Source organism: Carcharodon carcharias, chromosome 2 (assembly GCF_017639515.1).
Source record: "Carcharodon carcharias isolate sCarCar2 chromosome 2, sCarCar2.pri, whole genome shotgun sequence".
Classification (NCBI taxonomy): Eukaryota; Metazoa; Chordata; class Chondrichthyes; order Lamniformes; family Lamnidae; genus Carcharodon; species Carcharodon carcharias.
This window is the reverse complement of record NC_054468.1, coordinates 97,897,198-98,041,376: the sequence shown is the minus strand read 5'-3', so window position 1 is coordinate 98,041,376 and position 144,179 is coordinate 97,897,198.

The window sequence follows — 144,179 nt, the reverse complement described above, 5'->3', positions numbered from 1 at the left end:
TACCATCCTCCCTCCACTACCATCCTCCATCCACTACCATCCTCCCTACACTACCAACCTTCCTCCACTACCATCCTCCATCCAATACCATCCCCCATCCACTACCATCCTCCCACCACTACCATCCTCCCTCCACTACCATCCTCCAACCACTACCATCCTCCATCCACTTTCATCCTCCCTCCACTACCATCCTCCCTCCTCTACCATCCCCCCTCCACTACCATCCTCCCTCCACTACCATCCCCCATCCACTACCATCCCCCATCCACTACCTTTCTTCCTCCACTATCATCCCCCATCCACTACCATCCTAACTCCACTATCAACCTCCATCCACTAACATCCTCCCTCCACTACCATCCCGGATCCACTACCATCCTCCATCCACTACCATCCTCCCTCCACTACCAGCCCCCTTCCACTACCATCTCCCATCCACTACCATCCCCTTCCACTACCATTCTCCCTCCACTACCATCCCCCATCCACTAACATCCACCCTCCACTACCCTCCTCCCTCCACTACCATACTTTCTCCACTACCATCCTCCCTCCACTACCATCCCCCATCCACTACCAACCTCCGTCCACTACCATCCCCCATCCACTTCCATCCTCCCTCAACTACCATCTTCCCTCCACTACCATCCCCCATCCACTACCATCCTCCCTCCACTACCATCCTCCCTCTACTACCATCCCCCATCCACTAAAATCCTCCCTCCACTACCATCCTCCCTGCACTACCATCCTCCATCTGCTACCATCCCCCATCCACTACCATCCCCCATCCACTACCATCCTCCCTCCACTACCATCCCCCATCCACTACCTTCCCCCAACCACTAACATCCTCACTCACCCACCATCCCCCATCCACTACCATCCTCCATCCACTACCATCCTCCCTCCACTACCATTTCCCATCCACTACCATCCCCCATCCACTACCATCCTAACTCCACTATCAACCCCCATCCACTACCATCCCCATCCAATATTCTTCTCCCTCCCGTTCCATTCTCCTTCAACTACCATCCTCCCTCCACTGCCATTCTCCATCCACTACCATCCCCCATCAACCTCCACCCACCCTCCACTACCATCCTTCCTCCACTACCATACCCAATCCACTACCATCCTTCCTTCATTACCATCCTCAATCCACTACCATCCCCCATCCACTACCATCCTCCCTCCATTACCATCCTCCCTCCACTACCATCCTCCAACCACTACCATCCTATCTCCACTATCATTCTCCCTCCACTACCATCCTCCTTCCTCTAAAATCCCCCATCCACTACCATCCTCCCTCCACTACCATCCCCCATCCACTACCATCCCCCATCCACTACCTTTCTTCCTCCACTATCATCCCCCATCCACTACCATCCTCACTCCACTATCAACCCCCATCCACTAACATGCTCCCTCCACTACCAACCCCGATCCACTACCATCCTCCATCCACTACCATCCTCCCTCCACTACCAGCACCCATCCAATTTCATCTCCCATCCACTACCATCCGCATCCACTACCATCCTCCCTCCACTACCATCCCCCATCCACTAACATCCACCATCCACTACCCTCCTCCCTCCACTACCATACTTCCTCCACTACCATCCTCCCTCCACTACCATCCCATATCCACTACCAACCTCCATCCACTACCATCCCCCATCCATTACCATCCTCCCTCCACTATATTCGCCCATCCACTACCATCCTCCCTCCACTACCATCCCCCATCCACTACCTTCCCCCAACCACTACCATCCTCACTCAGCCACCATCCCCCATCCACTACCATCCCCCATCCACTACCATCCTCCCTCCACTACCATCCCCCATCCACTACCTTCCCCCAACCACTACCATCCTCACTCAACCACCATCCCCCATCCACTACCATCCTCCATCCACTACCATCCTCCCTCCACTACCATTTCCCATCCACTACCATCCCCCATCCACTACCATCCCCATCCAATGTTCTTCTCCCTCCCGTTCCATTCTCCTTCAACTACCATCCTCCCTCCACTGCCATTCTCCATCCACTACCATCCCCCATCCACTACCATCCCCCATCCACTACGAACCTCCCTCCACTACCAGCCTCCAACCATTACCATCCTCCCTCCACTAACATCCTCCCTCCACTACCATCCTCCCTCTACTACCATCCACCCTCCACTACCACCCCCCTCCACTAATATCCCTCATCCACTACCATCCACCATCCAATTCCATTGTCCCTCCACTACCATCCCCCATCCACTACCATCTTCCATCCACTACCATCCTCCCTCCACTACCATCCTACATCTACGACCAGCCTCCAACCACTACCATTTACCCTCCAATATCATCATCCATCCACTACCATCCTCCATCCACTACCATCCCCCATCCACTACCTTCCCCCATCCACTACCGTTCTCCCTCCACTGTCATCCCCATCCAGTACCATCCTCCTTCCACTATCATCCCCCATCCACTACCATCCTCCCTCCACTACCATCCCCCATCCAGTACCTTCCCCCAACCACTACCATCCTCCCTCCAAAACCGTCCCACATCCACTACTATCCTCCATCCACTACCATGCTCCCTCCACTACCAACCCCCATCCAATACCATCCCCATCCACTACCATCCCCATCCAATATCCTCCTCCCTCCCCTACCATCCTCCATCATATACCATCCTCCGTCCACTACCATCCTCCATCCACTACCACCCTCCATTTACTAGCATCCGCCATCTACTACCATCCCCCATCTACTACCATCCTCACTCCACTACCATCCTCACTCCACTACCATCCCCTCAACTACCATCCACCCTCCAATACCATCCTCCCTCCAATACCAGTCTCCAACCCCTACCATCCTCCCTTCACTACCATCCTTCCTCCACTACCATACTCCCTCCACTACCATCACCCCTCCAGTACTATCCAACCTCCACTACCATCCCCCATCCACTACCATACCCCATCCACTACAATTCTCCCTCCACTATCAACACCCATCCACTACCTTCCTCCCTCCACTATCATCCCCCATCCACTACCATCCTCTGTCCACTACCATCCCCGATCCACTACCATCCCCCAAACACTACCATCCTCCCTCCACTACCATCCCCTATCCACTACCAACCTCCATCCACTACCATCCTCCCTCCACTACCATTCATCATCCACTACCAGCTCCCATCCATTACCATCCCCATCCACTACCATCGTCCCTCCACTACCATCCCCCATCCACTACATCCGCCATCCACTACCATCCTCCATCCACTACCATCCTCCCTCCAGTACCATCCCCTATTCGCTACCATCCTCCCTCCACTACCATTCTGCATCCACTACCATCCTCCATCCACTACCATCCCCCAAACATTACCATCCTCGTACCACTACTATCCTCCCTCCTCTAGCATTGTCCATCCACTACCATCCTCCATCCACTACCAACCCCCATCCACTAACATTCTCTCTCCACTGCCATCCTCGTACACTACCATCCTACCTCCACTAAAATCCCCCATCCACTAGCATCCTCCCTCCACTACCATCCTCCATCCACTACCATCCTCCATCCACAGCATCCTCCATCCACTACCCTCCTCCATCCACTACCATTCCGCATCCACTACCATCCTCCATCTTCTACCATCCCCATCCACTACTCACCTCCCTCCACTACCATCGTACCTCCACTACCATCCTCCCTCCACTACCATCCCCCATCCACTTCAATCCTCCATCCACTGCTATCCTTCCTCCACTACAATCCTCCATCCACTAACACCCTCCATTCACTACCATCCTCCAACTACTACCATCCCCAATCAACTACCATCCTCCCTCCACTACCATCCTCCATCCACTACCATCCTCCCTCCACTACCATCCTCCCTCCACTACAATACCCCATCCACTACCATTCTCCCTCCACTACCATCCCCCATCCACTACCATCCCCATGCACTACCATCCTCCCACCTCTACCATCCCCCACCCCCTACCATCCTCCATGCACTACCATCCTCCATCAATTACCATGTTCCTTCCAGTACCATCCCCTAACCACTACCATCCTCCCTCCACTACCATCCTCCCTCCACTCCCATTCCACATCCACGACCATCCTCCCTCCACTACCATCCTCCCTCCACTACCATCCTCCATCCACTACCATCCACCCTCCAATACCATCCTCCCTCCACTACCATCCTCCATCCACTACCATCCTCCCTCCACTACCATCCCCCATCCACTACCATTCTCCCTCCACTATCATCCCCCATCCAGTACCATCCTCCCTCCCCTATCATTCCGGATCCACTACCATCCTCCCTCCACTACCATCCCTCATCCACTACCATCACCCATACACTACCTTCCTCCCTCCACTGCCATCCCCCATCCACTACCATCCTCCATCCACTACCATCCTCCCTCCACTACCATCCCCAATCCACTACCATCCCCATTCACTACCATCCCCATCCAATATCCTCCAGCCTCCCCTACAATTCTCCATCAACTACCATCCAAAATCCACTACCATCCTCCATCCGCTACCATCCCCCATCAAATTCCATCCTCCCTCCACTATCATTCTCCCTCCACTACCATCACCCATCCACTACCATCCTAACTCCACTACCATCCTCCATCCACTACCACTCTCCATGCAATACCATCCTCCATCTTCTACCATCCCCAATATACTACCATCCTCACTTCACTACCATCCTCCCTCCACTACCATTCACCTTCCACTACCATCACTCATCCACTACCATCCTCCCTCCACTACCATTCTCCCTCCACTGCCAGCCTCCTACCATTGCCATCCTCCCTCCACTACCATCCTCCCTCCACTACCATCCCACCTCCACTACCATCCTCCATCCGCTACCATCCTCAATCCACTACCAGCCTCCTACCATTAACATCCTCCCTCCACTACCATCCTCCCTCCACTACCATCCTCCCTCCACTTCCATCCCACCTCCACTACAATCCTCCATCCACTAACATCCTCCCTCCACTACCATCCTCCCTCATCTTCCACCCTCCATCCACTACCATCCCCCGTCCACTTCCATCCTCCCTCCACTACCATCCCCCATCCACTACCATCCCCATTCACTACCATCCCCATCCAATATCCTCCAGCCTCCCCTACAATTCTCCATCAACTACCATCCAAAATCCACTACCATCCTCCATCCGCTACCATCCCCCATCAAATTCCATCCTCCCTCCACTACCATTCTCCCTCCACTACCATCACCCATCCACTACCATCCTAACTCCACTACCATCCTCCATCCACTACCACTCTCCATGCAATACCATCCTCCATCTTCTACCATCCCCAATATACTACCATCCTCACTTCACTACCATCCTCCCTCCACTACCATTCACCTTCCACTACCATCCTCCAACCACCACCATCCTCCCTCCACTACCACCCTCCATCAACTACCATCACTCATCCACTACCATCCTCCCTCCACTACCATTCTCCCTCCACTGCCAGCCTCCTACCATTGCCATCCTCCCTCCACTACCATCCTCCCTCCACTACCATCCCACCTCCACTACCATCCTCCATCCGCTACCATCCTCAATCCACTACCAGCCTCCTACCATTAACATCCTCCCTCCACTACCATCCTCCCTCCACTACCATCCTCCCTCCACTTCCATCCCACCTCCACTACAATCCTCCATCCACTAACATCCTCCCTCCACTACCATCCTCCCTCATCTTCCTCCCTCCATCCACTACCATCCCCCGTCCACTTCCATCCTCCCTCCACTACCATCCTCCCTGCACAACCATCCTCCATCCACTCCCAACCTTCGTCTACTACCATCCTCCATCCACTACCAACCACCATCCACTACCTTCCCCCATCCACTACCGTTCTCCCTCCACTATCATCCCCATCCAGTACCATCCTCCTTCCACTATCATCCGCCATCCACTACCATCCTCCCTCCACTACCATCCCCCATCCAGTACCTTCCCCCAACCACTACCATCCTCCCTCCAAAACCGTCCCCCATCCACTACCATCCTCCATCCACTACCATGCTCCCTCCACTGCCATCCCCCATCCAATACCATCCCCATCCACTACCATCCCCATCCAATATCCTCCTCCCTCCCCTACCATCCCCCATCAAATTCCATCCTCCCTCCACTACCATTCTCCCTCCACTACCATCACCCATCCACTACCATCCTCCCTCCACTACCATCCTCCATCCACTACCACTCTCCAAGCAATACCATCCTCCATCTTCTACCATCCCCAATATACTACCGTCCTCACTTCACTACCATCCTCCCTCCACTACCATTCACCTTCCACTACCATCCTCCAACCACTACCATCCTCCCTCCACTACCACCCTCCATCAACTACCATCACTCATCCACTACCATCCTCCCTCCACTACCATTCTCCCTCCACTAACATCCCCCATCCACTACCATCCCCCATCCACTTCCATGCTCCCTCCACTACCATCCTCCCTCCAGTACTATCCCCAATCCACTACCATCCTCATTCCACTACCATCCTCCCTCCACTACTCTCCTCCCTCCACGACCATCCTTCCTCCACTACCACACTCCATCCACTTTCAGCCTCCATCTACTATCATCCACCATCCACTACCATCCTCACTCCACTAACATCCTCCCTCCAGTACCATCCTCCCTCCACTACCATCCTCCATCCACTACCATCCTCCCTACACTACCAACCTTCCTCCATTACCATCCTCCATCCAATACCATCCCCCATCCACTACCATCCTCCCACCACTACCATCCTCCCTCCACTACCATCCTCCAACCACTACCATCCTCCATCCACTTTCATCCTCCCTCCACTACCATCCTCCCTCCTCTACCATCCCCCCTCCACTACCATCCTCCCTCCACTACCATCCCCCATCCACTACCATCCCCCATCCACTACCTTTCTTCCTCCACTATCATCCCCCATCCACTACCATCCTAACTCCACTATCAACCTCCATCCACTAACATCCTCCCTCCACTACCATCCCGGATCCACTACCATCCTCCATCCACTACCATCCTCCCTCCACTACCAGCCCCCTTCCACTACCATCTCCCATCCACTACCATCCCCTTCCACTACCATTCTCCCTCCACTACCATCCCCCATCCACTAACATCCACCCTCCACTACCCTCCTCCCTCCACTACCATACTTTCTCCACTACCATCCTCCCTCCACTACCATCCCCCATCCACTACCAACCTCCGTCCACTACCATCCCCAATCCACTTCCATCCTCCCTCAACTACCATCTTCCCTCCACTACCATCCCCCATCCACTACCATCCTCGCTCCACTACCATCCTCCCTCTACTACCATCCCCCATCCACTAAAATCCTCCCTCCACTACCATCCTCCCTGCACTACCATCCTCCATCTGCTACCATCCCCCATCCACTACCATCCCCCATCCACTACCATCCTCCCTCCACTACCATCCCCCATCCACTACCTTCCCCCAACCACTAACATCCTCACTCACCCACCATCCCCCATCCACTACCATCCTCCATCCACTACCATCCTCCCTCCACTACCATTTCCCATCCACTACCATCCCCCATCCACTACCTTTCTTCCTCCACTATCATCCCCCATCCACTACCATCCTCCCTCCACTACCATTTCCCATCCACTACCATCCCCATCCACTACCATCCCCATCCAATATTCTTCTCCCTCCCGTTCCATTCTCCTTCAACTACCATCCTCCCTCCACTGCCATTCTCCATCCACTACCATCCCCCATCAACCTCCACCCACCCTCCACTACCATCCTTCCTCCACTACCATACCCAATCCACTACCATCCTTCCTTCATTACCATCCTCAATCCACTACCATCCCCCATCCACTACCGTCCTCCCTCCATTACCATCCTCCCTCCACTACCATCCTCCAACCACTACCATCCTATCTCCACTATCATCCTCCCTCCACTACCATCCTCCTTCCTCTACCATCCCCCATCCACTACCATCCTCCCTCCACTACCATCCCCCATCCACTACCATCCCCCATCCACTACCTTTCTTCCTCCACTATCATCCCCCATCCACTACCATCCTCACTCCACTATCAACCCCCATCCACTAACATGCTCCCTCCACTACCAACCCCGATCCACTACCATCCTCCATCCACTACCATCCTCCCTCCACTACCAGCACCCATCCAATTTCCTCTCCCATCCAATACCATCCGCATCCACTACCATCCTCCCTCCACTACCATCCCCCATCCACTAACATCCACCATCCACTACCCTCCTCCCTCCACTACCATACTTCCTCCACTACCATCCTCCCTCCACTACCATCCCATATCCACTACCAACCTCCATCCACTACCATCCCCCATCCATTACCATCCTCCCTCCACTATATTCGCCCATCCACTACCATGCTCCCTCCACTACCATCCCCCATCCACTACCTTCCCCCAACCACTACCATCCTCACTCAGCCACCATCCCCCATCCACTACCATCCCCCATCCACTACCATCCTCCCTCCACTACCATCCCCCATCCACTACCTTCCCCCAACCACTACCATCCTCACTCAACCACCATCCCCCATCCACTACCATCCTCCATCCACTACCATCCTCCCTCCACTACCATTTCCCATCCACTACCATCCCCATCCACTACCATCCTCCCTCCACTACCATCCTCCCTCCACTACCATCCCCCATCCACTACCTTCCCCCAACCACTACCATCCTCACTCAACCACCATCCCCCATCCACTACCATCCTAACTCCACTATCATCCCCCATCCACTACCATTCCCCATCCAATATTCTTCTCCCTCCCGTTCCATTCTCCTTCAACTACCATCCTCCCTCCACTGCCATTCTCCATCCACTACCATCCCCCATCAACCTCCACCCACCCTCCACTACCATCCTTCCTCCACTACCATACCCAATCCACTACCATCCTTCCTTCATTACCATCCTCAATCCACTACCATCCTCCATCCACTACCATCCTCCCTCCACTACCATCCTCCCTCCACTACCATCCTCCAACCACTACCATCCTATCTCCACTATCATCCTCCCTCCACTACCATCCTCCTTCCTCTACCATCCCCCATCCACTACCATCCTCCCTCCACTACCATCCCCCATCCACTACCATCCCCCATCCACTACCTTTCTTTCTCCACTATCATCCCCCATCCACTACCATCCTCACTCCACTATCAACCCCCATCCACTAACATCCTCCCTCCACTACCAACCCCGATCCACTACCATCCTCCATCCACTACCATCCTCCCTCCACTACCAGCACCCTTCCAATTTCATCTCCCATCCACTACCATCCGCATCCACTACCATCCTCCCTCCACTACCATCCCCCATCCACTAACATCCACCATCCACTACCCTCCTCCCTCCACTACCATACTTCCTCCACTACCATCCTCCCTCCACTACCATCCCATATCCACTACCAACCTCCATCCACTACCATCCCCCATCCATTACCATCCTCCCTCCACTATAATCGCCCATCCACTACCATCCTCCCTCCACTACCATCCCCCATCCACTACCTTCCCCCAACCACTACCATCCTCACTCAGCCACCATCCCCCATCCACTACCATCCCCCATCCACTACCATCCTCCCTCCACTACCATCCCCCATCCACTACCTTCCCCCAACCACTACCATCCCCACTCAGCCACCATCCCCCATCCACTACCATCCCCATCCAATATCCTTCTCCCTACCGTTCCATTCTCCATTAACTACCATCCTTCCTCCACTACCATACCCAATCCACTACCATCCTCCCTCCACTACCATCCTCCATCCACTACTATCCTCCCTCCACTACCATCCTCCATCCACTACCACCCTCCATCCTCTAGCATCCTCCATCTTCTACCATCCCCATCTACTACCATCCTCACTCCACTACCATCCTCCCTCCACTACCATCCCCCATCCACTACAATTCTCCCTCCACTATCAACCCCCATCCACTACCTTCCTCCCTCCACTATCATCCCCCATCCACTACCATCCTCCCTCCTCTACCATCCCCGAACCACTACCATCCCCCATACACTACCATCCTCCCTCCACTACCATCCACAATCCACTACCATCCTCCATCCACTAACATCCACCCTCCACTACCATCCCCCATCCACTACCATCCGCCATCCACTACCATCCTCCATCCACTACCATCCTCCATCCACTACCATCCCCCATTCACTACCATACTCTCTCCAAAACCATTCGGCATCCACTACCATCCTCCATCCACTACCATCCCCCATCCATTACCATCTTCGTTCCAATACCATCCTCCCTCCATGAGCATCCTCCATCCACTACTATCCTCCATCCACTACCATCCCCTATCGACTACCATCCTCCCTCCACTGCCATCCTCCCTCCACTACCATCCCCCATCCACTAACATTCTCACTCCACTACCAGTCTCCCTCCACCAGCATCCTCCCTCCACTACCATCCTCCATCCACTAGCATCCACCCGCCAAACCATCCTGCATCCACTACCATCCTCCCTCCACAGCCATCCTCCATCCACTACCCTCCTCCATCCACTACCATTCCCATCCACTACCATCCTCCATCCACCACCATCCCCCATCCACTACTAACCTCCCTCCACTACCATCCTCCCTCCACTACCATCCTCCATCGAGTACCAGCCACCCTCCACTACCATCCTCCCACCACTACCATCCTCCCTCCACTACCATCCCCCATCCACTACCATCCTCCCTCCACATCCATCATCCATCCACTGCTATCCTCCCTCCACTAGCATCCTCCATCCACTACCACCCTCTATTCCACTACTATCCTCCATCTACTACCATCCCCCATCAACTACCATCCTCTTCCACTACGATCCTCCCTCCACTACCATCCTCCCTCCACTACAATCACCCATCCACTACCATTCTCCCTCCACTATCATCCCCCATCCACTACCATCCTACCTCCACTATCATCCCCCATCCACTACCATCCTCCATCCACTACCATCCCCCATCCACTACCTTCCCCCAACCACTACCATCCTCCCTGCACCACCATCACCAATCCACTACCATCCTCCATCCACTACCATCCTCCCTCCACAACCGTCCCCCATCCACAACCATCCCCCATCCACTACCATCCCCATCCAATATCCTCCTCCCTCCAGTACCATCCTCCCTCCACTACCATCCCCCATCCACTACCATCCTCCCTCCACTACCATCCTCCATCCACTACTAATCTCCCTCCACTACCATCCTCCATCCACTACCACCCTCCATCCACTAGCATCCTCCATCTACTACCATCCCCATCTACTACCATCCTCACTACACTGCCATCCTCCCTCCACTACCATCCTCCCTCCACTTCCATCGTTCCTCCACTGCCATCCTCCCTCCACTACCATCCTCCATCCACTACCATCCTCCCTCCACTACCATCCTCCATCCACTACCATCCTCCATCCACTAGCATCCACCCTCCAAGACCATCCTGCATCCTCTACCATCCTGCCTCCACAGCAATCCTCCATCCACTACCCTCCTCCATCAACTACCATTCCCCATCCCATACCATCCTCCATCAACTACCATCCGCCCTCCACTACCATCATCCATCCAATACCATCCCCCATCAACTTCCATCCTCCCTCCAGTACCATCTTCCGTCCTCTACCATCCCCCATCCTCTACCATCCCCCCGCCACAAACATCCTCCATCCACTACTAATCTACCTCCACTACAACCTCCATCCACTACCACCCTCCAAGCACTAGCATCTTCCATCTACTACCATCCCCCATCTACTACCATCATCCCTCCACTTCCATCCTCCCTCCAATGTCATCCTCCATCCACTACCATCCCCCATCCACTACCATCCTCCCTCCACTAACATCCTCCCTCCACTATCAGTCTACAACCCCTACCATCCTCCATCCAATACCATTCCCCATCCACTACCATCCTCCATCCACTACCATCCCCCATCCAATACTATCCTTCATCCAGTAAATCCTCCCTCCACTACCATCCTCCATCCAGTACCAGCCTCCCTGCACTACCATCCTCCATCCACTACCATCCTCCATCCACTACCATCCCCTATCGACTACCATCCTCCCTCCACTGCCATCCTCTCTCCACTACCATCCTCCCTCCACTACCATCCACCATCCACTACCATCCTCACTCCACTACCAGAATCCCTCCACTACCATCCCTCATCCACTACCATCATCCCTCCACTGCCATCCTCCCTCTACTATCATCCTCCAACCACTACCATACTCCCTCCACTACCATCCTTCCTCCACTACCATACCCAATCCACTACCATCCTTCCTTCATTACCATCCTCAATCCACTACCATCCTCCATCCACTACCATCCTCCCTCCACTACCATCCTCCCTCCACTACCATCCTCCAACCACTACCATCCTATCTCCACTATCATCCTCCCTCCACTGCCATCCTCCTTCCTCTACCATCCCCCATCCACTACCATCCTCCCTCCACTACCATCCCCCATCCACTACCATCCCCCATCCACTACCTTTCTTTCTCCACTATCATCCCCCATCCACTACCATCCTCACTCCACTATCAACCCCCATCCACTAACATCCTCCCTCCACTACCAACCCCGATCCACTACCATCCTCCATCCACTACCATCCTCCCTCCACTACCAGCACCCTTCCAATTTCATCTCCCATCCACTACCATCCGCATCCACTACCATCCTCCCTCCACTACCATCCCCCATCCACTAACATCCACCATCCACTACCCTCCTCCCTCCACTACCATACTTCCTCCACTACCATCCTCCCTCCACTACCATCCCATATCCACTACCAACCTCCATCCACTACCATCCCCCATCCATTACCATCCTCCCTCCACTATAATCGCCCATCCACTACCATCCTCCCTCCACTACCATCCCCCATCCACTACCTTCCCCCAACCACTACCATCCTCACTCAGCCACCATCCCCCATCCACTACCATCCCCCATCCACTACCTTCCCCCAACCACTACCATCCCCACTCAGCCACCATCCCCCATCCACTACCATCCCCATCCAATATCCTTCTCCCTACCGTTCCATTCTCCATTAACTACCATCCTTCCTCCACTACCATACCCAATCCACTACCATCCTCCCTCCACTACCATCCTCCATCCACTACTATCCTCCCTCCACTACCATCCTCCATCCACTACCACCCTCCATCCTCTAGCATCCTCCATCTTCTACCATCCCCATCTACTACCATCCTCACTCCACTACCATCCTCCCTCCACTACCATCCCCCATCCACTACAATTCTCCCTCCACTATCAACCCCCATCCACTACCTTCCTCCCTCCACTATCATCCCCCATCCACTACCATCCTCCCTCCTCTACCATCCCCGAACCACTACCATCCCCCAAACACTACCATCCTCCCTCCACTACCATCCACAATCCACTACCATCCTCCATCCACTAACATCCACCCTCCACTACCATCCCCCATCCACTACCATCCGCCATCCACTACCATCCTCCATCCACTACCATCCTCCATCCACTACCATCCCCCATTCACTACCATACTCTCTCCAAAACCATTCGGCATCCACTACCATCCTCCATCCACTACCATCCCCCATCCATTACCATCTTCGTTCCAATACCATCCTCCCTCCATGAGCATCCTCCATCCACTACTATCCTCCATCCACTACCATCCCCTATCGACTACCATCCTCCCTCCACTGCCATCCTCCCTCCACTACCATCCCCCATCCACTAACATTCTCACTCCACTACCAGTCTCCCTCCACCAGCATCCTCCCTCCACTACCATCCTCCATCCACTAGCATCCACCCGCCAAACCATCCTGCATCCACTACCATCCTCCCTCCACAGCCATCCTCCATCCACTACCCTCCTCCATCCACTACCATTCCCATCCACTACCATCCTCCATCCACCACCATCCCCCATCCACTACTAACCTCCCTCCACTACCATCCGCCCTCCACTACCATCCTCCATCGAGTACCAGCCACCCTCCACTACCATCCTCCCACCACTACCATCCTCCCTCCACTACCATCCCCCATCCACTACCATCCTACCTCCACATCCATCATCCATCCACTGCTATCCTCCCTCCACTAGCATCCTCCATCCACTACCACCCTCTATTCCACTACTATCCTCCATCTACTACCATCCCCCATCAACTACCATCCTCTTCCACTACGATCCTCCCTCCACTACCATCCTCCCTCCACTACAATCACCCATCCACTACCATTCTCCCTCCACTATCAGCCCCCATCCACTACCATCCTACCTCCACTATCATCCCCCATCCACTACCATCCTCCATCCACTACCATCCCCCATCCACTACCTTCCCCCAACCACTACCATCCTCCCTGCACCACCATCACCAATCCACTACCATCCTCCATCCACTACCATCCTCCCTCCACAACCGTCCCCCATCCACAACCATCCCCCATCCACTACCATCCCCATCCAATATCCTCCTCCCTCCAGTACCATCCTCCCTCCACTACCATCCCCCATCCACTACCATCCACCCTCCACTACCATCCTCCATCCACTACTAATCTCCCTCCACTACCATCCTCCATCCACTACCACCCTCCATCCACTAGCATCCTCCATCTACTACCATCCCCATCTACTACCATCCTCACTACACTGCCATCCTCCCTCCACTACCATCCTCCCTCCACTTCCATCGTTCCTCCACTGCCATCCTCCCTCCACTACCATCCTCCATCCACTACCATCCTCCCTCCACTACCATCCTCCATCCACTACCATCCTCCATCCACTAGCATCCACCCTCCAAGACCATCCTGCATCCTCTACCATCCTGCCTCCACAGCAATCCTCCATCCACTACCCTCCTCCATCAACTACCATTCCCCATCCCATACCATCCTCCATCAACTACCATCCGCCCTCCACTACCATCATCCATCCAATACCATCCCCCATCAACTTCCATCCTCCCTCCAGTACCATCTTCCGTCCTCTCCCATCCCCCATCCTCTACCATCCCCCCGCCACAAACATCCTCCATCCACTACTAATCTACCTCCACTACAACCTCCATCCACTACCACCCTCCAAGCACTAGCATCTTCCATCTACTACCATCCCCCATCTACTACCATCATCCCTCCACTTCCATCCTCCCTCCAATGTCATCCTCCATCCACTACCATCCCCCATCCACTACCATCCTCCCTCCACTAACATCCTCCCTCCACTACCAGTCTACAACCCCTACCATCCTCCATCCAATACCATTCCCCATCCACTACCATCCTCCATCCACTACCATCCCCCATCCAATACTATCCTTCATCCAGTAAATCCTCCCTCCACTACCATCCTCCATCCAGTACCAGCCTCCCTGCACTACCATCCTCCATCCACTACCATCCTCCATCCACTACCATCCCCTATCGACTACCATCCTCCCTCCACTGCCATCCTCTCTCCACTACCATCCTCCCTCCACTACCATCCACCATCCACTACCATCCTCACTCCACTACCAGAATCCCTCCACTACCATCCCTCATCCACTACCATCATCCCTCCACTGCCATCCTCCCTCTACTATCATCCTCCAACCACTACCATACTCCCTCCACTACCATCCTCCTTCCACTAGCATCCACCTGCCAAACCATCCTGCATCCACTACCATCCTCCCTCCACAGCCATCCTCCATCCACTACCCTCCTCCATCAACTACCATTCCCCATCCACTACCATCCTCCATCCACCACCATCCCCCATCCACTACTAACCACCCTCCACTACCATCCTCCCTCCACTACCATCCTCCATCGAGTACCAGCCACCCTCCACTACCATCCTCCCACCACTACCATCCTCCCTCCACTACCATCCCCCATCCACTACCATCCTCCCTCCACATCCATCATCCATCCACTGCTATCCTCCCTCCACTACCATCCTCCATCCACTACCACCCTCCATTCCACTACCATCCTCCATCTACTACCATCCCCCATCAACTACCATCCTCTTCAACTACGATCCTCCCTCCACTACCATCCACCCTCCACTACAATCCCCCATCCACTACCATCCTCCATCCACCACCATCCCCCATCCACTACTAACCTCCCTCCACTACCATCCTCCCTCCACTACCATCCTCCATCGAGTACCAGCCACCCTCCACTACCAACCTCCCAGCACTACCATCCTCCCTCCACTACCATCCCCCATCCACTACCATCCTCCCTCCACATACATCATCCATCCACTGCTATCCTCCCTCCACTACCATCCTCCATCCACTACCATCCTCCCTCCACATCCATCATCCATCCACTGCTATCCTCCCTCCACTACCATCCTCCATCCACTACCACCCTCCATTCCACTACCATCCTCCATCTACTACCATCCCCCATCAACTACCATCCTCTTCAACTACGATCCTCCCTCCACTACCATCCACCCTCCACTACAATCCCCCATCCAATACCATTCTCCCTCCACTATCATCCCCCATCCACTACCATCCTACCTCCACTATCATCCCCCATCCACTACCATCCTCCAACCACTACCATCCCCCATCCACTACCATCCTCCATCCACTAACATCCTCCCTCCACTACCATCCTCCCTCCACTACCATCGTCCCTCCACTGCCATCCTCCATCCACTACCATCCTACCTCCACTATCATCCCCCATCCACTACCTTCCCCAACCACTACCATCCTTCCTGCACCACCATCACCAATCCACTACCATCCTCCATCCACTACCATCCTCCCTCCACAACCATCCCCCATCCACTACCATCCCCATCCAATATCCTCCTCCCTCCAGTACCATCCTCCCTCCACTACCATCCCTCATCCACTACCATCCTACCTCTACTACCATCCTCCATCCACTACTAATCTCCCTCCACTACCATCCTCCATCCACTACCACCCTCCATCTACTAGCATCCTCCATCTACTACCATCCCCCATCTACTACCATCCTCACTACACTGCCATCCTCCCTCCACTACCATCCTCCCTCCACTTCCATCGTTGCTCCACTGCCATCCTCCCTCCACTACCATCCTCCATCCACTACCATCCTCCCTCCACTACCATCCTCCATGCACTAGCATCCACTCTCCAAGACCATCCTGCATCCTCTACCATCCTGCCTCCACAGCAATCCTCCATCCACTACCCTCCTCCATCAACTACCATTCCCCTTCCCATACCATCCTCCATCAACTACCATCCGCCCTCCACCACCATCATCCGTCCAATACCATCCCCCATCAACTTCCATCCTCCCTCCAGTACCATCTTCCGTCCACTACCATCCCCCATCCTCTACCATCCCCCCGCCACAAACATCCTGCATCCACTACTAATCTACCTCCACTACAATCCTCCATCCACTACCACCCTCCAAGCACTAGCATCCTCCATCTACTACCATCCCCCATCTACTACCATCATCCCTCCACTTCCATCCTCCCTCCAATGTCATCCTCCATCCACTACCATCCCCCATCCACTACCATCCTCCCTCCACTAACATCCTCCCTCCACTACCAGTCTCCAACCCCTACCATCCTCCATCCAATACCATTCCCCATCCACTACCAACCTCCATCCACTACCATCCCCCATCCACTACTATCCTTCATCCAGTAAATCCTCTCTCCACTACCATCCTCCATCCAGTACCAGCCTCCCTGCACTACCATCCTCCCTCCACTACCATCCTCCCTCCACTGCCATCCCCCATCCACTACCATCCTCCCTAAACTACCATTCTCCGTCCGCTACAATCCTCCCTCCACTACCATCCTCCATCCACTACCATCCTCCATCCACTACTATCGTCCTTCTTCTACCATCCCCCATCCACTACCATCCTCTTCCACTATCATCCTCCCTCCACTACCGTCCTCCCTCCACTACCATCCTCCCTCTACTACCATCCTCCCTCCACTACCATCCCCCATCCAGTACCATCCACCTTCCACTGCCAGCCTCCAACCACTACCATCCTCCCTCCACTAACATCCTCCCTCCACTACCATCCTCTCTCCACTACCATTCCCCCTCCACTACCATCCTCCCTCCACTACCATCCCCCATCCACTACCATCCTCCCACCACTACCATCCTCCCTCCACTACCATCCCCCATCCACTTCAATCCTCCCTCCACATCCATCATCTTTCCACTGCTATCCTCCCTCCACTACCATCCTCCATCCACTACCACCCTCCATTCCACTACCATCCTCCATCTACTACCATCCGCCATCAACTACCATCCTCTTCCACTTCCATCCTCCCTCCACTACCATCCCCCATCCACTACCATCCTCCCACCACTACCATCCTCCCTCCACTACCATCCCCCATCCACTTCAATCCTCCCTCCACATCCATCATCCATCCACTGCTATCCTCCCTCCACTACCATCCTCCATCCACTACCACCCTCCATTCCACTACCATCCTCCATCTACTACCATCCGCCATCAACTACCATCCTCTTCCACTACCATCCTCCCTCCACTACCATCCTCCCTCCACTACAATCCCCCATCCACTACCATTCTCCCTCCACTATCATCCCCCATCCACTACTATCCTACCTCCACTATCATCCCCCATCCACTACCATCCTCCCTCCACTAGCATCCTCCGTCCACTACCATCCTCCATCCACTACCATCCCCCATCCTCTCTCATCCTCCCTCCACTACCATCGTCCCTGCACTACCATCCGGCAAACACTACCATCCTCCATCCACTACCATCCTTCCTCCACTACCATCCTCCCTCTTCTACCATCCCCCCTCCACTTCCATTCTCCCTCCACTACCATCCCACATCCACTACCATTCCCGATCCACTACCATTCTCCCTCCACAATCATCTCCATCCACTACCATCCCCCATCCACTACCATCCACACTCCACTAACATCCTCCCTCCACTACCATCCTCTCTCCACTACCATTCCCCCTCCACTACCATCCTCCCTCCACTACCATCCCCCATCCACTACCATCCTCCCACCACTACCATCCTCCCTCCACTACCATCCCCCATCCACTTCAATCCTCCCTCCACATCCATCATCCATCCACTGCTATCCTCCCTCCACTACCATCCTCCATCCACTACCACCCTCCATTCCACTACCATCCTCCATCTACTACCATCCGCCATCAACTACCATCCTCTTCCACTACCATCCTCCCTCCACTACCATCCTCCCTCCACTACAATCCCCCATCCACTACCATTCTCCCTCCACTATCATCCCCCATCCAATACCATCCTACCTCCACTATCATCCCCCATCCACTACCATCCTCCCTCCACTAGCATCCTCCGTCCACTACCATCCTCCATCCACTACCATCCCCCATCCACTCTCATCCTCCCTCCACTACCATCGTCCCTGCACTACAATCCGGCAAACACTACCATCCTCCATCCACTACCATCCTTCCTCCACTACCATCCTCCCTCTTCTACCATCCCCCCTCCACTTCCATTCTCCCTCCACTACCATCCCACATCCACTACCATCCCCGATCCACTACCATTCTCCCTCCACGATCATCTCCATCCACTACCATCCCCCATCCACTACCATCCACCCTCCACTGCCAGCCTCCAACCACTACCATCCTCCCTCCACTAACATCCTCCCTCCACTACCATCCCCCATCCACTACCATCCTCCCACCACTACCATCCTCCCTCCACTACCATCCCCCATCCACTTCAATCCTCCCTCCACATCCATCATCTTTCCACTGCTATCCTCCCTCCACTACCATCCTCCATCCACTACCACCCTCCATTCCACTACCATCCTCCATCTACTACCATCCGCCATCAACTACCATCCTCTTCCACTTCCATCCTCCCTCCACTACCACCCTCCCTCCACTACAATCCCCCATCCACTACCATTCTCCCTCCACTATCATCCCCCATCCACTACCATCCTACCTCCACTATCACCCCCATCCACTACCATCCTCCCTCCACTAGCATCCTCCGTCCACTACCATCCTCCATCCACTACCATCCCCCATCCACTCTCATCCTCCCTCCACTACCATCGTCCCTCCACTACCATCCGGCAAACACTACCATCCTCCATCCACTACCATCCTTCCTCCACTACCATCCTCCCTCTTCTACCATCCCCCCTCCACTTCCATTCTCCCTCCACTACCATCCCACATCCACTACCATCCCCGATCCACTATCATTCTCCCTCCACGATCATCTCCATCCACTACCATCCTCCCTCCACTATCATCCCCCATCCACTACCATCCCCCATCCACTTCCATGCTCCCTCCACTACCATCCTCCATCCAGTACTATCCCCAATCCACTACCATCCTCATTCCACTACCATCGTCCCTCCACCACTCTCCTCCCTCCACGACCATCCTTCCTCCACTACCACACTCCATCCACTTTCAGCCTCCATCTACTATCATCCACCATCCACTACCATCCTCACTCCACTAACATTCTCCCTCCAGTACCATCCTCCCTCCACTACCATCCTCCATCCACTACCATCCTCCCTACACTACCAACCTTCCACCACTACCATCCTCCATCCAATACCATCCCCCATCCACTACCATCCTCCCACCACTACCATCCTCCCTCCACTACCATCCTCCAACCACTACCATCCTCCATCCACTTTCATCCTCCCTCCACTACCATCCTCCCTCCTCTACCATCCCCCCTCCACTACCATCCTCCCTCCACTACCATCCCCCATCCACTACCATCCCCCATCCACTACCTTTCTTCCTCCACTATCATCCCCCATCCAGTACCATCCTAACTCCACTATCAACCACCATCCACTAACATCCTCCCTCCACTAACATCCCGGATCCACTACCATCCTCCATCCACTACCATCCCCCATCCAATACTATCCTTCATCCAGTAAATCCTCCCTCCACTACCATCCTCCATCCAGTACCAGCCTCCCTGCACTACCATCCTCCATCCACTTCCATCCTCCATCCACTACCATCCCCTATCAACTACCATCCTCCCTCCACTGCCATCCTCTCTCCACTACCATCCTCCCTCCACTACCATCCGCCATCCACTACCATCCTCACTCCACTACCAGTCTCCCTCCACTACCATCCCCCATCCACTACCATCATCTCTCCACTGCCATCCTCCCTCCACTATCATCCACCAACCACTACCATCCTCCCTCCACTACCATCCTCCATCCACTAGCATCCACCCGCCAAACCATCCTGCATCCACTACCATCCTCCCTCCACAGCCATCCTCCATCCACTACCCTCCTCCATCAACTACCATTCCCCATCCACTACCATACTCCATCCACCACCATCCCCCATCCACTACTAACCTCCCTCCACTACCATCCTCCCTCCACTACCATCCTCCATCGAGTACCAGCCACCCTCCACTACCATCCTCCCACCACTACCATCCTCCCTCCACTACCATCCCCCATCCACTACCATCCTCCCTCCACATCCATCATCCATCCACTGCTATCCTCCCTCCACTACCATCCTCCATCCACTACCACCCTCCATTCCACTACCATCCTCCATCTACTACCATCCCCCATCAACTACCATCCTCTTCCACTACGATCCTCCCTCCACTACCATCCTCCCTCCACTACAATCCCCCATCCACTACCATTCTCCCTCCACTATCATCCCCCATCCACTACCATCCTACCTCCACTATCATCCCCCATCCACTACCATCCTCCATCCACTACCATCCCCCATCCACTACCATCCTCCATCCACTAACATCCTCCCTCCACTACCATCCTCCCTCCACTACCATCGTCCCTCCACTACCATCCTCCATCCACTACCATCCTACCTCCACTACCATCCCCCATCCACTACCTTCCCCCAACCACTAACATCCTCCCTGCACCACCATCACCAATCCACTACCATCCTCCATTCACTACCATCCTCCATCCACTTCCATCCTCCCTCCACTTCCATCCACCCACCACTACCATCTCCCATCCATTACCATCCTCCCTCCACTACGATCCTCCTTTCACTACCATCCCCCATTCACTTCCATCCTCCCTCCACTACCACCCACCCTCCACTCCCATCCCCTCCACTACCATCCTCACTCCACTACCATCCTCCATCCACTACCATCCTCCCTCCACTAGCAACCTCCGTCCACTACCATCCTCCATTCACTACCATCCCCCATCCACTATCATCCTCACTCCACTACCAGTCTCCCTCCACTACCTTCCACCATCCACTACCATCATCCATCCACTGCCATCCTCCCTCCACTACCATCCTCCAACCACTACCATCCTCCCTCCACTACCATCCACCATCCACTAGCATTCACCCGCCAAACCATCCTGCATCCACTACCATCCTCCCTCCACAGCCATCCTCCATCCACTACCCTCCTCCATCAACTACCATTCCCCATCCACTACCATCCTCCATCCACTACTAACCTCCCTCCACTACCATCCTCCCTCCACTACCATCCTCCATCGAGTACCAGCCACCCTCCACTACCATCCTCCCACCACTACCATCCTCGCTCCACTACCATCCCCCATCCACTTCAATCCTCCCTCCATATCCATCATCCATCCACTGCTATCCTCCCTCCACTACCATCCTCCATCCACTACCAACATCCATTCCACTACCATCCTCCATCTACTACCATCCGGCATCAACTACCATCCTCTTCCACTACCATCCTCCCTCCACTACCATCCTCCCTCCACTACAATCCCCCATCCACTACCATTCTCCCTCCACTATCATCCCCCATCCACTACCATCCTACCTCCACTATCATCCCCCATCCACTACCATCCTCCCTCCACTAGCATCCTCCGTCCACTACCATCCTCCATCCACTACCATCCCCCATCCACTCTCATCCTCCCTCCACTACCATCTTCCCTCCACTACCATCCGGCAAACACTACCATCCTCCATCCACTACCATCCTTCCTCGACTACCATCCTCCCTCTTCTACCATCCCCCCTCCACTTCCATTCTCCCTCCACTACCATCCCACATCCACTACCATCCCTGATCCACTACCATTCTCCCTCCACGATCATTTCCATCCACTACCATCCTCCCTCCACTATCATCCCCCATCCACTACCATCCCCCATCCACTTCCATGCTCCCTCCACTACCATCCTCCCTCCAGTACTATCCCCAATCCACTACCATCCTCATTCCACTACCATCCTCCCTCCACTACTCTCCTCCCTCCACGACCATCCTTCCTCCACTACCACACTCCATCCACTTTCAGCCTCCATCTACTATCATCCACCATCCACTACCATCCTCACTCCACTAACATCTTCCCTCCAGTACCATCCTCCCTCCACTACCATCCTCCCTCCACTACCATCCTCCCTACACTACCAACCTTCCTCCACTACCATCCTCCATCCAATACCATCCCCCATCCACTACCATCCTCCCACCACTACCATCCTCCCTCCACTACCATCCTCCAACCACTACCATCCTCCATCCACTTTCATCCTCCCTCCACTACCATCCTCCCTCCTCTACCATCCCCCCTCCACTACCATCCTCCCTCCACTACCATCCCCCATCCACTACCATCCCCCATCCACTACCTTTCTTCCTCCACTATCATCCCCCATCCACTACCATCCTAACTCCACTATCAACCCCCATCCACTAACATCCTCCCTCCACTACCATCCTGGATCCACTACCATCCTCCATCCACTACCATCCTCCCTCCACTACCAGCCCCCTTCCACTACCATCTCCCATCCACTACCATCCCCTTCCACTACTATTCTCCCTCCACTACCATCCCCCATCCACTAACATCCACCCTCCACTACCCTCCTCCCTCCACTACCATACATTCTCCACTACCATCCTCCCTCCACTACCATCCCCCATCCACTACCAACCTCCGTCCACTACCATCCCCCATCCACTTCCATCCTCCCTCAACTACCATCTTCCCTCCACTACCATCCCCCATCCACTACCATCCTCCGTCCACTACCATCCTCCCTCTACTACCATCCCCCATCCACTAAAATCCTCCCTCCACTACCATCCTCCCTGCACTACCATCCTCCATTTGCTGCCATCCCCCATCCACTACCATCCTCCATCCACTACCATCCTCCCTCCACTACCATCCCCCATCCACTACCTTCCCCCAACCACTACCATCCTCACTCCACTACCATCCTCCCTGCAATAACATCCTCAATCTGCTACCATCCCCCATCCACTACCATCCACCCTCCACTACCATCCCCCATCCACTACCTTCCCCCAAACACTACCATCCTCACTCAACCACCATCCCCCATCCACTACCATCCTAACTCCACTATCATCCCCCATCCACTACCATTCCCCATCCAATATTCTTCTCCCTCCCGTTCCATTCTCCTTCAACTACCATCCTCCCTCCACTGCCATTCTCCATCCACTACCGTCCCCCATCAACCTCCACCCACCCTCCACTACCATCCTTCCTCCACTACCATACCCAATCCACTACCATCCTTCCTTCATTACCATCCTCCATCCACTACCATCCCCCATCCACTACCATCCTCCCTCCACTACCATCCTCCCTCCACTACCATCCTCCAACCACTACCATCCTATCTCCACTACCATCCTTCCTCCACTACCATCCCCCATCCACTACCTTCCCCCAACCACTACCATCCTCACTCAACCACCATCCCCCATCCACTACCATCCTAACTCCACTATCATCCCCCATCCACTACCATTCCCCATCCAATATTCTTCTCCCTCCCGTTCCATTCTCCTTCAACTACCATCCTCCCTCCACTGCCATTCTCCATCCACTACCGTCCCCCATCAACCTCCACCCACCCTCCACTACCATCCTTCCTCCACTACCATACCCAATCCACTACCATCCTTCCTTCATTACCATCCTCAATCCACTACCATCCCCCATCCACTACCATCCATTACCATCCTCCCTCCACTATAATCGCCCATCCACTACCATCCTCCCTCCACTATCATCCCCCATCCACTACCTTCCCGCAACCACTACCATCCTCACTCAACCACCATCCCCCATCCACTACCATCCCCCATCCACTACCATCCCCATCCAATATCCTTCTCCCTACCGTTCCATTCTCCATTAACTACCATCCTTCCTCCACTACCATACCCAATCCACTACCATCCTCCCTCCACTACCATCCTCCATCCACTACTATCCTCCCTCCACTACCATCCTCCATCCACTACCACCCTCCATCCACTAGCATCCTCCATCTTCTACCATCCCCCATCTACTACCATCCTCACTCCACTACCATCCTCTCTCCACTACCATCCCCCATCCACTACAATTCTCCCTCCACTATCAACCCCCATCCACTACCTTCCTCCCTCCACTATCATCCCCCATCCACTATCATCCTCCCTCCTCTACCATCCCCGAACCACTAACATCCCCCAAACACTACCATCCTCCCTCCACTACCATCCACCATCCACTACCATCCTCCATCCACTACCATCCACCCTCCACTACCATCCCCCATCCACTACCATCCGCCATCCACTACCATCCTCCATCCACTACCATCCTCCATCCACTACCATCCCCCATTCACTACCATACTCTCTCCACTACCATTCGGCATCCACTACCATCCTCCATCCACTACCATCCCCCATCCATTACCATCTTCGTTCCAATACCATCCTCCCTCCACGAGCATCCACCATCCACTACTATCCTCCATCCACTACCATCCCCTATCGACTACCATCCTCCCTCCACTGCCATCCTCCCTCCACTACCATCCCGCATCCACTAACATCCTCACTCCACTACCAGTCTCCCTCCACTATCATCCTCCATCCACTACCATCCTCCATCCACTAGCATCAACCCGCCAAACCATCCTGCATCCACTACCATCCTCCCTCCACAGCCATCCTCCATCCACTACCCTCCTCCATCCACTACCATTCCCATCCACTACCATCCTCCAACCACCACCATCCCCCATCCACTACTAACCTCCCTCCACTACCATCCTCCCTCCACTACCATCCTCCATCGATTACCAGCCACCCTCCACTACCATCCTCCCACCACTACCATCCTCCCTCCACTACCATCCCCCATCCACTACCATCCTCCCTCCACATCCATCATCCATCCACTGCTATCCTCCCTCCACTACCATCCTCCATCCACTACGACCCTCCATTCCACTACCATCCTCCATCTACTACCATCCCCATCAACTACCATTCTCCCTCCACTATCATCCCCCAGCCACTACCTTCCTACCTCCACTATCATCCCCCATCCACTACCATCCTCCATCCACTACCATCCCCCATCCACTACCATCCTCCATCCACTAACATCCTCCCTCCACTACCATCCTCCCTCCACTACCATCGTCCCTCCACTACCATCCTCCATCCACTACCATCCTACCTCCACTACCATCCCCCATCCACTACCTTCCCCCAACCAGTACCATCCTCCCTGCACCACCATCACCAATCCACTACCATCCTCCATCCACTACCATCCTCCCTCCACAACCATCCCCCATCCACTACCATCCCCCATCCACTACCATCCCCCATCCACTACCATCCCCATCCAATATCCTCCTCCCTCCAGTACCATCCTCCCTCCACTACCATCCCCCATCCACTACCATCCTCCCTCCACTACCATCCTCCATCCACTACTAATCTCCCTCCACTACCATCCTCCATCCACTACCACCCTCCATCCACTAGCATCCTCCATCTACTACCATCCCCATCTACTACCATCCTCACTACACTGCCATCCTCCCTCCACTACCATCCTCCATCCAATACCATCCTCCCTCCACTACCATCCTCCATCCACTACCATCCTCCCTCCACTACCATCCTCCATCCACTAGCATCCACTCTCCAACACCATCCTGCATCCTCTACCATCCTGCCTCCACAGCAATCCTCCATCCACTACCCTCCTCCATCAACTACCATTCCCCATCCCATACCATCCTCCATCAACTACCATCCGCCCTCCACTACCATCATCCATCCAATACCATCCCCCATCAACTTCCATCCTCCCTCCAGTACCATCTTCCGTCCACTACCATCCCCCATCCTCTACCATCCCCCCGCCACAAACATCCTCCATCCACTACTAATCTACCTCCACTACAATCCTCCATCCAGTACCACCCTCCAAGCACTAGCATCCTCCATCTACTACCATCCCCCATCTACTACCATCATCCCTCCACTTCCATCCTCCCTCCAATGTCATCCTCCATCCACTACCATCCCCCATCCACTACCATCCTCCCTCCACTAACATCCTCCCTCCACTACCAGTCTACAACCCCAACCATCCTCCATCCAATACCATTCCCCATCCACTACCATCCTCCATCCACTACCATCCCCCATCCAATACTATCCTTCATCCAGTAAATCCTCCCTCCACTACCATCCTCCATCCAGTACCAGCCTCCCTGCACTACCATCCTCCATCCACTACCATCCTCCATCCACTACCATCCCCAATCGACTACCATCCTCCCTCCACTGCCATCCTCTCTCCACTACCATCCTCCCTCCACTACCATCCACCATCCACTACCATCCTCACTCCACTACCAGTCTCCCTCCACTACCATCCCCCATCCACTACCATCATCCCTCCACAGCCATCCTCCCTCCACTACCATCCTCCAACCACTACCATCCTCCCTCCACTACCATCCTCAATCCACTAGCATCCACCCGCCAAACCATCCTGCATCCACTACCATCCTCCCTCCACAGCCATCCTCCATCCACTACCCTCCTCCATCAACTACCATTCCCCATCCACTACCATCCTCCATCCACCACCATCCCCCATCCACTACTAACCTCCCTCCACTGCCATCCTCCCTCCACTACCATCCTCCATCGAGTACCAGCCACCCTCCACTACCATCCTCCCACCACTACCATCCTCCCTCCACTACCATCCCCCATCCACTACCATCCTCGCTCCACATCCATCATCTATCCACTGCTATCCTCCCTCCACTACCATCCTCCATCCACTACCACCCTCCATTCCACTACCATCCTCCATCTACTACCATCCCCCATCAACTACCATCCTCTTCCACTACGATCCTCCCTCCACTACCATCCTCCCTCCACTACAATCCCCCATCCACTACCATTCTCCCTCCACTATCATCCCCCATCCACTACCATCCTACCTCCACTATCATCCCCCATCCACTACCATCCTCCATCCACTACCATCCCCCATCCACTACCATCCTCCATCCACTAACATCCTTCCTCCACTACCATCCTCCCTCCACTACCATCGTCCCTCCACTACCATCCTCCATCCACTACCATCCTACCTCCACGACCATCCCCCATCCACTACCTTCCGCCAACCACTACCATCCTCCCTGCACCACCATCACCAATCCACTACCATCCTCCATCCACTACCATCCTCCCTCCACAACCATCCCCCATCCACTACCATCCCCATCCAATATCCTCCTCCCTACAGTACCATCTTCCCTCCACTACCATCCCCCATCCACTACCATCCTCCCTCTACTACCATCCTCCATCCACTACTAATCTCCCTCTACTACCATCCTCCATCCACTACCATCCTCCCTCCACTACCATCCTCCATCCACTACCATCCTCCCTCCACTACCATCCTCCATCCACTAGCATCCACCCTCCAAGAACATCCTGCATCCTCTACCATCCTGCCTCCACAGCAATCCTCCATCCACTACCCTCCTCCATCAACTACCATTCCCCATCCCATACCATCCTCCATCAACTACCATCCGCCCTCCACCACCATCATCCGTCCAATACCATCCCCCATCAACTTCCATCCTCCCTCCAGTACCATCTTCCGTCCACTACCATCCCCCATCCTCTACCATCCCCCCGCCACAAACATCCTCCATCCACTACTAATCTACCTCCACTACAATCCTCCATCCACTACCACCCTCCAAGCACTAGCATCCTCCACCTACTACCATCCCCATCTACTACCATCATCCCTCCACTTCCATCCTCCCTCCAATGTCATCCTCCATCCACTACCATCCCCCATCCACTACCATCCTCCCTCCACTAACATCCTCCCTCCAATACCAGTCTCCAACCCCTACCATCCTCCATCCAATACCATTCCCCATCCACTACCATCCTCCATCCACTACCATCCCCCATCCACTACTATCCTTCATCCAGTAAATCCTCTCTCCACTACCATCCTCCATCCAGTACCAGCCTCCCTGCACTACCATCCTCCCTCCACTACCATCCTCCCTCCACTGCCATCCCCCATCCACTACCATTCTCCCTCCACTACCATTCTCCCTCCACTACCATTCTCCGTCCACTACAATCCTCCCTCCACTACCATCCTCCATCCACTACCATCCTCCATCCACTACTATCCTCCTTCTTCTACCATCCCCCATTCACTACCATCCTCTTCCACTATCATCCTCCCTCCACTACCGTCCTCCCTCCACTACCGTCCTCCCTCTACTACCATCCTCCCTCCACTACCATCCTGCCTCCACTACCATCCTCCATCCACTACCATCCCCCATCCACTACCATCCACCCTCCACTGCCAGCCTCCAACCACTACCATCCTCCCTCCACTAACATCCTCCCTCCACTACCATCCTCTCTCCACTACCATTCCCCCTCCACTACCATCCTCCCTCCACTACCATCCCCCATCCACTACCATCCCCCATCCACTTACATTCTCCCTCCACTACCTTCACCCATCCACTACCATCATCCATCCACTACCATCCTCCCTCCACTACCAACCCCCATCCATTTACATCCTCCCTCCACTACCATCCTCCCTCCACTACCATCCTTCCTCCACTACCATCCTCCCTTCACTACCATCCTCCATCCACTTCCATCCTCCATCCACTACAATCTTCCAACCACTACCATCCACCCTCCAGTACCATCCTCCATTCACTACCATCCCCCATCCAATACCATCCCCCCTCCACTACCCTCTTCCCTCCCCTACCATCTTCCATCCACTACCATATTCCCTCTACTACCATGCTCCATCCACTACCATCCCCCATCCACTTCCAACCTCCCTCCACTACCATCCTCCCTCCACTACCTTCCCCCACCCACTACCATCCTCATTCCACTACCATCCTCCATCCACTACTCTCCTCCCTCCAATACCATCCTCCATCCACTACCACCCTCCATCCACTACCATCCTCCAACTACTACCGTCCACCATCAACTACCATTCTCCCTCCACTACCATCCTCCCTCCACTACCATCCTCCATCCACTACCATCCTCTCTCCACTACCATCCCCCCTCCACTACCATCCTCCATCCACTACAATCCCCCATCCACTACCATCCTCCCTCCACTACCACCCTCCCTCCACTACCATCATCCAACCACCACCATCCTTCCTCCACTACCATCCTCCCTCCACTGCCATCCACCCTCCTCTACCATCCCCCCTCCACTTCCAACCTCCCTCCACTACCATCCCCAATCCACTACCATCCCCCATCCACTACAATTCTCCCTCCACTATCAACCCTCATCCACTACCTTCCTGCCTCCACTATCATCCCCCATCCAATAACATCTTCCCTCCACTACCATCCCCCATCCTCTACCATCCCCCAAACACAACCATCCTCCCTCCACTACCATCCTCCCTCCACTAACATCCCCCATCCACCACCATCTCCCATCCACTACCATCCCCATCCACTACCATCCTCCCTCCACTACCATCCCAAATCCACTACCATCCACCATCCATTACCATCCTCCATCCACTACCATCCTGCCTCCACTAACATCCCCCATTCGCTACCATCCTCCTTCCACTACCATTCTGCATCCACGACCATCCTAAATCCACTACAATCCCCCATCCATTACCATCCTCTTTCCACTATCATCCTCCCTCCATGAGCATCCTCCATCCACTTCCATCCTCCATCCACTACCATTCCCCATCCACTACCATCCTCCCTCCACTACATCCCCCATCCACTGCCATCCTCCCTCCACTACCATCCTCCCTCCACAAACATCCCCCATCCACTACCATCCTCACTCCACTACCATCCTCCCTCCATACAATCCCCCATCCACTACCATTCTCCCTCCACTATCATTCCCCCATCCAGTACCATCCTGCCTCCACTACCATCCCCCATCCACTACCATCCTCATTCCACTACTATCCTCCATCCACTTCTCTCCTCCCTCCAATACCATCCTCCATCCACTACCACCCTCCATCCATTACCATACTCCATCTACTACCATCCACCATCCACTACCATCCTCCCCCCACTACCATCCGAAATCCACTACCATCCACCATCCATTACCATCCTCCATCCACTACCATCCTGCCTCCACTAACATCCCCCATTCGCTACCATCCTCCTTCCACTACCATTCTGCATCCACGACCATCCTAAATCCACTACAATCCCCCATCCATTACCATCCTCTTTCCACTATCATCCTCCCTCCACGAGCATCCTCCATCCACTACCATCCTCCATCCACTACCATTCCCCATCCACTACCATCCTCCCTCCACTACATCCCCCATCCACTGCCATCCTCCCTCCACTACCATTCTCCCTCCACTATCATCCCCCATCCAGTACCATCCTCCCTCCACTACCATCCCCCATCCACTACCATGCTCATTCCACTACCATCCTCCATCCACTACTCTCCTCCCTCCAATACCATCCTCCATCCACTACCACCCTCCATCCATTACCATACTCCATCTACTACCATCCACCATCCACTACCATCCTCCCTCCACTACCATCCCCATCCACTACCATCCTCCCTCCACTACCATCCGCCCTCCACTACCATCCTCCATCCACTACCATCCCCATCCACTACCATCCTCCCTCCACTACCATCCTCCAACCATTACCATCCTCCCTCCACGACCATCACCCATCCACTACCATCCTCCCTACTCTACCATCCCCCCTCCACTTCCAACCTCAATCCACTACCATCCCCCATCCAATACCATCCCCCATCCAGTACAATTCTCCCTCCACTATCAACCCTCATCCACTTCTATCCTGCCTCCACTATCATCCCCCATCCACAAACATCCTCCCTCCACTACCATCCCCCATCCACTACCATCCCCCAAACACTACCATCCTCCCTCCATTACCATCCTACCTCCACTAACATCCCCCATCCACTACCATCTCCCATCCAATAGCTTCCCCATCCACTACCATCCTCCCTCCACTACCATCCCCCATCCACTACCATCCACCATCCATTACCATCCTCCATCCACTACCATCCTCCCTCCACTAACATCCCCCATTCACTAACATCCTCCCTCCCCTACCATTCTGCATCCACTACCATCCTCCATCCACTACCATCCCCCATCCATTACCATCCTCTTACAACTATCATCCTCCCTCCACGAGCATCCTCCATCCACTACCATCCTCCATCCACTACCATCCCCCATCCACTACCATCCTCCCTCCACTACATCCCCCATCCACTGCCATCCTCCCTCCACTACCAGCCTCCCTCCACTACCATCCCCATCCACTACCATCCTCCCTCCACTACCATCGTCCCTCCACGACCATCCTCCATCCACTAGCATCCACCCTCCACTACCATCCTGCATCCATTACCATCCGCCCTCCACAGCCATCCTCCATCCACTACCCTCCTCCATCCACTACCATACCCCATCCACTACCATCCGCCATCCAATTCCATCCCCCATCCACTACTAACCTCCCTCCACTACCATCCTCCCTCCACAACCATCCTCCATCTAGTACCAGCCAACCTCCACTACCATCCTCCCTCCACTACCATCCTCCCTCCACGACCATCCCCCATTCACTAACATCCTCCCTCCCCTACCATTCTGCATCCACTACCATCCTTCATCCACTACCATCCTCCCTCCACTAACATCCCCCATTCACTAACATCCTCCCTCCCCTACCATTCTGCATCCACTACCATCCTCCATCCACTACCATCCCCCATCCATTACCATCCTCTTACAACTATCATCCTCCCTCCACGAGCATCCTCCATCCACTACCATCCTCCATCCACTACCATCCCCCATCCACTACCATCCTCCCTCCACTACATCCCCCATCCACTGCCATCCTCCCTCCACTACCAGCCTCCCTCCACTACCATCCCCATCCACTACCATCCTCCCTCCACTACCATCGTCCCTCCACGACCATCCTCCATCCACTAGCATCCACCCTCCACTACCATCCTGCATCCATTACCATCCGCCCTCCACAGCCATCCTCCATCCACTACCCTCCTCCATCCACTACCATACCCCATCCACTACCATCCGCCATCCAATTCCATCCCCCATCCACTACTAACCTCCCTCCACTACCATCCACCCTCCACAACCATCCTCCATCTAGTACCAGCCAACCTCCACTACCATCCTCCCTCCACTACCATCCTCCCTCCACGACCATCCCCCATCCACTACCATCCTCCCTCCACTTCCCTCATCCATCCACTGCTATCCTCCCTCCACTACCATCCCCCCTCTACTACCATCCCCAATCAAATACCATCCTCTTCCACTACCATCCTCCCTCCACTACCATCCTCCCTCCACAAACATCCTCCATCCACTACCATCCTCTCTCCACTACCATCCTCCCTCCATACGATCCCCCATCCACTACCATTCTCCCTCCACTATCATCCCCCAACCAGTACCATCCTCCCTCCACTATCATCCCCCATCCACTACCAACCTCCCTCCACTACCAGCCTCCCTCCACTACCATCCCCATCCACTACCATCCTCCCTCCACTACCATCGTCCCTCCACGACCATCCTCCATCCACTAGCATCCACCCTCCACTACCATCCTGCATCCATTACCATCCGCCCTCCACAGCCATCCTCCATCCACTACCCTCCTCCATCCACTACCATACCCCATCCACTACCATCCGCCATCCAATTCCATCCCCCATCCACTACTAACCTCCCTCCACTACCATCCTCCCTCCACAACCATCCTCCATCTAGTACCAGCCAACCTCCACTACCATCCTCCCTCCACTACCATCCTCCCTCCACGACCATCCCCCATCCACTACCATCCTCCCTCCACTTCCCTCATCCATCCACTGCTATCCTCCCTCCACTACCATCCCCCCTCTACTACCATCCCCAATCAAATACCATCCTCTTCCACTACCATCCTCCCTCCACTACCATCCTCCCTCCACAAACATCCTCCATCCACTACCATCCTCTCTCCACTACCATCCTCCCTCCATACGATCCCCCATCCACTACCATTCTCCCTCCACTATCATCCCCCAACCAGTACCATCCTCCCTCCACTATCATCCCCCATCCACTACCAACCTCACTCCACTACCATCCCCCATCCAATACCATCCTTAATCCACTACCATCCTCCATCCACCACCATCCCCCATCCACTACCATCCCCCATCCACTACCATCCTCGCTACACTACCATCCTCCCTCCACTACCATCCGCCCTCCACTACCATCCTCCATCCACTACCATCCCCATCCACTACCATCCTCCCTCCACTACCATCCTCCAACCATTACCATCCTCCCTCCACTGCCATCACCCATCCACTACCATCCTCCCTCCTCTACCATCCCCCCTCCACTTCCAACCTCAATCCACTACCATCCCCCATCCAATACCATCCCCCATCCAGTACAATTCTCCCTCCACTATCAACCCTCATCCACTTCCTTCCTGCCTCCACTATCATCCCCCATCCACAAACATCCTCCCTCCACTACCATCCCCCATCCACTACCATCCCCCAAACACTACCATCCTCCCTCCATTACCATCCTACCTCCACTAACATCCCCCATCCACTACCATCTCCCATCCAATAGCTTCCCCATCCACTACCATCCTCCCTCCACTACCATCCCCCATCCACTACCATCCACCATCCATTACCATCCTCCATCCACTACCATCCTCCCTCCACTAACATCCCCAATTCGCTAACATCCTCCCTCCCCTACCATTCTGCATCCACTACCATCCTCCATCCACTACCATCCCCCATCCATTACCATCCTCTTTCCACTATCATCCTCCCTCCACGAGCATCCTCCATCCACTACCATCCTCCATCCACTACCATCCCCCATCCACTACCATCCTCCCTCCACTACATCCCCCATCCACTGCCATCCTCCCTCCACTACCAGCCTCCATCCACTACCATCCCCCATCCACTACCATCCTCCCTCCACTACCATCGTCCCTCCACTACCATCCTCCATCCACTACCATCCTCCCTCCACGACCATCCTCCATCCACTAGCATCCACCGTCCACTACCATCCTGCATCCATTACCATCCGCCCTCCACAGCCATCCTCCATCCACTACCCTCCTCCATCCACTACCATACCCCATCCACTACCATCCGCCATCCAATTCCATCCCCCATGCACTACTAACCTCCCTCCACTACCATCCTCCCTCCACAACCATCCTCCATCTAGTACCAGCCAACCTCCACTACCATCCTCCCTCCACTACCATCCTCCCTCCACGACCATCCCCCATCCACTACCATCCTCCCTCCTCTACCATCCCCCCTCCACTTCCAACCTCAATCCACTACCATCCCCATCCAATACCATCCCCCATCCAGTACAATTCTCCCTCCACTATCAACCCTCATCCACTTCCTTCCTGCCTCCACTATCATCCCCCATCCACAAACATCCTCCCTCCACTACCATCCCCCATCCACTACCATCCCCCAAACACTACCATCCTCCCTCCATTACCATCCTACCTCCACTACCATACCCCATCCACTACCATCCGCCATCCAATTCCATCCCCCATGCACTACTAACCTCCCTCCACTACCATCCTCCCTCCACAACCATCCTCCATCTAGTACCAGCCAACCTCCACTACCATCCTCCCTCCACTACCATCCTCCCTCCACGACCATCCCCCATCCACTACCATCCTCCCTCCTCTACCATCCCCCCTCCACTTCCAACCTCAATCCACTACCATCCCCATCCAATACCATCCCCCATCCAGTACAACTCTCCCTCCACTATCAACCCTCATCCACTTCCTTCCTGCCTCCACTATCATCCCCCATCCACAAACATCCTCCCTCCACTACCATCCCCCATCCACTACCATCCCCCAAACACTACCATCCTCCCTCCATTACCATCCTACCTCCACTAACATCCCCCATCCACTACCATCTCCCATCCAATAGCTTCCCCATCCACTACCATCCTCCCTCCACTACCATCCCCCATCCACTACCATCCACCATCCATTACCATCCTCCATCCACTACCATCCTCCCTCCACTAACATCCCCCATTCGCTAACATCCTCCCTCCCCTACCATTCTGCATCCACTACCATCCTCCATCCACTACCATCCCCCATCCATTACCATCCTCTTTCCACTATCATCCTCCCTCCACGAGCATCCTCCATCCACTACCATCCTCCATCCACTACCATCCCCCATCCACTACCATCCTCCCTCCACTACATCCCCCATCCACTGCCATCCACCCTCCACTACCAGCCTCCATCCACTACTATCCCCCATCCACTACCATCCTCCCTCCACTACCATCGTCCCTCCACTACCATCCTCCATCCACTACCATCCTCCCTCCACGACCATCCTCCATCCACTAGCATCCACCCTCCACTACCATCCTGCATCCATTACCATCCGCCCTCCACAGCCATCCTCCATCCACTACCCTCCTCCATCCACTACCATACCCCATCCACTACCATCCGCCATCCAATTCCATCCCCCATCCACTACTAACCTCCCTCCACTACCATCCTCCCTCCACAACCATCCTCCATCTAGTACCAGCCAACCTCCACTACCATCCTCCCTCCACTACCATCCTCCCTCCACGACCATCCCCCATCCACTACCATCCTCCCTCCACTTCCCTCATCCATCCACTGCTATCCTCCCTCCACTACCATCCTCCCTCTACTACCATCCCCAATCAAATACCATCCTCTTCCACTACCATCCTCCCTCCACTACCATCCTCCCTCCACAAACATCCTCCATCCACTACCATCCTCTCTCCACTACCATCCTCCCTCCATACGATCCCCCATCCACTACCATTCTCCCTCCATTATCATCCCCCAACCAGTACCATCCTCCCTCCACTATCATCCCCCATCCACTACCAACCTCACTCCACTACCATCCCCCATCCAATACCATCCTTAATCGACTACCATCCTCCATCCACCACCATCCCCCATCCACTACCATCCCCCATCCACTACCATCCTCCCTACACTACCATCCTCCCTCCACTACCATCCGCCCTCCACTACCATCCTCCATCCACTACCATCCCCATCCACTACCATCCTCCCTCCACTACCATCCTCCAACCATTACCATCCTCCCTCCACTACCATCACCCATCCACTACCATCCTCCCTCCTCTACCATCCCCCCTCCACTTCCAACCTCAATCCACTACCATCCCCCATCCAATACCATCCCCCATCCAGTACAATTCTCCCTCCACTATCAACCCTCATCCACTTCCTTCCTGCCTCCACTATCATCCCCCATCCACAAACATCCTCCCTCCACTACCATCCCCCATCCACTACCATCCCCCAAACACTACCATCCTCCCTCCATTACCATCCTACCTCCACTAACATCCCCCATCCACTACCATCTCCCATCCAATAGCTTCCCCATCCACTACCATCCTCCCTCCACTACCATCCCCCATCCACTACCATCCACCATCCATTACCATCCTCCATCCACTACCATCCTCCCTCCACTAACATCCCCCATTCGCTAACATCCTCCCTCCCCTACCATTCTGCATCCACTACCATCCTCCATCCACTACCATCCCCCATCCATTACCATCCTCTTTCCACTATCATCCTCCCTCCACGAGCATCCTCCATCCACTACCATCCTCCATCCACTACCATCCCCCATCCACTACCATCCTCCCTCCACTACATCCCCCATCCACTGCCATCCTCCCTCCACTACCAGCCTCCATCCACTACCATCCCCCATCCACTACCATCCTCCCTCCACTACCATCGTCCCTCCACTACCATCCTCCATCCACTACCATCCTCCCTCCACAACCATCCTCCATCCACTAGCATCCACCCTCCACTACCATCCTGCATCCATTACCATCCGCCCTCCACAGCCATCCTCCATCCACTACCCTCCTCCATCCACTACCATACCCCATCCACTACCATCCGCCATCCAATTCCATCCCCCATCCACTACTAACCTCCCTCCACTACCATCCTCCCTCCACAACCATCCTCCATCTAGTACCAGCCAACCTCCACTACCATCCTCCCTCCACTACCATCCTCCCTCCACGACCATCCCCCATCCACTACCATCCTCCCTCCACTTCCCTCATCCATCCACTGCTATCCTCCCTCCACTACCATCCTCCCTCTACTACCATCCCCAATCAAATACCATCCTCTTCCACTACCATCCTCCCTCCACTACCATCCTCCCTCCACAAACATCCTCCATCCACTACCATCCTCCCTCCATACGATCCCCCATCCACTACCATTCTCCCTCCACTATCATCCCCCAACCAGTACCATCCTCCCTCCACTATCATCCCCCATCCACTACCAACCTCACTCCACTACCATCCCCCATCCAATACCATCCTTAATCCACTACCAGCCTCCATCCACCACCATCCCCCATCCACTACCATCCCCCATCCACTACCATCCTCCCTACACTACCATCCTCCCTCCACTACCATCCGCCCTCCACTACCATCCTCCATCCACTACCATCCCCATCCACTACCATCCTCCCTCCACTACCATCCTCCAACCATTACCATCCTCCCTCCACTGCCATCACCCATCCACTACCATCCTCCCTCCTCTACCATCCCCCCTCCACTTCCAACCTCAATCCACTACCATCCCTCATCCAATACCATCCCCCATCCACTACAATTCTCCCTCCACTATCAACCCTCATCCACTTCCTTCCTGCCTCCACTATCATCCCCCATCCACAAACATCCTCCCTCCGCTACCATCCCCCATCCACTACCATCCCCCAAACACTACCATCCTCCCTCCATTACCATCCTACCTCCACTAACATCCCCCATCCACTACCATCTCCCATCCAATAGCTTCCCCATCCACTACCATCCTCCCTCCACTACCATCCCCCATCCACTACCATCCACCATCCATTACCATCCTCCATCCACTACCATCCTCCCTCCACTAACATCCCCCATTCGCTAACATCCTCCCTCCCCTACCATTCTGCATCCACTACCATCCTCCATCCACTACCATCCCCCATCCATTACCATCCTCTTTCCACTATCATCCTCCCTCCACGAGCATCCTCCATCCACTACCATCCTCCATCCACTACCATCCCCCATCCACTACCATCCTCCCTCCACTACATCCCCCATCCACTGCCATCCTCCCTCCACTACCAGTCTCCCTCCACTACCATCCCCCATCCACTACCATCCTCCCTCCACTACCATCATCCCTCCACTACCATCCTCCATCCACTACCATCCTCCCTCCACGACCATCCTCCATCCACTAGCATCCACCCTCCACTACCATCCTGCATCCATTACCATCCGCCCTCCACAGCCATCCTCCATCCACTACCCTCCTCCATCCACTACCATACCCCATCCACTACCATCCGCCATCCAATTCCATCCCCCAACCACTACTAACCTCCCTCCACTACCATCCTCCCTCCACAACCATCCTCCATCTAGTACCAGCCAACCTCCACTACCATCCTCCCTCCACTACCATCCTCCCTCCACGACCATCCCCCATCCACTACCATCCTCCCTCCACTTCCCTCATCCATCCACTGCTATCCTCCCTCCACTACCATCCTCCCTCTACTACCATCCCCAATTAAATACCATCCTCTTCCACTACCATCCTCCCTCCACTACCATCCTCCCTCCACAAACATCCTCCATCCACTACCATCCTCTCTCCACTACCATCCTCCCTCCATACGATCCCCCATCCACTAAGATTCTCCCTCCACTATCATCCCCCAACCAGTACCATCCTCCCTCCACTATCATCCCCCATCCACTACCAACCTCACTCCACTACCATCCCCCATCCAATACCATCCTTAATCCACTACCATCCTCCATCCACCACCATCCCCCATCCACTACCATCCTCCCTCCACTACCATCCTCCCTCAACTACCATTCCCCATCCAGTACCATCCTCCATCCACTACCATCCTCCATCCACTACTATCCTCCCTCCACTACCATCCTCCATCCACTACCACTCTCCCTTCAATACCATCCTCCATCTACTACTATCCCCCATCTACTACCATCCTCACACCACTACCATCCTCCCTCCACTACCATCCTCCCTCCACTACCATCCTCTAACCACTACCATTATCCCTCCAATACCATCCTCCATCCACTACCATCCCTCATCCACTACCATCCTCCCTCCACCAACATTCTCCCTCCACTACCAGCCTCCAACCATTACCATCCTCCTGCCGCTACCATCCTCCTGCCAATACCATCGTCCCTCCACTACCATCCTCCATCCACTACCATCCTCCCTCCACTTCCATCCTCCATCCACTACCATCCCCCATCCTCGACCATTCTCCCTCCACTACCATTCTCCCTCCACTAAAATCCTAGTTCCACGACCATCCACCATCCACTACCATCCACCCTCCACTACCATCCCCCATCCACTACCATCCTCCCTCCACTACCATTCTCCCTCCACTACCATCCTCCCTGCTCTACCATCCTCCCTCCTCTACCATCCACCCTCCACTACCATCCAACCTCCACTACCATCCCACATCCACTACCAACCTCTCTCCACTGCCATCCTCCATCCACTACCATCCCCCATCCACTACCATCCTCCCTCCACTAACATCCTCCCTCCACGACCAGACTCCAACCCCTACCATCATCCCTCCACTACCATCCTTCCTCCACTACCATCATCCCTCCACTACCGTCCTTCCTCCACTACCATCCTCCCTCCACTACCATCACCCCTCCATTTCCAACCTCCCTCCACTAACATCCCCCATCCACTACCATCCCCCATCCACTACAATTCTCCCTCCACTATCAACACCCATCCACTACCTTCCTGCCTCCAGTATCATCCCCCATCCACTAGCATCCTCCCTCCACTACCATCCCCCATCCACTACCATCCCCCAAACACTACCATCCTCCCTCCACTACCATCCTCCCTCCACTAACATCCCCCATCCACTACCATCTCCCATCCACTACCATCCCCATCCACTACCATCCTCCCTCCACTACCATCCCCCATCCACTACCATCCACCATCCATTACCATTCTGCATCCACTACCATCCTCCATCCACTACCATCCCCCATCCATTACCATCCTCTTTCCACTATCATCCTTCCTCCATTAGCATCCTCCATCCACTACCATCCTCCAACCACTACCATCCCCCATCCACTACCATCCTCCCTCCACTACATCCCCCATCCACTACCATCCTCCCTCCACTACCATCGTCCATCCACTACCATTCTCCCTCCACTACCATCCTCCATCCACTAGCATCCACCCTCCACTACCATCCTGCACCCACTACCATCCTCCCTCCACTACCATCCTCCATCCACTACCATCCTCCCTCCACTACCATCCTCCATCCATTAGCATCCACCCTCCAATACCAACCTGCATCCATTACCATCCTCCCTCCACACCCATCCTCCATCCACTAGCCTAATCCATCCACTACCATACACCATCCACTACAATCCGCCATCCACTTCCATCCACCTTCCACTACTAACATCCCTCCACTACCATCCTCCCTCCACTACCATCCTCCATCCAGAAACAGCCACCCTCCACTACCATCCTCCCTCCACTACCATCCTCTCTCCACTACCATCCCCCATCCACTACCATCCTCCCTCCACTTCCCTCTTCCATCCACTGCTATCCTCCCTCCACTACAATCCTCCATCCACTACCAACTTCCATTCCACTACCATCCTCCATCTACTACCATCGCCAATCAACTACCATCCTCTTCCACTACCATACTCCCTCCACTACCATCCTCCCTCCACAAAGATCCTCCATCCACTACCATCCTCACTCCACTACCATCCTCCCTCCATACAATCCCCCATCCACTACCATTCTCCCTCCACTATCATCCCCCATCCAGTACCATTCTCCCTCCACTATCATCCCCCATCCACCACCACCCTCACTCCACTACCATCCCCCATCCAATACCATCCTTCATCCACTACCATCCTCCATCAATTACCATCCTCCATCCACTACCATCCCACATCCACTACCATCCTCCCTCCACTACCATCCTCCCTCCACTACCATCCTCTAACCACTACCATTATCCCTCCAATACCATCCTCCATCCACTACCATCCCTCATCCACTACCATCCTCCCTCCACCAACATTCTCCCTCCACTACCAGCCTCCAACCATTACCATCCTCCTGCCGCTACCATCCTCCCGCCAATACCATCGTCCCTCCACTACCATCCTCCATCCACTACCATCCTCCCTCCACTTCCATCCTCCATCCACTACCATCCCCCATCCTCGACCATTCTCCCTCCACTACCATTCTCCCTCCACTAAAATCCTAGTTCCACGACCATCCACCATCCACTACCATCCACCCTCCACTACCATCCCCCATCCACTACCATCCTCCCTCCACTACCATTCTCCCTCCACTACCATCCTCCCTGCTCTACCATCCTCCCTCCTCTACCATCCACCCTCCACTACCATCCAACCTCCACTACCATCCCACATCCACTACCAACCTCTCTCCACTGCCATCCTCCATCCACTACCATCCCCCATCCACTACCATCCTCCCTCCACTAACATCCTCCCTCCACGACCAGACTCCAACCCCTACCATCATCCCTCCACTACCATCCTTCCTCCACTACCATCATCCCTCCACTACCGTCCTTCCTCCACTACCATCCTCCCTCCACTACCATCACCCCTCCATTTCCAACCTCCCTCCACTAACATCCCCCATCCACTACCATCCCCGATCCACTACAATTCTCCCTCCACTATCAACACCCATCCACTACCTTCCTGCCTCCAGTATCATCCCCCATCCACTAGCATCCTCCCTCCACTACCATCCCCCATCCACTACCATCCCCCAAACACTACCATCCTCCCTCCACTACCATCCTCCCTCCACTAACATCCCCCATCCACTACCATCTCCCATCCACTACCATCCCCATCCACTACCATCCTCCCTCCACTACCATCCCCCATCCACTACCATCCACCATCCATTACCATCCTCCATCCACTACCAACCTTCCTCCACTAACATCCCCCATTCGCTAACATCCTCCATCCACTACCATTCTGCATCCACTACCATCCTCCATCCACTACCATCCCCCATCCATTACCATCCTCTTTCCACTATCATCCTCCCTCCATTAGCATCCTCCATCCACTACCATCCTCCAACCACTACCATCCCCCATCCACTACCATCCTCCCTCCACTACATCCCCCATCCACTACCATCCTCCCTCCACTACCATCGTCCATCCACTACCATCCTCCCTCCACTACCATCCTCCATCCACTAGCATCCACCCTCCACTACCATCCTGCACCCACTACCATCCTCCCTCCACTACCATCCTCCATCCACTACCATCCTCCCTCCACTACCATCCTCCATCCATTAGCATCCACCCTCCAATACCAACCTGCATCCATTACCATCCTCCCTCCACACCCATCCTCCATCCACTAGCCTAATCCATCCACTACCATACACCATCCACTACAATCCGCCATCCACTTCCATCCACCTTCCACTACTAACATCCCTCCACTACCATCCTCCCTCCACTACCATCCTCCATCCAGAAACAGCCACCCTCCACTACCATCCTCCCTCCACTACCATCCTCTCTCCACTACCATCCCCCATCCACTACCATCCTCCCTCCACTTCCCTCTTCCATCCACTGCTATCCTCCCTCCACTACAATCCTCCATCCACTACCAACTTCCATTCCACTACCATCCTCCATCTACTACCATCGCCAATCAACTACCATCCTCTTCCACTACCATACTCCCTCCACTACCATCCTCCCTCCACAAAGATCCTCCATCCACTACCATCCTCACTCCACTACCATCCTCCCTCCATACAATCCCCCATCCACTACCATTCTCCCTCCACTATCATCCCCCATCCAGTACCATTCTCCCTCCACTATCATCCCCCATCCACCACCACCCTCACTCCACTACCATCCCCCATCCAATACCATCCTTCATCCACTACCATCCTCCATCAATTACCATCCTCCATCCACTACCATCCCACATCCACTACCATCCTCCCTCCACTACCATCCTCCCTCCACTACCATCCTCTAACCACTACCATTATCCCTCCAATACCATCCTCCATCCACTACCATCCCTCATCCACTACCATCCTCCCTCCACCAACATTCTCCCTCCACTACCAGCCTCCAACCATTACCATCCTCCTGCCGCTACCATCCTCCCGCCAATACCATCGTCCCTCCACTACCATCCTCCATCCACTACCATCCTCCCTCCACTTCCATCCTCCATCCACTACCATCCCCCATCCTCGACCATTCTCCCTCCACTACCATTCTCCCTCCACTAAAATCCTAGTTCCACGACCATCCACCATCCACTACCATCCACCCTCCACTACCATCCCCCATCCACTACCATCCTCCCTCCACTACCATTCTCCCTCCACTACCATCCTCCCTGCTCTACCATCCTCCCTCCTCTACCATCCACCCTCCACTACCATCCAACCTCCACTACCATCCCACATCCACTACCAACCTCTCTCCACTGCCATCCTCCATCCACTACCATCCCCCATCCACTACCATCCTCCCTCCACTAACATCCTCCCTCCACGACCAGACTCCAACCCCTACCATCATCCCTCCACTACCATCCTTCCTCCACTACCATCATCCCTCCACTACCGTCCTTCCTCCACTACCATCCTCCCTCCACTACCATCACCCCTCCATTTCCAACCTCCCTCCACTAACATCCCCCATCCACTACCATCCCCGATCCACTACAATTCTCCCTCCACTATCAACACCCATCCACTACCTTCCTGCCTCCAGTATCATCCCCCATCCACTAGCATCCTCCCTCCACTACCATCCCCCATCCACTACCATCCCCCAAACACTACCATCCTCCCTCCACTACCATCCTCCCTCCACTAACATCCCCCATCCACTACCATCTCCCATCCACTACCATCCCCATCCACTACCATCCTCCCTCCACTACCATCCCCCATCCACTACCATCCACCATCCATTACCATCCTCAATCCACTACCAACCTCCCTCCACTAACATCCCCCATTCGCTAACATCCTCCATCCACTACCATTCTGCATCCACTACCATCCTCCATCCACTACCATCCCCCATCCATTACCATCCTCTTTCCACTATCATCCTCCCTCCATTAGCATCCTCCATCCACTACCATCCTCCAACCACTACCATCCCCCATCCACTACCATCCTCCCTCCACTACATCCCCCATCCACTACCATCCTCCCTCCACTACCATCGTCCATCCACTACCATCCTCCCTCCACTACCATCCTCCATCCACTAGCATCCACCCTCCACTACCATCCTGCACCCACTACCATCCTCCCTCCACTACCATCCTCCATCCACTACCATCCTCCCTCCACTACCATCCTCCATCCATTAGCATCCACCCTCCAATACCAACCTGCATCCATTACCATCCTCCCTCCACACCCATCCTCCATCCACTAGCCTAATCCATCCACTACCATACACCATCCACTACAATCCGCCATCCACTTCCATCCACCTTCCACTACTAACATCCCTCCACTACCATCCTCCCTCCACTACCATCCTCCATCCAGAAACAGCCACCCTCCACTACCATCCTCCCTCCACTACCATCCTCACTCCACTACCATCCCCCATCCACTACCATCCTCCCTCCACTTCCCTCTTCCATCCACTGCTATCCTCCCTCCACTACAATCCTCCATCCACTACCAACTTCCATTCCACTACCATCCTCCATCTACTACCATCGACAATCAACTACCATCCTCTTCCACTACCATACTCCCTCCACTACCATCCTCCCTCCACAAAGATCCTCCATCCACTACCATCCTCACTCCACTACCATCCTCCCTCCATACAATCCCCCATCCACTACCATTCTCCCTCCACTATCATCCCCCATCCAGTACCATTCTCCCTCCACTATCATCCCCCATCCACCACCACCCTCACTCCACTACCATCCCCCATCCAATACCATCCTTCATCCACTACCATCCTCCATCAATTACCATCCTCCATCCACTACCATCCCACATCCACTACCATCCTCCCTCCACTACCATCCTCCCTCCACTACCATTCCCCATCCACTACCATCCTCCATCCACTACCATCCTCCATCCACTACTCTCCTCCCTCCACTACCATACTCCATCCACTACCACTCTCCCTTCAATACCATCCTCCATCTACTACTTTCCCCATCTACTACCATCCTCACACCACTACCATCCTCCCTCCACTACCATTCTCCATCCACTACCATTCCTCATCCACTACCATCCTCCCTCCACCACCATTCTCCCTCCACTACCAGCCTCCAACCATTACCATACTCCTGCCGCTACCATCCTCTGTCCACTACCATCCCCCCTCCACTACCATCCTCCATCCACTAACATCCTCCCTCCACTACCATCCTCCCTCCACTACCAACGTCCCTCCACTACCATCCTCCATCCAATACCATCCTCCCTCCACTTCCATCCTTTTTCCACTACCATCCCCCATCCTCTACCATTCTCCCTCAACCACCATTCTCCCTCCACTACCATCCTAGCTCCACGACCATCCACCATCCACTACCATCCACCCTCAACTACCATCCCCCATCCACTGCCATCCTCCCTCCACTACCATCCTCCCTCCACTACCATCCTCCCTGCTCTACCATCCTCCCTCAACTACCATCCACCCTCCACTAACATCCACCCTCCACTACCATCCCACATCCACTACCAACCTCCCTCCACTGCCATCCTCCATCCACTACCATCCCCCATCCACTACAATCCTCCCTCCACTAACATCCTCCCTCCACTACCAGTCTACAACTCCTACCATATTCCCTCCACTACCATCCTTCCTCCACTACCATCCTCCCTCCACTACCATCATACCTCCATTTCCAACCTCCCTCCACTAACGTCCCCCATCCAATACCATCCCCCATCCACTACAATTCTCCCTCCACTATCAACCCCCATCCACTACCTTCCTGCCTCCAGTATCATCCCCCATCCACTACCATCCTCCCACCACTACCATCCTCCCTCCACTAACATCCCCCATCCACTACCATCTCCCATCCACTACCATCCCCATCCACTACCTTCCTCCCTCCACTACCATCCCCCATCCACTACCATCCACCATCCATTACCATCCTCCATCCACTACCAACCTCCCTCCACTAACATCCCCCATTCGCTAACATCCTCCCTCCACTACCATTCTGCATCCACTACCATCCTCCATCCACTACCATCCCCCATCCATTACCATCCTCTTTCCACTATCATCCTCCCTCCATTAGCATCCTCCATCCACTACCATCCTCCAACCACTACCATCCCCCATCCACTACCATCCTCCCTCCACTACATCCCCCATCCACTGCCATCCTCCCTCCACTACCAGCCTCCCTCCACTACCATCCCCCATCCACTACCATCCTCCCTACACTACCATCCTCCATCCACTAGCATCCTCCCTCCACTACCATCCTCCAACCACTACCATCCTCCCTCCACTACCATTCTCCATCCACTACCATTCCTCATCCACTACCATCCTCCCTCCACCACCATTCTACCTCCACTACCAGCCTCCAACCATTACCATACTCCTGCCGCTACCATCCTCCGTCCACTACCATCCCCCCTCCACTACCATCCTCCATCCACTAACATCCTCCCTCCACTACCATCCTCCTTCCACTACCAACGTCCCTCCACTACCATCCTCCATCCACTACCATCCTCCCTCCTCTTCCATCCTCCATCCACTTCCATCCCCCATCCTCTACCATTCTCCCTCAACTACCATTCTCCCTCCACTACCATCCTAGCTCCACGACCATCCACCATCCACTACCATCCACCCTCCACTACCATCCCCCATCCACTGCCATCCTCCCTCCACTACCATCCTCCCTCCACTACCATCCTCCCTGCTCTACCATCCTCCCTCATCTACCATCCACCCTCCACTAACATCCACCCTCCACTACCATCCCACATCCACTACCAACCTCCCACCACTGCCATCCTCCATCCACTACCATCCCCCATCCACTACAATCCTCCCTCCACTACCATCCTCCCTCCACTACCATCCACCCTCCTCTACCATCCCCCCTCCACTTCCAACCTCCCTCCACTACCATCCCCCATCCACTACCATCCCCCATCCACTACAATTCTCCCTCCACTATCAACCCTCATCCACTACCTTCCTGCCTCCACTATCATCCCGCATCCAATAACATCTTCCCTCCACTACCATCCCCCATCCTCTACCATCCCCCAAACACAACCATCCTCCCTCCACTACCATCCTCCCTCCACTAACATCCCCCAACCACCACCATCTCCCATCCACTACCATCCCCATCCACTACCATCCTCCCTCCACTACCATGCCAAATCCACTACCATCCACCATCCATTACCATCCTCCATCCACTACCATCCTGCCTCCACTAACATCCCCCATTCGCTACCATCCTCCTTCCACTACCATTCTGCATCCACGACCATCCTAAATCCACTACAATCCCCCATCCATTACCATCCTCTTTCCACTATCATCCTCCCTCCATGAGCATCCTCCATCCACTACCATCCTCCATCCACTACCATTCCCCATCCACTACCATCCTCCCTCCACTACATCCCCCATCCACTGCCATCCTCCCTCCACTACCATCCTCCCTCCACAAACATCCCCCATCCACTACCATCCTCACTCCACTACCATCCTCCCTCCAAACAATCCCCCATCCACTACCATTCTCCCTTCACTATCATTCCCCCATCCAGTACCATCCTCCCTCCACTACCATCCCCCATCCACTACCATCCTCATTCCACTACCATCCTCCATCCACTTCTCTCCTCCCTCCAATACCATCCTCCATCCACTACCACCCTCCACCCATTACCATACTCCATCTACTACCATCCACCATCCACTACCATCCTCCCCCCACTACCATCCCAAATCCACTACCATTCACCATCCATTACCATCCTCCATCCACTACCATCCTGCCTCCACTAACATCCCCCATTCGCTACCATCCTCCTTCCACTACCATTCTGCATCCACGACCATCCTAAATCCACTACAATCCCCCATCCATTACCATCCTCTTTCCACTATCATCCTCCCTCCACGAGCATCCTCCATCCACTACCATCCTCCATCCACTACCATTCCCCATCCACTACCATCCTCCCTCCACTACATCCCCCATCCACTGCCATCCTCCCTCCACTACCATTCTCCCTCCACTATCATCCCCCATCCAATACCATCCTCCCTCCACTACCATCCCCCATCCACTACCATGCTCATTCCACTACCATCCTCCATCCACTACTCTCCTCCCTCCAATACCATCCTCCATCCACTACCACCCTCCATCCATTACCATTCTCCATCTACTACCATCCACCATCCACTACCATCCTCCCTCCACTACCATCCCCATCCACTACCATCCTCCCACCACTACCATCCGCCCTCCACTACCCTCCTCCATCCACTACCATCCCCATCCACTACCATCCTCCCTCCACTACCATCCTCCAACCATTACCATCCTCCCTCCACTACCATCACCCATCCACTACCATCCTCCCTCCTCTACCATCCCCCCTCCACTTCCAACCTCAATCCACTACCATCCCCCATCCAATACCATCCCCCATCCAGTACAATTCTCCCTCCACTATCAACCCTCATCCACTTCCTTCCTGCCTCCACTATCATCCCCCATCCACAAACATCCTCCCTCCACTACCATCCCCCATCCACTACCATCCCCCAAACACTACCATCCTCCCTCCATTACCATCCTACCTCCACTAACATCCCCCATCCACTACCATCTCCCATCCAATAGCTTCCCCATCCACTACCATCCTCCCTCCACTACCATCCCCCATCCACTACCATCCACCATCCATTACCATCCTCCATCCACTACCATCCTCCCTCCACTAACATCCCCCATTCGCTAACATCCTCCCTCCCCTACCATTCTGCATCCACGACCATCCTAAATCCACTACAATCCCCCATCCATTACCATCCTCTTTCCACTATCATCCTCCCTCCACGAGCATCCTCCATCCACTACCATCCACCATCCACTACCATCCCACATCCACTACCATCCTCCCTCCACTACATCCCCCATCCACTGCCATCCTCCCTCCACTACCAGCCTCCCTCCACTACCATCCCCATCCACTACCATCCTCCCTCCACTACCATCGTCCCTCCACTACATCCCCCATCCACTGCCATCCTCCCTCCACTACCATCCTCCCTCCACAAACATCCCCCATCCACTACCATCCTCACTCCACTACCATCCTCCCTCCATACAATCCCCCATCCACTACCCTACTCCCTCCACTACCATCCCCCATCCACTACCATCCTCATTCCACTTCCATCCTCCATCCACTTCTCTCCTCCCTCCAATACCATCCTCCATCCACTACCACCCTCCATCCATTACCATACTCCATCTACTACCATCCTCCATCCACTACCATCCCCCATCCACTACTGTCCTTCATCCAGTACCATCCTCCCTCCACTACCATCCTCCATCCAGTACCAGCCTCCATGCACTACCATCCTCCATCCACTACCATCCTCCCTCTACTGCCATCCCCCATCCACTACCATCCTCCCTCCACTACCAGCCTCCATCCGCTACTATCCTCCCTCCACTACCATCCTCCATCCACTACCATCCTCTTCCACTACCATCCTCCATCCACTACCATCCTCCCTCCACTACCATCCTCCCTCTACTACCATCCTCCCTCCACTACCATCCTGCCTCCACTACCATCCTCCATCCACTACCATCCCCCATCCACTACCATCCACCCTCCACTTCCAGCCTCCAACCACTACCATCCTCCCTCCACTAACATTCTCCCTCCACTACCATCCTCCCTCCTCTACCATCCCCCCTCCAGTACCATCCTCCCTCCCTGCCATCCCCCATCCACTACCATCCCCCATCCAGTTACATTCTCCCTCCACTGCCATCACCCATCCACTACCATCCTCCATCCACTACCATCCTCCCTCCACTACCATCCCCGATACACTTTCATCCTCCCTCCACTACCAACCTCCCTCCACTACCATCCTTCGTCCACTACCATCCTCCCTTCACTACCAACCCCCATACACTTCATTCCTCCATCCACTACAATCTTCCAACCACTACCATCCTCCCTCCACTACCATCCTCCATCCACTAACATCCCCCATCCAGTACCATCCCCCCTCCACTACCCTCTTCCCTCCCCTACCATCTTCCATCCACTACCATATTCCCTCTACTACCATGCTCCATCCACTACCATCCCCAATCCACTTCCAACCTCCCTCCACTACCATCCTCCCTCCACTACCATCCCCCATCCACTACCATCCTCATTCCACTTCCATCCTCCAACCACTACTCTCCTCCCTCCAATACCATCCTCCATCCACTACCACCCTCCATCCACTACCATCCTCCATCTACTACCATCCACCATCCACTACCATTCTCCCTCCACTACCATCCTCCCTCCACTACCATCCTCCATCCAATACCATCCTCCCTCCACTACCATCCTCCATCCAGTACCAGCCTCCCTGCACTACCATCCTCCATCCAATACCATCCTCCCTCCACTGCCATCCCCCATCCACTACCATCCTCCCTCCACTACAAGCCTCCGTCCTCTACTATCCTCCCTCCACTACCATCCTCCATCCACTACCTTCCTCCATCCAATACTATCCTCCTTCTTCTACCATCCCACATACACTACCATCCTCTTCCACTACCATCCTCCATCCACTACCATCCTCCCTCCACTACCATCCTCCCTCTACTACCATCCTCCCTCCACTACCATCCTGCCTCCACTACCATCCTCCATCCACTTCCATCCCCCATCCACTACCATCCACCCTCCACTTCCAGCCTCCAACCACTACCATCCTCCCTCCACTAACATTCTCCCTCCACTACCATCCTCCCTCCACTACCATCCCCCCTCCACTACCATCCTCCCTCCCTGCCATCCCCCATCCACTACCATCCCCCATCCACTACCATCCTCCCTCCACTACCATCCCCCATCCACTACGATCCACCCTCAACTACCATCCTCCCTCCAATGCCATCCCCCATCCACTACCATCCTCCCTCCGCTACCAGCCTCCGTCCTCTACTATCCTCCCTCCACTACCATCCTCCATCCACTACCATCCTCCATCCACTACTATCCTCCTTCTTCTACCATCCCCCATACACTACCATCCTCTTCCACTACCATCCTCCATCCACTACCATCCTCCCTCCACTACCATCCTCCCTCTACTACCATCCTCCCTCCACTACCATCCTGCCTCCACTACCATCCTCCATCCACTACCATCCCCCATCCACTACCATCCACCCTCCACTTCCAGCCTCCAACCACTACCATCCTCCATCCACTAACATTCTCCCTCCACTACCATCCTCCCTCCACTACCATCCCCCCTCCACTACCATTCTCCCTCCCTGCCATCCCCCATCCACTACCATCCCCCATCCACTACCATCCTCCCTCCACTACCATCCCCCATCCACTACGATCCACCCTCAACTACCATCCTCCATCCACTACCATTCTCCCTCCACAACCATCCTCCATCCACTACCCTCCTCCATCCAATACCATCCCCCATCCACTACTGTCCTTCATCCAGTACCATCCTCCCTCCACTACCATCCTCCATCCAGTACCAGCCTCCCTGCACTACCATCCTCCATCCACTACCATCCTCCCTCCACTGCCATCCCCCATCCACTACCATCCTCCCTCCACTACCAGCCTCCATCCGCTACTATCCTCCCTCCACTACCATCCTCCATCCACTACCATCCTCCATCCACTACTATCCTCCTTCTTCTACCATCCCACATACACTACCATCCTCTTCCACTACCATCCTCCATCCACTACCATCCTCCCTCCACTACCATCCTCCCTCTACTACCATCCTCCCTCCACTACCATCCTGCCTCCACTACCATCCTCCATCCACTACCATCCCCCATCCACTACCATCCACCCTCCACTTCCAGCCTCCAACCACTACCATCCTCCCTCCACTAACATTCTCCCTCCACTACCATCCTCCCTCCACTACCATCCCCCCTCCACTACCATCCTCCCTCCCTGCCATCCCCCATCCACTACCATCCCCCATCCAGTTACATTCTCCCTCCACTACCATCACCCATCCACTACCATCCTCCATCCACTACCATCCTCCCTCCATTACCATCCCCCATACACTTTCATCCTCCCTCCACTACCAACCTCCCTCCACTACCATCCTTCCTCCACTACCATCCTCCCTTCAATACCATCCCCCATCCACTTCCATCCTCCATCCACTACAATCTTCCAACCACTACCATCCTCCCTCCACTACCTTCCTCCTTCCACTACCATCCCCCATCCAATACCATCCCCCCTCCACTACCCTCTTCCCTCCCCTACCATCTTCCATCCTCTACCATATTCCCTCTACTACCATGCTCCCTCCACTACCATCCTCCATCCACTACAATCCTCCCTCCACTACCATCCCCCATCCACTTACATCCTCCCCCAACTACCAACCTCCCTCCACTACCATCCTTCGTCCACTACCATCCTCCCTTCACTACCAACCCCCATCCACTTCATTCCTCCATCCACTACAATCTTCCAACCACTACCATCCTCCCTCCACTACCATCCTCCATCCACTACCATCCCCCATCCAGTACCATCCCCCCTCCACTACCGTCTTCCCTCCCCTACCATCTTCCATCCACTACCATATTCCCTCTACTACCATGCTCCATCTACTACCATCCCCAATCCACTTCCAACCTCCCTCCACTACCATCCTCCCTCCACTACCATCCCCCATCCATTACCATCCTCATTCCACTTCCATCCTCCAACCACTACTTTCCTCCCTCCAATACCATCCTCCATCCACTACCACCCTCCATCCACTACCATCCTCCATCTACTACCATCCACCATCCACTACCATTCTCCCTCCACTACCATCCTCCCTCCACTACCATCCTCCATCCAATACCATCCTCCCTCCACTACCATCCTCTCTCCACTACCATCCTCCATCCAGTACCATCCCCCATCCACTACCATCCTCCCTCCACTACCATCCTCCAACCACTACCATCCACCCTCCACTACCATCGTCACTCCACTACCATCATCCCTCCTCTACCATCCCCCCTCCACTTCCAACCTCCCTCCACTACCATCCTCCAACCGCTACCATCCTCCCTCCAATACGATCCCCCCTCCACTACCATCCTCCATCCACTACCATCCTCCCTCCACTTCCATCCTCCATCCATTACCATCCCCCAACCACTACCATTCTCCCTCCACTACCATCCACCCTCCATACAATCCCCCATCCACTACCATTCTCCCTCCACTATCATCCCCCATCCAGTACCATCTCCCTCCACTCTCATCCCCCAACCACTACCATCCTCACTCCACTACCATCCCCCATCCAATACCATCCTTCATCCACTACCATCCTCCATCAACTACCATCCTCCATCCACTACCATCCCCCATCCACTAACATCCTCCCTCCACTACCATCCTCCCTCCACTACCATTCCCCATCCACTACCATCCTCCATCCACTACCATCCTCCATCCACTAATATCCTCCCTCCACTACCATCCTCCATCCACTACCACTCTCCCTCCAATACCATCCTCCATCTACTACTATCCCCATCTACTACCATCCTCATACCACTACCATCCTCGCACCACTACCATCCTCCCTCCACTACCATCCTCCAACCACTACCATCCTCCCTCCACTACCATCCTCCCTCCAATACCATCCCCCTCCACTACCATCCTCCATCCACTAACATCCTCCCTCCACTACCAATCTCCCACCACTACCATTGTCCCTCCACTACCATCCTCCATCCAACACCATCCTCCCTCCACTTCCATCCTCCATCCACTACCATTCCCCAACCACTACCTTTCTCCCTCCACTACCATTCACCCCCAACTACCATCCTCCCTCCACTACAATCCACTCTCCACTACCATCCACCCTCCACCACCATCCCCCATCCACTGCCATCCTCCCTACACTACCATCCTCCCTCCACAACCATCCTCCCTGCACTACCATCCTCCCTCCACGAACATTCTCCATCCACTATCATCCTCAGTCCACTACCATCCTCCCTCCATACAATCCCCCATCCACTACCATTCTCCCGCCACCATCATCCCCCATCCAGTACCATCCTCCCTCCACTATCATCCCACATCCACTACCATCCACACTCCACTACCATGGCCCATCCAATACCATCCTTCATCCACTACCATCCTCCAGCAATTACCATCCTCCATCCACTACCAGCCCCCATCCACTACCAACCAGCTTCCACTACCATCCTCCCTCCATTACCATTCCCCATCCACTACCATCCTCCATCCACTACCATCCTCCATCCACTACTATCCTCCCTCCACTACCATCCTCCATCCACTACCACTCTCCCTCCAATACCATCCTCCATCTAATACTATCCCCCATCTACTACCATCCGCACACCACTACCATCCTCCCTCCACTACCATCGTCCCTCCACTACCATCCTCCGATGACAACCAGCCTCCCTCCACTACCATCCTCCAACCACTACCATCCCTCATCCATTACCATCCTCCCTCCACTACCATCCTCCCTCCAATACCATCACCCCTCCACTACCATCCTCCATCCACTACCATCCTCAATCCACTTCCATCCTCCATCCACTACCATAGCCCAACCACTACCATTCTCCCTCTACTACCATCCTTCCTCCACTACCATCCTGCATCCACTACCAACCTCCCTCCACTACCATCCCCCATCCACTACGATCCACCCTCAACTACCATCCTCCATCCACTACCATTCTCCCTCCACAACCATCCTCCATCCACTACCCTCCTCCATCCAATACCATTCCCCATCCCCTACCATCCTCCATCCACTACCATCCCCCATCCACTACTGTCCTTCATCCAGTACCTTCCTCCCTCCACTACCATCCTCCATCCACTACCATCCTCCCTCCACTGCCATCCCCCATCCACTACCATCCTCCCTCCACTACCAGCCTCCATCCTCTACTATCCTCCCTCCACTACCATCCTCCATTCACTACCATCCTCCATCCACTACTATCCTCCTTCTGCTACCATCCCCCATCCACTACCATCCTCTTCCACTCCCATCCTCCATCCACTACCATCCTCCCTCCACTACCATCCTCCCTCTACTACCATCCTCCCTCCACTACCATCCTGCCTCCACTACCATCCTCCATCCACTACCATCCCCCATCCACTACCATCCACCCTCCACTTCCAGCCTCCAACCACTACCATCCTCCCTCCACTAACATTCTCCCTCCACAACCATACTCCCACCACTACCATCCCCCCTCCACTACCATCCTCCCTCCACTGCCATTCCCCATCCACTACCAACCCCCTTCCAGTTACATTCTCCCTCCACTACCATCACCCATCCACTACCATCCTCCATCCACTTCCATCCTCCCTCCACTACCATCCCCCATCCACTTACATCCTCTCTCCACTACCAACCTCCCTCCACTACCATCCTTCCTCCACTACCATCCTCCCTTCACTACCATCCCCCATCCACTTCCATCCTCCATCCACTACAATCTTCCAACCACTACCATCCTCCCTCCACTACCATCCTCCATCCACTACCATCCCCCATCCAATACCATCCCCCCTCCACTACCCTCTTCCCACCCCTACCATCTTCCATCCACTACCATATTCCCTCTACTACCATGCTCCATCCACTACCATCCCCCATCCACTTCCGACCTCCCTCCACTATTATCCTCCCTCCAATACCATCCCCCATCCACTACCATACTCATTCCAATACCATCCTCCAACCACTACTCTCCTCCCTCCAATACCATCCTCCATCCACTACCACCCTCCATCCACTACCATCCTCCATCTACTACCATCCACCATCCACTACCATCCTCCCTCCACTACCTTCCTCCCTCCACTACCATCCACCATCCACTGCCATCCTCCCTCCACTACCATCCTCCCTTCACTACCATCCTCCATCCACTACCATCCCCCATCCACTACCATCCTCCCCCCACTACCATCATCCCTCCACTACCATCCTCCCTCCATTTCTTCCTCCAACCACTACCATCCACCCTCCACTACCATCCTCCCTCCAGTACCATCCTCCCTCCTCTACCATCCCCCTCCTCATCCAACCTCCCTCCACTACCATCCCCTATCCACTACAATTCACCCTCCACTATCAACCCCCATCCACTACCTTCCTCCCTCCACTACCATCCCCCATCGACTACCATCCCCCAAACACTACCATCCTCCCTCCACTACCATCCTCCATCCACTACCATCCTCCATCCACTACCATCCTCCCTCCACTAACGTCCCCCATCCACTACCATCTCCCATCCACTACCATCCCCATCCACTACCTTACTCCCCCCACTACCATCCCCCACCCACTACCATTCACCATCCATTACCATCCTCTTTCGACTATCATCCTCCCTCCACGAGCATCCTCCATCCACTACCATCCTCCATCCACTACCGTCCCCCATCCACTACCATCCTCCCTCCACTACATCCCTCATCCACTGCCATCCTCCCTCCACAACCAGCCTCCCTCCACTACCATCCCCCAACCACTACCATCCTCCCTCCACTACCATCCTCCCTCCACTACCATCCTCCCTCCACTACCATCCTCCCTCCACTACCATGCAGCATCCACTACCATCCTCCATCCACTACCATCCCCCATCCATTACCATCCTCTTTCCACTATCATCCTCCCTCCACGAGCATCCTCCATCCACTACCATCCTCCATCCACTACCGTCCCCCATCCACTACCATCCTCCCTCCACTACATCCCTCATCCACTGCCATCCTCCCTCCACAACCAGCCTCCCTCCACTACCATCCTCCATCCACTACCATCCTCCCTCCACTACCATCCTCCATCCAATACCATCCTTCATCCACTACCATCCTCCATCAACTACCATCCTCCATCCACTACCATCCCCCATCCACTACCATCCTCCCTCCACTACCATCCTCCCTCCACTACCATTCCCCATCCACTACCATCCTCCATCCACTACCATCCTCCATCCACTAATATCCTCCCTCCACTACCATCCTCCATCCACTACCACTCTCCCTCCAATACCATCCTCCATCTACTACTATCCCCATCTACTACCATCCTCATACCACTACCATCCTCGCACCACTACCATCCTCCCTCCACTACCATCCTCCAACCACTACCATCCTCCCTCCACTACCATCCTCCCTCCAATACCATCCCCCTCCACTACCATCCTCCATCCACTAACATCCTCCCTCCACTACCAATCTCCCACCACTACCATTGTCCCTCCACTACCATCCTCCATCCAACACCATCCTCCCTCCACTTCCATCCTCCATCCACTACCATTCCCCAACCACTACCTTTCTCCCTCCACTACCATTCACCCCCAACTACCATCCTCCCTCCACTACAATCCACTCTCCACTACCATCCACCCTCCACCACCATCCCCCATCCACTGCCATCCTCCCTACACTACCATCCTCCCTCCACAACCATCCTCCCTGCACTACCATCCTCCCTCCACGAACATTCTCCATCCACTATCATCCTCAGTCCACTACCATCCTCCCTCCATACAATCCCCCATCCACTACCATTCTCCCGCCACCATCATCCCCCATCCAGTACCATCCTCCCTCCACTATCATCCCACATCCACTACCATCCACACTCCACTACCATGGCCCATCCAATACCATCCTTCATCCACTACCATCCTCCAGCAATTACCATCCTCCATCCACTACCAGCCCCCATCCACTACCAACCAGCTTCCACTACCATCCTCCCTCCATTACCATTCCCCATCCACTACCATCCTCCATCCACTACCATCCTCCATCCACTACTATCCTCCCTCCACTACCATCCTCCATCCACTACCACTCTCCCTCCAATACCATCCTCCATCTAATACTATCCCCCATCTACTACCATCCGCACACCACTACCATCCTCCCTCCACTACCATCGTCCCTCCACAACCATCCTCCGATGACAACCAGCCTCCCTCCACTACCATCCTCCAACCACTACCATCCCTCATCCATTACCATCCTCCCTCCACTACCATCCTCCCTCCAATACCATCCCCCCTCCACTACCATTCTCCATCCACTACCATCCTCAATCCACTTCCATCCTCCATCCACTACCATAGCCCAACCACTACCATTCTCCCTCTACTACCATCCTTCCTCCACTACCATCCTGCATCCACTACCAACCTCCCTCCACTACCATCCCCCATCCACTACGATCCACCCTCAACTACCATCCTCCATCCACTACCATTCTCCCTCCACAACCATCCTCCATCCACTACCCTCCTCCATCCAATACCATTCCCCATCCCCTACCATCCTCCATCCACTACCATCCCCCATCCACTACTGTCCTTCATCCAGTACCTTACTCCCTCCACTACCATCCTCCATCCACTACCATCCTCCCTCCACTGCCATCCCCCATCCACTACCATCCTCCCTCCACTACCAGCCTCCATCCTCTACTATCCTCCCTCCACTACCATCCTCCATTCACTACCATCCTCCATCCACTACTATCCTCCTTCTGCTACCATCCCCCATCCACTACCATCCTCTTCCACTCCCATCCTCCATCCACTACCATCCTCCCTCCACTACCATCCTCCCTCTACTACCATCCTCCCTCCACTACCATCCTGCCTCCACTACCATCCTCCATCCACTACCATCCCCCATCCACTACCATCCACCCTCCACTTCCAGCCTCCAACCACTACCATCCTCCCTCCACTAACATTCTCCCTCCACTACCATACTCCCACCACTACCATCCCCCCTCCACTACCATCCTCCCTCCACTGCCATTCCCCATCCACTACCAACCCCCTTCCAGTTACATTCTCCCTCCACTACCATCACCCATCCACTACCATCCTCCATCCACTTCCATCCTCCCTCCACTACCATCCCCCATCCACTTACATCCTCTCTCCACTACCAACCTCCCTCCACTACCATCCTTCCTCCACTACCATCCTCCCTTCACTACCATCCCCCATCCACTTCCATCCTCCATCCACTACAATCTTCCAACCACTACCATCCTCCCTCCACTACCATCCTCCATCCACTACCATCCCCCATCCAATACCATCCCCCCTCCACTACCCTCTTCCCACCCCTACCATCTTCCATCCACTACCATATTCCCTCTACTACCATGCTCCCTCCACTACCATCCCCCATCCACTTCCGACCTCCCTCCACTATTATCCTCCCTCCACTACCATCCCCCATCCACTACCATACTCATTCCAATACCATCCTCCAACCACTACTCTCCTCCCTCCAATACCATCCTCCATCCACTACCACCCTCCATCCACTACCATCCTCCATCTACTACCATCCACCATCCACTACCATCCTCCATCCACTACCTTCCTCCCTCCACTACCATCCACCATCCACTGCCATCCTCCCTCCACTACCATCCTCCCTTCACTACCATCCTCCATCCACTACCATCCCCCATCCACTACCATCCTCCCCCCACTACCATCATCCCTCCACTACCATCCTCCCTCCATTTCTTCCTCCAACCACTACCATCCACCCTCCACTACCATCCTCCCTCCAGTACCATCCTCCCTCCTCTACCATCCCCCTCCTCATCCAACCTCCCTCCACTACCATCCCCTATCCACTACAATTCACCCTCCACTATCAACCCCCATCCACTACCTTCCTCCCTCCACTACCATCCCCCATCGACTACCATCCCCCAAACACTACCATCCTCCCTCCACTACCATCCTCCATCCACTACCATCCTCCATCCACTTCCATCCTCCCTCCACTAACGTCCCCCATCCACTACCATCTCCCATCCACTACCATCCCCATCCACTACCTTACTCCCCCCACTACCATCCCCCACCCACTACCATTCACCATCCATTACCATCCTCTTTCGACTATCATCCTCCCTCCACGAGCATCCTCCATCCACTACCATCCTCCATCCACTACCGTCCCCCATCCACTACCATCCTCCCTCCACTACATCCCTCATCCACTGCCATCCTCCCTCCACAACCAGCCTCCCTCCACTACCATCCCCCAACCACTACCATCCTCCCTCCACTACCATCCTCCCTCCACTACCATCCTCCCTCCACTACCATCCTCCCTCCACTACCATGCTGCATCCACTACCATCCTCCATCCACTACCATCCCCCATCCATTACCATCCTCTTTCCACTATCATCCTCCCTCCACGAGCATCCTCCATCCACTACCATCCTCCATCCACTACCGTCCCCCATCCACTACCATCCTCCCTCCACTACATCCCTCATCCACTGCCATCCTCCCTCCACAACCAGCCTCCCTCCACTACCATCCTCCCTCCACTACCATCCTCCCTCCACTACCATCCTCCCTCCACTACCATCCTCCATCCACTACCATCCTCCCTCCACTAGCATCCTCCATCCACTAGCATCCACCCTCCACTACCATCCTGCATCCACTACCATCCTCCCTCCACAGCCATCCTCCATCCACTACCCTCCTCCATCCACTGCCATAACCCATCCACTACCATCCACCATCCACTTCCATCCCCCATCCACTACTAACCTCCCTCCACTACCATACTCCCTCCACTACCATCCTCCATCCAGTACCAGCCACCCTCCACTACCATCCTCCCTCCACTACCATCCTCCACTACCATCCCCATCCACTACCATCCTCCCTCCACTTCCCTCATCCATCCACTGCTATCCTCCCTCCACTACAATCCTCCATCTACTACCAACCTCCATTTCACTACCATCCTACATCTAATACCATCCCCAATCAACTACCATCCACCATCCACTACCATCCGCCATCCACTAGCATCCTCCCACCACAAATATCCTCCATCCACTACCATCCTGCCTCCACTACCATCCTCCCTCCATACAATCCCCCATCCACTACCATTCTCCCTCCACTATCATCCCCCATCCAGTACCATCCTCCCTCCACTCTCATCCCCCAACCACTACCATCCTCACTCCACTACCATCCCCCATCCAATACCATCCTTCATCCACTACCATCCTCCATCAACTACCATCCTCCATCCACTACCATCCCCCATCCACTAACATCCTCCCTCCACTACCATCCTCCCTCCACTACCATTCCCCATCCACTACCATCCTCCATCCACTACCATCCTCCATCCACTAATATCCTCCCTCCACTACCATCCTCCATCCACTACCACTCTCCCTCCAATACCATCCTCCATCTACTACTATCCCCATCTACTACCATCCTCATACCACTACCATCCTCGCACCACTACCATCCTCCCTCCACTACCATTCTCCAACCACTACCATCCTCCCTCCACTACCATCCTCCCTCCAATACCATCCCCCTCCACTACCATCCTCCATCCACTAACATCCTCCCTCCACTACCAATCTCCCACCACTACCATTGTCCCTCCACTACCATCCTCCATCCAACACCATCCTCCCTCCACTTCCATCCTCCATCCACTACCATTCCCCAACCACTACCTTTCTCCCTCCACTACCATTCACCCCCAACTACCATCCTCCCTCCACTACCATCCACCCTCCACTACCATCCACCCTCCACCACCATCCCCCATCCACTGCCATCCTCCCTACACTACCATCCTTCCTCCACAACCATCCTCCCTGCACTACCATCCTCCCTCCACGAACATTCTCCATCCACTATCATCCTCAGTCCACTACCATCCTCCCTCCATACAATCCCCCATCCACTACCATTCTCCCTCCACCATCATCCCCCATCCAGTACCATCCTCCCTCCACTATCATCCCACATCCACTACCATCCACACTCCACTACCATGGCCCATCCAATACCATCCTTCATCCACTACCATCCTCCAGCAATTACCATCCTCCATCCACTACCAGCCCCCATCCACTACCAACCAGCTTCCACTACCATCCTCCCTCCACTACCATTCCCCATCCACTACCATCCTCCATCCACTACCATCCTCCATCCACTACTATCCTCCCTCCACTACCATCCTCCATCCACTACCACTCTCCCTCCAATACCATCCTCCATCTAATACTATCCCCCATCTACTACCATCCGCACACCACTACCATCCTCCCTCCACTACCATCGTCCCTCCACTACCATCCTCCAATGACAACCAGCTTCCCTCCACTACCATCCTCCATCCACTACCATCCCTCATCCATTACCATCCTCCCTCCACTACCATCCTGCCTCCAATACCATCCCCCCTCCACTACCATCCTCGATCCACTACCATCCTCAATCCACTTTCATCCTCCATCCACTACCATAGCCCAACCACTACCTTTCTCCCTCTACTACCATTCGCCCTCCAGTACCATCCTCCATCCACTACAATCGACCCTCCACTACCATCCACCCTCCACTACCATCCCCCATCCACTGCCATCCTCCCTCCACTACCATCCGCCCTCCACAACCATCCTCCCTGCACTACCAACCCCCATCCACTACCATCCTTCCTCCACTACCATCCTGCATCCACTACCAACCTCCCTCCACTACCATCCCCCATCCACTACGATCCACCCTCAACTACCATCCTCCATCCACTACCATTCTCCCTCCACAACCATCCTCCATCCACTACCCTCCTCCATCCAATACCATTCCCCATCCCCTACCATCCTCCATCCACTACCATCCCCCATCCACTACTGTCCTTCATCCAGTACCTTCCTCCCTCCACTACCATCCTCCATCCACTACCATCCTCCCTCCACTGCCATCCCCCATCCACTACCATCCTCCCTCCACTACCAGCCTCCATCCTCTACTATCCTCCCTCCACTACCATCCTCCATCAACTACCATCCTCCATCCACTACTATCCTCCTTCGGCTACCATCCCCCATCCACTACCGTCCTCTTCCACTCCCATCCTCCATCCACTACCATCCTCCATCCACTACCATCCTCCCTCTACTACCTTTCCTCCCTCCACTACCATCCTGCCTCCACTACCATCCTCCATCCACTACCATCCCCCATCCACTACCATCCACCCTCCACTTCCAGCCTCCAACCACTACCATCCTCCCTCCACTAACATTCTCCCTGCACTACCATACTCCCACCACTACCATCCCCCCTCCACTACCATCCTCCCTCCACTGCCATTCCCCATCCACTACCAACCCCCTTCCAGTTACATTCTCCCTCCACTACCATCACCCATCCACTACCATCCTCCATCCACTTCCATCCTCCCTCCACTACCATCCCCCATCCACTTACATCCTCACTCCACTACCAACCTCCCTCCACTACCATCCTTCCTCCACTACCATCCTCCCTTCACTACCATCCCCCATCCACTTCCATCCTCCATCCACTACAATCTTCCAACCACTACCATCCTCCCTCCACTACCATCCTCCATCCACTACCATCCCCCATCCAATACCATCCCCCCTCCACTACCCTCTTCCCACCCCTACCATCTTCCATCCACTACCATATTCCCTCTACTACCATGCTCCATCCACTACCATCCCCCATCCACTTCCGACCTCCCTCCACTATTATCCTCCCTCCACTACCATCCCCCATCCACTACCATACTCATTCCAATACCATCCTCCAACCACTACTCTCCTCCCTCCAATACCATCCTCCATCCACTACCACGCTCCATCCACTACCATCCTCCATCTACTACCATCCACCATCCACTACCATCCTCCCTCCACTACCTTCCTCCCTCCACTACCATCCACCATCCACTGCCATCCTCCCTCCACTACCATCCTCCCTTCACTACCATCCTCCATCCACTACCATCCCCCATCCACTACCATCCTCCCTCCACTACCATCATCCCTCCACTACCATCCTCCCTCCATTACTTCCTCCAACCACTACCATCCACCCTCCACTACCATCCTCCCTCCAGTACCATCCTCCCTCCTCTACCATCCCACCCCTCATCCAACCTCCCTCCACTACCATCCCCCATTCACTACAATTCACCCTCCACTATCAACCCTCATCCACTACCTTCCTCCCTCCACTACCATCCCCCATCGACTACCATCCCCCAAACACTACCATCCTCCCTCCACTACCATCCTCCATCCACTACCATCCTCCATCCACTACCATCCTCCCTCCACTAACGTCCCCCATCCACTACCATCTCCCATCCACTACCATCCCCATCCACTACCTTACTCCCCCCACTACCATCCCCCACCCACTACCATTCACCATCCATTACCATCCTCCATCCACTACCATCCTCCCTCCACTAACATCACCCATTCGCTACCATCCTCCCTCCACTACCATGCTGCATCCACTACCATCCTCCATCCACTACCATCCCCCATCCATTACCATCCTCTTTCCACTATCATCCTCCCTCCACGAGCATCCTCCATCCACTACCATCCTCCATCCACTACCGTCCCCCATCCACTACCATCCTCCCTCCACTACATCCCTCATCCACTGCCATCCTCCCTCCACAACCAGCCTCCCTCCACTACCATCCCCCAACCACTACCATCCTCCCTCCACTACCATCCTCCCTCCACTACCATCCTCCCTCCACTACCATCATGCATCCACTACCATCCTCCCTCCACAGCCATCCTCCATCCACTACCCTCCTCCATCCACTACCATACCCCATCCACTACCATCCGCCATCCACTTCCATCAGAAATTAACTACTAACCTCCCTCCACTACCATGCTCCCTCCACTACCATCCTCCATCCAGTACCAGTCACCCTCCACTACCATCCTCCCTCCACTACCATCCTCCCTCCACTACCATCCCCCATCCACTACCATCCTCCCTCCACTTCCCTCATCCATCCACTGCTATCCTCCCTCCACTACAATTCTCCAACCACTACCAACCTCAATTTCACTACCATCCTCCATCTAATACCATCCCAAAAAACTACCATCCTCTTCCACTTCCATCCTCCCTCCACTACCATCCTCCCTCCACAAACATCCTCCATCCACTACCTTCCTCACTCCACTACCATCCTCCCTCCATAAATCCCCCATCCACTACCATTCTCCCTCCACTATCATCCCCCATCCAGTACCATCTTCCCTCCACTGTCATCCCCATCCATTACCAACCTGACTCCAATACCATTCCCCATCCAATACCATCCTTCATCCACTACCATCCTCCATCAATTACCATCCTCCCTCCACTACCATCCCACCTCCACAAACATCCTCCCTCCACTACCATCCTCCCTCCACTACCATTCCCCATCCACTACCATCCGCCATCCACTACCATCCTCCATCCACTACCATCCTCCATCCACTACCACTCTCCCTCCAATACCATCCTCCATCTACTGCTATCCCCCATCTACTACCATTCTCACACCACTACCATCCTCCCTCCACTACCATCCTCCCTCCACTACCATCACCCATCTACTACCATCCTCCATCCACTTCCATCCTCCCTCCACTACCATCCCCCATCCACTTACATCCTCTCTCCACTACCATCCTCCCTCCACTACCATCCTTCCTCCACTACCATCCTCCCTTCACTACCATCCCCCATCCACTTCCATCCTCCATCCACTACAATCTTCCAACCACTACCATCCTCCCTCCACTACCATCCTCCATCCACTACCATCCCCCATCCAATACCATCCCCCCTCCACTACCCTCTTCCCACCCCTACCATCTTACATCCACTACCATATTCCCTCTACTACCATGCTCCATCCACTACCATCCCCCATCCATTTCCGACCTCCCTCCACTATTATCCTCCCTCCACTACCATCCCCCATCCACTACCATACTCATTCCAATACCATCCTCCAACCACTACTCTCCTCCCTCCAATACCATCCTCCATCCACTACCACCCTCCATCCACTACCATCCTCCATCTACTACCATCCACCATCCACTACCATCCTCCCTCCACTACCTTCCTCCCTCCACTACCATCCACCATCCACTGCCATCCTCCCTCCACTACCATCCTCCCTTCACTACCATCCTCCCTCCACTACCATCCTCCCTCCACTACCATCCTCCATCCACTACAATCTTCCAACCACTACCATCCACCCTCCAGTACCATCCTCCATCCACTACCATCCCCCATCCACTACCATCCTCCCTCCACTACCATCATCCCTCCACTACCATCCTCCCTCCATTACTTCCTCCAACCACTACCATCCACCCTCCACTACCATCCTCCCTCCAGTACCATCCTCCCTCCTCTACCATCCCACCCCTCATCCAACCTCCCTCCACTACCATCCCCCATTCACTACAATTCACCCTCCACTATCAACCCTCATCCACTACCTTCCTCCCTCCACTACCATCCCCCATCGACTACCATCCCCCAAACACTACCATCCTCCCTCCACTACCATCCTCCATCCACTACCATCCTCCATCCACTACCATCCTCCCTCCACTAACGTCCCCCATCCACTACCATCTCCCATCCACTACCATCCCCATCCACTACCTTACTCCCCCCACTACCATCCCCCACCCACTACCATTCACCATCCATTACCATCCTCCATCCACTACCATCCTCCCTCCACTAACATCCCCCATTCGCTACCATCCTCCCTCCACTACCATGCTGCATCCACTACCATCCTCCATCCACTACCATCCCCCATCCATTACCATCCTCTTTCCACTATCATCCTCCCTCCACGAGCATCCTCCATCCACTACCATCCTCCATCCACTACCGTCCCCCATCCACTACCATCCTCCCTCCACTACATCCCTCATCCACTGCCATCCTCCCTCCACAACCAGCCTCCCTCCACTACCATCCCCCAACCACTACCATCCTCCCTCCACTACCATCCTCCCTCCACTACCATCCTCCCTCCACTACCATCATGCATCCACTACCATCCTCCCTCCACAGCCATCCTCCATCCACTACCCTCCTCCATCCACTACCATACCCCATCCACTACCATCCGCCATCCACTTCCATCAGAAATTAACTACTAACCTCCCTCCACTACCATGCTCCCTCCACTACCATCCTCCATCCAGTACCAGTCACCCTCCACTACCATCCTCCATCCACTACCATCCTCCCTCCACTACCATCCCCCATCCACTACCATCCTCCCTCCACTTCCCTCATCCATCCACTGCTATCCTCCCTCCACTACAATTCTCCAACCACTACCAACCTCAATTTCACTACCATCCTCCATCTAATACCATCCCAAAAAACTACCATCCTCTTCCACTTCCATCCTCCCTCCACTACCATCCTCCCTCCACAAACATCCTCCATCCACTACCTTCCTCACTCCACTACCATCCTCCCTCCATAAATCCCCCATCCACTACCATTCTCCCTCCACTATCATCCCCCATCCAGTACCATCTTCCCTCCACTGTCATCCCCATCCATTACCAACCTGACTCCAATACCATCCCCCATCCAATACCATCCTTCATCCACTACCATCCTCCATCAATTACCATCCTCCCTCCACTACCATCCCACCTCCACAAACATCCTCCCTCCACTACCATCCTCCCTCCACTACCATTCCCCATCCACTACCATCCGCCATCCACTACCATCCTCCATCCACTACCATCCTCCATCCACTACCACTCTCCCTCCAATACCATCCTCCATCTACTGCTATCCCCCATCTACTACCATTCTCACACCACTACCATCCTCCCTCCACTACCATCCTCCCTCCACTACCATCACCCATCTACTACCATCCTCCATCCACTTCCATCCTCCCTCCACTACCATCCCCCATCCACTTACATCCTCTCTCCACTACCAACCTCCCTCCACTACCATCCTTCCTCCACTACCATCCTCCCTTCACTACCATCCCCCATCCACTTCCATCCTCCATCCACTACAATCTTCCAACCACTACCATCCTCCCTCCACTACCATCCTCCATCCAATACCATCCCCCATCCAATACCATCCCCCCTCCACTACCCTCTTCCCACCCCTACCATCTTACATCCACTACCATATTCCCTCTACTACCATGCTCCATCCACTACCATCCCCCATCCATTTCCGACCTCCCTCCACTATTATCCTCCCTCCACTACCATCCCCCATCCACTACCATACTCATTCCAATACCATCCTCCAACCACTACTCTCCTCCCTCCAATACCATCCTCCATCCACTACCACCCTCCATCCACTACCATCCTCCATCTACTACCATCCACCATCCACTACCATCCTCCCTCCACTACCTTCCTCCCTCCACTACCATCCACCATCCACTGCCATCCTCCCTCCACTACCATCCTCCCTTCACTACCATCCTCCCTCCACTACCATCCTCCCTCCACTACCATCCTCCATCCACTACCATCATCCCTCCATTACCATCCTCCCTCCACTACCATCCTCCAACCACTACCATCCACCCTCCACTACCATCCTCCCTCCAGTACCATCCTCCCTCCTCTACCATCCCCCTCCACATCCAACCTCCCTCCACTACCATCCCCCATCCACTACAATTCACCCTCCACTATCAACCCCCATCCACTACCTTCCTCCCTCCAATACCATCCCCCATCCACTACCATCCCCCAAACACTACCATCCTCCCTCCACTACCATCCTCCATCCACTACCATCCTCCATCCACTACCATCCTCCCTCCACTAACATCCCCCATCCACTACCATCTCCCATCCACTACCATCCCCATCCACTACCTTACTCCCCCCACTACCATCCCCCACCCACTACCATTCACCATCCATTACCATCCTCCATCCACTACCATCCTCCCTCCGCTAACATCCCCCATTCGCTACCATCCTCCCTCCACTACCATGCTGCATCCACTACCATCCTCCATCCACTACCATCCCCCATCCATTACCATCCTCTTTCCACTATCATCCTCCCTCCACGAGCATCCTCCATCCACTACCATCCTCCATCCACTACCGTCCCTCATCCACTACCATCCTCCCTCCACTACATCCCTCATCCACTGCCATCCTCCCTCCACAACCAGCCTCCCTCCACTACCATCCCCCAACCACTACCATCCTCCCTCCACTACCATCCTCCCTCCACTACCATCCTCCCTCCACTACCATCATGCATCCACTACCATCCTCCCTCCACAGCCATCCTCCATCCACTACCCTCCTCCATCCACTACCATACCCCATCCACTACCATCCGCCATCCACTTCCATCAGAAATTAACTACTAACCTCCCTCCACTACCATGCTCCCTCCACTACCATCCTCCATCCAGTACCAGTCACCCTCCACTACCATCCTCCCTCCACTACCATCCTCCCTCCACTACCATCCCCCATCCACTACCATCCTCCCTCCACTTCCCTCATCCATCCACTGCTATCCTCCCTCCACTACAATTCTCCAACCACTACCAACCTCAATTTCACTACCATCCTCCATCTAATACCATCCCAAAAAACTACCATCCTCTTCCACTTCCATCCTCCCTCCACTAGCATATTCCCTCCACAAACATCCTCCATCCACTACCATCCTCACTCCACTACCATCCTCCCTCCATAAATCCCCCATCCACTACCATTCTCCCTCCACTATCATCCCCCATCCAGTACCATCTTCCCTCCACTGTCATCCCCATCCATTACCAACCTCACTCCACTACCATCCCCCATCCAATACCATCCTTCATCCACTACCATCCTCCATCAATTACCATCCTCGCTCCACTACCATCCCACCTCCACAAACATCCTCCCTCCACTACCATCCTCCCTCCACTACCATTCCCCATCCACTACCATCCTCCATCCACTACCATCCTCCATCCACTAATATCCTCCCTCCACTACCATCCTCCATCCACTACCACTCTCCCTCCAATACCATCCTCCATCTACTGCTATCCCCCATCTACTACCATTCTCACACCACTACCATCCTCCCTCCACTACCATCCTCCCTCCACTACCATCCTCCAACCACTACCATCCTCCCTCCACTAACATCCTCCATCCACTACCTTCCCTCATCGACCACCATCCTCCCTCCACCACCATTCTCCCTCCACTACCAGCCTCCTACAATTACCATCCTCCCTCCACTACCATCCTCCCTCCAATACCATCCCCCCTCCACTACCATCCTCCATCCACTAACATCGTCCAACCACTACCATCCTCCCTCCACTACCATCGTCCCTCCACTACCATCCTCCAACCACTACCATCCTCACTCCACTTCCATCCTCCATCCACTACCATACCCCAACCACTACCATTCTCCCTCCACTACCATTCGACCTCCACTACCATCCTCCCTCCACTACCATCCACCCTCCACTACCATCCACCCTCCACGACCATCCACCATCCACTGCCATCCTCACTCCACTACCATCCTCCATCCACTACCATCCTCCCTGCTCTACCTTCCCCCATATACTACCCTCCTTCCTCCACTACCATCCTCCAACCTCTACCATCCTCCCTCCACTACCATCCCCCATCCACTACGATCCACCCTCCACTAACATCCTCCATCCACTACCATCCTCCCTCCACAACCATCCTCCAACCACTACCCTCCTCCATCCACTACCATTCCCCTTTCACTACCATCCTCCATCCACTACCATCCCCCAACCACTACTATCCTCCATTCAGTACCATCCTCCCTCCACTACCATCCCCCATCCAGTACCAGCCTCCCTGCACTACTTTCCTCCCTCCACTACCATCCTCCCTCCATTGCCATCCCCCATCCACTACCATCCTCCCTCCACTACCATCCTCCATTGACTACTATCCTCCCTCCACTACCATCCTCCATCCAATACCATCCTCCATCCACTACTATCCTCCTTCTTCTACCATCCCCCGTTCACTGCCATCCTCCATCCACTACCATCCTCCCTCCACTTCCATCCTCCAACCACTACCATTCCCCATCCACTACCATCCTTCCTCCACGACCATCCTCGCTCTACTTCCTTCCTCCCTCCACTACCAATCTGCCTCCACTACCATCCTCCATCCACTACCATCCCCCATCCACTACCATCCTCCCTCCACAGCCATCCTCCATCCACTACCCTCCTCCATCCACTACCATACCCCATCCACTACCATCCACCATCCACTTCCATCCCCCAACCACTACTAACCTCCCTCCTCTACCATCCTCCCTCCACTACCATCCTCCCTCCACTACCATCCTCCCTCCACTACCATCCCCCATCCATTACCATCCTCCCTCCACTTCCCTCATCCATCCACTGCTATCCTCCCTCCACTACAATCCTCCATCCACTACCACCCTCCATTTCACTACCATCCTCCATCTACTACCATCCCCAATCAACTACCATCCTCTTCCACTAACATCCTCCCTCCACTACCATCCTCCCTCCACAAACATGCTCCATCCACTACCATCCTCACACCACTACCATCCTCCCTCCATACAATCCCCCATCCACTACCATTCTCCCTCCACTATCATCACCCATCCAGTACCATCCTCCCTCCACTATCATCCCACATCCACTATCATCCTCACTCCACTACCATGCCCCATCCAATACCATCCTTCATCCACTACCACCCTCCATCAATTACCATCCTCCATCCACTACCATCCCCCATCCACTACCATCCTCCCTCCACCAGCATCCTCCCTCCACTACCATTCCCCATCCACTACCATCCTCCATCCACTACCATCCTCCATCCACTACTATCCTCCCTCCACTACCATCCTCCATCCACTACCACTCTCCCCCCAATACCATCCTCCATCTACTACTATCCCCCATCTACTACCATCCGCACACCACTACCATCCTCCCTCCACTACCATCCTCCCTCCACTACCATCCTCCAACGACTACCATTCTCCGTCCACTACCATCCTCGATCCACTACCATCCCTCATCCACTACCATCCTCCCTCCACCACCATTCTCCCTCCACTACCAGCCTCCTACCATTACCATTCTCCCTCCACTACCATTCGACCTCCACTACCATCCTCCCTCCACTACCATCCACCCTCCACTAAAATCCACCCTCCACGACCATCCACCATCCACTGCCATCCTCACTCCACTACCATCCTCCATCCACTACCATCCTCCCTGCTCTACCTTCCCCCATATACTACCCTCCTTCCTCCACTACCATCCTCCAACCTCTACCATCCTCCCTCCACTACCATCCCCCATCCACTACGATCCACCCTCCACTAACATCCTCCATCCACTACCATCCTCCCTCCACAACCATCCTCCATCCACTACCCTCCTCCATCCACTACCATTCCCCTTCCACTACCATCCTCCATCCACTACCATCCCCCAACCAATACTATCCTCCATTCAGTACCATCCTCCCTCCACTACCATCCCCCATCCAGTACCAGCCTCCCTGCACTACTTTCCTCCCTCCACTACCATCCTCCCTCCACTGCCATCCCCCATCCACTACCATCCTCCCTCCACTACCATCCCCCATTCACTGCCATCCTCAATCCACTACCATCCTCCCTCCACTTCCATCCTCCAACCACTGCCATTCCCCATCCACTACCATCCTTCCTCCACGACCATCCTCGCTCTACTTCCTTCCTCCCTCCACTACCAATCTGCCTCCACTACCATCCTCCATCCACTACCATCCCCCATCCACTACCATCCTCCCTCCATAGCCATCCTCCATCCACTACCCCCCTCCATCCACTACCATACCCCATCCACTACAATCCACCATCGACTTCCATCCCCCAACCACTACTAAACTCCATCCTCTACCATCCTCCCTCCACTACCATCCTCCCTCCACTACCATCCTCCCTCTACTACCATTCCCCATCCACTACCATCCTCCATCCACTACCATCCTCCATCCACTACTATCCTCCCACCACTACCATCCTCCATCCACTCCCACTCTCCCCCCAATACCATCCTCCATCTACTACTATCCCCCATCTACTACCATCCGCACACCACTACCATCCTCCCTCCACTACCATCCTCCCTCCACTACCATCCTCCAACGACTACCATCCTCCCTCCACTACCATCCTCGATCCACTACCATCCCTCATCCACTACCATCCTCCCTCCACCACCATTCTCCCTCCACTACCAGCCTCCTACCATTACCATCCTCCCTCCACTACCATCCTCCCTCCAATACCATCCCCCCTCCACTACCATCGTCCATCCACTAACTTCCTCCCTCCACTACCATCCTCCCTCCACTACCATCGTCCCTCCACTACCATCCTCCATCCACTACCATCCTCCAACCACTGCCATCCTCCTTCCACTACCATCCCCCAACCATCCTCCCTGCATTACCATCCCCCTTCCACTACCATCCGTCCTCCACTACCATCGTCCATCCACTACCACCCTCCATCTACTACCATCCACCACCCACTACCATCCTCCCTCCACTACCATCCTCCCTCCACTACCATCCTCCATCCACTACCATCCTCCCTCAACTACCATCGTCCCTCCACTACGATCCTCCATCCACTACCATCCCCCATCCACTACCATCCTCCCTCCACTACCATCCTCCATCCACTACAATCCCCCATCCATTACCATCCTCTTTCCACTATCATCCTCCCTCACGAGCATCCTCCATCCACTACCATCCTCCATCCACTACCACCCTCCATCCACTACCATCCTCCATCTACTACCATCCACCACCCACTACCATCCTCCCTCCACTACCATCCTCCCTCCACTACCATCCTCCATCCACTACCATCCTCCCACAACTACCATCGTCCCTCCACTACCATCCTCCACCCACTACCATCCAACCTCCACTACCATCCTCCCTCCACTACCATCCCCCATCCACTACAATTCTCCCTCCACAATCAGCCCCCATCCACTACCTTCCTCCCTCCACTACCATCCTCCATCCACTACCATCCTCCCTCCATTAACATCCCCCATTCGCTACCATCCTCCCTCCACTACCATTCTGCATCCACTACGATCCTCCATCCACTACCATCCCCCATCCATTACCATCCTCTTTCCACTATCATCCTCCCTCCACGAGCATCCTCCATCCACTACCAACCTCCATCCACTACCATTCCCCATCCACTACCATCCTCCCTCCACTACATCCCCCAACCACTGCCATCCTCCCTCCACTACCAGCCTCCCTCCACTACCATCCCCCATCCACTACCATCCTCCATCCACTACCAGCCTCCCTCCACTACCATCCCCCATCCACTACCATCCTCCATCCACTACCATCCTCCCTCCACTACCATCCTCCATCCACTTGCATCCACCCTCCGCTACCATCCTGCATCCACTACCATCCTCCCTCCACAGCAATCCTCCATCCACTACCCTCCTCCATCCACTACCATACCCCATCCACTACCATCCGCCATCCACTTCCATCCCCCATCCACTTCTAACCTCCCTCCACTACCATCCTCCCTCCACTACCATCCTCCATCCAGTACCAGCCACCCTCCACTACCATCCTCCCTCCACTACCATCCTCCCTCCACTACCATCCCCCTTCCACTACCATCCTCCCTCCACTTCCCTCATCCATCCACTGCTATCCTCCCTCCACTACAATCCTCCATCCACTACCAACCTCCATTTCACTACCATCCTCCTTGTATTACCATCCCCAATCAACTACCATCCTCTTCCACTACCACCCTCCCTCCACTACCATCCTCCCTCCACAAACATCCTCCATCCACTACCATCCTCACTCCACTACCATCCTCCCTCCATACAATCCCCCATCCACTACCATTCTACCTCCACTATCATCCACCATCCAGTACCATCCTCCCTCCACTCTCATCCCCCATCCACTACCATCCTCACTCCACTACCATCCCCCATCCAATACCATCCTTCATCCACTACCATCCTCCATCAATTATCATCCTCCATCCACTACCATCCCCCATCCACTACCATCCTCCCTCCACTACCATCCTCCCCCACTACCATTCCCCATCCACTACCATCCTCCATCCACTACCATCCTCCATCCACTACTATCCTCCCTCCACTACCATCCTCCATCCACTACCTTCCCTCATCCACTGCCATCCTCCCTCCAACACCATTCTCCCTCCACTACGAGCCTCCTACCATTACCATCCTCCCTCCACTACCATCCTCCCTCCAATACCATCCCCCCTCCAGTACCATCCTCCATCCACTAACATCCTCCAACCACTACCATCCTCCCTCCACTACCATCGTCCCTCCACTACCATCCTCCATCCACTACCATCCTCCCTCCACTTCCATCCTCCATCCACTACCATACCCCAACCACTACCATTCTCCCTCCACTACCATTCGCCCTCCACTACCATCCTCCCTCCACTACCATCCACCCTCCACTACCATCCACCCTCCACTACCATCCCCCATCCACTGCCATCCTCCCTCCACTACCATTCTCCCTCCACTAACATCGTCCCGGCTCTACCATCCCCCATCCACTACCATCCTTCCTCCACTACCATCCTCCATCCTCTACCATCCTCCCTCCACTACCATCCCCCATCCACTACGATCCACCCTCCACTAACATCCTCCATCCACTACCATCCTCCCTCCACCACCATCCTCCATCCACTACCCTCCTCCATCCACTACCATTCCCCATCCACTACCATCCTCCATCCACTACCATCCCCCAACCACTACTATCCTCCATCCAGTACCATCCTCCCTGCACTACCATCCTCCCTCCACTACCATCCTCCCTCCACTGCCATCCCCCATCCACTACCATCCTCCCTCCACTACCATCCTCCATTGACTACTATCCTCCCTCCATTACCATCCTCCATCCACTACCATCCTCCATCCACTACAATCCTCCTTCTTCTACCATCCCCCATCCAGTGCCATCCTCCCTCCACTACCATCCTCCCTCCACTTCCATCCTCCATCCACTACCATCCCCCATCCACGACCATCCTTTCTCCACTACCTTCCTCGCTCTACTACCATCCTCCCTCCACTACCAATCTGCCTCCACTACCATCCTCCATCCACTACCATTCCCCATCCACAACCATCCCCCCTCCACTTCCAGCCTCCAACCACTACCATCCTCCCTCCACTAACTACCTCCCTCCACTACCATCCTCCCTCCACTACCATCCTCCCTCCACTACAATCCTCCATCCACTACCACCCTCCATTTCACTTCAATCCCCCATCTAATACCATCCCCAATAAACTACCATCCTCATCCACTACCATCCTCCCTCCACTACCATCCTCCCTCCACAAACATCCTCCATCCACTACCATCCTCACTCCACTACCATCCTCCCTCCATACAATCCCCCATCCACTACCATTCTCCCTCCACTATCATCCCCCATCCAGTACCATCCTCCCTCCACTCTCATCCCCCATCCACTACCATCCTCACTCCACTACCATCCCCCATCCAATACCATCCTCCATCCACTACCATCCCCCATCCACTACCATCCTCCCTCCACTACCATCCTCCCTCCACTACCATTGCCCATCCACTACCATCCTCCATCCACTACCATCCTCCATCCACTACCATCCTCCATCCACTACTATCCTCCCTCCACTACCTTCCTCCATCCACTACCACTCTCCCTCCAATACCATCCTCCATCCACTACTATCCCCCATCTACTACCATCCTCACACCACTACCATCCTCCCTCCACTACCATCCTCCCTCCACTACCATCCTCCAACCACTACCATACTCCCTCCACTACCATCCTCCATCCACTACCTTCCCTCATCCACTACCATCCCCCCTCCACCACCATTCTCCCTCCACTACAAGCCTCCTACCATTACTATCCTCCCTCCACTACCATCCTCCCTCCAATACCATCCCTCCTCCACTACCATCCTCCATTCTCTAACATCCTCCAACCACTACCATCCTCCCTCCACTACCATCGTCCCTCCACTACCATCCTCCATCCACTACCATCCTCCCTCCACTTCCATCCTCCATCCACTACCATACCCTAACCACTACCATTCTCCCTCCACTACCATTCGCCCTCCACTACCATCCTCCCTCCACTACCATCCACCTTCCACTACCATCCACCCTCCACTACCATCCCCCATCCACTGCCATCCTCCCTCCACTACCATCCACCCTCCACTACCATCCTCCCTGCTCTACCATCCCCCATCCACTACCATCATTCATTCTCTACCATCCTCCATCCTCCACCATCCTCCCTCCACTACCATCCCCCACCACTACGATCCACCCTCCACTAACATCCTCCATCCACTACCATCCTCCCTCCACAACCATCCTCCATCCACTACCCTCCTCCATCCACTGAGATTCGCCATCCACTACCATCCACCATCCACTACCATCCCCCAACCACTACTATCCTCCATTCAGTACCATCCTCCCTCCACTACCATCCTCCATCCAGTACCAGCCTCCCTGCACTACCATCCTCTCTCCACTACCATCCTCCCTCCCCTGCCATCCCCCATCCACTACCATCCTCCCTCCTCTACCATCCTCCATTGATTACTCTCCTCCCTCCACTACCATCCTCCATCCACTACCATCCTCCATCCACTACTATCCTTTTTCTTCTACCATCCCCCCTCCACTTCCATCCTCCATCCACTACCATCCCCCATCCACTACCATCCTTCATCCACTACCATCCTCGCTCTACTACCATCCTCCCTCCACTACCATCCTGCCTCCACTACCATCCTCCATCCACTACCATCCCCCATCCTCAACCATCCGCCCTCCACTTCCAGCCTCCCTCCACTACCATCACCCCTCCACTACCATCCTCCCTCCACTACCATCCCCCATCCACTACCATCCCCCACCCACTTACATTCTCCCTCCACTCCGATCACCCATCCACTACCTTCCTCCATCCACTACCATCCTTGCTCCACTACCATCTCCCATCCACTTACATCCTCCCTCCACTACCATCCTCCCTCCACTACCATCCTTCCTCCACTACCATCCTCCCTTCTTACCATCCCCCTTCCACTTCCATCCTCCATCCACTACAATCTTCAAACCACTGCCATCCTCCCTCCACTACCTTCCTCCCTCCACTACCATCCTGCCTCCACTACCATCCTCCATCCACTACCATCCTCCCTCCACTTTTAGTCTCCAACCACTACCATCCTCCCTCCACTAACATCCTCCCTCCACTACCATCCTCCCTCCACTACCATGCCCTTCCACTGCCATCCTCCCTCCACTACCATCCCCCATCCGCTACTATCTCCCATCCACTAACATTCTCCCTCCACTACCATCACCCATCCAATACCATCCTCCATCCACTACCATCCTCCCTCCACTACCATCCCCCATCCACTTACATCCTCCCTCCGCTACCATCCTCCCTCCACTACCATCCTTCCTCCACTACCATCCTCCCTTCACTACCATCCCCCATCCACTTCCATCCTCCATCCACTACAATCTTCCAACCACTACCATCCTGCCTCCAATACCATCCTCCATCCACTACCATCCCCCATCCTATACCATCCCCCCTCCACTACCCTCTACCCACCCCTACCATCATCCATCTTCTACCATATTCCCTCCACTACCATCCCCCATCCACTACCATCTCCCATCCAGTCCCATCCCAATCCACTGCCATCCCCCATCCACTGCCATCCTCCCTCCACTACCATCCTCCCTCCACTACCATCCTCCCTGCTCTACCATCCCCCATCCACTACCATTCTACCTCCACTACCTTACTCCATCCTCTACCATCCTCTCTCCACTACCATCCTCCATCCACTACAATCCACCCTCCACTACCATCCTCCATCCACTACCATCCTCCCTCCACAACCATCCTCCATCCATTACCCTCCTCCATCCACTACCTTTCCCCATCCACTACCATCCTCCATCCACTACCATCCCGCAACCACTACTATCCTCCATTCAGTACCATCCTCCATCCACTACCATCCTCCATCCAGTACCAGCCTCCCTGCAGTACCATCCTCCCTCCACTACCATCCTCCATCCACTACTATACTCCCTCCACTACCATCCTCCATCCACTACCATCCTCTATCCCCTACTATCCTCCTTCTTTTACCATCCCCCATCCACTACCATCCTCTTCCACTACCATCCTCCCTCCACTACCATCCTCCCTCTATTAACATCCTCCCTCTACTACCATCCTCCCTCCACTACCATCCTGCCTCCACAACCATCCTCCATCCACTACCATCCTCCCTCCACTACCTTCCTTCCTCCACTACAATCCCCCAACCACTACCATTCTCCCTCCACTATCATCCCCCATCCAGTACCATCCTCCCTCCACTATCATCCCACATCCACTACCATCCTCACTCCACTACCATCCCCATCCACTACCATCCACCCTCCACTACCATCCTCCCTCCACTACCATTCCCCATCCACTCCCATCCTCCATCCACTACCATCCTCCATCCACTACTATCCTCCCTCCACTACCATCCTCCATCCACTACCACTCTCCCACCAATACCATCCTCCATCTACTACTATCCCCCCTCCACTACCATTCTCCATCCACTAACATCCTCCCTCCACTACCATCCTCCCTCCAATAGCATCCTCCAACGACTACCATCCTCCCTCCACTACCATCCTGCATCCTCTACCATCCCTCATCAACTACCATCTTCCATCCACCACCATTCTCCCTCCACTACCAGCCTCCTACCATTAACATCCTCCCTCTACTACCATCCTCCCTCCACTACCATCCTGCCTCCACAACCATCCTCCATCCACTACCATCCTCCCTCCACTACCTTCCTTCCTCCACTACAATCCCCCATCCACTAGCATTCTCCCTCCACTATCATCCCCCATCCAGTACCATCCTCCCTCAACTATCATCCCCCATCCACTACCATCCTCACTCCACAACCATCCCCCATCCACTACCATCCCCATCCACTACCATCCTCCCTCCACTACCATCACCCATCCACTACCATCCTCCATCCACTACCATCCTCCATCAATTACCATCCGCCATCCACTACCATCCCCCATCCACTCCCAACCTCCCTCCACTACCATCCTCCCTCCACTACCATTCCCCATCCACTACCATCGTCCATCCACTACCATCCTCCATCCAATACTATCCTCCCTCCACTACCATCCTACATCCACTACCTCTCTCCTTCTAATACCATCCTCCATCTACTACCATCCCCCATCTACTACCATCCTCACACCACTACCATCCTCCCTCCAAAACCATCATCCCTCAACTACCATCCTCCAACCACTACCATCCCTCATCCACTACCATCCTCCCTCCACCACCATTCTCCCTCCACTACCAGCCTCCTACCATTACCATCCTCCTGCCACTACCATTCTCCCTCCACTACCATCCCCCCTCCACTACCTTCCTCCATCCACTAACATCCTCCCTCCACTACCATCGTCCCTCCACTACCATCGTCCCTCCACTACCATCCTCCATCCACTACCATCCTCCCTCCACTTCCATCCTCCATTCACTACCATCCCCCATCCACTACTAACATCCCTCCACTACCATCCTCCCTCCACTACCATCCTCCATCCAGTACCAGCCACCCTCCACTACCAACCTCCCTCCACTACCATCCCCCATCAACTACCATCCTCCCTCCACTTCCCTCATCCATCCACTGCTATCCTCCCTCAACTACAATCCTCCATCTACTACCACCCTCCAGTTAACTACCATCCTCGATCTACTAACATCCCCAATCAACCACCATCCTCTTCCACTACCATCCTCCGTCCGCTACCATCATCCCTCCACAAACATTCTCCATCCACTACCATCCTCCCTCCACTATCATCCCACATCCACTACCATTCTCACTCCACTACCATCCCCCATCCACTACCATCCTCCCTCCACTACCATCCTCCCTCCACTACCATTCCCCATCCACTACCATCCTCCATCCACTACCATCCTCCATCCACTACTATCCTCCCTCCACTACCATCCTCCATCCACTACCACTCTCCCTCCAATACCATCCTCCATCTACTACTATCCCCCATCTACTACCATCCTCACACCAGTACCATCCTCCCTCCACTACCATCTTCCCTCCAATAGCATCCTCCAACGACTACCATCCTCCCTCCACTACCATCCTGCATCCTCTACCATCCCTCATCCACTACCATCTTCCATCCACCACCATTCTCCCTCCACTACCAGCCTCCTACCATTACCATCCTCCCTCCACTACGATCCTCCCTCCAATACCAACCCCCCTCCACTACCATCCTCCATCCACTAACATCCTCCCTCCACTACCATCCTCCATCCGCTACCATCGTCCCTCCACTATCATCCTCCATCCACTACCATCCTCCCTCCACTTCCATCCCCCATCCACTGCCATCCCCCAACCACTACCATTCTCCCACCACGACCATTCGCCCTCCACTACCATCATCTCTCCACTACCATCCACCCTCCACTACCATCCACCCTCCACTACCATCCCCCATCCACTGCCATCCTCCCTCCACTACCATCCTCCCTCCACAAACAACCTCCATCCACTACCAACCTCACTCCACTAACATCCTCCCTCCATACAATCCCCCAAACACTACCATTCTCCCTCCACTATCATCCCCCATCCAGTACCATCCTCCCTCCACTATCATCCCACATCCACTACCATCCTCACTCCACTACCATCCCCATCCATTACCATCCACCCTCCACTACCATCATCCCTCCACTACCATTCCCCATCCACTCCCATCCTCCATCCAGTACCATCCTCCATCCACTACTATCCTCCATCCACTACCATCCTCCATCCACTACCACTCTCCCTCCAATACCATCCTCCATCTACTACTATCCCCCATCTACTACCATCCTCACACCACTACCATCCTCCCACCACTACCATCCTCCCTCCACTACCATCCTCCAATGACTACCATCCTCCCTCCACTACCATTCTGCATACTCTACCATCCCTCATCCACTACCATCTTCCATCCACCACCATTCTCCCTCCACTACCAGCCTCCTACCATTACCATCCTCACTCCACTACCATCCTCCGTCCAATACCATCCCCCTCCACTACCATCCTCAATCCACTAACATCCTCCCTCCACTACCATCCTCCCTCCACTACCATCGTCCCTCCACTATCATCCTCCATCCACTACCTTCCTCCCTCCACTTCCATCCTCCCTCCACGACCATCCTCCCTCCACAACCATCCTCCCTGCTCTACCATCCCCCATCCACTACCATAATTCCTTTACTACCATCCTCCATCCACTACCATTCTCCCTCCACTCCCATCCCCCATCCACTACAATCCACCCTCCACTACCATCCTCCATCCACTACCATTCTCCCGCCACAACCATCCTCCATCCACTAACCTCCTCCATCCAATACCATTCCCCATCCACTACCTCCTCCATCCACTACCATCCCCCATCCACTACTATCCTTCATCCAGCACCATCCTCCCTCCAATACCATCCTCCATCCACTACCATCCCCCATCCACTACCATCCTTCATCCACTACCATCCTCGCTCTACTACCATCCTCCCTCCACTACCATCCTGCCTCCACTACCATCCTCCATCCACTACCATCCCCCATCCTCAACCATCCGCCCTCCACTTCCAGCCTCCAACCAGTACCATCCTCCCTCCACTAAGTACCTCCCTCCACTACCATCCTCCCTCCACTACCATCACCACTCCACTACCATCCTCCCTCCACTACCATCCCCCATCCACTACCATCCCCCACCCACTTACATTCTCCCTCCACTCCGATCACCCATCCACTACCTTCCTCCATCCACTACCATCCTCGCTCCACTACCATCCCCCATCCACTTACATCCTCCCTCCACTACCATCCTCCCTCCACTACCATCCTTCCTCCACTACCATCCTCCCTTCTTACCATCCCCCTTCCACTTCCATCCTCCATCCACTACAATCTTCAAACCACTGCCATCCTCCCTCCACTACCTTCCTCCCTCCACTACCATCCTGCCTCCACTACCATCCTCCATCCACTACCATCCTCCCTCCACTTTTAGTCTCCAACCACTACCATCCTCCCTCCACTAACATCCTCCCTCCACTACCATCCTCCCTCCACTACCATGCCCTTCCACTGCCATCCTCCCTCCACTACCATCCCCCATCCGCTACTATCTCCCATCCACTAACATTCTCCCTCCACTACCATCACCCATCCAATACCATCCTCCATCCACTACCATCCTCCCTCCACTACCATCCCCCATCCACTTACATCCTCCCTCCGCTACCATCCTCCCTCCACTACCATCCTTCCTCCACTACCATCCTCCCTTCACTACCATCCCCCATCCACTTCCATCCTCCATCCACTACAATCTTCCAACCACTACCATCCTGCCTCCAATACCATCCTCCATCCACTACCATCCCCCATCCTATAACATCCCCCCTCCACTACCCTCTACCCACCCCTACCATCATCCATCTTCTACCATATTCCCTCAACTACCATCCCCCATCCACTACCATCTCCCATCCACTCCCATCCCAATCCACTACCATCCCCCATCCACTGCCATCCTCCCTCCACTACCATCCTCCCTCCACTACCATCCTCCCTGCTCTACCATCCCCCATCCACTACCATTCTACCTCCACTACCTTACTCCAACCTCTACCATCCTCTCTCCACTACCATCCCCCATCCACTACTATCCACCCTCCACTACCATCCTCCATCCACTACCATCCTCCCTCCACAACCATCCTCCATCCACTACCCTCCTCCATCCACTACCTTTCCCCATCCACTACCATCCTCCATCCACTAAGATCCAGCAACCACTACTATCCTCCATTCAGTACCATCCTCCCTCCACTACCATCCTCCATCCAGTACCAGCCTCCCTGCACTACCATCCTCCCTCCACTTCCATCCTCCCTCCACTGCCATCCCCAATCCACTACCATCCTCCCTCGACTACCATCCTCCATCCACTACTATCCTCCCTCCACTACCATCCTCCATCCACTACCATCCTCTATCCCCTACTATCCTCCTTCTTTTACCATCCCCCATCCACTACCATCCTCTTCCACTACCATCCTCCCTCCACTACCATCCTCCCTCCATTAACATCCTCCCTCTACTACCATCCTCCCTCCACTACCATCCTGCCTCCACAACCATCCTCCCTCCACTACCATCCAACCTCCACTACCTTCCTTCCTCCACTACAATCCCCCATCCACTAGCATTCTCCCTCCACTATCATCCCCCATCCAGTACCATCCTCCCTCAACTATCATCCCCCATCCACTACCATCCTCACTCCACAACCATCCCCCATCCACTACCATCCCCATCCACTACCATCCTCCCTCCACTACCATCACCCATCCACTACCATCCTCCATCCACTACCATCCTCCATCAATTACCATCCGCCATCCACTACCATCCCCCATCCACTCCCAACCTCCCTCCACTACCATCCTCCCTCCACTACCATTCCCCATCCACTACCATCGTCCATCCACTACCATCCTCCATCCAATACTATCCTCCCTCCACTACCATCCTACATCCACTACCTCTCTCCTTCTAATACCATCCTCCATCTACTACCATCCCCCATCTACTACCATCCTCACACCACTACCATCCTCCCTCCAAAACCATCATCCCTCAACTACCATCCTCCAACCACTACCATCCCTCATCCACTACCATCCTCCCTCCACCACCATTCTCCCTCCACTACCAGCCTCCAACCATTACCATCCTCCTGCCACTACCATTCTCCCTCCACTACCATCCCCCCACCACTACCTTCCTCCATCCACTAACATCCTCCCTCCACTACCGTCCTCCCTCCACTACCATCGTCCCTCCACTACCATCCTCCATCCACTACCATCCTCCCTCCACTTCCATCCTCCATCCACTACCATCCCCCATCCACTACTAACATCCCTCCACTACCATCCTCCCTCCACTACCATCCTCCATCCAGTACCAGCCACCCTCCACTACCATCCTCCCTCCACTACCATCCCCCATCCACTACCATCCTCCCTCCACTTCCCTCATCCATCCACTGCTATCCTCCCTCAACTACAATCCTCCATCTACTACCACCCTCCAGTTAACTACCATCCTCGATCTACTACCATCCCCAATCAACCACCATCCTCTTCCACTACCATCCTCCCTCCACTAACTTCATCCCTCCACAAACATCCTCCATCCACTACCATCCTCCCTGCACTATCATCCCACATCCACTACCATTCTCACTCCACTACCATCCCCCATCCACTACCATCCTCCCTCCACTACCATCCTCCCTCCACTACCATTCCCCATCCACTACCATCCTCCATCCACTACCATCCTCCATCCACTACTATCCTCCCTCCACTACCATCCTCCATCCACTACCACTCTCCCTCCAATACCATCCTCCATCTACTACTATCCCTCATCTACTACCATCCTCACACCAGTACCATCCTCCCTCCACTACCATCCTCCCTCCAATAGCATCCTCCAACGACTACCATCCTCCCTCCACTACCATCCTGCATCCTCTACCATCCCTCATCCACTACCATCTTCCATCCACCACCATTCTCCCTCCAATACCAGCCTCCTACCATTACCATCCTCCCTCCACTACCATCCTCCCTCCAATACCATCCCCCCTCCACTACCATCCTCCATCCACTAACATCCTCCCTCCACTACCATCCTCCCTCCGCTACCATCGTCCCTCCACTATCATCCTCCATCCACTACCATCCTCCCTCCACTTCCATCCTCCATCCACTACCATCCCCCAACCACTACCATTCTCCCACCACGACCATTCGCCCTCCACTACCATCATCCCTCCACTACCATCCACCCTCCACTACCATCCACCCTCCACTACCATCCCCCATCCACTGCCATCCTCCCTCCACTACCATCCTCCCTCCACAAACAACCTCCATCCACTACCAACCTCACTCCACTAACATCCTCCCTCCATAAAATCCCCCAAACACTACCATTCTCCCTCCACTATCATCCCCCATCCAGTACCATCCTCCCTCCACTATCATCCCACATCCACTACCATCCTCACTCCACTACCATCCCCATCCACTACCATCCACCCTCCACAACCATCCTCCCTCCACTACCATTCCCCATCCACTCCCATCCTCCATCCAGTACCATCCTCCATCCACTACTATCCTCCCTCCACTACCATCCTCCATCCACTACCACTCTCCCTCCAATACCATCCTCCATCTACTACTATCCACCATCTACTACCATCCTCACACCACTACCATCCTCCCACCACTACCATTCTCCCTCCAATAGCATCCTCCAACGACTACCATCCTCCCTCCACTACCATCCTGCATCCTCTACCATCCCTCATCCACTACCATCTTCCATCCACCACCATTCTCCCTCCACTACCAGCCTCCTACCATTACCATCCTCCCTCCACTACCTTCCTCCCTCCAATACCATCCCCCCTCCACTACCATCCTCCATCCACTAACATCCTCCCTCCACTACCATCCTCCCTCCAATAGCATCCTCCAACGACTACCATCCTCCCTCCACTACCATCCTGCATCCACTACCATCCCCCATCCACTACCATCCTCCCTCCACTTCCCTCATCCATCCACTGCTATCCTCCCTCAACTACAATCCTCCATCTACTACCACCCTCCAGTTAACTACCATCCTCGATCTACTACCATCCCCAATCAACCACCATCCTCTTCCACTACCATCCTCCCTCCACTAACTTCATCCCTCCACAAACATCCTCCATCCACTACCATCCTCCCTCCACTATCATCCCACATCCACTACCATTCTCACTCCACTACCATCCCCCATCCACTACCATCCTCCCTCCACTACCATCCTCCCTCCACTACCATTCCCCATCCACTACCATCCTCCATCCACTACCATCCTCCATCCACTATTATCCTGCCTCCACTACCATCCTCCATCCACTACCACTCTCCCTCCAATACCATCCTCCATCTACTACTATCCCTCATTTTACTACCATCCTCACACCAGTACCATCCTCCCTCCACTACCATCCTCCCTCCAATAGCATCCTCCAACGACTACCATCCTCCCTCCACTACCATCCTGCATCCTCTACCATCCCTCATCCACTACCATCTTCCATCCACCACCATTCTCCCTCCACTACCAGCCTCCTACCATTACCATCCTCCCTCCACTACGATCCTCCCTCCAATACCATCCCCCCTCCACTACCATCCTCCATCCACTAACATCCTCCCTCCACTACCATCCTCCCTCCGCTACCATCGTCCCTCCACTATCATCCTCCATCCACTACCATCCTCCCTCCACTTCCATCCTCCATCCACTACCATCCCCCAACCACTACCATTCTCCCACCACGACCATTCGCCCTCCACTACCATCATCCCTCCACTACCATCCACCCTCCACTACCATCCACCCTCCACTACCATCCCCCATCCACTGCCATCCTCCCTCCACTACCATCCTCCCTCCACAAACAACCTCCATCCACTACCAACCTCACTGCACTAACATCCTCCCTCCATACAATCCCCCAAACACTACCATTCTCCCTCCACTATCATCCCCCATCCAGTACCATCCTCCCTCCACTATCATCCCACATCCACTACCATCCTCACTCCACTACCATCCCCATCCATTACCATCCACCCTCCACTACCATCCTCCCTCCACTACCATTCCCCATCCACTCCCATCCTCCATCCAGTACCATCCTCCATCCACTACTATCCTCCCTCCACTACCATCCTCCATCCACTACCACTCTCCCTCCAATACCATCCTCCATCTACTACTATCCCCCATCTACTACCATCCTCACACCACTACCATCCTCCCACCACTACCATCCTCCCTCCACTACCATCCTCCAATGACTACCATCCTCCCTCCACTACCATTCTGCATACTCTACCATCCCTCATCCACTACCATCTTCCATCCACCACCATTCTCCCTCCACTACCAGCCTCCTACCATTACCATCCTCCCTCCACTACCATCCTCCGTCCAATACCATCCCCCTCCACTACCATCCTCAATCCACTAACATCCTCCCTCCACTACCATCCTCCCTCCACTACCATCGTCCCTCCACTATCATCCTCCATCCACTACCTTCCTCCCTCCACTTCCATCCTCCCTCCACGACCATCCTCCCTCCACAACCATCCTCCCTGCTCTACCATCCCCCATCCACTACCATAATTCCTTTACTACCATCCTCCATCCACTACCATTCTCCCTCCACTCCCATCCCCCATCCACTACAATCCACCCTCCACTACCATCCTCCATCCACTACCATTCTCCCGCCACAACCATCCTCCATCCACTATCCTCCTCCATCCAATACCATTCCCCATCCACTACCTCCTCCATCCACTACCATCCCCCATCCACTACTATCCTTCATCCAGCACCATCCTCCCTCCAATACCATCCTCCATCCACTACCATCCCCCATCCACTACCATCCTTCATCCACTACCATCCTCGCTCTACTACCATCCTCCCTCCACTACCATCCTGCCCCACTACCATCCTCTTTCCACTACCATCCCCCATCCTCAACCATCCGCCCTCCACTTCCAGCCTCCAACCAGTACCATCCTCCCTCCACTAAGTACCTCCCTCCACTACCATCCTCCCTCCACTACCATCACCACTCCACTACCATCCTCCCTCCACTACCATCCCCCATCCACTACCATCCCCCACCCACTTACATTCTCCCTCCACTCCGATCACCCATCCACTACCTTCCTCCATCCACTACCATCCTCGCTCCACTACCATCCCCCATCCACTTACATCCTCCCTCCACTACCATCCTCCCTCCACTACCATCCTTCCTCCACTACCATCCTCCCTTCTTACCATCCCCCTTCCACTTCCATCCTCCATCCACTACAATCTTCAAACCACTGCCATCCTCCCTCCACTACCTTCCTCCCTCCACTACCATCTTGCCTCCACTACCATCCTCCATCCACTACCATCCTCCCTCCACTTTTAGTCTCCAACCACTACCATCCTCCCTCCACTAACATCCTCCCTCCACTACCATCCTCCCTCCACTACCATGCCCTTCCACTGCCATCCTCCCTCCACTACCATCCCCCATCCGCTACTATCTCCCATCCACTAACATTCTCCCTCCACTACCATCACCCATCCAATACCATCCTCCATCCACTACCATCCTCCCTCCACTACCATCCCCCATCCACTTACATCCTCCCTCCGCTACCATCCTCCCTCCACTACCATCCTTCCTCCACTACCATCCTCCCTTCACTACCATCCCCCATCCACTTCCATCCTCCATCCACTACAATCTTCCAACCACTACCATCCTGCCTCCAATACCATCCTCCATCCACTACCATCCCCCATCCTATAACATCCCCCCTCCACTACCCTCTACCCACCCCTACCATCATCCATCTTCTACCATATTCCCTCAACTACCATCCCCCATCCACTACCATCTCCCATCCACTCCCATCCCAATCCACTACCATCCCCCATCCACTGCCATCCTCCCTCCACTACCATCCTCCCTCCACTACCATCCTCCCTGCTCTACCATCCCCCATCCACTACCATTCTACCTCCACTACCTTACTCCAACCTCTACCATCCTCTCTCCACTACCATCCCCCATCCACTACTATCCACCCTCCACTACCATCCTCCATCCACTACCATCCTCCCTCCACAACCATCCTCCATCCACTACCCTCCTCCATCCACTACCTTTCCCCATCCACTACCATCCTCCATCCACTAAGATCCAGCAACCACTACTATCCTCCATTCAGTACCATCCTCCCTCCACTACCATCCTCCATCCAGTACCAGCCTCCCTGCACTACCATCCTCCCTCCACTTCCATCCTCCCTCCACTGCCATCCCCAATCCACTACCATCCTCCCTCGACTACCATCCTCCATCCACTACTATCCTCCCTCCACTACCATCCTCCATCCACTACCATCCTCTATCCCCTACTATCCTCCTTCTTTTCCATCCCCCATCCACTACCATCCTCTTCCACTACCATCCTCCCTCCACTACCATCCTCCCTCCATTAACATCCTCCCTCTACTACCATCCTCCCTCCACTACCATCCTGCCTCCACAACCATCCTCCCTCCACTACCATCCAACCTCCACTACCTTCCTTCCTCCACTACAATCCCCCATCCACTAGCATTCTCCCTCCACTATCATCCCCCATCCAGTACCATCCTCCCTCAACTATCATCCCCCATCCACTACCATCCTCACTCCACAACCATCCCCCATCCACTACCATCCCCATCCACTACCATCCTCCCTCCACTACCATCACCCATCCACTACCATCCTCCATCCACTACCATCCTCCATCAATTACCATCCGCCATCCACTACCATCCCCCATCCACTCCCAACCTCCCTCCACTACCATCCTCCCTCCACTACCATTCCCCATCCACTACCATCGTCCATCCACTACCATCCTCCATCCAATACTATCCTCCCTCCACTACCATCCTACATCCACTACCTCTCTCCTTCTAATACCATCCTCCATCTACTACCATCCCCCATCTACTACCATCCTCACACCACTACCATCCTCCCTCCAAAACCATCATCCCTCAACTACCATCCTCCAACCACTACCATCCCTCATCCACTACCATCCTCCCTCCACCACCATTCTCCCTCCACTACCAGCCTCCAACCATTACCATCCTCCTGCCACTACCATTCTCCCTCCACTACCATCCCCCCACCACTACCTTCCTCCATCCACTAACATCCTCCCTCCACTACCGTCCTCCCTCCACTACCATCGTCCCTCCACTACCATTCTCCATCCACTACCATCCTCCCTCCACTTCCATCCTCCATCCACTACCATCCCCCATCCACTACTAACATCCCTCCACTACCATCCTCCCTCCACTACCATCCTCCATCCAGTACCAGCCACCCTCCACTACCATCCTCCCTCCACTACCATCCCCCATCCACTACCATCCTCCCTCCACTTCCCTCATCCATCCACTGCTATCCTCCCTCAACTACAATCCTCCATCTACTACCACCCTCCAGTTAACTACCATCCTCGATCTACTACCATCCCCAATCAACCACCATCCTCTTCCACTACCATCCTCCCTCCACTAACTTCATCCCTCCACAAACATCCTCCATCCACTACCATCCTCCCTGCACTATCATCCCACATCCACTACCATTCTCACTCCACTACCATCCCCCATCCACTACCATCCTCCCTCCACTACCATCCTCCCTCCACTACCATTCCCCATCCACTACCATCCTCCATCCACTACCATCCTCCATCCACTACTATCCTCCCTCCACTACCATCCTCCATCCACTACCACTCTCCCTCCAATACCATCCTCCATCTACTACTATCCCTCATCTACTACCATCCTCACACCAGTACCATCCTCCCTCCACTACCATCCTCCCTCCAATAGCATCCTCCAACGACTACCATCCTCCCTCCACTACCATCCTGCATCCTCTACCATCCCTCATCCACTACCATCTTCCATCCACCACCATTCTCCCTCCAATACCAGCCTCCTACCATTACCATCCTCCCTCCACTACCATCCTCCCTCCAATACCATCCCCCCTCCACTACCATCCTCCATCCACTAACATCCTCCCTCCACTACCATCCTCCCTCCGCTACCATCGTCCCTCCACTATCATCCTCCATCCACTACCATCCTCCCTCCACTTCCATCCTCCATCCACTACCATCCCCCAACCACTACCATTCTCCCACCACGACCATTCGCCCTCCACTACCATCATCCCTCCACTACCATCCACCCTCCACTACCATCCACCCTCCACTACCATCCCCCATCCACTGCCATCCTCCCTCCACTACCATCCTCCCTCCACAAACAACCTCCATCCACTACCAACCTCACTCCACTAACATCCTCCCTCCATAAAATCCCCCAAACACTACCATTCTCCCTCCACTATCATCCCCCATCCAGTACCATCCTCCCTCCACTATCATCCCACATCCACTACCATCCTCACTCCACTACCATCCCCATCCACTACCATCCACCCTCCACTACCATCCTCCCTCCACTACCATTCCCCATCCACTCCCATCCTCCATCCACTACCATCCTCCATCCACTACTATCCTCCCTCCACTACCATCCTCCATCCACTACCACTCTCCCTCCAATACCATCCTCCATCTACTACTATCCACCATCTACTACCATCCTCACACCACTACCATCCTCCCACCACTACCATTCTCCCTCCAATAGCATCCTCCAACGACTACCATCCTCCCTCCACTACCATCCTGCATCCTCTACCATCCCTCATCCACTACCATCTTCCATCCACCACCATTCTCCCTCCACTACCAGCCTCCTACCATTACCATCCTCCCTCCACTACCTTCCTCCCTCCAATACCATCCCCCCTCCACTACCATCCTCCATCCACTAACATCCTCCCTCCACTACCATCCTCCCTCCAATAGCATCCTCCAACGACTACCATCCTCCCTCCACTACCATCCTGCATCCACTACCATCCCCCATCCACTACCATCCTCCCTCCACTTCCCTCATCCATCCACTCCTATCCTCCCTCAACTACAATCCTCCATCTACTACCACCCTCCAGTTAACTACCATCCTCGATCTACTACCATCCCCAATCAACCACCATCCTCTTCCACTACCATCCTCCCTCCACTAACTTCATCCCTCCACAAACATCCTCCATCCACTACCATCCTCCCTCCACTATCATCCCACATCCACTACCATTCTCACTCCACTACCATCCCCCATCCACTACCATCCTCCCTCCACTACCATCCTCCCTCCACTACCATTCCCCATCCACTACCATCCTCCATCCACTACCATCCTCCATCCACTATTATCCTCCCTCCACTACCATCCTCCATCCACTACCACTCTCCCTCCAATACCATCCTCCATCTACTACTATCCCTCATTTTCCTACCATCCTCACACCAGTACCATCCTCCCTCCACTACCATCCTCCCTCCAATAGCATCCTCCAACGACTACCATCCTCCCTCCACTACCATCCTGCATCCTCTACCATCCCTCATCCACTACCATCTTCCATCCACCACCATTCTCCCTCCAATACCAGCCTCCTACCATTACCATCCTCCCTCCACTACCATCCTCCCTCCAATACCATCCCCCCTCCACTACCATCCTCCATCCACTAACATCCTCCCTCCACTACCATCCTCCCTCCGCTACCATCGTCCCTCCACTATCATCCTCCATCCACTACCATCCTCCCTCCACTTCCATCCTCCATCCACTACCATCCCCCAACCACTACCATTCTCCCACCACGACCATTCGCCCTCCACTACCATCATCCCTCCACTACCATCCACCCTCCACTACCATCCACCCTCCACTACCATCCCCCATCCACTGCCATCCTCCCTGCACTACCATCCTCCCTCCACAAACAACCTCCATCCACTACCAACCTCACTCCACTAACATCCTCCCTGCATACAATCCCCCAAACACTACCATTCTCCCTCCACTATCATCCCCCATCCAGTACCATCCTCCCTCCACTATCATCCCACATCCACTACCATCCTCACTCCACTACCATCCCCATCCACTACCATCCACCCTCCACTACCATTCTCCCTCCACTACCATTCCCCATCCACTCCCATCCTCCATCCACTACCATCCTCCATCCACTACTATCCTCCCTCCACTACCATCCTCCATCCACTACCACTCTCCCTCCAATACCATCCTCCATCTACTACTATCCCCCATCTACTACCATCCTCACACCACTACCATCCTCCCACCACTACCATTCTCCCTCCAATAGCATCCTCCAACGACTACCATCCTCCCTCCACTACCATCCTGCATCCTCTACCATCCCTCATCCACTACCATCTTCCATCCACCACCATTCTCCCTCCACTACCAGCCTCCTACCATTACCATCCTCCCTCCACTACCTTCCTCCCTCCAATACCATCCCCCCTCCACTACCATCCTCCATCCACTAACATCCTCCCTCCACTACCATCCTCCCTCCAATAGCATCCTCCAACGACTACCATCCTCCCTCCACTACCATCCTGCATCCTCTACCATCCCTCATCCACTACCATCTTCCATCCACCACCATTCTCCCTCCACTACCAGCCTCCTACCATTACCATCCTCCCTCCACTACCTTCCTCCCTCCAATACCATCCTCCATCCACTACCATCCTCCATCAATTACCATCCGCCATCCACTACCATCCCCCATCCACTCCCAACCTCCCTCCACTACCATCCTCCCTCCACTACCATTCCCCATCCACTACCATCCTCCCTCCACTACCATCCTACATCCACTACCTCTCTCCTTCTAATACCATCCTCCAGCTACTACCATCCCCCATCTACTACCATCCTCACACCACTACCATCCTCCCTCCAAAACCATCATCCCTCAACTACCATCCTCCAACCACTACCATCCCTCATCCACTACCATCCTCCCTCCACCACCATTCTCCCTCCACTACCAGTCTCCTACCATTACCATCCTCCTGCCACTACCATTCTCCCTCCACTACCATCCCCCCTCCACTACCTTCCTCCATCCACTAACATCCTCCCTCCACTACCATCCTCCCTCCACTACCATCGTCCCTCCACTACCATCCTCCATCCACTACCATCCTCCCTCAACTTCCATCCTCCATCCACTACCATCCCCCATCCACTACTAACATCCCTCCACTACCATCCTCCCTCCACTACCATCCTCCATCCAGTACCAGCCACCCTCCACTACCATCCTCCCTCCACTACCATCCCCCATCCACTACCATCCTCCCTCCACTTCCCTCATCCATCCACTGCTATCCTCCCTCAACTACAATCCTCCATCTACTACCACCCTCCAGTTAACTACCATCCTCGATCTACTACCATCCCCAATCAACCACCATCCTCTTCCACTACCATCATCCCTCCACTAACTTCATCCCTCCACAAACATCCTCCATCCACTACCATCCTCCCTGCACTATCATCCCACATCCACTACCATTCTCACTCCACTACCATCCCCCATCCACTACCATCCTCCCTCCACTTCCATCCTCCATCCACTACCATCCCCCAACCACTACCATGCTCCCACCACGACCATTCGCCCTCCACTACCATCATCCCTCCACTACCATCCACCCTCCACTACCATCCACCCTCCACTACCATCCCCCATCCACTGCCATCCTCCCTCCACTACCATCCTCCCTCCACAAACAACCTCCATCCACTACCAACCTCACTCCACTAACATCCTCCCTCCATACAATCCCCCAAACACTACCATTCTCCCTCCACTATCATCCCCCATCCAGTACCATCCTCCCTCCACTATCATCCCACATCCACTATCATCCTCACTCCACTACCATCCCCATCCACTACCATCCACCCTCCACTACCATCCTCCCTCCACTACCATTCCCCATCCACTCCCATCCTCCATCCACTACCATCCTCCATCCACTACTATCCTCCCTCCACTACCATCCTCCATCCACTACCACTCTCCCTCCAATACCATCCTCCATCTACTACTATCCCCCATCTACTACCATCCTCACACCACTACCATCCTCCCACCACTACCATTCTCCCTCCAATAGCATCCTCCAACGACTACCATCCTCCCTCCACTACCATCCTGCATCCTCTACCATCCCTCATCCACTACCATCTTCCATCCACCACCATTCTCCCTCCACTACCAGCCTCCTACCATTACCATCCTCCCTCCACTACCTCCCTCCCTCCAATACCATCCCCCCTCCACTACCATCCTCCATCCACTAACATCCTCCCTCCACTTCCATCCTCCCTCCACGACCATCCTCCCTCCACAACCATCCTCCCTGCTCTACCATCCCCCATCCACTACCATAATTCCGTTACTACCATCCTCCATCCACTACCATTCTCCCTCCACTCCCATCCCCCATCCACTACGATCCACCGTCCACTACCATCCTCCATCCACTACCATTCTCCCGCCACAACCATCCTCTATCCACTATCCTCCTCCATCCAATACCATTCCCCATCCACTACCTCCTCCATCCACTACCATCCCCCATCCACTACTATCCTTCTTCCAGCACCATCCTCCCTCCAATACCATCCTCCATCCACTACCATCCCCCATCCACTACCATCCACCCTCCACTTCCAGCCTCCAACCACTACCATCCTCCCTCCACTACCATCCCCCATCCACTACCATCCCCCATCCAGTTACATTCTCCCTCCACTACCATCACCCATCCACTACCATCCTCCCTCCACTACCATCCCCCATCCACTTACATCCTCCCTCCACTAACATCCTCCCTCCACTACCATCCTTCCTCCACTAACATCACCCATCCACTACCATCCCCCATCCAATAACATCGCCCTTCCACTACCCTCTTCCCTCCCCTACCATCTTCCATCCACTACCATCCCCCATCCAGTTACATTCTCCCTCCACTACCATCACCGATCCACTACCATCCTCCCTCCACTACCATCCCCCATCCACTTCCATCCTCCATCCACTACAATCTTCCAACCACTACCATCCTCCCTCCACTAACATCTTCCATCCACTACCATCCCCCATCCAATAACATCCCCCTTCCACTACCCTCTTCCCTCCCCTACCATCTTCCATCCACTACCATATTCCCTCTACTACCATGCTCCATCCACTACCATCCCCCATCCACTTCCAACCTCCCTCCACTACCATCACCATTCCACTACCATCCTCCATCCACTACTCTCCTCCCTCCAATACCATCCTCCATCCACTACCGCCCTCCATCCACTACCATCCTCCATCTACTACCATCCACCATCCACTACCTTTCTCCCTCCACTACCATACTCCCTCCACTACCATCCTCCAGCCACTACCATCCAACAGCCACTACCATCCTCCAGCCACTACCATCCTCCCTCCACTACCATCCTCCATCCACTACCATCCCCCATCCACTACCATCCTACCTCCACTACCGTCCTCCGTCCACTACCATCCTCCAACCACTACCATCCTCCCTCCACTACCATCCTCCCTCCAATACCATCCTCCCTCCTCTACCATCCCCACTCCACTTCCAACCTCCCTCCACTACCATCCCCCATCCACTACCATTCCCCATCCACTACAATTCTCCCTCCAATATCAAACCTCATCCAATACCTTCCTGCCTCCACTATCATCCCCCATCCAATAACATCCTCCCTCCAGTACCATCCCCCATCCACTACCATCCCCCAAAACCTACCATCGTCCCTCCACTACCATACTCCCTCCACTACCATCCTCCCACCACTACCATCGTCCCTGCACTATCATCCTCCATCCACTACCATCCTCCCTCCACTTCCATCCTCCATCCACTACCATCCCCCAACCACTACCATTCTCCCTCCACTACCATTCGCCCTCCACTACCATCCACCCTCCACTACCATCCACCCTCCACTACCATCCACCCTCCACTACCATCCCCCATCCACTGCCATCCTCCCTCCACTACCATCCTCCCTCCACAACCATCCTCCCTGCTCTACCATCCTCCATCCACTACCATAATTCCTTTACTACCATACTCCATCCACTACCATCCTCCCTCCACTACCATCCCCCATCCACTACGATCAACCCTCCACTACCATCCTCCATCCACTACCATTCTCCCTCCACAACCATCCTCCATCCACTACCCTCCTCCATCCAATACCATTCCCAATCCACTACCATCCTCCATCCACTACCATCCCCCATCCACTACTATCCTTCATCCAGTACCATCCTCCCTCCACTACCATCCTCCATCCAGTACCAGCCTCCCTGCACTACCATCCTCCCTCCACTACCATCCTCCCTCCACTGCCATCCACCATCCACTACCATCCTCCCTCCACTACCATTCTCCGTCCACTACTATCCTCCCTCCAATACCAAACTCCATCCACTACCATCCTCCATCCACTACTAACCTCCTTCTTCTACCATCCCCCATCCACTACCATACTCTTCCACTATCATCCTCCCTCCACTACCATCCTCCCTCTACTACCATCCTCCCTCCACTACCATCCTGCCTCCACTACCTTCCCCATCCACTACCATCCTCATTCCACTACCATCCTCCATCCACTACTCTCCTCCCGCCAATACCATCCTCCATCCACTACCACCCTCCATCCACTACCATCCTCCATCTACTACCATCCACCATCCACTACCATTCTCCCTCCACTACCATCCTCCCTCCACTACCATCCTCCAGCCACTACCATCCTCCCTCCACTACCATCCTCCCTCCACTACCATCCTCCATCCACTACCATCCCCCATCCACTACCATCCTGCCTCCACTACCATCCTCCGTCCACTACCATCCTCCAACCACTACCATCCTCCCTCCACTACCATCCTCCCTCCAATACCATCCTCCCTCCTCTACCATCCCCCCTCCACTTCCAACCTCCCTCCACTACCATCCCCCATCCACTACCATCCCCCATCCACTACAATTCTCACTCCACTATCAAACCTCATCCACTACCTTCCTGCCTCCACTATCATCCCCCATCCAATAACATCACCCATCCACTACCATCCCCCAAAAACTACCATCCTCCCTCCACTACCATCCTCCCTCCACTACCATCCTCCCTCCACTACCATCGTCCCTCCACTATCATCCTCCATCCACTACCATCCTCCCTCCACTTCCATCCTCCATCCACTACCATCCCTCAACCACTACCATTCTCCCTCCACTACCATTCGCCCTCCACTACCATCCTCCCTCCACTACCATCCACCCTCCACTACCATCCACCCTCCACTACCATCCCCCATCCACTGCCATCCTCCCTCCACTACCATCCTCCCTGCTCTACCATCCCCCATCCACTACCATAATTCCTTTACTACCATACTCCATCCACTACCATCCTCCCTCCACTACCATCCCCCATCCACAATGATCAACCCTCCACTACCATCCTCCATCCACTACCATTCTCCCTCCACAACCATCCTCCATCCAATACCCTCCTCCATCCAATACCATTCCCCATCCACTACCATCCTCCATCCATTACCATCCCCCATCCACTACTATCCTTCATCCAGTACAATCCTCCCTCCACTACCATCCTCCATCCACTACCATTCTCCGTCCACTATTATCCTCCCTCCACTACCATCCTTCCTCCACTAACTTCACCCATCCACTACCATCCCCCATCCAATAACATCGCCCTTCCACTACCCTCCTCCCTCCCCTACCATCTTCCATCCACTACCATCCCCCATCCAGTTACATTCTCCCTCCACTACCATCACCGATCCACTACCATCCTCCCTCCACTACCATCCCCCATCCACTTCCATCCTCCATCCACTACAATCTTCCAACCACTACCATCCTCCCTCCACTAACATCTTCCATCCACTACCATCCCCCATCCAATAACATCCCCCTTCCACTACCCTCTTCCCTCCCCTACCATCTTCCATCCACTACCATATTCCCTCTACTACCATGCTCCATCCACTACCATCCCCCATCCACTTCCAACCTCCCTCCACTACCATCACCATTCCACTACCATCCTCCATCCACTACTCTCCTCCCTCCAATACCATCCTCCATCCACTACCGCCCTCCATCCACTACCATCCTCCATCTACTACCATCCACCATCCACTACCTTTCTCCCTCCACTACCATACTCCCTCCACTACCATCCTCCAGCCACTACCATCCAACAGCCACTACCATCCTCCAGCCACTACCATCCTCCCTCCACTACCATCCTCCATCCACTACCATCCCCCATCCACTACCATCCTACCTCCACTACCGTCCTCCGTCCACTACCATCCTCCAACCACTACCATCCTCCCTCCACTACCATCCTCCCTCCAATACCATCCTCCCTCCTCTACCATCCCCACTCCACTTCCAACCTCCCTCCACTACCATCCCCCATCCACTACCATTCCCCATCCACTACAATTCTCCCTCCAATATCAAACCTCATCCAATACCTTCCTGCCTCCACTATCATCCCCCATCCAATAACATCCTCCCTCCAGTACCATCCCCCATCCACTACCATCCCCCAAAACCTACCATCGTCCCTCCACTACCATACTCCCTCCACTACCATCCTCCCACCACTACCATCGTCCCTGCACTATCATCCTCCATCCACTACCATCCTCCCTCCACTTCCATCCTCCATCCACTACCATCCCCCAACCACTACCATTCTCCCTCCACTACCATTCGCCCTCCACTACCATCCTCCCTCCACTACCATCCACCCTCCACTACCATCCACCCTCCACTACCATCCCCCATCCACTGCCATCCTCCCTCCACTACCATCCTCCCTCCACAACCATCCTCCCTGCTCTACCATCCTCCATCCACTACCATAATTCCTTTACTACCATACTCCATCCACTACCATCCTCCCTCCACTACCATCCCCCATCCACTACGATCAACCCTCCACTACCATCCTCCATCCACTACCATTCTCCCTCCACAACCATCCTCCATCCACTACCCTCCTCCATCCAATACCATTCCCAATCCACTACCATCCTCCATCCACTACCATCCCCCATCCACTACTATCCTTCATCCAGTACCATCCTCCCTCCACTACCATCCTCCATCCAGTACCAGCCTCCCTGCACTACCATCCTCCCTCCACTACCATCCTCCCTCCACTGCCATCCACCATCCACTACCATCCTCCCTCCACTACCATTCTCCGTCCACTACTATCCTCCCTCCAATACCATCCTCCATCCACTACCATCCTCCATCCACTACTAACCTCCTTCTTCTACCATCCCCCATCCACTACCATACTCTTCCACTATCATCCTCCCTCCACTACCATCCTCCCTCTACTACCATCCTCCCTCCACTACCATCCTGCCTCCACTACCTTCCCCATCCACTACCATCCTCATTCCACTACCATCCTCCATCCACTACTCTCCTCCCTCCAATACCATCCTCCATCCACTACCACCCTCCATCCACTACCATCCTCCATCTACTACCATCCACCATCCACTACCATTCTCCCTCCACTACCATCCTCCCTCCACTACCATCCTCCAGCCACTACCATCCTCCCTCCACTACCATCCTCCCTCCACTACCATCCTCCATCCACTACCATCCCCTATCCACTACCATCCTGCCTCCACTACCATCCTCCGTCCACTACCATCCTCCAACCACTACCATCCTCCCTCCACTACCATCCTCCCTCCAATACCATCCTCCCTCCTCTACCATCCCCCCTCCACTTCCAACCTCCCTCCACTACCATTCCCCATCCACTACCATCCCCCATCCACTACAATTCTCACTCCACTATCAAACCTCATCCACTACCTTCCTGCCTCCACTATCATCCCCCATCCAATAACATCCTCCCTCCACTACCATCACCCATCCACTACCATCCCCCAAAAACTACCATCCTCCCTCCACTACCATCCTCCCTCCACTACCATCCTCCCTCCACTACCATCGTCCCTCCACTATCATCCTCCATCCACTACCATCCTCCCTCCACTTCCATCCTCCATCCACTACCATCCCTCAACCACTACCATTCTCCCTCCACTACCATTCGCCCTCCACTACCATCCTCCCTCCACTACCATCCACCCTCCACTACCATCCACCCTCCACTACCATCCCCCATCCACTGCCATCCTCCCTCCACTACCATCCTCCCTCCACAACCATCCTCCCTGCTCTACCATCCCCCATCCACTACCATAATTCCTTTACTACCATACTCCATCCACTACCATCCTCCCTCCACTACCATCCCCCATCCACAATGATCAACCCTCCACTACCATCCTCCATCCACTACCATTCTCCCTCCACAACCATCCTCCATCCAATACCCTCCTCCATCCAATACCATTCCCCATCCACTACCATCCTCCATCCATTACCATCCCCCATCCACTACTATCCTTCATCCAGTACAATCCTCCCTCCACTACCATCCTCCATCCAGTACCAGCCTCCCTGCACTACCATCCTCCCTCCACTACCATCCTCCCTCCACTACCATTCTCCGTCCACTACTATCCTCCCTCCACTGCCATCCTCCATCCACTACCATCCTCCATCCACTACTGTCCTCCTTCTTCTACCATCCCCCATCCACTACCATACTCTTCCACTATCATCCTCCCTCCACTACCATCCTCCCTCTACTACCATCCTCCCTCCACTACCATCCTGCCTCCACTACCATCCTCCATCCACTACCATCCCCCATCCACTACCATCCACCCTCCACTTCCAGCCTCCAACCACTACATTCCTCCCTCCAATAACATCCTCCCTCCACTACCATCCTCCCACCACTACCATCCCTGCTCCACTACCATCCTCCCATCACTACCATCCCCCATCCACTACCATCCCCCATCCACTTACATTCTCCCTCCACTACCTTCACCCATCCACTTACATCCTCCCTCCACTACCATCCTCCCTCCACTACCATCCTTCCTCCACTACCATCCTCCCTTCACTACCATCCCCCATCCACTTCCATCCTCCATCCACTACAATCTTCCAAACCACAACCATCCACCCTCCACTTCCATCCTCCATTCACTACCATCCCCCATCCAATACCATCCCCCTTCCACTACCCTCTTCCGTCCCCTACCATCTTCCATCCACTACCATATTCCCTCTACTACCATGCTCCATCCACTACCATCTCCCATCCACATCCAACCTCCCTCCACTACCATCCTCCCTCCACTACCTTCCCCCATCCACTACCATCCTCATTCCACTACCATCCTCCATCCACTACTCTCCTCCCTCCAATACCATCCTCCATCCACTACCACCCTCCATCCACTACCATCCTCCATCTACTACCATCGACCATCCACTACCAATCTCCCTCCACTACCATCCTCCCTCCACTACCATCCTCCCTCCACTACCATCCTCCATCCACTACAATCCCCCAACCACTACCATCCTCCCTCCACTACCATCCTCCCTCCACTACCATCCTCCAACCACTACCATCCTCCCTCCACTACCATCCTCCCTCCAATACCATCCTCCCTCCTCTACCATCCCCCTCCACTTCCAACCTCCCTCCACTACCATCCCCCATCCACTACCATCCCCCATCCACTACAATTCTCCCTCCACTATCAAACCTCATCCACTACCTTCCTGCCTCCACTATCATCCCCCATCCAATAACATCCTCCCTCCACTACCATCCCAAATCCAGTATCATCCCCCAAAAACTACCATCCTCCCTCCACTACCATCCTCCCTCCACTACCATCGTCCCTCCACTATCATCCTCCAAGCACTACCAGCATCCCTCCACTTCCATCCTCCATCCACTACCATCCCCCATCCACTGCCATCCTCCCTCCACTACCATTCTCCCTCCACAACCATCCTCCCTGCTCTACCATCCCCCATCCACTACCATAATTCCTTTACTACCATCCTCCATCCACTACCATCCTCCCTCCACTACCATCCCCCATCCATTACCATAATTCCTTTACTACCATCCTCCATCCACTACCATCCTCCATCCACTACCATTCTCCCTCCACAACCATCCTCCATCCACTACCCTCCTCAATCCAATACCATTCCCCATCCACTACCATCCTCCATCCACTACCATCCCCCATCCACTACTATACTTCATCCAGTACCATCCTCCCTCCACTACCATCCTCCATCCAGTACCAGCCTCCCTGCACGACCATCCTCCCTCCACTACCATCCTCCCTCCACTGCCATCCACCATCCACTACCATCCTCCCTCCACTACCATTCTCCATCCACTACTATCCTCCCTCCACTACCATCCTCCATCCACTACCATCCTCCATCCACTACTATCCACCTTCTTCTACCATCCCCCATCCACAACCATACTCTTCCAATATCATCCTCCATCCACTACCATCCTCCCTCTACTACCATCCTCCCTCCACTACCATCCTGCCTCCACTACCTTCCCCCATCCACTACCATCCTCATTCCACTACCATCCTCCATCCACTACTCTCCTCCCTCCAATATCATCCTCCATCCACTACCACCCTCCATCCACTACCATCCTCCATCTACTACCATCCACCATCCACTACCATTCTCCCTCCACTACCATCCTCCCTCCACTACCATCCTCCAGCCACTACCATCCTCCCTCCACAACCATCCTCCCTGCTCTACCATCCTCCATCCACTACCATAATTCCTTTACTACCATACTCCATCCACTACCATCCTCCCTCCACTACCATCCCCCATCCACTACGATCAACCCTCCACTACCATCCTCCATCCACTACCATTCTCCCTCCACAACCATCCTCCATCCACTACCCTCCTCCATCCAATACCATTCCCAATCCACTACCATCCTCCATCCACTACCATCCCCCATCCACTACTATCCTTCATCCAGTACCATCCTCCCTCCACTACCATCCTCCATCCAGTACCAGCCTCCCTGCACTACCATCCTCCCTCCACTACCATCCTCCCTCCACTGCCATCCACCATCCACTACCATCCTCCCTCCACTACCATTCTCCGTCCACTACTATCCTCCCTCCAATACCAAACTCCATCCACTACCATCCTCCATCCACTACTAACCTCCTTCTTCTACCATCCCCCATCCACTACCATACTCTTCCACTATCATCCTCCCTCCACTACCATCCTCCCTCTACTACCATCCTCCCTCCACTACCATCCTGCCTCCACTACCTTCCCCATCCACTACCATCCTCATTCCACTACCATCCTCCATCCACTACTCTCCTCCCGCCAATACCATCCTCCATCCACTACCACCCTCCATCCACTACCATCCTCCATCTACTACCATCCACCATCCACTACCATTCTCCCTCCACTACCATCCTCCCTCCACTACCATCCTCCAGCCACTACCATCCTCCCTCCACTACCATCCTCCCTCCACTACCATCCTCCATCCACTACCATCCCCCATCCACTACCATCCTGCCTCCACTACCATCCTCCGTCCACTACCATCCTCCAACCACTACCATCCTCCCTCCACTACCATCCTCCCTCCAATACCATCCTCCCTCCTCTACCATCCCCCCTCCACTTCCAACCTCCCTCCACTACCATCCCCCATCCACTACCATCCCCCATCCACTACAATTCTCACTCCACTATCAAACCTCATCCACTACCTTCCTGCCTCCACTATCATCCCCCATCCAATAACATCACCCATCCACTACCATCCCCCAAAAACTACCATCCTCCCTCCACTACCATCCTCCCTCCACTACCATCCTCCCTCCACTACCATCGTCCCTCCACTATCATCCTCCATCCACTACCATCCTCCCTCCACTTCCATCCTCCATCCACTACCATCCCTCAACCACTACCATTCTCCCTCCACTACCATTCGCCCTCCACTACCATCCTCCCTCCACTACCATCCACCCTCCACTACCATCCACCCTCCACTACCATCCCCCATCCACTGCCATCCTCCCTCCACTACCATCCTCCCTGCTCTACCATCCCCCATCCACTACCATAATTCCTTTACTACCATACTCCATCCACTACCATCCTCCCTCCACTACCATCCCCCATCCACAATGATCAACCCTCCACTACCATCCTCCATCCACTACCATTCTCCCTCCACAACCATCCTCCATCCAATACCCTCCTCCATCCAATACCATTCCCCATCCACTACCATCCTCCATCCATTACCATCCCCCATCCACTACTATCCTTCATCCAGTACAATCCTCCCTCCACTACCATCCTCCATCCACTACCATTCTCCGTCCACTATTATCCTCCCTCCACTACCATCCTTCCTCCACTAACTTCACCCATCCACTACCATCCCCCATCCAATAACATCGCCCTTCCACTACCCTCCTCCCTCCCCTACCATCTTCCATCCACTACCATCCCCCATCCAGTTACATTCTCCCTCCACTACCATCACCGATCCACTACCATCCTCCCTCCACTACCATCCCCCATCCACTTCCATCCTCCATCCACTACAATCTTCCAACCACTACCATCCTCCCTCCACTAACATCTTCCATCCACTACCATCCCCCATCCAATAACATCCCCCTTCCACTACCCTCTTCCCTCCCCTACCATCTTCCATCCACTACCATATTCCCTCTACTACCATGCTCCATCCACTACCATCCCCCATCCACTTCCAACCTCCCTCCACTACCATCACCATTCCACTACCATCCTCCATCCACTACTCTCCTCCCTCCAATACCATCCTCCATCCACTACCGCCCTCCATCCACTACCATCCTCCATCTACTACCATCCACCATCCACTACCTTTCTCCCTCCACTACCATACTCCCTCCACTACCATCCTCCAGCCACTACCATCCAACAGCCACTACCATCCTCCAGCCACTACCATCCTCCCTCCACTACCATCCTCCATCCACTACCATCCCCCATCCACTACCATCCTACCTCCACTACCGTCCTCCGTCCACTACCATCCTCCAACCACTACCATCCTCCCTCCACTACCATCCTCCCTCCAATACCATCCTCCCTCCTCTACCATCCCCACTCCACTTCCAACCTCCCTCCACTACCATCCCCCATCCACTACCATTCCCCATCCACTACAATTCTCCCTCCAATATCAAACCTCATCCAATACCTTCCTGCCTCCACTATCATCCCCCATCCAATAACATCCTCCCTCCAGTACCATCCCCCATCCACTACCATCCCCCAAAACCTACCATCGTCCCTCCACTACCATACTCCCTCCACTACCATCCTCCCACCACTACCATCGTCCCTGCACTATCATCCTCCATCCACTACCATCCTCCCTCCACTTCCATCCTCCATCCACTACCATCCCCCAACCACTACCATTCTCCCTCCACTACCATTCGCCCTCCACTACCATCCTCCCTCCACTACCATCCACCCTCCACTACCATCCACCCTCCACTACCATCCCCCATCCACTGCCATCCTCCCTCCACTACCATCCTCCCTCCACAACCATCCTCCCTGCTCTACCATCCTCCATCCACTACCATAATTCCTTTACTACCATACTCCATCCACTACCATCCTCCCTCCACTACCATCCCCCATCCACTACGATCAACCCTCCACTACCATCCTCCATCCACTACCATTCTCCCTCCACAACCATCCTCCATCCACTACCCTCCTCCATCCAATACCATTCCCAATCCACTACCATCCTCCATCCACTACCATCCCCCATCCACTACTATCCTTCATCCAGTACCATCCTCCCTCCACTACCATCCTCCATCCAGTACCAGCCTCCCTGCACTACCATCCTCCCTCCACTACCATCCTCCCTCCACTGCCATCCACCATCCACTACCATCCTCCCTCCACTACCATACTCCGTCCACTACAATCCTCCCTCCAATACCATCCTCCATCCACTACCATCCTCCATCCACTACTAACCTCCTTCTTCTACCATCCCCCATCCACTACCATACTCTTCCACTATCATCCTCCCTCCACTACCATCCTCCCTCTACTACCATCCTCCCTCCACTACCATCCTGCCTCCACTACCTTCCCCATCCACTACCATCCTCATTCCACTACCATCCTCCATCCACTACTCTCCTCCCTCCAATACCATCCTCCATCCACTACCACCCTCCATCCACTACCATCCTCCATCTACTACCATCCACCATCCACTACCATTCTCCCTCCACTACCATCCTCCCTCCACTACCATCCTCCAGCCACTACCATCCTCCCTCCACTACCATCCTCCCTCCACTACCATCCTCCATCCACTACCATCCCCCATCCACTACCATCCTGCCTCCACTACCATCCTCCGTCCACTACCATCCTCCAACCACTACCATCCTCCCTCCACTACCATCCTCCCTCCAATACCATCCTCCCTCCTCTACCATCCCCCCTCCACTTCCAACCTCCCTCCACTACCATTCCCCATCCACTACCATCCCCCATCCACTACAATTCTCACTCCACTATCAAACCTCATCCACTACCTTCCTGCCTCCACTATCATCCCCCATCCAATAACATCCTCCCTCCACTACCATCACCCATCCACTACCATCCCCCAAAAACTACCATCCTCCCTCCACTACCATCCTCCCTCCACTACCATCCTCCCTCCACTACCATCGTCCCTCCACTATCATCCTCCATCCACTACCATCCTCCCTCCACTTCCATCCTCCATCCACTACCATCCCTCAACCACTACCATTCTCCCTCCACTACCATTCGCCCTCCACTACCATCCTCCCTCCACTACCATCCACCCTCCACTACCATCCACCCTCCACTACCATCCCCCATCCACTGCCATCCTCCCTCCACTACCATCCTCCCTCCACAACCATCCTCCCTGCTCTACCATCCCCCATCCACTACCATAATTCCTTTACTACCATACTCCATCCACTACCATCCTCCCTCCACTACCATCCCCCATCCACAATGATCAACCCTCCACTACCATCCTCCATCCACTACCATTCTCCCTCCACAACCATCCTCCATCCAATACCCTCCTCCATCCAATACCATTCCCCATCCACTACCATCCTCCATCCATTACCATCCCCCATCCACTACTATCCTTCATCCAGTACAATCCTCCCTCCACTACCATCCTCCATCCAGTACCAGCCTCCCTGCACTACCATCCTCCCTCCACTACCATCCTCCCTCCACTACCATTCTCCGTCCACTACTATCCTCCCTCCACTGCCATCCTCCATCCACTACCATCCTCCATCCACTACTGTCCTCCTTCTTCTACCATCCCCCATCCACTACCATACTCTTCCACTATCATCCTCCCTCCACTACCATCCTCCCTCTACTACCATCCTCCCTCCACTACCATCCTGCCTCCACTACCATCCTCCATCCACTACCATCCCCCATCCACTACCATCCACCCTCCACTTCCAGCCTCCAACCACTACATTCCTCCCTCCAATAACATCCTCCCTCCACTACCATCCTCCCACCACTACCATCCCTGCTCCACTACCATCCTCCCACCACTACCATCCCCCATCCACTACCATCCCCCATCCACTTACATTCTCCCTCCACTACCTTCACCCATCCACTTACATCCTCCCTCCACTACCATCCTCCCTCCACTACCATCCTTCCTCCACTACCATCCTCCCTTCACTACCATCCCCCATCCACTTCCATCCTCCATCCACTACAATCTTCCAAACCACAACCATCCACCCTCCACTTCCATCCTCCATTCACTACCATCCCCCATCCAATACCATCCCCCTTCCACTACCCTCTTCCGTCCCCTACCATCTTCCATCCACTACCATATTCCCTCTACTACCATGCTCCATCCACTACCATCTCCCATCCACATCCAACCTCCCTCCACTACCATCCTCCCTCCACTACCTTCCCCCATCCACTACCATCCTCATTCCACTACCATCCTCCATCCACTACTCTCCTCCCTCCAATACCATCCTCCATCCACTACCACCCTCCATCCACTACCATCCTCCATCTACTACCATCGACCATCCACTACCAATCTCCCTCCACTACCATCCTCCCTCCACTACCATCCTCCCTCCACTACCATCCTCCATCCACTACAATCCCCCAACCACTACCATCCTCCCTCCACTACCATCCTCCCTCCACTACCATCCTCCAACCACTACCATCCTCCCTCCACTACCATCCTCCCTCCAATACCATCCTCCCTCCTCTACCATCCCCCTCCACTTCCAACCTCCCTCCACTACCATCCCCCATCCACTACCATCCCCCATCCACTACAATTCTCCCTCCACTATCAAACCTCATCCACTACCTTCCTGCCTCCACTATCATCCCCCATCCAATAACATCCTCCCTCCACTACCATCCCAAATCCAGTATCATCCCCCAAAAACTACCATCCTCCCTCCACTACCATCCTCCCTCCACTACCATCGTCCCTCCACTATCATCCTCCAAGCACTACCAGCATCCCTCCACTTCCATCCTCCATCCACTACCATCCCCCATCCACTGCCATCCTCCCTCCACTACCATTCTCCCTCCACAACCATCCTCCCTGCTCTACCATCCCCCATCCACTACCATAATTCCTTTACTACCATCCTCCATCCACTACCATCCTCCCTCCACTACCATCCCCCATCCATTACCATAATTCCTTTACTACCATCCTCCATCCACTACCATCCTCCATCCACTACCATTCTCCCTCCACAACCATCCTCCATCCACTACCCTCCTCAATCCAATACCATTCCCCATCCACTACCATCCTCCATCCACTACCATCCCCCATCCACTACTATACTTCATCCAGTACCATCCTCCCTCCACTACCATCCTCCATCCAGTACCAGCCTCCCTGCACGACCATCCTCCCTCCACTACCATCCTCCCTCCACTGCCATCCACCATCCACTACCATCCTCCCTCCACTACCATTCTCCATCCACTACTATCCTCCCTCCACTACCATCCTCCATCCACTACCATCCTCCATCCACTACTATCCACCTTCTTCTACCATCCCCCATCCACAACCATACTCTTCCAATATCATCCTCCATCCACTACCATCCTCCCTCTACTACCATCCTCCCTCCACTACCATCCTGCCTCCACTACCTTCCCCCATCCACTACCATCCTCATTCCACTACCATCCTCCATCCACTACTCTCCTCCCTCCAATATCATCCTCCATCCACTACCACCCTCCATCCACTACCATCCTCCATCTACTACCATCCACCATCCACTACCATTCTCCCTCCACTACCATCCTCCCTCCACTACCATCCTCCAGCCACTACCATCCTCCCTCCACTACCATCCTCCCTCCACTACCATCCTCCATCCACTACCATCCCCATCCACTACCATCATGCCTCCACTACCATCCTCCGTCCACTACCATCCTCCAACCACAACCATCCTCCCTCCACTACCATCCTCCCTCCAATACCATCCTCCCTCCTCTACCATCCCCCCTCCACTTCCAACCTCCCTCCACTACCATCCCCCATCCACTACCATCCCCCATCCACTACAATTCTCCCTCCACTATCAAACCTCATCCACTACCTTCCTGCCTCCACTATCATCCCCCATCCAATAACATCCTCCCTCCACTACCATCACCCATCCACTACCATCCCCCAAAAACTACCATCCTCCCTCCACTACCATCCTCCCTCCACTACCATCCTCCCTCCACTACCATCGTCCCTCCACTATCATCCTCCATCCACTACCATCCTCCCTCCACTTCCATCCTCCATCCACTACCATCCCCCAACCACTACCATTCTCCCTCCACTACCATTCGCCCTCCACTACCATCCTCCCTCCACTACCATCCACCCTCCACTACCATCCACCCTCCACTACCATCCCCCATCCACTGCCATCCTCCCTCCACTACCATCCTCCCTCCACAACCATCCTCCCTGCTCTACCATCCCCCATCCACTACCATAATTCCTTTACTACCATCCTCCATCCACTACCATCCTCCCTCCACAACCATCCTCCCTGCTCTACCATCCCCCATCCACTACCATAATTCCTTTACTACCATCCTCCATCCACTTCCAACCTCCCTCCACTACCATCCCCCATCCACTACCATCCCCCATCCACTACAATTCTCCCTCCACTATCAAAACTCATCCACTACCTTCCTGCCTCCAATATTATCCCCCATCCAATAACATCCTCCCTCCACTACCATCCCCCATCCACTACCATCCCCCCAAAACTACCATCCTCCCTCCACTACCATCCTCCCTCCACTACCATCCTCCCTCCACTACCATCGTCCCTCCACTTGCATCCTCCATCCACTACAATCCCCCAACCACTACCATTCTCCCTCCACTACCATTCGCCCTCCACTACCATCCTCCCTCCACTACCATCCACCCTCCACTACCATCCACCTCCACTACCATCCCACATCCACTGCCATCCTCCCTCCAATACCATCCTCCCTCCACAACCATCCTCCCTGCTCTACCATCCCCCATCCACTACCATAATTCCTTTACTACAATCCTCCATCCACTACCATCCTCCCTCCACTACCATCCCCCATCCACTACGATCAACCCTCCACTACCATCCTCCATCCACTACCATTCTCCCTCCACAACCATCCTCCATCCACTACCCTCCTCCATCCAATACCATTCCCCATCCACTACCATCCTCCATCCACTACCATCCGCCATCCACTACTATCCTTCATCCAGTACCATCCTCCCTCCACTACCAACGTCCATCCAGTACCAGCCTCCCTGCACTACCATCCTCCCTCCACTACCATCCTCCCTCCACTACCATTCTCCGTCCACTACTATCCTCCCTCCACTACCATCCTCCATCCACTACCATCCTCCATCCACTACTATCCTCCTTCTTCTACCATCTCCCATCCACTACCATACTCTTCCACTATCATCCTCCCTCCACTACCATCCTCCCTCTACTACCATCCTCCCTCCACTACCATCCTGCCTCCACTACCATCCTCCATCCACTACCATCCCCCATCCACTGCCATCCACCCTCCACTTCCAGCCTCCAACCACTACCATCCTCCCTCCACTAACATCCTCCCTCCACTACCATCCTCCCACCACTACCATCCCCCCTCAACTACCATCCTCCCTCCAGTACCATCCCCCATCCACTACCATCCCCCATCCACTTACATTCTCCCTCCACTAACTTCACCCATCCACTTACATCCTCCCTCCACTACCATCCTCCCTCCACTACCATCCTTCCTCCACTACCATCCTCCCTTCAGTACCATCCCCCATCCACTTCCATCCTCCATCCACTACAATCTTCCAACCACAACCATCCTTCCTCCACTACCATCCACCATCCACTACCATCCCCCATCCAATACCATCCCCCTTCCACTACCCTCTTCCGTCCCCTACCATCTTCCATCCACTACCATATTCCCTCTACTACCATGCTCCATCCACTACCATCCCCCATCCATTCCAACCTCCCTCCACTACCATCCTCCCTCCACTACCTTCCCCCATCCACTACCATCCTCATTCCACTACCACCCTCCATCCACTACCATCCTCCATCTACTGCCATCCACCATCCACAACCATTCTCCCTCCACTACCATCCTCCCTCCACTACGATCCTCCATCCACTACCATCCTCCCTCCACTACCATCCTCCCTCCACTACTAATCCTCCATCCACTCCCATCCCCATCCACTACCATCCTCCCTCCACTACCATCCTCCCTCCACTACCATCCTCCAACCACTACCATCCACCATCCATTACCTTCCTCCATCCACTACCATCTCCCTCCACTAACATCCCCCATTCGCTACCATCCTCCCTCCACTACCATTCTGCATCCACTACCATCCTCCAACCACTACCTTCCCCCATCCATTACCATCCTCCATCCACTACCATCCTCCATCCACTACTATCCTCCCTCCACTACCATCCTCCATCCACTACCACTCTCTTTCCAATACCATCCTCCATCTACTACTATCCCCCATCTACTACCATCCTAACACCACTACCATCCTCCCTCCACTACCATCCTCCCTCCACTACCATCCTCCAACCACTACCATCCTCCCTCCACTACCATCCTCCATCCACTACCATCCTCCCTCCTCTACCAACCACCCTCCACTTCCAACCTCCCTCCACTACCATCCCCCATCCACTACCATCCCCCATTCACTACAATTCTCCCTCCACTATCAAACCTCATCCACTACCATCCTCCCTCCACCACCATTCTCCCTCCACTACCAGCCTCCTACCATTACCATCCTCCTGCCGCTAACATCCTCCTTCCACTACCATCCCCCCTCCACTACCATCCTCCATCATCTAACATCCTCCCTCCACTACCATCCTCCCTCCACTACCATCGTCCCTCCACTACCATCCTCCATCCTCTACCATCCTCCCTCCACTTCCATCCTCCATCCACTACCATCCCCCATCCTCTACCATTATCCCTCCATTACCATTCTCCCTCCACTACCATCCTAGCTCCACGACCATTCTAGCTCCACGACCATCCAAAATCCACTACCATCCACCATCCACTACCATCCACCCTCCACTACCATCCCCCATCCACTGCCATCCTCCCTCCACTACCATCCTCCCTCCACTACCATCCACCATCCACTACCATCCCAAATCCACTACCAACCTCCCTCCACTGCCATCCTCCATCCACTACCATCCCCCATCCACTACCATCCTCCCTCAACCACCATTCTCCCTCCACTACCAGCCTCCTACCATTACCATCCTCCTGGAACTACCATCCTCCCTCTACTACCATCCCCCCTCCACTAAAATCCTCCATCCACTAACATCCTCCCTCCACTACCATCCTCCCTCCACTACCATCGTCCCTCCACTACCATCCTCCATCCACTACCATCCTCCCTCCACTTCCATCCTCCATCCACTACCATCCCCATCCTCTACCATTCTCCCTCCACTACCATTCTCCCTCCCCTACCATCCTAGCTCCACTACCATCCACTACCATCCACCCTCCACTACCATCCACCATCCACTGCCATCCTCACTCCACTACCATCCTCCCTCCACTACCATCCTCCCTGCTCTACCATCCTCCCTCCTCGACCATCCCCCATCCACTACCATCCTCCCTCCACTAACATCCTCCCTCCACTACCAGTCTCCAACCGCTACCATCCTCCCTCCACTACCATCCATCCTCCACTACCATCCTCCCTCCACTACCATCACCCCTCCACTTCCAACCTCCCGCCACTACCATCCCCCATCCACTACCATCCCCCATCCACTACAATTCTCCGTCCACTATCAACCCCCATCGACTACGTTCCTGCCTCCACTATCATCCCCCATCCACTACCATCCTCCCACCACTACCATCCCCGATCCACTACCATCCCCCAAACACTACCATCCTCTCTCCACTTCCATCCTCCAACCACTACCTTCCTCCATCCACTACCATCCTCCATCTACTATCATCCCCCATCCACTACCATCTCCCATCCACTACCATCCCCATGCACTACCATCCTCCCTCCACTACCATCCCCCATCCACTACCATTCACCATCCATTACCATCCTCCATCCACTACCATCCTCCCTCCACTAACATACCCCATTCGCTACCATCCTCCCTCCACTACCATTCTGCATACACTACCATCCTACATCCAATACCATCCCCCATCCATTACCATCCTCGTTCCACTATCATCCTCCCTCCACGAGCATCATCCATCCACTACCATCCTCCATCCACTACCATCCCCCATCCACTACCATCTTCCCTCCACTACATCCCCCATCCACTGCCATCCTCCCTCCACTACCAGCCTCCCTCCACTACCATCCCCCATCCACTATCATCCACACTCCACTACCATCCTCCCTCCACTGCCATCCTCCATCCACTACCATCCTCCCTCCACTACCATCCTCCATCCACTAGCATCCACCCTCTACTACCATCCCGCATTAACTACCATCCTCCCTCCACAGCCATCCTCCATCCACTACCCTCCTCCATCCACTACCATACCCCATCCACTACCATCCGCCATCAACTTCCATCACCCATCCACTACCATCCTCCCTCCACTACCATCCTCCCTCCACTACCATCCTCCCTCCACTACAATCCCCCATCCACTACCATCCTCCCTCCACTTCCCTCATCCATCCACTGCTATCCTCCCTCCACTACAATCCTCCATCCACTACCACCCTCCATTTCACTACCATCCTCCAGCTACTACCATCCCCAATCAACTACCATCCAATTCCACTACCATCCTCCCTCCACTACCATCCTCCCTCCACAAACATCCTCCATCCACTACCATCCTCACTCCACTACCATCCTCCCTCCATAAAATCCCCCATCCACTACCATTCTCCCTCCACTATCATCCCCCATCCAGTTCCATCCTCCCTCCACTATCATCCCACATCCACTACCATCCTCACTCCACTACCATGCCCCATCCAATACCATCCTTCTTCCACTACCATCCTCCATCAATTACCATCCCCCATCCACTACCATCCCCCATCCACTACCATCCTCCCTCCACTACCATCCTCCCTCCACTACCATTCCCCATCCACTACCATCCTCCATCCACTACCATCCTCCATCCACTACTATCCTCCCTCCACTACCATCCTCCATCCACTACCACTCTCCCTCCAATACCATCCTCCATCTACTACTATCCCCCATCTACTACCATCCGCACACCACTACCATCCTCCCTCCACTACCATCCTCCAATGACTACCATCCTCCCTCCACTACCATCCTCAATCCACTACCATCCCTCATCCACTACCATCCTCCCTCCACCACCATTCTCCCTCCACTACCAGCCTCCTACCATTACCATCCTCCCTCCAGTACCATCCTCCCTCCAATACCATACCCCCTCCACTACCATCCTCCCTCCACTACCATCCTCCCTCCACTACCATCCTCCCTCCACTACCTTCCTCCATCCACTACCATCCCCCAACCACTACCATTCTCCCTCCACTACCATTCGCCCTCCACTACCAGTCTCCCTCCACTACCATCCACCCTCCACTACCATCCACCATCCACTACCATCCCCCATCCACTGCCATCCTCCCTCCACTACCATCCTCCCTCCACAACCATCCTCCCTGCACTACCATCCCCCATCCACTACCATCCTTCCTTCACTACCATCATCCATCCACTACCATCCTCCATCCACTACCATCCCCCATCCATTACGATCCACCATCCACTACCATCATTCATCCACTACCATTCTCCCTCCACAACCATCCTCCATCCACTACCCTCCTCCATCCAATACCATCACCCATCCACTACCATCCTCCATCCACTACCTTCCCCCATCCACTACTATCATTCATCCAGTACCATCCTCCCTCCACTACCATCCTCCATCCAGTACCAGACACCCTGCACTACCATCCTCCCTCCACTACCATCCTCCCTCCACTACCATCCTCCAATGACTACCATCCTCCCTCCACTACCATCCTCAATCCACTACCATCCCTCATCCACTACCATCCTCCTTCCACCACCATTCTCCCTCCACTTCCAGCCTCCTACCATTACCATCCTCCCTCCACTACCATCCTCCCTCCAATAACATACCCCCTCCACTACCATCCTCCCTCCACTACCATCCTCCCTCCACTACCATCGTCCCTCCACTACCATCCTCCCTCCACTACCATCCACCTTCCACTACCATCCACCATCCACTACCATCCCCCATCCACTGCCATCCTCCATCCACTACCATCCTCCCTCCACAACCATCCTCCCTGCACTACCATCCCCCATCCACTACGATCCTTCCTCCACTACCATCCTCCATCCACTACCATCCTCCATCCACTACCATCCCCCATCCACTACCATCCCCCATCCATTACGATCCACCATCCACTACCATCCTTCATCCACTACCATTCTCCCTCCACAACTATCCTCCATCCACTACCCTCCTCCATCCAATACCATTCCCCATCCACTACCATCCTCCATCCACTACCATCCCCCATCCACTACTATCATTCATCCAGTACCATCCTCCCTCCACTACCATCCTCCATCCAGTACCAGCCTCCCTGCACTACCATCCTCCCTCCACTACCATCCTCCCTCCACTGCCATCCCCCAACCACTACCATCCTCCATCCTCTACTATCCTCCCTCCACTACCATCCTCCATCCACTACCATCCTCCATCCACTACTATCCTCCTTCTTCTACCATCCCCCATCCACTACCATCCTCTTCCACTACCATCCTCCATCCACTACCATCCTCCCTCCACTACCATCCTCCCTCTACTACCATCCTCCCTCCACTACCATCGTGCCTCCACTACCATTCTCCATCCACTACCATCGTGCCTCCACTACCATCCCCCATCCACTACCATCCACCCTCCACTTCCAGCCTCCAACCACTACCATCCTCCCTCCACTAACATCCTCCCTCCACTACCTTACTCCCCCCACTACCATCCCCCCTCCACTACCATCCTCCCTCCACTACCATCCCCCATCCACTACCATCCCCCATCCAGTTACATTCTCCCTCCACTACCATCACCCATCCACTACCATCCTCCCTCCACTACCATCCCCCATCCACTTACATCCTCCCTCCACTACCATCCTCCCTCCACTACCATCCTTCCTCCACTACCATCCTCCCTTCACTATCATCCCGCATCCACTTCATTCCTCCATCCACTACAATCTTCCAACCACTACCATCCTCCCTCCACTACCATCCTCCATCCACTACCATCCCCCATCCAATACCATCCCCCCTCCACTACCCTCTTCCCTCCCCTACCATCTTCCATCCACTACCATATCCCCTCTACTACTATGCTCCATCCACTACCATCCCCCATCCACTTCCAACCTCCCTCCACTACCATCCTCCCTCCACTACCATCCCCCATCCACTACCATCCTCATTCCACTACCATCCTCCAACCACTACTCTCCTCCCTCCAATACCATCCTCCATCCACTACCATCCTCCATCCACTACCATCCTCCATCTACTACCATCCACCATCCACTACCATCCTCCCTCCACTACCATCCTCCCTCCACTACCATCCTCCATCCACTACCATCATCCCTCCACTACCATCCTCCCTCCACTACCATCCTCCATCCACTACCATCCCCCATCCACTACCATCCTCCCTCCACTACCATCTTCACTCCACTACCATCCTCCAACCACTACCATCCACCCTCCACTAACACCCTCCTTCCACTACCATCCCCCATGCACTACCACCCTCCATCCACTACCATCCTCCATCTACTACCATCCACCATCCACTACCATCCTCACTCCACTACCATCCTCCCTCCGCTACCATCCTTCCTCCACTACCATCCTCCATCCACTGCCATCCTCCCTCCACTACCATCCTCCCTCCACTTCCATCCTCCATCCACTACCATCCCCCATCCACTACCATCCTCCCTCCACTACCATCCTCCCTCCACTACCATCCTCCATCCACTACCATCCTCCCTCCACTACCATCCTCCCTCCACTACCATCCTCCCTCCTTTACCATCCCCCCTCCAATACCATCCTCCCTCCACTACCATCCTCCATCCACTACCATCCTCCCTCCACTACCATCCTCCATCCACTACCATCCTCCATCCACTACCATCCTCCCTCCTTTACCATCCCCTCTCCAATACCATCCTCCCTCCACTACCATTCCCCATTCACTACCATCCCCCATCCACTACCATTCTCCCTTCACTATCATCCCCCATCCACTACCATCCTCCCTCCACTACCATCCCCATCCACTACCATCCTCCATCCACTACCATCCTCCCTCCACTACCATCCTCCCTGCACTACCAACCTCCGTCTGCTACCATTCCCCATCCACTACCATTCTCCCTGCACTACCATCCACCCTCCACTACCTTCCTCCCTCCACTACCATCCTTCCTCCACTATCATCCACCCTCCACTTCCATCCCCCATCCACTGCCATCGTCCCTCCAGTACCATCCTCCCTCCACTACCATCCTCCCTGCACTACCATCCCCCATCCACTACCATCCTTCCTCCACTACCATCTTCCATCCACTACCATCCCCCATCCACTGCCATCCTCCCTCCACTACCATCCCCCATCCACTACCATGTCCCATCCACTACCATCCTCCCTCCACTACCATCCCCCATCCACTTCCATCCCCCATCCACTACCATCCTTCCTCCACTACCATCCCCCATCCACTACCATTCTCCATCCACTACCATCCCCCATCCACTACCATCCTCCCTCCACTACCATCCCCATCCACCTGGCTAAACAACTTCTTATATTGAACAACTTAGCCTGTTACAGTGTTCACTCCCTCCATATAAAAGATTAAATCCTATATGCGTGCTGCTGTACCTGTCTTTTTGGGTATGTCTGGAGTGTTTTTTGTTTCAGTTCTTCTCAGGTCCTCTCCCTCACCTCTTTTTTTTTGTGGCCTTGATGATTGTATCGTGCCCTTTCAGCTTTCACCCTTGTCATGATCACTAAGCTTTACAACATGGTAATTGTTATAAAATGTCTCCTTTAACTTAAGGTGAAACAAAACATTCTGAAAAGGGGATTGTGAAGTCATGATAAATGCCTCAGTTGGAAGAAATTCCCATGTGATCTGGTTGCCATGGGGAGAGAAGCGCAAACAGAAACCCATTGAGAGTGGGTTGGCAGTTTTAATAACTTAACTATATCTCAAAGAAAAAAGGACAGATGCTGTTTGAGATACAGAGAAAATGAGGGAATGCTATGAAGAAGCAGGGATGGACTGTTTTGTGCTGCAGACCAAGCAGGATTGCTGGTGAAAGTTCAATTTCTTTTCAGAGGAAAAGGAACAGACCCGATGAGGTTCATGAAGGGGTAAGGTGCAGGGATTCACCAAGGTGTGCCTATTGCAAGTAGTTGAATCCAGGTATATCTTGTGAGAGAAACAACGTTTCAGTGAGATTGGTTGCCTCACAGTGTTACTTCCTCCAATTGTCCTGGTGTTGGGCCTGTTGCAAGACTTCAGCGCTTCTGAATGATTCTGAGCATGGCAATATAGATGCCATGCTTACCCTAAGCTCTGAATCTGTAGCTGCTTCAATAGTTTGGCTTTTAGATTGTGAGCTGTGCTCACTGCTGTCTGGACTCCGGGCCTGTGAGTCAGCTTGCATCTGCTGCCCCCAGGATTCCGCGATCTCAGGTGTATCTTCAATCTTTTCTCTTCTTGTCCTTTCTCTAAAGATTTGTAGGTTATTCAGGTATACCGTCTTCTCTTGAAGTTTTTCTGGGCCTTTTCACTCCTTCCGCTGTCACCCATGTTTCAGATGGTGCACGTGAACAGTCAACAGAATCCCCTACCATCTGTCACCATGTTCCATCTTGAGTTTGGGTCTAGATGGGGTTCGTTTAGGATATGCCTGTTATCCTAAGAATGTTGCCATAGACTGCTATTCGTATAAACAATTCTTGTTTACTTGCAGGTCTATTTACATCTCAGTTCTTGACACAAGGCTGTACTTCTGCTTCCCACCAAATCCCAGGCTCTTAGTCATGTGACATTGCATCAGCACTACTTCAGTATCAGGTGCTCCAGATGTTATAGCTTGACCCTACATGGGGGTAGACAGGAAAGTGGAATTGAGGCCACAATCAGATCAGCTATAATTTTATTGAATGAAGGAGGAGACTCAAAGGGCCAAATGGCCCCCTCCTGCTCCTATTTCGTATATTTGTATTACTTTATGACACCTGTCATAATGATTTTTTTGAGCTGACGAAATCACTGGCAGAGGGGATGAGGACTCGTGATCCACTCCAGGAGCTCTCCAAGTTGCTCAAGAAACACTAGGTAGCCACCCCTCATCCTTCGTAATGCACACTCGTACCTCCTTGCTGAACTGAGAAGGAGTAGGACGTGATGGAGACTCCAGCTATCTCATCCGCCTCTCCCATTGCCACTGTTCCATTGAACTCATGGACAAGGTTATGGCATTCAGGTCTGTGTTTATCTCTGACACCCATTGACTGGTCTGCTGGATCTGGCTGTCCATCAGAGTCACCTATCTCCTAATGGAGGAAGCTAAGTATGCACCCATCAAGGACATGGCAGCAGTTATGGCCTGGATGGGGTCCTCTGTTGTCTGCACATATGTGCTCATTGCCTCTGGACTCTCTGCCAGATGCCCCAATACGTTTTGCTGTAACTGCTGCAATGCCTATAGCGCTGGTAACTGCAGAGGTATCTGCGCTAGTGGATGGTGTAGGGGTACGATGGGACACTGCAACCTCTGAGGATCCCTCCTCCTCCTCCTTCACCGAGGTGAATGTATTATCCCCTCATCTCTGGAAATCTTCTGGTTTCAGGTCGACAATGACCTGGATGAGAGAACATAATTATGCAAAGATTAAGGGGGTTCCATTTCCACATCACAGCCATTTTTGCCGTGCATGTGTCCAACAGTGGACACTTGAACTATGCATTCTGTGTACTAGATGCATCCTTGTGCACCACACTTGACAAATCACCCTCTTGGTTTGACATCTCATCTTACAAAAGAAATACCACAGTCAGACCTGTCAATCACAGAGCTTCCTCCTCCATGGGGGTAAGAATGTGGAGGTACACCACGCCTCCACCAGCTTTGGCTCTTTTTTTTAATGTTGTGTGCCAACTTTTCCTGGAAGCACTAGAAGGAAGACTGTTAGTTTCTTCAAGGAGCCAAGCACATTGCCTATCCTTGTGGGGGCCCAGTGGGCCATAATGGGGGCCCACAAAATCTCCCTGCATGCAGTCATTCTCGAATGCCCTTGTGAGGTTCATCAATGTTAGACAGGCCCTCTCACTGAGATACAGCCATGCTTTTGAAAGGATGCCTGAATCCCTTGCCACCAATTGGGATGGTCACTCCCTCAACATCAAGGCAGCCCTCTCACTTTGTGGTTATTGATGCGCTTTCAACACTGGATTCATATTCGGGATGACCCCCATGCTGCTGACCTCCTCTGCAATCTCCATTGGGGCTTGCTAGGTCTGGCACTGCTCTCTCTTCCTGCTGCCCCATGGGAAGAGGACCTCCTGCCTCACCCTCAGCAGCCTGGAGGAGAACCTACAGGGAGGCATTGCTGAACTGTGGGGCCATCCAGAGTCTTCCTTCTGCCATTGTGTGTGTTGCCTTCTGTGGAAATCCTTGATAGCTCTGTGTCTTCAATGAGAGAAGCAGCAACAGGATGGATGAGGGCAGCAGCAGCAGAATGTCACAAGGCAGCACTGGCAGCACAAAAGAGGCAACGGACACAGGAGAGACCCTTTTGTGGATGCAGGAATGAATGCAGGGCTGGTTACCTTTTAAATTTAGTGTCAGCACCAGCCGCAGCATCAGTTAGCTAACTTCACGCCCCCGATTAGACAGCCCCCGCACCTCGCTGACTGGCCACTGCAAGATCACGTGCTGCCTGCTGTCTATCTCACTAACTGAGATGGCACCTGCTTTTGCTCCCACCACTGTGTCCTGTGCCATTAGAGCAAAACCCAGTCCCTGCTGTTGTTGCAGACCCCTGTTGTCCGATGTACTCTGAACATAAATCGTATGTGACTTTTCTTAAAAATTTTGGTGTCTGCATCACTGAAAAGAAAAATAAGTTCCTTAACGAAGATAAGCCCAGGAATTGTCTCAATGCCAGCAAGCTGTCTACAAAAGGAACTTGGCGAGTGAATCAGCGTTGGTCTGACAGGCATGGAATAATCAACATCCCCCAATAGTAAGTATGTGGCTTTTAACTGAACAATTATTATAATTAAACTGGATTCGTGGACACTGCAGTGATAAAACAGTGCCTGACAAACATGGTAGAGGCTAGAATGAGATCTCCATGCTGCTAGTTGACATTGAAGGTTGCTGTCTTAAGCTTCATAGATTTCTTCTGCATTTCGCCTGCCCAGGAGGTGGATTGTTCCATAGTTCCACGGTGTGGAAATGGGGAGGAAAACATTTGCAATCAAACAGGGGCGGTAGATTCAGCCCAATCAATCTGCTCAGCCATTTATCCCTGTATGGCGGTACTTTATAATTTAAATCCCCATTTCCTCATGCGAAGACTGTTGGGTTGATCGGATGGGCATTTAAATTTTATGTAAGCTTGAGGATGAGGAAACAACAGAGACTGCCAGGTGATGCAGAGTCCAGGTTTGCAATGACCCAAAGATTAATTATTTAAGCGGTGTAGACAAGAACATAAAATTATAAATTGTATATTAATAGATAAAGTGATTTGATAGAGCTGTAGCAGATGGATGTAAATGCGAGTCAGCACAGTGTCATCTCTATTGCACTAAAAATAGGATAGATTTGAGCATTATTTAAATGGTGGACAACCTGGTACAGTGAAGGCCCAGAGAGATTTAGAATTCCATGTACACATTTCCCTAAAATGTAGCAGACAAGTATTAAAAAAATGAAGAAGGTGATTGGAAGGTTAGCTTTTATATCTGGAGGGCTAGAGTACAAAGTGGATGATGTTTTGCTCGAGCTTTACAAAGCTGGTTTTAGAACACCTGGAGTACTTTGCTCATTTCAGCACACCACGCAATACAAATGACATCTGGGCCTTGGAGGAAGTGCACACAGATTAGCCAAAATGTTACCAGGGCTTGAAGGTTTGGGCCATAAGGAGATTTGATCTCAAGTAGGCTTGTAAACCTTGACATATAGATGGTTGGGAGATGATGGAGTAGATGATTTTTGGATTTTGAGGGGAGTTGAATGGATGTCTAGAGAGACAGTTTCTGTTGGCAGGAGAATCCAGAACAGGGGGGAATAACTTTAATATCAAAACCAAACCATTGCGGAGAGAAGTTAGGAAACATCCACAAAGGATGGGAGAGGTGTGGAACTCTTGCCTGAAAAAAAGCAGTAGATGCTAGCTCAATTGATCATTTGAAATCTGAGATTTTTTGTAAGACAAGGCTATAAAGGATATGGAGCCAAGGCAGGTAGATACACTTAAGATACATATCAATCATGATATTATTGAGTGGCAGAACAGGCTTGAGGGCTTCAATAGCCTCCTTCTGTCCCAATTCTCCAGTCATGTCAATATATCATACATATCTCTGGTTGAAATGCGAGAATATTACCCTACAATGCTAATGCAACAAATGACATTCTAACATTTTTTTTTTCCTTCAACATGTCTGTGCAACATCATTTACCTTCATCCTTTGTTCTCTTTCCTTGAGGAACCATGGCCTTACTTCCTTACCTGCTTTCCGTTCATCCTGTAGCTAGTTTTATTCAGTCTCATCTTTTCTTGTTGGGTTAGAAGCAAGGGGCCTTGCCTGACAGCTATCTGTGAGGGTGCATGATGCTTAGCTGAGTTATCAAATCACCAGCGGAAACTGTTAACATTTCTCAGTGCTGATTAAGTCCCAAATCCATTAAAGCCACTATTGCTACTGACAAAGACTGCTTCCTCATTAAACACAATCGTACTCTGCAAATTAGAGATCATTGCAAAATCATCTCACCTGTAACATATGGTTCTTGCTATTCCTCTGAATTTAGCAGAGGTCAGTCAGCAGATGGTAACATGGCACCAAAACCTCCATGCTTTTCCTTCATGTTGCTCGTACGGGAAATCAAGACAGCGTGAATAGTGATAAAAACAAAAAAACTGCGGATGCTGGAAATCCAAAACAAAAACAAAAACAGAATTACCTGGAAAAACTCAGCAGGTCTGGCAGCATCGGCGGAGAAGAAAAGAGTTGACGTTTCGAGTCCTCATGACCCTTCGACAGAACTTGAGTTCGAGTCCAAGAAAGAGTTGAAATATAAGCTGGTTTAAGGTGTGTGTGTGGGGGGGCGGAGAGAGAGAGAGAGAGAAAGGTGGAGTGGGGGTGTGGTTGTAGGGACAAAAAAATATATATATTTATTTATTTATTTATTTATTTTACATCTTTTATGCTCTCCCCAGCCCCACTAGAGCTATACCTTGAGTGCCCTACCATCCATTCTTAATTAGCACATTCGTTTAGATAAAATCACCAACTTTAACTTTAACACCTATGTGTTCTTTTGTATTATTGTTGTTGACATCTTTTGATGATCTGCTTCTATCACTGCTTGTTTGTCTCTACAACCACACCCCCACTCCACCCCTCTCTCTCTCTCTCTCTCTCTCTCTCCGACCCCCACACACACACCTTAAACCAGCTTATATTTCAACTCTTTCTTGGACTCGAACTCAAGTTCTGTCGAAGGGTCATAAGGACTCGAAACTCTTTTCTTCTCCGCCGATGCTGCCAGACCTGTTGAGTTTTTCCAGGTAATTCTGTTTTTGTTTTTGTTTCAGCGTGAATAGTGTGTCACCCCAATCAGTCATTCACCTTTTGAAGGAAGGCTTCTGTTTCTATAGGAACTTTCACTGCATCTGGATTTCTCAAATCAATTCACAAACAATGGACTGCTCTTGAAGCACTGTTGCTGTTGTACTATAGCAATTGGGTAGCTAATTTATGTGCAGCAAGCTCTCACAAACAACCATGAGATAAATGGCCAGTTAATCTGTTTTATAGTTATGCTGCTTGAGAGATAGATATTGGCAAAAGCACTGGGACACCTCTCCTAACATACCAATGGGTGATCAGTCCTTATTTGTTGTCGGTCCTCAAGATTACTGTCAACAGTCACCTCCTTTTGGCTGCAAAAAAGTGATTATTTTAACAACTACTATTTATAACTACATTCCAATAGCAGACAGGATGTTACAATGACATGACTTCACCACCCAGTAAAAGTGCTTCCGAACCATATATTATCCAATGAGTTCTTTGTTTAAACCAAGCAGTTAAAACCCACCTTGACATTATCCATTCTCCGTGAGCTTTCACACGTGCCTTCTTTCTTTGATTGATGATCTTTCACATTATCTTCCCCTATGTCACTCTAGGCTGCTTTCTACAGCTCTCTTGAAACACCTTGTGGCTGATTTGTAAACTAACATTCACATCTCATGCTCTCTGACCTTATCAAGCCATACAAAGGTTTTACGTGTTAATTAATTGTTGCATACCAGCAAGCATTTCTTAATTAAGCACAGTTTAGCTGGAAGATTTTACACAGTCTCGAAGTCTACTTATTTGTTGGTATTAGTCCCATTTTATGACTATGGGGCTCTGGTTAAACATTCCATGGCCTCAAAAATGTGACAGTCCAGTGGCTCTGGGTTATCTGTGAAAAAGAAGCTTGAAGCTTTTAGCGGGTTTGTTTTAATACATATAGCTTCCTTTGGCCTTGCAAAGCATACTGGTTTAAAAAAATGATCAAGCTTTTAAATTCGGGCATGATATGTCAAACTTCAATTCGACAGATCAATCATGTGAAAAGTTGTAAACAAATCAAGAAAAATGAGGAAGGGTAATTTGCCTTTGTCACTGTCACAAGGGAGTCAAATGTTACTGGGGGTAGGCAGAGGTCACAATCAGATCAGCCATGATCTTATTGAATGGCAGAGCAGGCTCAAGGAGCCGGATACCCTACTTCTGCTCCTCATTCATACATTCATTTTGATAATTTGGCAGAGTTAGAAACATAATTGGAGGGGTAAAAACATGGAATTCTGGGAAAGATAAGCATGGATTTGGCAGGTGACAACATGTTCAAGGACTTGGGAGAGGAAAGGGAGATTGGAGATGGTGCACTGGTTTGCAAAAGGTGGTGTGGTGAAATTTTGGCTTTTGGGATGGGTGATGATGATAAACTTGACCATGAGAGGGACAACACCTGAAGAGAGAGAACCAGTAACAATATTGGCTAACGTCAGGGCTGGAGTGGGGAGGGAAGCTGGGTGGTCAGCAGTTTAATGGGAATAGGGTCAAGAGATTGGGAAATGGGTCCCATGGACAAGATGAGCTCTGTGGGGGCATGAGGGGAGACAGAAGTAAAACTGGAAAAATATCCAATTTCAAGGTTAGGGTAGGGGCAGAGTTAGAGAAAGTTTGTTCCGGTGGACCAGTAGAAGGAAGGAAATTGGCAGAGGCAGCCGATAGAATTGTTTCAGTCTACAACCCTTGTAGGGACCCATAAACCAAACAAACCAAATTTACCGAATGATCGCCAAATGAAGAAGTTAACATGATGATTTCACTTCTTGTAACATTTACTTTAATACAAATCAGAATGAATACAAATTAAGCATGAACTAACAGGCAAATCACAATTGGTACAAACTATAAATTGCACGTAGAATAGCAGATACAATAATGCCTATCTCACGATGTTTGTGTGTAGTCCCAGTTTCCCCTTGATAACCCCATTTTCAGCCACATAGTCCTTCCAAGCAGAATTGTTGCACTTCCTCATATACAAGGTTCCATCAAAGCAATCTTCCTAATATGGCACTCTTCTTTCTGGAACCTGCACAAGTCTCAGCATCCATCAGTCACAGTAGCATGGATCTACCAGAACGTCTTTCTCTACTATCCATGTACCACATGGCCTCCAGGTTTTAACTTCCTGCAGTCAAGGGTTACTAGGTCACATGGACCAGTATTTCTTGTTAGCCAAAAATTACAACTGATCCCTTTAAAAGTAATACAAACACTAACATCCTCTTCAAACATTTTTAAAAACAATTACAGGTTCACCAAATATTTTAAGGTAATTTCAAATTTTCTTTCCTGTCACTGAATCACAGAATCACAGAAGGCAGAAGAGGCCCTTCGGTCCATTAAGTCTGCACCGGCAGGTGAGAAACACCTGACCTACCTACCTAATCCCATTTACCAGCATTTGGCCCATAGCCTTGAATGTTATGATGTGCCAAATGCTCATTCGGGTACTTTTTAAAAGATGTGAGGCAACCCGCCTCCACCACCCTCCCAGGCAGTGCATTCCAGACCGTCACCACCCTCTGAGTAAAAAAGCTTTTCCTCACATCCCCTCTAAACCTCCTGCCCCTCACCTTGAACTTATGACCCCTCGTGACTGACCCTTCAACTAAGGGGAGCAGCTGCTCCCTATCCACCCTGTCCATGCCCCTCATAATCTTGTACACCTTGATCAGGTCGCCCCTCAGCCTTCTCTTCTCCAACGAAGACAACCCAAGTCTATCCAACCTCTCTTCACAACTTAAATGTTTCATCCCAGGCAACATCCTGGTGAATCTCCCCTGCACCCCCTCCAGTGCAATCACATCCTTCCTATAATGTGGTGACCAGAACTGCACACAGTACTCCAGCTGTGGCCTCACCAAGGTTCTATACAACTCCAACATGATCTCCCTACTTTTGTAATCTATGCCTCGGTTGATAAAGGCAAGTGTCCCAAATGCCTTTTTCACCACCCCACTAACTTACCCCTCTGCCTTCAGAGATCTGTGGACACACACGCCAAGGTCCCTTTGTTCCTCAGAACTTCCTAGTGTCATGCAGTTCATTGAATACTTCCTTGTCAAATTACTCCTTCAAAAGTGTATCACCTCACACTTTTCAGGGTTAAATTCCATCTGCCACTTATCTGCTCATTTGACCATCTCATCTATATCTTCCTGTAGCCCAAGACATCCTACACCCCCCCACCCCTGCCCCCAACCCTCCACATAGTCATCTATGTTGTTTATATAAATGACAAATAATAGGGGATCCAGCACAGATCCCTGTGGTATGCCACTGAACACCGGCTTCCAAAGCAGCCTTCTGTCATCACCCTCTGTCTCCTACAACTAAGCCAATTTTGAATCCACCTTATCAAAGTACCCTGTATCCCATGTGCCTTTGCCTTCTTTATAAGTCTTCCATGTGGGACCTTGTCAAAGGTTTTGCTGAAATCCATATAAACTATATCAACTGCACTACCCTCATCTACACACCTGGTCACATCCTCAAAAAATTCAATCAAATTTGTTAGGCATGTCCATCCTCTGACAAAGCCATGCTGACTATCCCTAATCAAACCTTGCCCCTCCAAGTGGAGATTGATTCTCTCCTTCAGAATTTTCTTCAGTAATTTCCCTTTGACTGACATGAGACTCACTGGCCTTTGGTTCCCTGGGTTAAAGGCAGTCACAGAAGCACATAAGTCATTGAGCTTCTCACATTTACTGTTCAAAGTGAGGGTGGAGGAGGAAGGGAGAGGGGTTGAAGAAGATGATTTGCAGTAGACAAAAGAAGCCAGGGGCTACCTTTGAATTCCAAAATTGATCAGGTATATATAGCAGTTTTAGCAGACGAGGGCAGTATGCTATATTCTTTCAAGTCTGTATCCCTTGGACTTAAGGGAATGGGAGGTGAGGGCAATACAGGGCCATTGGCCAGAGTGAGTGAGAGAGAGTAATGGAGAGCAATGGCCAAGCCCAACTCTGTTCTGGCATAAGTTTTCCACACAGAGCAGTGGTCTATGAGGAGCAATCAGGAGCAAGATTCCTGGTTTTGTTTTTATTCTGACTCCAGCCCAGGAATGCTAAGGATGAAGGTTGGATTCCTCCCAAGGGCATGCAGTTTGTCACAGGTCAAGAGGCTGAACCAAGGGCTATGCTGTTCTGTGTCTTCAGCTCTTCATGAACAGCGTGCTACTGATGAAAATACTGTTGGAATGTAAGATGCTCACGAGGCTCTCTTGCATCGTACAAGCTGAAATTCAATACCATCGCTCCAAATGTCAGCAGGAAAAATTGAAAGCAATTAGCACAGCACCCGTCTTGCAAATATTATTCCAGAAAACAGATTGTTCTCTGTGCTTATTCAGAATGATTAGCTGTAATGTAATTCCCACCGTGGAATCAATTTTCCCTGAACACATTCCGACTGTGGCTGTTATCCTGGGTAGCAGCTGGGCAGCAGAGACTGCATCATGAGCTTAACGTAGGTTCGGAAAGTAGCTTGAGCACTTGGCAATCACTGACAGGCCATAATTAACATTTACAGCTCATCATCGGCCTCTATTATTCATGGTAAATGGCCTTTTGTGATTATTGAGCAATCATTGTGTAAGCAGTAGACTGGTGTGAGCCCAGGCATGGCCTGTAGGTTAAAGACTACTCAATGTGACAGAAGGGCTGATGGTATTTACTGTAGAGTCCTGCCACTAGCGAGAGAGAGAAAGAGTTCATTGTCTTATTCATTGGCATCCCATCATACTCTTCCCTGTCTTTCATCTTTTCCCAAACCCATTGACTCCTTACTGGGTTGCAGTTGTATGGGCTTAGATGCCACCATTCGTTCTTTACCCTATCTGGTGACAGGCTGTAGCACAAGAGCTATCACAACTGAAACCAGTTCTATTCTCAACCAATGTACACAAGCACACACACGCACATGCACAGGCACTCACATACACAGACATACTCCCCAGACACATGCATCCACAGACACAAAAGGACTCACAGACACATGGATACACAGGAACACATGCAGCTACATACACACATGCATCTACATACACATGCACCCACATATATATGCACACACATATATACACACCAACATATATATGCACCCACATACACACACGCAGTCCCCAGACATATGCACCCATAGGCACACACACACACTCTCATATATATATGTACCCACAGTGTGATGACACGATGAAGCAGACAGGTTTCATAAAGAAACAGTAAAACTTTATTACAGAGACATCTAGGATTGCTTGCACGTGGACCCGATCCCTCGCCCGAAATTCTGCCCCCCCTCCTACCGACCTCGGATTGCCTCCACTAGGAGCTCACTGGTCGAAGCCCCTGCAGTACATCACATGGCCCATGATTGACAGGTGTTAAGGACAATACATGCAGTTATCACATTTCCACCCCCCTTTAGTTTTTTCACAATGATTCTTTACAAAACACGTTTGAACATCTAACAAACACATATACAATTTCAGGTGATTATAAATGAAGTCTTTGAGGTGGTCTTCATATATTGCTGGAGCAGCATAGCTCTACCACTGGAGGTTCCTGAGCACGAGCGACAGGATCTGGAGCTGCAATAGGACTAGGACTAGGCAGTTCAGGATTCGGCAACTCCTCTGAAACATCTGGAATGTCTGTTCTAGGTCAATCGAACACCCCTGAGGTTGTTCGATTCAACAGTTAATTGTTGGAATATCTCTCTGGTACAGTTATGATCTACGTGCTTACGGACAATTCTATCTCCCACTTGTACTTGGAAAGATAATGGACCAGTCTCTGAAACAATGGCTCCCGGAGCCCAACAGGGTCCACTGCCGAGATTTTGCACATATATCATGTCACCTACACTGAATGTGCAAGCTTTACTGGGTATGTCTTGATTAAATTTCTGATTACTCTGGTTCTGAACTACCTTCCTCATTAAATTTGGAAACGCCAAGTGTAAATGTGAATGCAGACAGCGTTTCATTAATAACTCCAATGGCATTGAACCTCTAGTCGAATGTGGTGTTGTACGATAAAAGTGAAACCAGGAAAGTCGAGATTCCAGAGTGTCTTCTGATAACTTTTTCATACCAGACTTAAAAGGTTGTATAGCCCACTTGGCTAAACCATTCGATGAGGGATGCAAAGAAGCTGTGTTTATATGGTGGATTCCATTCAGACCCATAAATTGCTGAAACTCGGTGCTGGTAAAGGCTGTACCATTATCAGAAATGACAATTTCAGGTAGGCCATGTATGCTGAAACAGTGATGTTTCTCGATAGTTGCGTTTGATGCTGGCAATTTGATTTCATGCACATCCATCGATTTTGAATGTGCATCTACAATTAACAAGAACATGGTACCTAAGAATGGACCTACATAATCAATATGTAGTCAAACCCAGGGTCGACCAGGCCAGTCCCATGGATGCAGGGGAGCTGAAACAGTCAACCTCTGTTGTTGCTGACAGTGGAGACAGTGCTTGACCAAGCTTTCAATGTCACTGTCTATTCCTGGCCACCAGACAAAGCTTCATGCAAGCATCTTCATCCTTGATATGCCTGGATGCGCACTATGGAGCTCTGTCAAGAGCAGCTCTCTACCTTGTAATGGGATGACAACTCATGAACCCCACAACAAAATTCCACCTTGGCAGCTTAATTCCGTGTTTCTGACATGGAATGGTCTCAATTCTTCAGATACAGGCGAGTTTGGTCATCCTGGCAAAACAAAGTCTCTGATTTTTGACAATGTTGGATCTCTTTTCGTCCAATTTCTAACTTGTTTCTCACACACAGGTGAAGAATCTGAGAAATTCAATAATAGGACTAATTCTTGTGGAACGGGAATATTTACAATACTGTCTGGTAACAGGAGATGACTGAGTGCAACTGCATTTGCAATGTGAAGGCCAGGGCAGTACATAACAGTATACTCAAACACAGATAGTGTCTGAGCCCAGCTTTGTATTCTTGCTGATGCTATTGGTGGAATGGCCTTATCCTCACTGAATAATCCCATTAATGATTTATGGTCCGACACAATGGTAAAATGTCTCCATGTAGGTAGTGGTGAAACATTTTTTACACTGAATACTACTGATAACCCATCTTTTTCTAACTGAGAGTAGCCCTTCTCAGCTTGGGAAAGAGTTCTCGAGACATAGCCAATGGGCCTTCCTGATCCATTTTCCACTCTATGTAATAACACGGTTCCTACACCATAAGGAAAAGCATCGCATGTTAATACCAGATCTAGCAATGGGTCGGAATGTACCAATAAACAAGGAGAATGCAGCAATTTCTTTGCTTTCGTAAAAGCTTCTTCCTGTTGTGAACCCCCATGACCAATGGTGGTTCTTTTTTAGCAGAGTGTAATGATGTCAAAACAGTTGACAAGTTGGGTAAGAAGTGGCTATAGTAGTTGGTCATACCCAGGAAGGACTTGAGTTCTGTTACATTGGATGGTGATGGTGCATCTTTTATTGCCTGAACTTTATCTTCCACGGGATGCAAACCCAAGGCGTCCATCCTGTATCCCAGATAAGTGACTTCTGGTAACAAAAACAGAAACAGAAATACCTGGAAAAACTCAGCAGGTCTGACAGCATCAGCAGAGAATAGTACAGTTGACGTTTCGAGTCCTCATGACCCTTCAACAGAACTAAGTAAAATTAGGAAAGGAGTGAAATATAAGCTGGTTTAAGCGGGGTGGGAGGGGGGGCTGCGGTTGTTGGGACAAGCAGCCAGTGATAGGAGGAGATAACCAAAAGCCGTCACAGACAAAAGAACAAAGAGGTGTTGAAGATGGTGATATTTTCTAAAGGAATGTGCTAACTAAGTATAAGACAGGACAGATAAGGTACAAATAGCTCTAGTGGGGGTGGGGGAATACTGAAAGGTAGAAATAAACAATGGTGGAAATACATTTAAAATTAGAGGAAATAGGTGGGAAAGAAAAAATTTATATAAATGATTGGAAAAAACAAAAAGGAAGGGGGAAGAAATGGGAAAAGGGGTGGGGAAGGAGGAGAGAATTCAAGAACTAAAATTGTTGAACTCAATATTCAGTCCGGAAGGCTGTAAAGTGCCTAGTCGGAAGATGAGGTGCTGTTCCTCCAGTTTGCGTTGAGCTTCACTGGAACAATGCAGCAAGCCAAGGACAGACATGTGGGCAAGAGAGCAGGGTGGAGTGTTAAAATGGCAAGTGACAGGGAGGTCTGGGTAATGCTTGTGGATAGACCAAAGGTGTTCTGCAAAGCGGTAACCCAGTCTGCGTTTGGTTTCTCCAATGTAGAGGAAACCGCATTGGGAGCAACGAATGCAGTAGACTAAGTTGGGGGAAGTGCAAGTAAAATGCTGATTCACTTGAAAGGAGTGTTTGGGCCCTTGGATGGTGAGGAGAGAGGAAGTGAAGGGGCAGGTGTTGCATCTTTTGCGTTTGCATGGGGAGGTGCCGTGGGAGGAGGAGTAGGGGGTGAAGGAGGAGTGGACCAGGGAGTCCCTACGGAATGCCGACAGGGGGCGTGAAGGGAAGATGTGTTCGGTGGTAGCATCATGCTGGAATTGGCGGAAATGGCGGAGGATGATCCTTTAAATGTGGAGGCTGGTGGGGTGATAAGTGAGGACAAGGGGGACCCTATCATGTTTCTGGGAGGGAGGAGAAGGCATGAGGGTGGATGTGCGGGAGATGGGCCGGACACAGTTGAGGGCTCTGTCAACTAACATGGGTGGAAAACCTCGGTTAAGGAAGAAGGAGGACATGTCAGAGGAACTGTTTTTGAAGGTGGCATCATCAGAACAGATGTGACGGAGGCAAAGGAACTGAGAGAAAGAGATGGAGTCCTTACAGGAAGTGGGGTGTGAGGAGCTGTAGTCGAGGTAGCTGTGGGAGTCGGTAGGCTTGTAATGGATATTGGTGGACAGTCTATCACCAGAAATTGAGACAGAGAGGTCAAGGAAGGGAAGGAAAGTGTAAGAGATGGACCATGTGAAACTGATGGAGGGGTGGAGATTGGAAGCAAAATTAATAAATTTTTCCAGGTCCCAACGAGAGCATGAAGCAGCACCGAAGTAATCATCGATGTACCGGAGAAAGAGTTGTGGGAGGGGGCCGGAGTAGGACTGAAACAAGGAATGTTCCACATACCCCATAAAGAGACAGGCATAGCTGGGACCCTTGCAGATACCCATAGCCACAGCTTTTATTTGGAGGAAGTGAGAGGAGTTGAAGGAGAAATTGTTCAGCGTGAGAACAAGTTCAGCCAGAGGGAGGAGAGTAGTGGTGGATGGGGATTGTTCGGGAGAGGGGAAGGTCAGGGGGTATAGTGAATACACAGCCGGGGCTGGGATTGGAAGATGGGGTGGGGACGGAGGGACAGGCAGGGGTGGAGGGTCCTAGATGGGTGTTGGTATCGATGAGTTGTTGGAGCTTGCGTTCCTTAGCACTTGAGAGAAAGAGAAAAAGTTTCTTGTTGAGGCTTTGGATGAGACGAAGAATAAAATGAAACTGGGGGCACGCGCAGCTTTGAAAAAGGGTCCGGCGGTGCTGCTGGAGGGAGAGGTCAAGTGTGTTCATATGGCGGCGCATGGCACTGAGTGTGGATCTCAGAATGCGACGGGAACAGCAGTCCGAGGAGCATTGTATGTCCCAGAGATACCTGTAATCCTGGGTGGGTTCAAAACATGAGGGATGGAATTTCAGTTGAAATCCATGTGGGGTAAGTCGGAGATGGAGACAGTCATTGCAAAAGGAAATATGGCTGTGAAAGCGGGTTTTAGTAAACAGCTTGTCAAACAAAGTGACTTCTGGTGCTTGGAATGTACATTTCTCCCTCTTTAACCGTACACCGGCTTCCATGAACCTTCTTAGCACCTCCTCCAGGTTGGCTAAGTGTTCAGCCTTGATTAACCTAGTGATGAGGACATCATCCAAATATCCAATCTCTCGTGGGAGTCCTTGCAGAAGACTCACTGTTGTTCTGTGAAAAATAGTGCATGCTGATGAGACTCCAGTAGGTAGACCAGTGCACTAATAGAGACCCTTGTGTTGTTAATAGTCATGCATTCTCTCGATGTGCTATCCACTTCTAATTGTTGATAGGCATGGCTCATACTTAATTTGTATATGGCTTGCCTCCTGCCAGCTTGGTGCATAAGTCATCTATCCTTGGAATGGGGTACTTGACTACTTTTGCTACTTTATTTACTGTCAGTTTGAACTCTCCACATATACGTGTAGTCTGGTTAGTCTTGATTACTGGAGCTAAGGGCTGAGAACTGGATGGGCTGAATTACTCCCAGGCTTTCTAGCCTGAACAGCTCTGCATCCATTTTTTCTTTCAGTGTATAAGGCACAGGTCTAGCCTTGAAGAAATATAGCGTTGTCTGGGGATTGACATATATCTTGGCCTATATGTCTATCAACTTTTCTAACTCATCCCGAAAATCAACTTTGTGTTTCTTCAGAAGTTCTGGGATTCCATCAGATTTTAGGCGAAATATCTCACACCAGTTGATTTTGATCTTCTACAGCCAATCTCAACCTAAAAGACTAGGACCCTCTCCTTTTACGATTATCACAGGCAGTTGGGCTGTCTCTTGCTTGTAACTGACTGGGACAGTGGCAATGCCCTTGTTTTGAATAGATTCTCTGTGTAAGTTCTTAACTTAGCTGTTGTCTGCTCCAAGCTTATTGGTTGTCTTCCTTCACTAAGGTAGCTGAAAGTGCTAAAAACAAAAAACTGCGGATGCTGGAAATCCAAAACAAAAACAGAATTACCTGGAAAAACTCAGCAGGTCTGGCAACATCGGCGGAGAAGAAAAGAGTTGACGTTTCGAGTCCTCATGACCCTTCAACTCTTTTCTTCTCTGCCGATGCTGCCAGACCTGCTGAGTTTTTCCAGGTAATTCTGTTTTTGTATCTGAAAGTGTGTTCCCCTACCACTATAGTTGAGGCACCATTATCCACTTCCACTGTCTGTGGCTTCTCATTTACTTGTACTGTAATAGGCTCAGTTTTCACAGTAGTCACATTATACAGGGAGTACACATCAGTATTAGCAGCTTCAACCTTTGCTGAACCTATTAACTCAACCGTGTTTGTTTGCTGTCTTGCAGGCTGCCTCACCTTTGTTCAACATTGTCTAATCTTGTGTCCATTCCCACTACAGTAATGACATTCTGCCTCTCTGAATTTGCAGGTATCTGCTCCGTGGTCACCGCAACATCTATAGAAATTTTGCCTTGAAGTCGTTGATGAAACATTTCTGTCAGGCTTCTTAATATTTTTTTACAGTGGCTGTTGAATTGTGCTTTAATCCCGCAGGTCTGGTTTTCGCGCCACACTCAGCAGCAGGTTACCGCCCAACATGAAGTAGAGTGACATTATCCATGTGTTGCAAAGCCTGTGAGCCTCTCACAGCACTTTCCACGGTGAGGGGGATTTCTAGGGTGGGCTTAAAGTTGATATCAATTTCCGCAAGCAAGCGGCGCTGTATGGCATCATCCTTGACTCCACATACCAGTCAGTCCCACAGCATATTGTTTAATGTGTCTCCAAAATCACAGTGTTCCGTTAACTGCTTGAGGTTCGCCACATAGGTTGTGATGGACTCTCCCGGGGCCCAAACTCTTGAATTAAATTTAAAGTGTTGTATTATCACAGGCAGCTTTTGCTAGAAGTGTATTTTCACTGGGTCCACTAACTCACTATGTGACTTGGAATCGGGTGTACTAGGGGCAGTCAGGTTGTGAATCGGTTAAATGTTTCCCTGCCGCATACACTTAAGAGGATTGCTTTCCCCTTTTGTTTGGTGATTATTTCATTTGCTGCAAAGTAAAATCTGAGGTACTCGACATTCTGGCTCCAATCTTCAATATTAGCATCATATAGATCGATTCTTCCAAACAGCAGCATGACTGGTGAGTAGTTTTTAAAATTCGATTTACTCACAGGAACAGGGCAAGGTGCACAATCGAAGTCGATCCCATCCTCATCGCCAAATGTGATGACGGAGCAGAGAGGCTTCATAAAGAAACAGTTAAATTTTATCACTCATTAAAAAGCCAATTCGCCAGAATCACGGCCTGGGCACCCCCCCCACAACTCCAGATCAAAAAGCCGTTGTGGCAACTAATTAGACCGGCAAGATTCATGACCGGATATACTCATAACTTGGAGCAACGCTCACCCAACATTCACTGAGCTGTGCTGACAGATGCTCTGATTCTGTGCTAGGCTGTGCAGGCAAGACCAGTGGGAACTCAACGGAGGGCGGGCGGGTGGGGGGCAGTGTTCATAAACAAGGCTCTACATTGAAGTTCAGAGGCAAGGCTCTATGGCAGTAAGGGAGGGTCATGGAAGGGGCTGAGTGCAAAGGCTTGACTGAGGTGGGAGCATTGGTGAGACAAGACACAGGCAAAGGAAGGTGTTGCAGGGCAAAGGGTAGATGGGGGGGGGGTGGTGTGAGACAAGATAGAGGCAAGGGAAGGGGCTGGAGGGCAAAGGCTTGACTGTGGGAGGGTGGCGGGGACTGGAGAAGGGTGCACACAGACACTTGACTCAGGGGAATAATTATTTGGGGCCTGAAAGCACAAACAGTCCTGGTTAAGAGCACAAGAGGTAGTCAGGGCCAGAATGCATAGACAGCCCTGTGGCTCTGTGCTACAATTGAGAGGGATGAGCTTGGAATGACTGTGGAATGACCCAGGGAGGGACTGTCAGTCCTGGGCCAGTCGTGCCCAGCATGGTGTGTGCAGGGTATGGTCAGTCCCTCACACATGTCAGTCCTGAGGGTTCCAGCTTCATACCAGGCCACACGTAGCACAATCACAGTCAGGGGAGGCATCTGCAGTTTGTAGATGGGAAAGAGGCAATATAGGGGCAGGCACTTGATTGGGGGGGGTGGTGGGGGTTCCTGTAGGTCAGTGCAATGGGCCTCAAGATATGAAGGGGTCAGGTCTACATGGGGCATTGGGACAACATCAGAGACTAGAGGGGGAGGAGGGAGAGTGATTGGAGGGAGGGAAACCTGAACATGATACTCCTCCAGCACGATGGGAGGGATTTCCACACTCACAGGGGGAGGGGAGAAGCTGGTCTGGTAGCAGAACCTCAGCACCACCATTTTCCAAACTGAATCAATGACGCAGTCGAAAAAGTAAGTATGAAAAATATTGCCGGGGGTGGGGGGGGCTCTCCAGGCTTGTGGGAGGAGTCAACCACAGCCCTTGTGGGCAGGCAGAAGGGGCACCCTAATAATTTCCGAATTTCCTAATGGACAGGGAGGCAAGGCTGAGACATGTTAGGGACAGTCAAATGTTAACTTAGGGAATATTGTGTCTTAACTCTTATTGCACATTCATGTGAAAATATAATTCTGATTGGGGCCATTGTACGATTCCTTGCAAAGGTCCTTTGTCTCACTCATGGGAAATCCTGAGCATCTGAAGGAACCAATAGAAAGCGAGCCACGGGCCATGGGCCACAGTGCAGATGCCTAGTGCCCATTAGATATCAAATACTTGCAGCTGGCAAGTTCAGATTTGGGAACACCCCATCCGCCCCAACAAACCCTCATTCCATCACTTCAAGTAGCTGCTGTGTTAAACCAAAGGATACGGTCTGAGAGTGCCTGCCTGAGGCTTTTAGCGCCTGGCAGAAATCTTTCAGATGCAAGCCCCTGTGTCAAAGCACTGTCATTTGAGTAACATTTGCTGATGGGGTGATTGGTGTGGTGGGTGCACTTCAGGTGATCCTGAAGGCTGTAAAAGCGCCACAAAGGGAATAATTGGGGTGTATTGGCTGGGATGAAAGTAAACCTTTGGCTCCACTGTTACTCCGTAGTAAGCAACAGAAAGATGACTTTGGGGGATTTATACTCACTCATGTTTCTGTTCAACATTCCTGCAGAGAGGAGCACGAGGGAAAGATGGATGGTGCAGCCAACATTGCCTTCATCCTGACAATCAGACAGCTAAAACCGAGGAGAAAAAGGGCCCATCACCATGAGGCTGGGCTAAGAGAAGAGCCTCACCCTGATGAACAAGGGCCAGAGGGGCCTCCTCAACACCCAGAAGCTGAGGCTGACTGGGACATTGACAGGAGGCATCTGGCCAGACCAAGGGTGTACAGAGGATGCCTCTCATACCTCCAGATGAACGCGAGGCAGTGGCATTGCTGCTTTCGCATGTCTGTAGATGTGGTGTCTCACATCTGCCATATTGTCCAGGAGGGGTTGAAGCCACAGGAACTGGGAGGACATCCATTATCAGTGACTCTCAAAGTCACCGCCTCTCTGAATGTCTTCGTGAGTGGCTTGGCCCAGGGCTCCACTGGGACTCCTGCGGGATCTCTCAAGCTTCAACTCTCAAATGCAAACAGGAGGCCACTGACGCCCCATTTAGCAAAGCTCACAATTACATCCATTTCCTCTTAGATGACACCAGCCAGGCTGCTGGGGCACTGGGCTTTGCTGCTATCTCCGGATTCCCACAGGCGCAGGGTGCCACCGACTGCACTCATGTGGCTTTAAGATCTCCCTGGCAGCAGCCACTACAATTCATCAACAGGAAAGGGTTCCACTCTCTCAATGTGATGCTGGTCTGCAATCACCACAAGCAGATTATGCAAGTATGTGCGAGATACCCTGAAACTCTCACCACTCGTACATCTTGAGTCACTCACAGGTGCCACAGATCTTTGAGCACATCCAGGGTTGGGTCCTTGGTAACAAATGCTACCCACAAAAGACATGGCTGATGATGCCCTTCCAGAGGCCTGAAAGTGCCTCAGAGGAGACGTATATCACTGCTCATGCTGCAACGCGCTCATTGATAGTGCAGACCATTAGTATCTTAAAGATGCGTTTCCAATGTCTGGACAGGTCAGGTG